Consider the following 144,179-nt stretch of genomic DNA (forward strand, 5'->3'; position numbering starts at 1 on the left):
ATACTTAAAGGTTTTGAAGGAAATAATTCACTTTCCTCGATTCCTTGTTCCTTTGCCAACTTCTTGAATCTTAGGAAACTGTTACGATATTTGTGTATAGTTGAATCCGCTCGTGACGCTTGAATAATCCCAGGAAGTGCATACACTTTTTCATGCAACTTTAAAGACAACTGAATCAAATCTTTTTCAAATACCGGAAAAATTATCTACCGCATATGTATAAAAATACATATATTTATATCTACATATCAGCTTAATTCAGATATTCAACACATTTTTTTCAGAAATGAAAAAAAATCAAACTTGCCAAATGACAATACCACAAACGTGATGAAAGAAACTTCAGTAAAACGATTTATCTTTATTACACTACCAGATTAGAACTTGGTTTAACTTTCATATCCCTTCTATTCGACATAAGACAATTTTCAGAAACTTATATGTTTGTTTTTTTTGCTTTCCTCAGAAATTAAAATCATGCTATCCCATGTTTGAGCAGACACAATGTCAATACTAAGACATTTAATTATTAACTGAGCTACACTTCCGATAACAACAGACATAGATATAATTTGTACAACTAACGTTGCTAGTCGTCTTACCTTTATTCTGCAATTCTGGTTTATATAATGCTCAATTTTGAAAAATTGTTTTTTGAATCTTAAATACACGCTTTTCAGGAATGTAAATTTTTCCCATGTTACAATCCAAAACAACACCAAGATACTCGATAACTTGACAAGGGATCAAACATGGACTTTTCCACTTCCAGCACAAACCCTGAACAAATTAAACTAAATCATACTGTACCTCTTTGGATATTTTGCATGCTTCGTCATATTTACTATGACAGCTAAACCCGGCCCAACATCTAAATACATAAATACAGTTTTACCTTCGCTACGCCATTTCTTAACTAAGGGTCGAGTGAGTTTAGTAAAGATGTATGGCGCAGATGTGAGACAGAAAAATCGATCTAATCGATCACCAAATTTCCATGAAAATCCTAAATATTTTCTATGGTCAGTAAAAAATATCTATATGGTGATATGCACTTGTGATGTCAAATTTAAAACACCAACTATTTTTATTTGTATACCAAGTAGCGGTTCTTATGTCGTCATATTTCACAGACTGTTCCATACATGCCTATTAACTTCCCCTAAATCTAATAAAAGCCTTCTTTTCCAACTGGAGTTCACTGAAACAGAGAGAGGATTAGTAACCACAAAGTCTGTATTTTGTTCGGATATCAAACCATTTTCTAATAGCTTCTTTATTGCTCCTTGCACGAAAACATCTTCCTGTAATGCAGATTTATTATGAAGCGAAAAGTTCTGCTGTGGTAAAGAATAAAAAGGTATTTTATAACCATCCTAAATAGTATCTATGATATAATGACAAGCATCAATGCATTTCCAAAATTCAATATTTGATTTTAATCGCCCTCTAACAAAGACTTTGCCACCTTCTTTATACTCATAGCATTCGTTAAACTCATCAATACAACTTTTTCCATCATAATACTTATCATTTATCAAAGATGATTTTTTTTAGACTGTTTAGCCTCTCTATTTAGCGGACTTAAGCTCTGGGCATTCTTTTCTTTGGTGATTGGGTTTTCAGCAGTGGAAACAGCCAATGGGGAATCTGGATGCAGCTGGCATGATGGGGAAGCCAAAGGGCGTTGGGCCACGAAAAGGCTGTCTAGCTGGAAAAGGAAAATAAGGAGCATTGCTCCTACCATTAGAATAGCTACTCTTAGATTTCAGTTTTTCTTTTTGCTTCTCCCTTTCTTTCTCTTCTTTCATGGCTTTATTTTCCGCTTTAAACATTCGTTTTTTGTCATCCGAATCATCAGCCAATGGATGGTTATATAATCATAAATGTTCACTGTACTCCACCCACAAGGTGATGCATCAGCCATTTTGATAAGTTTGTTATGCTTATTACAATTAAAGTTCAACTGAATCATGAATAAGTTCCTTGCAGTAATCATATTTATTGTTATTCAAGGCCAATGAAGCCTGCGTCAACGTATCAATATTCTTCTCGTTATGTTCATATGTCTAATTCGTCCTTCAAACGAAGGAAATCATATTTCTTTCATTTGGCCGGCCAAAATTAATTCACTTCAGAATTTAAAACCTACGAGTGAGGGCGACAATTTTTCTCTAAAAAAAAAGACCAACCGAACAAACAAAAAAATTCAAGCAAAACGATTTTTATCCATTTACATGTTCATTTAAACAAATGCAGTGAGTATTCGAACGTCTTAAACATATATGTTATATCTTAAATAGTGATCTTCCCTGATAACCCCATTAGGTATCTGATATTATATACATGTATATAGTCCATAATGGGCTCTAAACATTTCCGAGTTTCTACATATTGCAGTATTTTAGTATCAAACTTAAAAAGATCAAAATAAAATGATTTTTTATGGTTTTTCTTTTTTAAACCCCAAAATCTCTTAAATCTACGCGAGCTGGTTACGTTAAACGTAGAATTAACTTTGGACAGCCTAATGTAGCCTAATGTAACTTGTTTGCTCCATGGAAAACATGGTATCATTGGAGGGAAGTACGAAACAAAATACACTGACGATATCTGCGGGGTTTTAATGAAATTAAACTTAGATTAAACTTAAATTAATAAATCAATGAAGAAAAATGTATATTTGCCTCAATTTAAAAATTAAAAAGATCAATAAAATACGAAATATTTGCAAATCAGCGGAAATACGAAAATTCACAGGCACCTGGCAACATATATTTTCTCTCAATATATATAAACAATATACGTGTACCTCTACCTAATAATACGCGTATCACTGTATTATTAAGAGAGTGTTATATTTTATTATTATGAGAAAAAATATACATGCATATATAACGTCGGGTATACGTGCTAGAATTGTTTATCAGTGCATGAACTCATTAATTTAGTATATCTAAAATACATTCTACATTTCTGAACATTCACGTAGATGCACTGAAACTCTGGTTATAATTTTCTAAAAATGTAAATAAATCATTGTATTATAGCAACAGTCGGAAAACACGGTTTTCCCAAATGTTCCACGCTTCATTTAACACCGTGCAAAAACTGGAATCACCAGAGCGGATCGATCGTTGAGAAAGCTGTATTTTTAAATCAATGATGGCAGAAATCAATAGGTCTACAGACGATCAAAAGACAAGCCCAGGGTCGGGTTTTTCCCGTGGCCTTTTAATGGCTGGATACGGAGTCTTTATTTTAGAAACACCCGGTGTAATTAAAGAATGATGCTACTAAACGCATTTGTCAGCGTATTTTTTCATGCTTGTGAAATAGATGAGATTAATATTTGTATTTTATGCTGAGTTTTTGGATTTACTTGATCGAGACATTTTAAAACGATATTGCCTCGTCGACGAGTTTTATTCCCTAATTTGTGTGCAGGCAAGTATAATGTGGTATGGTACATTTAAATGAATGAAAGTTGGTGTGGGAATTATGTAATGCTGGGTAATTTGTAAATAAGCTTTAAAATTTAAACATCGTAAATTTTTCCTGTCGATAGATAGTCGTTAGTTTTCTGATTTTTAATTCATCAGATATGTATGTTAAAAGCAGGTTAAAGTTGAATGACCGAAATATGGGTATAGGTTCACAAAATGGCCAACGAAATATCAAATATTTTTAAAAGTGTCCTTTTTAAAATAACATGTATGACTGAATAAAGATAGGGATAAAGATATATATACAATATATAAAGAATTTTTCAATCATAAGAATGTATATATAGTACTTGTAACTAATAATGTACACGGTTCTCATATGGTTATAGGTTCGATGTTCAAACAATACCAACTGTTCTTAATTTACATGATTAAATTATTCCGTCACACTTAATTACTAGCGCTTAGACCCTGATATACATGTAACATGTGTGCGCCATTTCATTTACGGCACTGTGAAGTGTGTGTGTGTGTGGGGGGGGGGGGGGGGGGGTGCTAAGTTAATAGTTTTGTGTTATTTCAAGTAAGCCTAAAGGAAATCACCGCACTATAATTTAGATAGAAAAAAGTTCCGGATAATTTTACATTTTAGGGATAATATTTCTGAATTTTACGGTTATGGTATATATGAATTAAGTCAAAGGAGTTAAACTATCAAGATTGAAATAATCTTACTGGCCAAAACTCAACACTTGCTACATATGTACCTGTATATATAGGCCTATATATATGTATGTAATCTGCTGAGTCATTCGCATTTCTTTAAATGACCATCGATCTATTCTACGTACATATGAACTATGGCAGTTCAATCGCCACAAATACCGGTGTACATTTAAATGATTCAATTACTAAGTGATTAGCTTACGGGCCGTTAGTAAAGAAAGGTCATCGTAGTTAACGCGCCCGCAATGTTTAATACATTATAGTGTGGTGTTTACGTGAATTGACTCTGGATTAATCAATAAAGTTTGAGCATCGATGCATTACTGGGTACTCCTCATACTATAGCTGTCACTCCCGGATACCTCCATCAAACACGTGATCAAAGAACTGTACACAGGTAGACAGGTAAGTCGATACACCTGAATTTTTGACAGCTAGTTAATTTTGTCGTCTGCTTGAAAACAACACGTGCATCAGGTATAAATATTTAATACGCCGGGTAGAATATTTATGGCGACCCGCAGGCATGGTTTTTATTTTTGTTTACTGTATGATGCTAAGTGAAATGAAAGTGAAAGTATAGCGGGAACTTGTTTTGGTGTGAGGGAACCTTGGGTATATTTTCTTCACCTGTTGTTTACAGTTGTAGTTTGGCGTTATAAATAACTTCTATATAGAATATGGGAGCATCTTAGTGTGGCCAATACATTGATCATTATTTCACAAATGCATAAATTGCAAGTGAAATGAAGTGATACATTTCGTTTTAACTTTAGGTTTCATCTTGATCAGTAACCTACGATGAACTCTCAGTAACCATGGCGACCCTGACATTTGACAAAGAGGAGTCGTTTTTAAGAGGACACATTCCTCTTCAGAAGTTCAAGGTAAACGATTAACAGACCAGTCTCAACATCAGCCTATTTGGGATATAATACCTCAAGTGGGATATGAAGAATTTATAGTGCAAAAATGGGAATTATTTAAGGAATAAGGAATCATTCTTTGAGTATAATGAGAAGATAATTTTGGTCGGGGCATGGTCAAATTGAAGAAAGCCCAAAGGGCTTTATGATATAGTTTTGACCACGCACCGACCGAAATTATCACCTCATAATATTCAAACTTTACGAATAAACGATTCATTAATTATTACTCATATTTATATTATTTCCAATTTGTACACTCTAAAACAACATTCTTTTCAAACCACTATTTCTTTTTATGTAGTAAATGCTATGTATTGCTATGCTGCACAGCCATGAATACCGTTTTTTGGTTATGCTTAAGTCACGCCCATTTTGTGTCCCTCATGTTTTATGAAGTTATTGGATTTTAGGGTTCAAAATTGATTCGTAATGTTATCACAGACAAAGACTCACAGTTGAAAATGTAAATATTTAAAGTACTGGTGTAGTTTTAATAGGATATTATATCCTAAATAGGCCCAACCTAATTGATGTATATTTTTAAGTGTTTTTGGGAATTCTTCATTTGGCAAAAGTGTCAGCTGTTTTCTTATTTGTTAGAATTAGACTATAGCTAATTATGCACAACAAACTAGCTTGTTATAATGTAGATAGAATGTTCTATCTTAAAAATGACAGATGTCCTACAGACCCGGGTTAACCTGAGCGTAGCCGGGTCACGGTAAGATTATTCTTTCTAGTAATAATGGAGCTTGACTGTATTCTTTGTCAATTTATTGAAGATGTGTGGTATCTTTTGTAAATTTTCTCATACTGCACACTGCATCAATCTTACAGCATAACCCACTTGTCAACTATTTCAAGAAATTTACACAAAAATACATCTAATTTAAAAAAACCTGTGGAAATAAATGAGATGCATGCTCTCTATATTTGACCATATAGAAGCAGATAGAGCTGCTGAAATGGGAGAGTGTGGAGGGGATAGACTTTGCTGGCAATGGATACTGTACAGACCAGGTCATCTACACAATACGGGCAGCCAAGAAGGTGAGTGTGTAACATCTACACAATACTTGCTGCCGAGAAGGTGAGTGTATTATCAACACTTATGAATATAAATACAGGCTGCCAAAAATTTAGGTAAAACATCTATATCATCCAAAACATCCAAAAAGATATGTAAAAACATATAGATCATTTGATTAGTCAAAACTTATGTACTAGCTAGGTAAAAGTCATCTACAAAATCCCAACATCAGAAGATGCCAGGCCATCAATATGTAATCTGTAGGCAGTCTGAAAGATTCTGTCATGATATATATAGCAGCTATATAGAGCAGCTGATCAGCTGATACCTATGTATAGCATCCAATCTTCATTCAGTTCTAAAAGGTTATAGCTGGAATATCTATACAGTCCCTGAAACATTCTACTTTCCCTCTTGAACGGTGAGTGAAAGGTGAGCGCACCCTGAACAAATGTTGAGTGCACTGTGAGCAAACGGTGAATGCAGGCTGAATGGAATTTGGTGAGCACTTATGAACGATGAGCGAACGCAGAACACAATTGGAAGCGCAAAGTGAACTGTGAACGCACAGAGAATACTATGTGAACACAAGATGAACGATTCATTCGGAGTGCCTATTGAGTTATCCCTGCATTGTGTTTCATTGGTAATCAAGAAAAAATAACAAATGAACTACGTGTAATTATATTGTTATCAGCCTATTAAATATAAAATTATCTGACTGAACGATAAGTGAAAGCTGAACGAACGGTGACAATTTGTGAACGCACGGTGATCGTTTTGTAAATGAGTGCAAGTTAACGTGCTGTGAGCGCACGGTGAACGCACAAAAAAAATGGGAAAGTAGATCGTTTCAGGGACTGTAGCAGCTCAGCAACTATTATCATCAAAACTGCTGGTAAGCTGAGTCAATTATGTAAATTATACAGTATCAGAAGCCACAAAGATAAATAAATAGGGGGATATGTAAATTACCTAGTATACTAAAAAGATACATTTAAATAATTAAGTTATCTGATCAGATAGTCCAAAAGATAGATCCAAAACCCATGAGGTAAATCGGAAACCAATAGAAAAAAATAAATTTTCAATCAAACAGGTAGATAGGTTAATCACTAGACAGTATTATCCCAACAAATTGGTTAGTATTATTTATTTTGGGAAGCAAGCAAAAGATGTTTGTACAAATGATCATCCTCCAAATAGCCAAAAGGAATTTGACATTGTTCAGCAAAAAAATGTGGATCCATTGATTACTTCATCTACAGTACTGTAATTGTGACAGCTCATTGACTAAGAATCTTTTATACAATTGCATAAGCCAGCTAGGACATTGAACCTTTTTTATTTTAAAATATACAATGATTTTTTTTCAGTTAATGAACATTAAAATATTATTTTTTTGGTGAACTAAATGAATTTTACGCCGTATGTCATCATTTAAATTATCAATAATTATTATTTTTTGGAACCATTCTTTTTTCAAGGCTGCAAGAGAACTTACTTGTGTTGGTCGGTTAAAATGTTTTATGTCATCAAATTATCAATATTTGTAAATTTTTTACACCCATTCTTTTTCCAGGGAGCCTTTTCGTCGCTGAAGAGAATCAACCTCCGAGGATGTCAGCTGTTGAGTGACGTCGGACTTAACTGGCTGTCTGACATCATAGCCGGGGCCAGCAAACTAGTCAATGTTAGTACTTGTACTAATTATCACTAAAGTAACCATATAAAGTGTTTATAGCTTGGCCCAGCAAACTAGTCAATGTTAGTACTAATTATCACTACATTAACTAAAAATAGTGTAACTGTATGAGATAATCACCTTTAATTTCACAATGTCATATAAGTTTGACTATCATCTCCCAATCAGAAGTAAAACCATAAGAGGTCAGCAAAAAACCTTGACACTAATAATACACAGGCCAAGCTCAATATATTCATGTGAATTGTATATATCAAGTAAATTTAAGTTTGAAAATGGTAACAAGGCATGAAATAGCCCACTTATTTTCTCCCATTGTTTCCACCTGTCAGGTGAATCTGGATGGATGTTGCCTGGTGTCAGATGTCGGATTGGCCCAGCTTCTGTCCGTCTTACCGGCGGATTGTCATCTCTCTGTGATAGGGACCGCCGTGTGTCGTCTGTCAGCCGCGCGGGACAAAAAAGTTCGGACAGGGGCAGGGTCCGTGTTCCCATTGGATGAAGGTTATTATTATGTTGAAAACTTGACTGTTTGTATTGGTAGAAGGTTGTTAGAAACAAAAAACAGTGAGAAGTGATGTGAAATGCTTTACCCCTTTGGCTTCTCCCCCATCCAATCTGAGAATTATGAATATCTACAGGCCCATCAGACTTCTTAATTTTCAAATTTTACTGACCCAACCCAAAAATTCACTGGCCAAATCTTCGGACCGCTGAGTTTTTATGAGGACTTTTTTCTCCAGAAACTACTTATTAATTTAAAGCAACATTTAGTGATTGTTTAATACTTAACATAGGAATCACTGATTTACATGTGTATTGTTTAATTCAGGAATCGGTGATTTCAAACAAGGCGGAGTATTGGTGGTTCCCCACTCAAGTGTCAAGTCCAGCGTGGCTCATGCCCTGGGGGGTAAGGCCGGGGTGTCACTGACCAGTCTACATCACATGACCCTGGGACTCAAAGACGGATGGACCATCAACCTGAACGAAGCAGACATTAACAATGTAAGATACTGTAATTGTAATTAATTTTACTCTGTATTCTATTTAACTTTTTGATGGAAAGCAGTTTCCACTTAATCAAGAACATCGACAATTGACAAATTGCTATGCATTTATATCATGTTTTAAATAATTATATCAATTCAGAAATACACTACATCAAATCTATGCTTACTCATTGGAAATCCAAATTCCACCAAATATCATACATGGTGAATATGATACTGTAGATTCCTAATTACTGTGGTTTCATCAATATTTGTTGAATACCAATTTTCATTGATTTCATTGTTAAGTTTATCCTGAAATTAAATATTAAATGAACTGCAATTTCTACTAGTATTTTGTATACATAGGGTCATAGGCCAAAATTTATGTAATACTATCCTTGAAACTGTGATTTTCACTTTATCCACGAAAATTGATACCCTTGAATATTAATGAAACCACAGTAAATGCGAGAAATTAATATCCGCGAAAAATCTCGCCATTATTTTCTGAGAGTTGAAAACTATAAGAAATAAGGAGAAAAGTTCCATGTTTGCGATTTTATATTCTCTTGATTTGATTCAAACCAGCGGGATCGCAGAATTAAGTACTCGCGTAATATAAGGAATTTACAGTACCTAGGATCTGAATAACAATGAACTTGAAGTCATGATCTATGTAAATTTAGTTGATTTCCTGTAATTTTCCTTGCTAGAAAATTATCATTAACCAATTTAAACACAGAATCAAGTATCTGCATTGATTTTATAAAATATATTTATGGGAAAAACAGTAAGTTTTTTTTAAACAAAAGCTGTCGGCTAAAGTTGGAGTATGTGAAAGATAGACATCTTGCCTTATAATAGATATATGACAAATACTCAAATCAACAAATTAACATGCAGACACAGTTATACAGCTCTATTTATGACTTTTTCGTCTAATTTATTTTGACACGATACTTCTGTGATTTCAGCCCCTGTTGGACATCCTCGTTGGCAGTAAGCCAGTCCAAGTCCTCATACCGTTTGACGGCTCAGCAGATATCACTGATGTTTCCAAGCATGTCACTGAAGTGGTCTCCAGGGTGATACTGAAGGCAAGAAATTGTTAATTCCTCAATGTTATGTGATTATGCCAAAAGTTTCAACCTATTTTTGCAATTTTTGTAGAAAAAAGTTTGACAAAAAAATTACAGGTGGCCATGATGACATTGGCATATTCATCCTTTGACATTATTTCCTTTCATGGTAATAGCAGTTAGTTTATTCATTATATCTACTACCTGTCATTGTACATCAAGTTTCTGACCAGAAAAATGTGATCATGAATTTCTTATTTAAAAACCCTTCTGACCAGGAATATATTCAAAAGGCATTGTTTGTCATCATGTGCTATATTTTGAGTAAATAATTTGCATTGAGTGTTCAATATTCCACTCCTATTTTTGAAGGAACCAGATTACCCATATATGGAGATAGGACAGCACATTGATCTGTTCTCCCAGAAAGTGAAGACAGAGGACCAGTTTATAGAGGTCAAGTCCGTGACCGGACATAAGTTGGACCGGGAAAACTCCGTTCTGGAGTAAGTGGGTTATGTATTTGAAGGAAATTGATGCAGGCCGGGTCTATTCAATTTCATTAAAGATTTGTCAGTATATTTCTAATATTGGGGGCATGTATTAGCTATTCACTTAGATAAGTTTCTGATTTCTGTTGTGACAAATTTGTTGTTTATAACTTCACTACAGCTCATCATTTTGTTTATTACAAACAAGACGGTCTTCTAGTTGATTGACTACAGCTGTTATTGATTTGATTTGTCTGTGACTGTAGCCCTTTTATTGTCATCTTTCAGGAACTGGGCGGTGACGGAGACAGAACGTACAGTGAAGGGCTGCTTCCTGTCCAGGACCCCTCTAACTAGGTCACATCCCTACTTCCTGATCGAATTCATCAAGAAAGGTCAGTCTAGTTAATTTTTTTTTTTTGGGGGGGGGGGGGAAGGGTTTGCATGTTTTTTTAATGCATAAAGAGGAGAACGCATACATAAGGTGTAACTTTATTATCATGAACTGTGAGTAGAAGAGCTTGTTTTCTGTGTATGCAGACAATTTTGAGTTATGCTCTATTCAGGTAAAAGAGCGTGGACATGTCTTAAGGGACATGTCTTTTTAACCTCCTAAAGTAGGAGAGCTCTCTATAAAGATATAGAAAACAGCCAAATTTTACAGCTTAAATATTTGGAACTTTTCTTTACTAATTGATACTTGTATGACCAAGGATATCATATCTAAAATTTTAAGAAAGATCTGGTTGATAACTGGGTGACCCCACAGCCTCCTTATAACAGGAATTTTTCATGTGAAATGCACCTCATAAAACTTTCATTTGAAATTTGCTTCATGAATGTAGCATGCACATGTAACTTTGGGCAAGTTGATCTACTTAATGTGTAAAAGTTTTATAATAATTGATGTTTGAAAGGATAATAATAAATAAGAGAGAGATTTCATGTACATATTTAGACGTAAAGAGAATCAGTCTGGGTATTTCCGGTATTTTACAGAGGAGTCACTTCCGAGTGATACTGAGGCTGCGGATATCCAGGACGAGCTTCTGATTGGAGCTGTACGTGACGTCATGATTCCAAAGTTGTCACCCGACCCCAATAACAACAGGAGTATGATATCTATGACAGACCCCAAAAACTTCGTTATACACAGGTATGTAAGGATTTCAACAGAAGGATATATGTATGAACAACCCCAAAAACTTTGTAATACACAGGTTTATAGCATATCTGTCCATCCATCCATCCATCCACACATCCCCCTCCCTCCCTCCCTCCCTCCATCCACACATCCCCCCTCCATCCATCTATCCATCCATCCATCCATCCATCCCTCCCTCCCTCCCTCCCTCCCTATATACAATCATTAATTTTATCTAATATATATCAATTTTGTTATCTTTCTGATCCAACCATCCTAAATGATTATACTATTAGAACACTTGTACATATATCACTTCATCATCATGATTAAAGTTGTTGGAAAAAAAATGACACCTCTCAACTGATCTGTAACCATTTGGAATTTCTAGTTTTCAGTTATCCAATGTGAAGAAAGGTGACGTGTTTGGGTTCGGTATCCGTGGCGACTGGGACTCGGAGTACAATGCTGGCCCACACTGTCGGTTGTACTTCACTCACAACGGTACAGAGGTATGGCTAAATACCCAATCTAACTATCTACATGGCTAGACATGGCTTTTTTGTAAGCCTATGCATTTATAGGCCAATCAGATGCAAATATAAAGCACTGAATTAAGATGATGCTATTTTAATTAGAGTTTTTAATTTACAGTGGACCAAAAGTTGTCCAATCATTATACATATGCATACAGTTTGACTTTTCATCAATAGAATTTACAGCTTATCAGCATTTGCTTTCACTAACTGATTTTAACTGTCACTATTACTATTTTGATATGTATGTGTGCATACAGTTCAAATTTGTAGAATATAGAGTTTTTCTGCATCAGCTGTCATTTTTTAACCCTGATTGTCACTCAAGCGTGATTGTTTTGACTGTGATTGTCACTCAAGCATGACTGATTTTGACTGTGATTGACAGGTGAAGTACGAGGGTGGCCACGAGTCACAGGACGGCGCCTTTAGTCGCTACTACCACCCCGTGGTCGCTATAAATAGCCACTACACCTGTCAGTTCAAGCTCCCCCACCTGCTGACCCCGCCTAAGGTCTGTACAGCTATGCTCTTAATATTTTGTTGTAAAATGACTTATCGTGGAGAGTTTTTGTTAATTGATTGCATTGATCTAGTTATCATTTGTCCTCTTCTGCTCTCATTTTTTTATCTGAAAAAAAATTATACTTTGGACATCAAATAATTCCATTTCTCTAGTTCTTTTTATCTCCAAAAATTATTATGTTTTGGGAGTTATAATACTATGATGTTCACTATTTCTTTCAACTCTTTGTTTTACTGCATCATTGCTCCATCTATCGATATTTTTACTGTCCCTTATATTTTGAAGACTTTCTCTGGTTTTGCTTATCCCGTTCTCTGTCTGTCTGTCGGTCTCTCTCTCTCTCTCTCTCTCTCTGTCTGTCTCTCTCTCTCTCTCTCTCTCTCTGTCTGTCTCTCTCTCTTTCTGTCTGTCTCTCTCTCTCTGTCTGTCTGTCTCTCTCTCTCTCTCTGTCTGTCTGTCTGTCTCTCTCTCTCTGTCTGTCTGTCTCTCTCTCTTGCTCTCCAATTTTAATTGTATGTAATGTAAAGAAGTACTGTTAGTAACTATTCTTTCAGTTGCAGGTACTAGAGATACTGTCTTATGCTTAAGTCAAAGTAGACATGTTTCATTAATTTAAAACTTTGTTCAGGAACTGTTGAGTGTCTACAAGAAGGAGAAGAAATGGATTCACCACGGTTACAACCAGTACTGTGTTGTTAACAAATCTGGAGTTATCAGGTATGATACACAGTTATTTGGATTATAGATATATATATTATTCTAATCCCCTTTTGACAGAATTCCTTTTGTTGTTTGGTTGGTTTTTCTGATTTTACAAATTCATCAAGTTGTCTTCATGCAGTCAGATCAGGTGTTGGTAACAGTAATCTCCCCTGATATCTGTGTCTCCATTTCTCAGGCCAACTGCAATATTCCATGTTTATTTGCTTCGGTAATGTTCCATGGTTCTCTGTTGGACATTAATGTTTCTGATTTTTTTAATTCATCCCATTTTATTTCCTCGCAGTCAGAACAAGTACGACGGCCGGACGTCAGACGTGTACTTCCTGTCGGAGCCGTCAATCGGGACCAAGGACACACCCTACACCTCGTTCTCCGTCAAAATTCTCACCGAGATGGACGACTTCAAGATCGGGATCATTGTCAATGGTCGCACTATTTCCACCAACCATAGTGACAGTATCCGCTACCTGTTGGTGTATGCCACTGGACAGTGAGTATTACTGACATTGTACTAGAGTACTACTGCTGTGTGAGTATTACTGACATTGTACTAGAGTACCACTGCTGTGTGAGTATTACTGACATTGTACTAGAGTACTACTGCTGTGTGAGTATTACTGACATTGTACTAGAGTACTACTGCTGTGTGAGTATTACTGACATTGTACTAGAGTACTACTGCTGTGTGAATCTATGAGTCTGCGGCCATTCTTGGATGTTTTAAAAGTCGATGTTTTAAAAGCAAATATGTGTTTCCCTTATATGAATGTAGAGCAGAGCAATTTTGCTCCTATTTTTAAAACTTTATGATAGGTTATACATTATAACATACCGGTAGATATTCTTATATGTGACGGAATATTTTTGGGGAATAAAATAATGTCTTTCAAATGGAAAGGGCATGGTCATAATCTGAGTTGAAAATTTAAATTTTTTTTTAGAAAATTGTTAAATATTATCATAGAGTTCTTTTCCATGGTATGAATTCCTAAATTGATTGTCAAGCCACAAGCAAGATACTTACAGCTCGATCTTTAAGGTTTTACCATTTTCGATGTTTTTTTTTTTTAGTGTCAAGGAGAAAAACGACAAAGAGATACTACAGCTGGTGAACGGTCCGACCAAATTCACGGCGGGGGAGGAGGTGACGATTGAGTGGGAGGTGGAGCGACAGCCAATCACATTCAAGGGAACAAAGCAGTATCCAATCAGAGTGAAGCGAAATGGGAAACTCGTAAGTGATTGCAGCAAGTGAAACACATTTATTTACCGTCTCCTAAATATGGGACCGTGTATAAGGTTTTGCTGCTATATAAGATACTGTTAAACGGAGCCAATTTGACAATGTTGATTTGACTTCCATATTGAAAAGACAAAAAGCTAAATAATTCTAAGCTGATAAATTGAGTTATTCTTCTTGATATGTTTTGGATTGATGTTACATGTAGCTTTGCATTTTGACATTGAAATGATGTGGCTAATTAGATTTAGTTATGAGAGAGCAGTTAAGATATCGTTTGTTATGGCTTACCTTCTTTCCATTCAAGTAAAAGATTAGCTGCATATTTTAACCATTCTTTGCTTTGAACTGATAATTTTCTACATTACGTAAAATTGACCTTGCTAATGTCTTTGTTCTCCAGTTGTGTGAGAGCTCGTATAATTTCAACTTTTGTGGAGGCAAGCCTGAGGAGCAAGTTCTGGTCTACATTCCTAGTCACAACACACAAGAGAGGAGACTACAGCTGATGAACTACCAGCCCCCTTACAGGGCCCAAGTAAGTACCCTATAATTAAGGAGGTTATATCCCTAATCATAGCACACAAGAGAGGAGACTACAGCTGATGAACTACCAGCCCCCTTACAGGGCCCCAGTAAGTACCCTATAGCTAAGGAGGTTATATCCCTAATCATAGCACACAAGAGAGGAGACTACAGCTGATGAACTACCAGCCCCCTTACAGGGCCCCAGTAAGTACCCGATAATTAAGGATGTTATATCCTTAGGAGACTACAGCTGATAACTGCCAGGTTCTCTCTTAAGGGTTTCAGTAAATACTATGTAGTTAAGGAGGTAATACTGTGGAATCATTAAAATTCGTAGGGGCCAATTTTCGTGGATTGCTTAAATTGTACAGGTTCGTGGGGACGTGATTACGTGTATTTTCGTATACATGCAAGAGGAATATGACTTTATAGCCCTAATTTATTAATTCGTTGGGGATGTTAATTCGTGGATGAGAGGTACCCACGAATTCCACGAAAAATTGAGCCACCACGAAATCTAAGATTAGATTAGTCTAAGATAGTATCCCAAGTCATAGCACACAGAGATCCGGAGAATTACCAGCCCCCTATAGGGCCCCAGTAAGTACTCTGTGATTAAAGAGGTTATATCCCAAGTCATTACATGCAGAACACTGCAATATTAAGGAGGCTCAACACATAAGTCAATTTTTACCTCGAATATTAAAGATTTTTTTTTTCACATTCATTGTTAGGAAATATGTAAAATATATCTAATTAATATATTTATATACAAATCATTTAATAATAACTGTAATAAAAAACTGCTCTTTAGGTTGGCAAAATAAAAAATAGTGTTACTTTGTAAATAATTCAATGAAGTAAATTTAACAATATCTGATGTGTCAGAAAATTCACCAAACTATTTCAATTTCCCTTGCAAAAGCTTAGAACTGCAGATCAATAAGGGAGTTATATTGGTTTTAAAGAATTTTATTTAATTCTAACTGTTGTAAAGAAATGAACTTATTGTGGATTTTCGAATGTTTTGGGTATATTTTTTTAAAGATTGCAGAGTCTGACAAGATAACTGTGGGTGTCCAGAGGTCCATGCAGATCTTCGATGATGGCTCTGTTATGGCAAGGTACGTAGAATTAAAGTATCAATCCATTCTGAATTATTTAAGGACTGAATTTAATTTCTAGTACCTTTGTTATACGATATATCATAACTTGGGGAAGTTTGACCGTTTACAAACCACAAAGCAGTTTAGAAGTTATCTCATACTCGTATAACGTAGTAGTAAACACGTAGAGATTAATTGAATTCATTAGGGCCCCGCAAGGATTTGCGGGTGCCCCATAGTAATCACTCTGTCTGTCCTTTTGTCTGTCCGTCTGTCATTCTTCTGTCCACAAATTTTCTGTTTTTTTCTAATAACTTTTTTTATGGTTGCCCAATCAAGTTCAAATTTGGTATGGTAGTTCAGTAGGCAGAAATACATATTTTGATGCTAAGTTTGGTTCTCTATGTCTTCTGGTATGGAGCTGGGGTGGTGGGGTAGATTCCTTAACTATGCATATTAAGAATAAATGGGCAAAGAGAGATAACTGCTGAGAATGTTACCATTGTATTCTTGAAAAGCTGTGCAATATTTGTCCTTTGGGATTAATTAACCTTCCACAGGAAGAAAATCCTAAGTTTTATCTATATCTGTCACATTGAGATTAATTACTGCATTGCCTGTATCTGCAAATGAACTTTGTTTTGAAGTTAAGGTCAATTTTGAATGATGTGTAGTATTGTGTACATTCTTTGAAATATGGATTTAGAATATAATATTCATACTTTATTTTGGTTAAAAAACCGTACACAATGATTTATGATAATTTTATTGAATTCTAAAATCAAGATATATATTAAGATATCCTTTTTTACTATTTTATTTTTTAATTATTTATTTTATTTTTTTCTGCCTTAATGCTGTTAATTTTAACAGGTAATCAGATAATAACCCCATTCTGTCATTTCCGAAAAAAAAATCTTATTGTAAATTTAGAAGAAAAGGATGAGAGAGCAGAACAATTAATCCCCTGGGATTAAATATCTTGCCTGCTTCAGAAAATTTAGAATTCAAAGTTTTTTTCACTTCTCTATATTCATTGTCATAGCGGGGCCCTTCCTGACTGGTCAGTTTTCTAGTTCCGTGTTATTTACAGTTCAGACATGAAACACTCCTACGCCTTCCTGATGTCACGGACCCCCATCAATGCCCAGATGACCTACTTTGAGATGGAGGTTTCTGTTTACGGGGTGGACAACCCTGACATGGGGATCGGACTCACCCACGGATTTGCGGATTCTTCCGATTACATCGGATGCTCTCGATATGAAGTCTTCTATTGCAGCAAAAACAGTTCAAGGGTTGGGGCGTACGTCTAAAACTTTTTGTATTGTATTGATCATTCTGCTATTTCTATTTAATTCTAATGTTCATCTTTACAGAAAACTCTTTAAAAAGAGGAGGCTCTAGAATACCTATATCATATATATGTGTCACCGAGGGGAAAGGGCACTATAGAATAAGGGGAATTAACTCGTATAGGCCCAACCCAAGAGACAGGGGGTCAGCCTAGTCAATAGGCTTAAATTGACCTCTAAGTCGAATATGCATAGATCTATAACTCGAAGGCAGGTTTCACAATTTATTTATTAAGTGATTTTAATTAACTTATAAAATATCAACAATAATCAAATAGAATAAAGTCAAAAAGTACAGGATAAAAATAATTATTTCTTAAAAAGCCAAATGAGTCAGAATGAATTTAACTCAATGTTGCTTAGTCTACTGACGGACTGGTGGACAGTCAACTAGATAGTCAGTGTGAAGACATAAGCAACCTGAGATAGTGGCCGAAAGAGTCTGACTGAATTGAATAAATTTCTAACTGTATTTATATTCTAAAAGATAATTAATAAAAGTGTGGTACATTACTAATGATAATTACTCAAAAAGCTTAAGAACAACTCAGAACAATTATATATAGACTACCGGTAATTGGGGATAATTAGCAGAGCAGACTGACTCTAGCTAATTACTTGTCATTTGGCATGAGTAAACTCTTAAACATATTTACACATATTACACAAAATAACACACCATGACATATGTTTAAAAATTTGTTGCACATTTTTTTTGTTTTTTTGGTTTGTTTTGCCACTTGTCTTCTATTTGATTTCATTTTGACTGTATGCCAACATGGTGATGTCAATAAACTGAATTGAATTGAAATATTCTCAAAATTTGATATAAAGCGTAAGAGTTGTGGAACTAAGGGCTGGCATGAAGTAAGGAACCTACAGTAAGGCTTTCACATCCTGTGGCAGTGTGTCACAGTCACTGATCATATACAGCAAAACTCGGTTATAACGAAGTCACTGGGACCTAAGAAATAACTTCGTTATATCCGTAATTCGTTATAACCGTATAAGAAATTCATTAAATTTACAAAGCTGGGGATCCAAGATGACTTCGCTATATCAGTGAATTCGCAATATCCGTGTTCGTACTAAACAAGTTTTACTGTACATGCTTTGTGATCATGTGTCTGTTAATTTTGATGGTTGTAATCATTTAAATTAGTGTGTGTATTATGTAATGATTTATTGATGGTATGCAGTCATATCAGTTCTATATATTTTGACAGTGTGTGCAGCCAAGAGAGGTTGATCACCAGTGAGGACCTGACATTCGTTGAGGGGGATGTCCTGGGGTGTGGGGTGAAGGGGAAGTTCCGGGACGACGGGGAGCTGATTGAGGAAAGTGAAGTCGAAGTGTACTTCACCAGGAACGGAGAAGAGGTACGATGAAGGGAGATACAGTCAAACTTGTATTAAGCAGTCACCTGCAGGAGGCACCCAAAGTGACCTCTTAACAGAGGTGACCTTTGAATAGAGACTTATGAATTTGCCAACATCAAATATCTTATTAATTAAAAATAATTATCACAATAAAACAATGATGTATCAAAATGATAGATAAAGTTAATGATTAGATGTGTTTTATAGTATCTATTATTATAATATTTAAAATAAGGACAAATATATAACAATGCATTGTGAATGCAATTTTTATATTTTTTAAAATTATTGAAAAAAGTCATGATGTAGTAAAACCTTGTCGCTGATATTTTCACAATTATAACTCTAACTATTTTCATGATTACGGTATACATAGTAAACAAACACTTTTAATACAAATCAGCAATGAAGTTTTTAACCGACCGTATCTGAACTAAAAATTATATTATTAAATCAAGCAATTTTCTCTTGCTTCACAGCGGGTCACATTTTTTACACCTTTTTTCATTCATGTTTATAAAACAAACATTGTTAATAGATGTTTAAACAATTCACTTGATTCCCAGTCATATCTGATCTGCCAATTATGTATTATAAATACATCGATTAATTTGGTTTCTCTCGCCTCAAGCGTATAATTATTGTTTACATTACCCGATATTCTGAAGCCATGTTTAAAATCCTCGGGTGTAAATCATGTGACAGCCCAAAATGGCTGCCTAATGCATGTTGACTGTACAGTTTTGGATCAAAATATGATGACCGCTGACCGCGTTAGACAGGTGACCGCTCTTTAGAGGGCAATTATATAGGAATTTTCATCAGGAGGAAATAAAGTGACCGCATACAAAAGGTGACTGCTTAATAGGGGTGGCAACTTCAGCAGTTTTGACTGTATTATAATATAATGTACCTGTAATGTAACATGTTGTTTATTGTAATACATGTAAATAATGTTATGTAATGTAATTAAGTACAAGATGATCAGCCAGCCTAGTGGAGGTTAACTTAATCAGGAACAAAGAAAAAGTACCATATAGGGAGAAAATGTAATATAATGTAATATATTGTGTAATGTAATATAGAATGTAATGCAATACAAAATCATAAGGCAAGAGGAGTTGTAATCTTCTGTAGTTTGCAATGTAATGCATGATAAACAAGGACGAGGTTTTTTACTTAACAAGGAACAAAGAAGAAGTAGCATAAAAGAGGATATTTTATACTATTATAATTATTTAAAATAATTGATCAGCTATTGGAGTATGGAGCTGTTTTTACCTGGAATAAAGAAGTTCCATAGGGGTAATGTAACAGGAGTTTTGTAAACGTAATGTAATGCTATTTAAGACAACAATTGCCTGCATGATTATCTTGTTCTGTAGGTCTACAGACATAAGATGAAACATTACGCGGATGGCCTGTTCCCATTTGTGGCACACTCTTCTCATCTCTCTGTCATCCAAATCCGCGGATTCAGTTCCGGGTCAGACTGGAACAAGGCAAAGTTTTCATCCAAAGGACAGGTAAAACTCTAATGTAATACAGATGTAACAATATGTAACTATATTTCATTCAAAAATAACAATATGTCAAATAGATGTAACCATACTTGATACATAAATAATATATTTCATACAAATGTAACCATATGTAATACAAATGTAAAAACATTATTTGTAACAGATTGCAAAATGTAACAGGTAACAAAATAAAAAATATTAAAATATTTTATAGAAGATAATAAACATGATAAAAAGGCTTTAAAACTTTAAGCAAATTACAAATATATTGTGCTAGCTGAAGAATAAATAAGGCCTGTACATGACATGATAATAAGACCCATTTCCCCTAAAAAAAAAATAAATGAACAACTGAGTAGTTTCTCAGGAAGTCTTCACTGTGTCACTTGCTTTGTATATGTAAATGGTTCCTTTCTTTGACAATGTCTAGTTGTGCCATATAAATTAAGAAAAGTCTTAGAAAATACCTGCTTGCAGCAATATGGTTAATAAAAATATTTTTGTTTGACAGAAGAGTTCTGGGGCAAGTGGTTCCCCGTTTCCGGGGTGTGGATTCACGGTCCTGGATGTGACAGGCAGTGCTAACATGGCGGCTCTCAAGGGCAAAGTGACCTTGGATAAGCTGCCATGTGTCCAAAAAATCAGGGACCACATCCGGACTCTGGAGGGGTCAGTCTGTGCTAGCATCGAAATAGAATTATTTCTCAAGGCTCAATCAACGTTCATTAGTTTATTCAATACTTGCAAACTTTATATCTTTTTTATGTTACTGTATGACTTGCAGCTAATAGCTTCATGTAATTAAAAGATACTGGTTATGATTGCATAAGCATCAACTTAAAAAGACAATGTCAATTCTATTCATGATAACTGATAAGAATCAGACTTTGATATTTTTTTCCTTAAAACATCTATGAATATTAAATTTATTCTGGATACCTGGGCTGCATTTTACAAAAGAACTTACGACAAATTCGTGAATATTTACAGTCTCGTAAAATGATCTTTAGAGAACAAAATTGACATTTAACCATTTGTTTACAAATATTTCAATTCCCATAGTTATATTTTCCAGCCATAAAAATAAATCATTGATTAGTTGGTGATTAATAAGCATTCATTATTTTGGTTGTAAGTTCTTTTTAAAACGCAGCCTTGTAATTCTATGATATCGTCTGTCCTCCTAGCCTTTTCTGTCGCTGATGACGTCACTTCCTGATGTTTCAGTCTTTATTATGATTGAACTCACTAGTTTTGTTGGTCTGATGATGTCACTTCCTATTTTGTTGGTCAGTGAGTCTGACAGTCTGGGCCTGGATCAGCAGCAGAGATTGAGTGAACTCGTCCGAGCCTCGGAGAACCTGGAGAGACTCGCCAAGTCCCCGGACAGACTGACATATCTGTCCGCCAAACTGTCCTCCAGTGAGGTAGTACTTACATAGTTATATATATATAGTACTGTATATAGTACTCTTCCTGGTATGTATTGTTCCTTTTGTGAACTTTAAACTGAGATCCAATTTTAAAGTAAGTTTTGATGGGCTTTTATCATAGGGCTGAATTAGATATACTCAGAGCCATGACACTTAAGAAATATTTCTTTTATAAAAGTGAGACAGATCAAAAGTTTGCCTCTGTATATCCTTGGGGTGTGGACCACAGGGTTTCATTATAGATATACCCCAATACTTCGTGTGAATGGATAGGGTTATTGAAATAGGTAAATCTACCAATATTTCAGATTAATAATTGAAGTATCAGTTAGTAGTTATCAAGAGACATTCTCAGTTGACAAAATGCATTCAGGGAAAATGATTAAATTAGAATACACTTAGAGAGAGAGAGAGAGAGAGAGAGAGAGAGAGAGAGAGAGAGAGAGAGAGAGAGAGGAGTCTCAGAGTAGTAATGAAAAAATATGCAGTAATTACTTTTTGATGGTGAAAATTGTTATCATGATGGTAACCACTAGATTTTACTTTTGGTATTTGTTTCAATTGTCACAGGGAATAGACACGGTAAAGACAGCCATCTTAAACCACTTCCTGTCCCACAGAGACCAGCAGATGGCGCTGTACAGTCTGCCATCCTCACTGCTGAAGGTCCTAGATCTGATCAGACAGGAAGTCCGCGCCCACGGAATCTGTCCAGTGGTGGAGTCACGGTCACAGGACATAGCCTGCCCAAGCCTGTTTGAGAACATTAAGAGCGTGTCGCCCAAATTCCTTACAGGGGAGATGTTTCTAAGGCTGGTGGAGGCCATGTATCACAAGGTGAGTGGGGGTCTATTGTAGGGTATACTGTGGAATCATTAGTGTAACAGGTTTATCCGTTGATGTAAAGAAGAAATCAACACTCCTGTTAGGGTTCGAATAACGGGCTTTTATTATCATCACCAGTTATATAAATAGATTGATTTGACCCTGTAAAAACAATATAACAAGTGTGAATATACGGCATAAAACACATGAACTTCAAGTAATTACGTATTGATGTACAATCAATGTATTGAAGTAATTTAACTTTATAAAGGGAGATAACTTATATAAGTAAACTACAATTTACATAGTATCTCCTTTATATCAATTTACATGCATTTACATTTCAGTTATAAAACCATTGCTATAATTATGTAATGCATATAATACATTAATCGGATATTCTAAGCATATGAACATACACATACCATTCTATGGGAATAGGCCCCATGTACTAGTTGAACCAAGTTCAATATGACTCAATGCGTACAACTCTATCCGGTGTTTCACCTTATCTGTTGTTCCTATGTCAGTCGAACTTGTAGAAAATATATCAGAATATTCTGATATCTTGTCTTTACATTGATGCTCTTCCACCTCTGTCACATCTGGAGAAATCTTGATCTTGTCATAGATGTTTTCCAAATCGGAAGTAATTGTGGAATCCACAGGCATCATGGTATTTAAAATCTGAACAGGCTGGAGTTCACACAATACTGCTCGTGGTGGCACTGCAACTGTCCTGGTGGTGACATTGCATATAAACATTTCGTTGTGGCTCAATTTTCGTGGAATTCGTGGGTACCTCTTATCCACGAATTAACATCCTCCAAGAATAAATAAATTAAGGCAATAAAGTCATATTTCCTTTTGTAGGTATACAAGAATACACGAAATTACGTCCCCACAAACCTGTAAAATTTAAGCAATCCATGAAAATTGATCCCCACAAATTTTAATGATTCCACAGTATAGAGACATCATCATCTGTATTGTAGGGTATATACAGACAGTCATCATCTGTACTGTAGATGCCTTATTTTAGAACTTTAAAGGCAGTTAATCAAACTCATGATTTGATGTGCCTTTTTAATGGTCAAACACTATGTGTTGGTATAAAAAGCGGGGATGTGTGATTTAGCATACTAGTTAGTTTTGAACTGTTTACCATCCACTCAGGTGTATTTTACGTGGTTTATAACTAACCATATAACTAGAGTAAATTTCCCCATACTTAAATAACCACTTTTATAGTGCTTAAATATGCTATTCTGCCATTTTGTTACAAATTGCAAATCAGATTATAGAATTGCCTTCATCAAATTTTCGTATGGTTTCATATAGTTCATGATTGACAGGATAAAATAATAAGATTTTAAAAATCTTGAGGAATACCTAACTGATATTACTGTGTAATAGACTCATTGTCCTCCTAAGTTTACAGCACTGTAAATGCCATGATTTATTTTTTTTCTATGTAGGGGGAGCTGTTGTGTTTACAGTCAGACTGTGGCTTGCTAGCCGTAGATTTTGACTTTGCGGGAAAGCCTGCCGAGTCTCTGATCAATTTTACAAAACTGGAATCTTCTCCTGCAGGCATTACTGCTGTTGGGAAGTCCTCTACTGTATGGAAAGCAGTACTTAAGGTAGAATCTCAATGGAGGATTTCAAATATCAAAGATTGCACTTTTTTAAACAACAGAATTTTTTAAAACAAATGCATGTATAATACATATACATTTATAAAATAAAATACTTACATCCTGCTTGATAAAAAAATTTTGACAGGACACGGACAAGGACCAAATGACCTTGACCTTCCTACAGAATTACCTTGGCCTGATGAAGATCCCGGTGACCTGGAGGACTAATGTCAAGGACGAGTTGTTTGTGTATGCACTGACCCAGAATCTGAGTCCTCCCGCACAGAACTTTGTAAGTCTGATAGCAGAAACATACTTAATGTGAGACTATATTATACGAACAACCATACTCATATACTGTGAGATGTTTGTTTATTCACTGACCAATAACTTGTGTCCTCCTTCAGAAAGATTCACAGAAAAAAAACATTTATTTAAATGAGATTCTGTGTATAGGACAACTGTTGGTATAGTATGAGTTATTTTACAAGAAAAAAATGCCAATTAAAATTGCAAATTCTCTCCCTGCCCCAATCCCCCTTTCCCCCCCCCCCCCCCCCCCCCACCACCACCACCACTGAAAAAATATAATTGTTGCAGAAAGGTTGATCATCCAAATTGTAATACAATATTTTCTGCACAAAGAAAAAAGTGATTATAACAAAGAGCTGAATATTTATATTGAGCCACTGATTAACATTCATTGTGAATTTGGTGAGCATTAAGACGATATAAAACAACCTGATTTTTATTTATCTGTTAAAGCAATATTGCTTGCTAGCCTTGCTTCCAGCATGTCAATTTAACACCAAAATGACTCATAAAACCTTTGATTTATTTACAGAGGGAGTTTGTGAGCAGAGAGCGGGCGGTCAAGGATTGCGTTTTGTTACGAAGATCTTACAGCTTCCCTGCTATGTTCCCGCCACAGTTACTTCCCCTTATTCTCTCCGCCATTGTTGGATACAGCCGGCCAATCATCCTGTCCCAGGAAGGGACAGTAACTCTGTCTGGTGTTGTTCAGACCATTGTCAAAGAGGGGGCAGTCAATGGTATGACTCTTTTATTTAAAAAATTGGCCAATGTAAAGACTTTTATTTAAAAAATTGGCCAATGCTAGAACTGTTTAAATAAAAGAATTGACCAATGGTAGGACTTTTATTTAAAAATTGTTATTATATCAGGCAGTGTGGGGTACATGTGTTCTTGCTCAGTTATTTTCTTGTTTCCATGTTTTAGGAGCACGTACCCTGGAGGTTGAGTGTCGTTGTTACCTCCCCCAGAAGAACGGCGCGTCAGTGAATGATGACACAGAGAGAAGTGTTAGGGAGTACACACGTCACGTCTTCTGTCTCGTCACGGACCTGGTGGACCGCGTTATCAAGAGGCGCGGCGTCCTAGCAGTCGTATCACAGAACTCGCCACTCAATGCAGGTCTGTGTTAAAATCAAAACCTCAGTCCAATTATATAAGTTACCGTAATAAAAATCTGACATATTGAAAATTTTGATATAATATACACAGGATTGACATCCATTCTTCTCTGAATGTAGAGGACATTACAATAAAAGATCTGTGTCTATTGTCCTGGACATGAAAAGATATATCTAGTACTAGTTAATCCATCTTGTATTATAATAGATGGGATGAATATCACCTCTTTTCAAAGTCTTCTAAAAGTGGATGACTTAATATCAATATGAGAAAGAAGTAATCCCTGTTTAACATTCTTGAAACGATGAGCATGCAGGTAAAAGTCCAGTTCATCCTCCTTTTGCTGTCATTGACAGTGAACTCGACAGTGAGCTGCCATCACAACTGGTCCCCACTCCCCGACACGGACAGTGGACAGTCAGTATGTACCGTGTGTAACCTGTGCTGTGACAAGGGAGAGAACTGTGTCTACAACAGGTTGATGGGGACGGACCTCCGACAGTGTGGGTGTCGGACCGCGACCCCAGGGTGTGTGGACTGTGGGATCTGTGTCACCTGTGCTAAGAACCTTTGGGTCAGTTCACCTAATTAACTGTGACCTATTTTTTTTCGTTTTGAAATTAAATGAATTTTGCATAGATAAACAGTTCCTAACATTTCATAGTTCATTTTAGGTCTAAAACTGAAATTTTTACTCCAACGTTTAAAATGTAAACAAACACTTTGTTTACATATCGAGGAATTTTAAGCTCTTTAACTCGCTTATAACTCAACAAATGACACTCATATTTTGGTTGCCTATTTAAAATACATTTCTGAAGCATTGTCAATATTAAAATCGGAAAAATAATTTTTGACCAAAATTGTGACCATGCCCCTTTAAAACCAACAAAATTTCAACAAATTGAATATACCGATATGAGCTTCTACAGTATGTAAAACAGTGTCATTTCTAAATGATTTTCAGAATCTGAGAACAGAACTGAGACCTATGGCAATGTCCTTGACCTCGGCCTCAGAGATCCATCAAGTGACCTTGAGCCCTGTGACCTTCAATGAGGTGGAGGTTGATGTGACGCAGGGAATGTGTCCACCGATATGTCTAAGGTATAAATATAATTTTGGTTGTAACATGCTTTCTGATTGGCTGAAAAATTCAATTTATATTGTGTAAAGAATGATGCCTTTGCCACAATAAGTCTTGATAGGTCAAGTGACTGTTTTCTTTGCGGTGTATGTAGCATTAACTGTTCATGCCTAGTTTGTATGAGTATAGATTGGGTAGCAGTTGAATTCATCCTTAAATAAATACACTGTTCTTGTGTTCCCAAGAAATAATAAAGTCTGGTTGTTGGCCTGTTGTTGACCCAAACCAAACCTATTTTTAAAGTCAAGATCTAATTAATGACTTCAGAGTATCGTTATGGTTCTAAATCCATTATAACATCATAATTGATTTGATGATATTTTTCCGCACTTTACAGCTTTAAAAGAATTTCTTAACATTCTATGTTGAATTATGGGAAAAGTGATCCCGATACCATCATTGAATTTGACATCATTTTTGTCCCCCGCCGCAACGCGGTGCGGGGACATAGAAATGCCGGGCGTCCGTCCGTGCGTCCGTGTGTCCGTGCGTCCGTGCGTCCGTGTGTCCGTCCGTCACACTTTTTTGTAAGCGCTCTCATGCCTACAAATTTTGACGGATTTTCATTAAATTTATACCAAATGTATATACCACTATTACCTTGGTCAAGTTCGAAAATCAGCATTGGTCGATACTTTTTGTTGGAGTTATGAGACTTTGACCGCAATAATGACTCTGTTTTATCCAAAAATTGACCTTGTAAGCGCTCTCATGCCTACAAATTTTGATGGATTTTCATTAGATTTATACCAAATGTATATACCACTATTACCTTGGTCAAGTTCGAAAATCAGCATTGGTCGATACTTTTTGTTGGAGTTATGAGACTTTGACCGCAATAATGACTCTGTTTTATCCAAAAATTGACCTTGTAAGCGCTCTCATGCCTACAAATTTTGATGGATTTTCATTAGATTTATACCAAATGTTTATACCTCTATTACCTTGGTCAAGTTCGAAAATCAGCATTGGTCGATACTTTTTGTTGGAGTTATGAGACTTTGACCGCAATAATGACTCTGTTTTATCCAAAAATTGACCTTGTAAGCGCTCTCATGCCTACAAATTTTGATGGATTTTCATTAGATTTATACCAAATGTTTATACCTCTATTACCTTGGTCAAGTTCGAAAATCAGCATTGGTCGATACTTTTTGTTGGAGTTATGAGACTTTGACCGCAATAATGACTCTGTTTTATCCAAAAATTGACCTTGTAAGCGCTCTCATGCCTACAAATTTTGACGGATTTTCATTAAATTTATACCAAATGTATATACCACTATTACCTTGGTCAAGTTCGAAAATCAGCATTGGTCGATACTTTTTGTTGGAGTTATGAGACTTTGACCGCAATAATGACTCTGTTTTATCCAAAAATTGACCTTGTAAGCGCTCTCATGCCTACAAATTTTGACGGATTTTCATTAGATTTATACCAAATGTATATACTACTATTACCTTGGTCAAGTTCGAAAATCAGCATTGGTCGATACTTTTTGTTGGAGTTATGAGACTTTGACCGCAATAATGACTCTGTTTTATCCAAAAATTGACCTTGTAAGCGCTCTCATGCCTACAAATTTTGACGGATTTTCATTAGATTTATACCAAATGTTTATACCACTATTACCTTGGTCAAGTTCGAAAATCAGCATTGGTCGATACTTTTTGTTGGAGTTATGGGACTTTGACCGCAATAATGACTCCGTTTTATCCAAAAATTGACCTTGTAAGCGCTCTCATGCCTACAAATTTTGACGGATTTTCATTAAATTTATACTAAATGTTTATACCACTAATACCTTGGTCAAGTTCCAAAATCAGCCTTGGTCAATGGACTCGATACTAGACAGCTTGACCGGCAGGGGACCCAGGAATTCTATTCTTGTAAAGAAGAGGTCAATGGCTTGTTTAATGCCATTTTTGGATAGGCATTTTAGATATATCTCAATACTCAAAAATGGACAAAACTCATTGATTTCTTACTTATTACCTACAAATTACATAGAAAGTCAGTCTGAAACATGATTTTTTATTGTGTTTACTAAAAAGTTAAGCATTGGTACACCCTATCAAACAAAGCTGTTGGTATGAAGCACCATTTATAGCATTTGTATCTTGAATTTCATAAACCTGTAGGCACTTTTCATTTACTAGATCTTGATCTTAATGTAATCTTTATAGCGAAAAATATGAATATGATATATAGATGAAAACAAACCCTACACTGGGATCAATCTGATTAAATCAGATCCTCGATTTGCTCAATAAATTTCTTTTCAGAGTCTACCTTGTGTTGTTATACATGTATAACAGTGTAATTCTGTAAATACGTGATTTTGTTTGTCACAGCTCAGTAAACGATGGAAAGTGTATCTTGACGGCCCCTGGTATGGCTCGGACTTATAATAAAGACATCAGCCTGTCTGACCTGACGTATGCACAGAACAACAACAAAGGTAAATCTCAAACAAACAGTGTTATTGGACAGGCTTTACAGTGTTATTGGACAGGCTTTACAGTGTTATTGGACAGACTTTACAGTGTTATTGGACAGGCTTTACAGTGTTATTGGACAGGCTTTACAGTGTTATTGGACAGGCTTTACAGTGTTATTGGACAGGCTTTACAATGTTATTGAACCGGCTTTACTGTGTTATTGGACCGGCTTTACAGTGTTATTGGACAGGCTTTACAGTGTTATTGGACAGGCTTTACAGTGTTATTGGACAGACAACACAGTGTTATTAGACAGACAGCACAGTGTTATTGGACAGACAACACAGTGTTATTGGACAGACAACATAGTGTTATTGGACAGACAACATAGTGTTATTGGACAGACAACATAGTGTTATTGAACAGACAACATAGTGTTATTGAACAGACAACATAGTGTTATTGAACAAACTGTATAATGTTACTGAAGAGACTATCCAGTGTGTTTAAACACACATATAATTTAAGCGACCATCCATGTACATAAAACTGTATTACTATTCCCATACTTTGTTTTTATTGGGTAAATGAATGCTATACTTTAACAATGTTTTTGTTTTATAAGAACCATTTGTTCTCTATATCTACAGATTTGAGGCTCTATGTAAAACAAGGGGACAGAGTCAAGATCAGACTGTTTGCTCCAAAGGTGTGTATTTTTGTCTGGCCAAAGGTTTGACATATAGACTTATAGGTGATTATGATAACATTATATCTCTATTGTCTAGCTATGGTGCTTTTAATCCATCAGGAAACCTAACTTGGACAAGATGACCTGGGTTAACATTATCACAGTTCATGAGTTATCTAACCTAGCTGATGGATGGATATCCTTAATTTCTATAATTGTATGTGATTGGTTTACTGTGTTTCTGTAGGGAGCTGTTAGCAGCAGTGCAGAGAGAGGGGATTCAAAGCCTGTGGTTCCGACATTTATTCAGTACTGTACAGACGTAAACAGAGAGGTGTTGGCACTCCAGGAGGCTGGCATTGTGTGGTGAGTGAAATCAAAGTACTGATAGTACTGAGAGACAAAATCAAATAGAATCAGAGTACTGATAGTACTGAGAGACAGAGCGGAATGAATTCAGAGCATTGATCAAAGAAAAATACCAGGCTCCAGGATCATGAAGCAATCTTAGACTTACAAAAATTGTACACTGACCTAATGTATCTTGATTTAAAATACTGACAAAATTGAAATGCTGTTAAAAGCGTCTTGAAATAATTGTTAATTACAGTCATTATCGCATATTATAATAAACAATCATTTTATAGCTGACTGAAACTTTGAATTAAGTCTGAAATCCTGATCCTGAGGCCGGGGTACTGAAAGACAAAATGTAATCAAATCAAAGTTAGACTAGAATAAGAGAGAGATGTTAAAAGTTATGGAGAGAGAGAGAGAGAGGGAGGGAGAGAGAGAGATTAAATAAGCATAATGCAAGTGCTTTAATGCAGTGCTGTGAAAGAATTAAGCTTTAAAGGAAGTAATATACCCTTTGTTTGGTTTTACACAGAAGCAGCTCAAGTTATCTGATAGTAAGGTACTGAGGTGCTATTTGAAATTATATCTATATAGTTAATATGAAGTATTTAATAAATACATATTGTTTACTTTTATCAATGCCATACTTTATAAAAGAGAATTGAAAAGTAAAAGACATCAAAGTGAGTCAATGGGCGAACACTCAGGTCATTGTTAATTCATTGCTTTTGCCAAACATTTCTGATGTTGAGTTCATGTTTATTATACAGCTATGCCAAGGGATCCAAAGCTGTTGGTCAGTTTGTTGGACCGAAGCCTTTTTCAGAATCTCTAAGGAAGTTCTCAATAAGTAAGGAATGACAGTAAATAAATGATAATAACTTATGATTCAGAATAAAATGAAAAAGAAATTCAAATGAAATCAAATCTGAAAATAATCAACTATATGTTCCTTATCAGGTTCACAAGATCCCATAAATTCAGAGCTGAAGTTTTATTTGATAAAAGGGAAAAAAACGTTTCAATGGGGCAAACATGCTTTCAAATGTAGAGTAAATGTTTTCCATATTTCTGGGTTTTTTCCATCTTCACTAGCCAATTTATATTTAATAGCATCGTTAATTATGTTCCGATATTTGGTAGTCAACATGTTTTCAAGTTGTATTAATGCTGTAGTGTGTATGTAACCCGTTGTTAAATCGATTAAAATGTAAATATGCAAGGGGTGCAACCCAAGTTGCTCGCTAGATAGCGCCACCACATAACCGAGTTTTTGTAATGAAAGGGTTTATGGGGAGCAAAGTGAACGGAAAACCCTTGGCTAGTAAAGATGGGTTTTTTCCTGTAGAAATTTTATGCAGGGGCTATAAATTTTTTCCATATTTTGGGATTTTTTCGTGTAGAGATTTTATGCCGGGGCTCAAAGTGCTCCGTTGGAGTCGGTATCTGTCCCAAACTCTATCCCAGTAACAACATGCCCGGCTGGAAGACGAACTCTTATGGTTACCACGCCGATGACGGAAGGTCAGTGTTACCAGCAATGCATGATGGGAAAGCGGACAACTGTGGTTTCATCAATATTTGTAGAATACTAAATTTCGTAGATCTTGTTGTTAAGTTGATCCACAAAATTTAATGTTCATTGAAGTGTTTTTTCTACTAACATTTTGTATTGAAGGGATCATTGACAACGAATTTATGTATCCCTAAAACTGTAATTTTCATTGAAAAATTGATACCCACAAATATTAATGTGACCACAGTACCTTATTTATTTATTTAATCCTCTTCCTGCATTTCATAAGATCATTGTATGACTTACAATTCTGTTCATGTCATATCTTGTTTTAAGTTTCCAGGAAGTCCATTTCAAAGATCTTTTAGCAATGCATGTTCTTTATATCTTGCCGAAGCACGTCCCAAATATCTAAGAGTCTCTTCTTCATTTTAACATGAAATATGCAAAATTTTGCTATTCTCTGTTCTTTCGCCACTTCCTGCTTATCCGATCTTGCCTATGTTTGCCTTAAGCATCTGCCTTCAAACCTAGGAAGATTGCTTTTTGTCTCCTTGATATGACTACCAGTACCAACAGACATGTTGACCTCAGCTGTGTTTTCATTGTTTAGTTTATCTATTAATTAGATATTTGGAGAGGGTCTACATAGGCTTAGCCTGTTGCCCAATCCTTTTGAATTATCAATAAAATACGTTTGAATTATTAATTAGATGTTCATCAGAGTCAGAAAATGTATATTTTACAACTGTTACTGTTTTACAAATATTACTGATCAGCAAGATTTCCATCAGTTAGTTTGGTCTCTTTCAATTAAGAAATAAACGTCATTGTAAAATGTTATCTAGGATATAAACTTTGTTGGTCACATAATTAAATCCTCAGGGACCCAAAGATTTGATCATGTAGCAACCAAGTTGATTTCCCAATGAACTTTTATTTAATAATTTTAACATTGCTGTTTATTACAAAATATATTTATGCCTGAGAAAGGCAAATCATTCAGAACTATTATTAACTTAACATAACTTTGTTTTTTATGTTGAAACTTTACATTCATATATAATGCAAAGTTTATGATAAGCATGAGCAGCAATCATTGTGAAATCATTAAAAAGTTCACACAAAAATTAATGTTTTTGCTATTATTCTATAGGTTCATAAATGGAAACATATACATATATAAGCAAATGTCTATATTGATTGTTAGCATGTTATTTCCTCACATGATTTGCACCAGTCACATGCACTCGCTTGTTATCATGACAGGGTGTACAAACAAAATGGCAGCTCCAAGGAGGAGTTTGAGCAGTGCACCATTGGGGATGTGATGGCGGTGGAGTATGATGTCACAACCCATGAACTGAAATTCCTGAAGAACGAGAAAGAGGTAACTTGAGCCCTGAAAGGTATTGAACAATGTCAAGTATGGCAGTCTTATATAGTTGGAATTATAATTCATGTTTCACCCATGAACTATAATTCCTGAAGAACGATCGAGAAAGAGGTAATTTAAGCTCTGAACGGTACTGTTAACAATGAACGTAGTTTATTTTCCATGTATGATATTTGGCTGAAATTAGTTTTTGAACAAACTGGCATGGATTTGAATTAACTTACTTCTAAATATGACTATTCTTATACATATATACGGGGCATTTACCGATGTACTTGATAGTGGAAAACACACCCTGCCAAAACGTTTAATGAATACACAGCCAAATGTGGTACATTTACAGTATTGAACAATGTTAAGGGCTGCAGTCTTATATAGTTGGTATTCTAATTTATGTTTCACCTATGAGCTAAAACTCCTGAAGATTGTGAAAGAGATCTAAATAAATTTAACCTTAGAGTATTGAACAGTGCAATACTGCTATCCATAGATAGCTGGGGTTTTTTTTTACCGCACAGTGAAATTCTTAATGGAAAGAGAAAGCAAAGGTTTGAAATGGCTAGAAACTAGTAATTGCTAAATACTGAATACAGTTCGCATTGATACAGAATTTACATAAAAATTAAAGTAAATTTTGGTGGGATTTCTGATTTCTGCATACTTAAATTGCATTCTCAGTACCTTCAATTCTTTGTTTTATAATATTAAACATTATTTTGGCTATTTACTGTAAATGAATGCTCAGTACTTGGATAAATTATAGACACCACAACATGTTCCTGAGTTGGCTTGATTTATCGTTTTAAGGTTCACAAGATGACGATCCCAGACAACGGGAAGAAGCTGCCGGACTTCTACCCAATGATTGGACTCCACTCGGGGCACGAGGTCGTCAGGTTGATGGAGGTCGAACCATGGACTCCATTAGACCCAAACGCGGTACGAATAAACCTGTCTTATGCTGAAATCATAGAAAGTGACCAACCTTTGTGTTTTGATTGGTTATAATGTGTCTCAGTGAAATGTAGAGTTGTTTGGGGTCTGACACGTACAAAATATCAGCTCACACAGCCAATTGTACAAATGATATCAGACATATGAACTAATTTAAAAGAAAAATCAAGTTGGGAGGATCTTTCTTAACTCTGGTTTTGTCATGATTCCAGATGAATATTCTGTAATTGTCAATACATTGTCAATATCTGTATTATAAATGATGTCGAGTATAATTTTACTATAATGTGTGAATTTGTTTTGTCTTGCAGAAGAAGCTGGCACCAAATAGTGTGGAGTTCATCTGTAAAGAGGGATTAATTATAAGGTGGGTGTGGTCCATCAATATACTGTCATCGATATATCACTGTCCTCATGGCTTTACTGATCTTTAGTTTCTTGTACTAAATTTAAAGTTTATTAGACCGTTATAATTACAGTATACAGGGAAATATTCGCCCCCTGTTTTATTTTCGCCCCTTTTGCCCTCCTTGTCAGTGGACAAATTAAAGACTGGGAGAATTTTTATGTCTTAAACTATCTTTCTTTATTCACAACTTTGTCTCGGAGAATTCAAGACAGGGTAAAACCGTTTGCAAATGAAAAAGGACGAAAATAACACGGGGTGAAAATAGCACGGGGCGAAATAACACAGGGCGAGAATAACCATGTATACAGTATGACATTATTTATTTAACTTTATTATGATATATTTATGATATCTACCTGTACTAAACTTCATTGAAATAATGATGAATATATTAATATTTATCAGCTTTTGGACTGTTTATTAATCATGTTTCTAGTATAATTCAGGGTTGTCTCTAAAAATTGAAGTAGAAGGTCTAGCTTATAGCTAGATTATGTTTGAAATGCAATAATAGCCGGGTAATTACGAAACTTTAGGCGGGGAAATTCCCCGCCTCCCAGGTCTTGGAGACAACTCTGCTGAGTATAACTTTTACATTCATTGATGTGAGAACTAACAAGTGGGAAAATAACAGAAATAATTGTAACTATATACATGTAGGTGTTTGGTCAATTCCAAATTCATTTTTCCATAAATAAAAGTTCCAAGAAAAATAATTAATCAAAAATCTTCATCAGGAAGATTGATTGATTGCTGTATTAGGGTTATGTTTGAGAAGATTTCTTCTACTATGTAATTGACAGTTCCAGAGTGCATTCTAGAACTTTAAGGACTATCAGGACTTTGATTTTTGATTTGTTGTCGTTCATTTCATCAGCCCACCCAAGGTACTGAACATGATGAAGATTTACTCTGGACAGTGTACAGGACAGATCATCCTACACAATGCCACAAAGACAGCCATGGGATACAAGGTGTGTAGATATCAGTAGATATTACAAGGTGTGTAGTGTAGATATAAGTATATGTTATATGGTGTGTAGTGTAGATATCAGTAGATATCTCAAGTTGTGTTGTGTAGATATCAGTTGATATTTCAAAGTTTGCAGTGTAGATATCAGCAGATAGCTCAAGGTTTGTTTGTAGATATCAATAGATATTACATGGTGTGACATGTAGATATCAGCAAATATCTCAAAGTGTGTAGTGTAGATATCAGTTAATACTTCAAAGATTGTAGTGTAGATATCAGCAAATATCTCAAGGTGTGTTGTGTAAATATTTCAAAGGTTTTAGTGTAGACATCAGTTTATAAAACAAGGTTATAAGTTTTGATATCAGTAGATATTATAAGGGCTACAAGCTGTGTATTGTAGACATCAGTTGATATTACAATATTTACGTGGAGTGTAGTGTAGATATCAGTAGATATTTTAAGGATTATATGATATGTTTATTAAGATATCAGTAGATATCATTGGAGCCACAAGGTGTGTAGTGTATATACAGCTTACTCCACTTATATTGAAATCGCTTATTTTGAAATTCTGCTTATTTTGAAATAGAAATAAATCCCCAGTTTTTGCCCTTCAATTTCTATGCATTGATTTAACGGATATAATGAAATCGGCTATTTTGAAATATCGCTTATATTGAAGCCACTGATCGGTCCCCAAAGGTGATAATTAGTTTTTTTATAATGGTTATATTGAAGTACTCCCTGGCGGCTGTCGTCACGGTTGGTGACAGTAATTATGCCAGACTGACCGGTTGATATGCAAAGGTGTGAATTGATAAGTTGTCATCATGTGTGTTTTTATACTTCTTTTAAAGAGTAAAATTTATTCACTGTTGATTTTTTTTTTTTTTACGGAGGCTAGACATAATATGGAAACCCAACGGAAAAGAAACCAAAACTTATCTTCGGGCACTAAATACAAAGTAGTTATGGCTATTGATAAAAGAACAAAGCCTAAATTGGAAATAGCTTAGGATTTTATATTATCGCGAGTACACCTTCTGATATACAAGCAGCGTTCAGTAGTATTTGAAGCGTTTGAGTCAGGTGATTTTTCTCTAAAACGTAAAAGAATGTGACTGGAGATTATGATGAGGTTTAAGATAGTAACAAAATGAAACTTACGGATATAATTTTAATCAAACTTTCAAGGACTAATAATTCATGTAATCTGTTCACTGTAATAAATAAATGATGACCAAATAATTTCTTTGGGTTTGGTTTACTATGCTCACATCGGGATTGGACTTTCAAAAATGGCGGCTTCACATCGGTCAATTTCGCTTATATTGAAATACGGATATATTGAAATAATTTGCATGGTCCCCTGAATTTCAATATATCCGGAAAAGGGTGTATATCAGAAGATATTTTAAGAACTACAAGGTTAGTAGTGTACATGCCAGTAGATATCATAAAGGCTACAAGGTCTGTATGTAGATATCATTAGAAATTACAAGGACTTCCTGGTGTCTGGTGTAGATATCTGTAAATATTACAACTTAATATTTAATTACGTGGATATCAATCAGAAGAGCTACAATGTATGTACAATGTATGTAAAAAGACTACAAAAACTAAGCCTCAATTTTTATGAAAATGAGATTTTGTAAAAAAAAAAAATTCTTGCGTAATGCATGCAAAAGTTGGTTTTCTTCCTGATTGAGAAGTTTCAGTTACTATAGTACCTAAGCTTGATTTGATTGGTTAAATGGATGTGTTTAGAACTTCTAAAGTTCAAGAAATCTTTGTTGCAGCTGGAACCCCACACTATATTTGTTGCCAGGGAAGCAGATGGTGGGGCAAATCACAGTACAGGGATCTTAGAACCTAATGAGGTCAAGGTCATCATGTGTCACGCAGGTGGGTCATACTTAATGTGGGAAACCTTGACATATATTCCTAAAGTAACTTTTATTAGCTTACAATTTATAGAATGACTCGATATCCTGATCTGTTGGTGCAAAACAATTCAATCCAAGCAAGATGCAAAATGAAAGTGAAAAAAAAACCAGTTCGTTACATATAACATTCATATGTTATACATATAACATTCATATGTTATACATATAACATTTATATGTTATAAACTTAATTCTTCCTTTTTTTAAATGTAATATTACTGAAACGTTTCAAGTCAAATGACTATGTTTACTCACATTGCATTTTCACAAAAAAAAGTAAATTTTTAATGATCTGTTAATGTTCTGTGGACTGTTGTAGCGGAGCAAGCCTCTAAACTGTCAGATATCACCATTCAGTGGAAGGAGCTCCAGAAAGACAGGAAGTACTCCGACACAGAGCTACAGAAAGCCCTCGGTGGAAAATGTCATAGCTACAGGTAAATAGACAGAGCTACAGGTAAATAGACAGAGCTACAGGTAAATAGACAGAGCTACAGGTAAATAGACAGAGCTACAGGTAAATAGACAGAGCTGCAGGTAAATAGACAGAGCTACAGGTGAATAGACAGAGCTACAGAAAGCCCTCAGTGGAAAATATCATAGCTACAGGTAAATAGACAGAGAGCTACAGAAAGCCTTGGAAAATGTCACAGCTACAGGTTGATAGACAGAGAGCTACAGGTAAATAGACAGAGCTGCAGGTAAATAGACAGAGCTACAGGTAAATAGATAGAGAGCTACATGTAAATAGACAGAGCTACTGGTAAATAGACAGAGCTACAGGTAAATAGACAGAAAGCTACTGGTAAATAGACAGAGCTACAGGTAAATAGACAGAGCTACTGGTAAATAGACAGAGCTACAGGTAAATAGACAGAGCTACAGGTAAATAGACAGAGAGCTACATGTAAATAGACAGAGCTACTGGTAAATAGACAGAGCTACAGGAAAATAGACTGAGAGCTACAGGTAAATAGACAGAGAGCTACAGGTAAATAGACAGAGCTACAGGTAAATAGACAGAGCTACAGGTAAATAGACAGAGCTACAGAAAGCCCTCACTTTTTTACGATTCCTTGATTTTATCATTATTTCATTACAGACTGAAAGCAGTGATGCTGCATGCTGACTACCATAGGGGGTTGAATCGTGTGAAGAAGGGAGATAATAGAACGGTACTTATAGATACAACAAAACTCAAATTATATATTATTATATTACAAAAACACATATGATGAATTTACAGCTTAAACATTATAATGTTATTTTGAGACACCAGCTGGCTAAGACAGCTTAAACATTATAATATAATTTTGAGACCCTCGCTGGCAAAATTTTAGTAATTTATTATTTTTCCATTGCAAATTTAATTGAAGATGCATGTAGTTTTAATTTCAAATATTATACATTATGTTATTTATCTGTTAACTATTATGTTTTAAATGCTATAGTCCCCAGGACTATATTCGGTGTGTCTGTTCTTGACTAGGACTATATCCTGGAAGTGTTCAAGAACTCGGAGCTGATGGAGCAGTATTGGCTGGGCAAAGATACGTACAGACTGAACATGCCATTCAACTGTTCCCAGTTCATCCTCAGATATCCCAAGTGTCCAGTAAGTATATCTATACATTATAGACTGAGCATGCCATTCAATTGTATCCTGTTCATTGTCAGATATCCCAAGTGTTCGTTAAAGATATCCACTATCAATGTACAGTGTATCTTAAATTGTGCATTGACGTCAATCTAAGTATATCATTTAACTGCTTCCAGTTCTTCTTCAGATACCCCAAGTGCTGTAAAGATATCAGCTAATACATGTATCTTTGTGTAAAAATTAAACAAGTTTATAGTTAAGGAGGCTGGATGGTCAACAGTTTAACCATCAGGTCTGTCTAAAATTTTGAAATATGATTTATCTATACACTATTATTTTGTAAAGAATTCTTTTGCATTTTTTTTCAGAGCTTCAATTTTCCATCGAAGTTAGAAAAAGGGATGAAAGTTTACATCAGTCTACCAAACAAGTAAGTTGACATAAACGACTGTTTGATATCAACAGTCAGTACTAATGTAGATGCTTTTATAACATCTGTTTATTTCCAATTTTATAGGCTAATTGAATAATTTTAATCTTAATTATAATTTATAGTATTTCCTCTTATAAAGTAAGTGCTCTGAATGTCATTTCTCTGATTTCTTTGAAATCTTCCAGGGATGTGGTGGAAGCTTTGATCAGTGGAGTGGAGAATTCTGGGAAATATCTGCTAGAGTATTCCCCCGAGGGCGGTGGAGACAACAAGGCTATCTCGGGGGATCTGTCTTCTATGGAGGTCGTGGGGTACAAAGAGGGGGACCCAGTGTTGAAGTTCAGGGCTGATGGTGAGTGTCCACAGAGTTTGGGGGTTAGGGGGGGGGGGGGGGAAGGGTGGGGTAATTATGATCAAAGAAATGTAAGGTACATGACTTAATTTTATATATATACTGTAGAAGCATATATTTTCGTTGGGTCAAAATTTCGTTGTTTTTAAACCAAATAAGATTTCTTTGGCATTTAATTTTGTCATATCGTAATCTCTTTGTATTCATTATACCCCCCGCAAACAAAGTTTGGGGGGGGTATATAGGAATCACCTTGTCCATCTGTCTGTCCGTCTGTCTGTGCAATCGTGTCCGGTCCATATCTTTCTTATGGAGAAACATTGGAAGTTCTTACTTCACACAAAGATTGCTTATGACCTAAGGGTGTGTCATGACCTTGAACCAATGTCATTCGGGCAAGGTCAAGGTCACTGGCAGAAAAAGTGCAAAATTTGTGTCCGGTCCATATCTTTCTTATGGAGAAACATTGGAAGTTCTTACTTCACACAAAGATTGCTTATGACCTAAGGGTGTGTCATGACCTTGACCCAAAGTCATTTGGGCAAGGTCAAGGTCACTGGCAGAAAAATTGCAAAATTCATGTCCAGTCCATATCTTTCTTATGGGGAAATTCTTTATTGGAAGTTCTTAATTCACACAAAGATTGCTTATGATTAAAGGGTGTGTCATGACCTTGACCCAAGGTCAATTGAGAAAGTTCAAGGTCATTTTTTCAAAAAAGCTAAATCCTGTCTGTGTCATGTCTTGTATTAATGGAAATATTAGAAGCTAAAAATTAACAGCTTTCAAAAATAAAGCAGTTGTTATTTATAGAAAATGGACAGTGAAATAGATTCATCCAATATTTTCTATAATAGCAAAAATACACGCGTTATGATTTTTTTCTTAGCGGGGGGTATCAATTGTGAGCTTGCTCACAGTACCTCTAGTTAATACTAGCCAATGGGTTAAAAATTCAACATAGATTTAATTTCGTTGACTTATATTGCCAACGAAAATAATGAAATTAAATCTTCAACGAATATTTCTGCTTCTACAGTATTAAAGTATAAAAAATGACTAACCATTGGTACCAGCAAAATTTGACCAGTATTAATGTGAAAAGATTGATCAAAAGAAATTATTAAACTGGTGATCTAATTAAACAGTTTGATTATTGTTTAACTTTCTTTTTAGGGTCTCAGAAGTTTCTCTTGAGAACGTATATTAATGCTCCCCCATATCTGATCTCAAAGGTAATGAGAGAGAGAGAGAGAGAGAGAGAGAGAGAGAGAGTGAAAAAGAAAGAGAGAAGAGAAGATGGAGAGAGGGAGATGGTATTGAAAGAAGTAATGGAGGAAAGGAGAGCTAGAGAAATGAACTAATTGTCTTGTATAACTTTGGTGACCATTGAGTTTTGGCTGTACTGTAGTGTGTATGTCTCTCTACACAGGGCAGTGCCAGGGTGCTGAGGACCAAGCCACACTGGTTGTCCTCTCTGCTGGTCCGGTCAGGCAGGTGTAACTCTGACATCCACAGACCCACAGGTGAGTACTACTGTGGAGTCATCACCGTTTGTTGGGGACCAATGTTTGTGGGGGACCAATGTTTGTGGGGGACCAATGTTTGTGGGGGACCAATGTTTGTGGGGGACCAATGTTTGTGGGGGACCAATGTTCGTGGGGGACCAATGTTTGTGGGGGACCAATGTTTGTGGGGGACCAATGTTTGTGGGGGACCAATGTTTGTGGCTTTCGTAGGTAACTATTACCCATGAATATACACAATCATTTGTTTAATATTTATCAAAATTATCATAATTACACTATAAATGAAATAACGTTCCAACATACTCAGAAAATTTTGGCTACCAATGAACATTGATCCCCTGTGTGTGTTTGCTTGCAGTTCTGCGTGATTTCAAATCATTTTAATTTGCTTTCATTCACACTGTAAAAGTGGGTACATGTATTTACATTGGTGGTTAAATACCGGATAGTGCTCCACATATTCTATGATCAAACAATATCTGTGGGTATTAAATATGTATTAAATGTACAATTCACCACTCAAAAGTTTGAGTTTTTTACCATACATGAAGGGGTATTTTACACAGTTTTAAGTTTAGCGGGTAACCAGTGTAAATTTCCCCCACACGTGAATAACCACTTTTAGAGTATTCAGATAATTGATGTGTTATTTCCATATTCCTCATTTTACTTTTAGCTGTATTCCCTATATTTATCCTTCAGTTCAGGAGCAGCTCGTGGTCCGACACAGCCGTAATCTGATTGGCTGGCTGGATGGATATGGTCCCCGGGGTGGGGTAGAGGACACCTTTACCTTCCTCCCTGCCCGCCTGACCCCCGGAGAGTTACTGTACCCCTCCACAGGGATGTACAGGGACCTCAGTGTTCACAGACTCTGCTTTTATGCTGGTGAGCTGATATACTTTAATGTGGTTTTCACAGCATCTGAATGATATGAATATAAGAAAATGGCATGTTCCCTCTATACATGTAAATTTTGCAGAAAAAAAATCTGCATATTATATTTGAAATGTGACTCTATATGAATGTTTGATGTTCTGTAGGCAAGATTTCACTACAAGTCTGACTAGACTTTTTTTGATAAACTTGAAAAAAAGGAATATTCTTAGTTATTTGAAGTAGCTCTCAAAATGCCTGATGTTCTTTCAGACCAGATGGTCCACTTCCAGTCCCAGAGGGACCTACAGCTCAGGAACCCGGTCCACCTGATGGACATGCCTGCCCTCACCCCCAAAACCCCACCCTCCACCGACCTCACCCTCACCAGCAAGTTCCAGGGCTGGGTATACATCGCCCTCATTGCCAAGAAGGTGAGATATCTATTATTTAACGCTGACTTTGTTTAGTTCTATTTTATGACAAAAAGGTGATCTATTACTTCATGAGTGGGTCTATAATAAGCCAAATGTAATCTAATATTTTTCATTAAATGTTGATTTTATATAATATTGAAGGCTTTCTAAATACGAGTGAAGGCAAGATTAATCCAAATAAAACACTAAATAATAGTGATGCAAATGCAGTGATTTTTGTCCAGAGTCATTGGGCAATACACATTTTTATCCCCACACAATGAGCTGCCTTCTGATAATTGAATAGGTGGATTTTAGGAACAGATGATTGCAGTCCTTATATTGAGTGTGTTCTGTTTTTTCACATTTCAGCTGCTTTTGGCCTCTCATAAATTGATTTTACCTGAAAAAGACATGGAATCTTTCTCTAGACCAGAGGTAGGAGTTAACTGTTGTACATGTACATATAAATAGGCAAGAATTGGCTTAATCACAAACACCGAGAAATTCTCTGTGTTTTATTACTGAATGATTGCTAAACTCACAGACAGTTCTTGATGACAGGTTTTAGGGCTGTAAAACATACGTTTTGATTGCATTGCAATTCAAACAACTTCAACTAATCTAAGTTGTATTGCCCCAGAGCCAGATTTTTTTAAATATTAAAATATTATTATACAGTAAGATGAGAAAGTCTACAAGTATCATTCTTTGTTTTGGCCTTCTCCCTTGAATAACTCCCTTTACAGTAGTTTTTTCCCCTAGATCGAGCATTTCCTGTTTGCCACATTAAGCAGCCTATTGAATAACTCCCTATACAGTAGTTTTCTTTCCCCCTAGATCGAGCATTTCCTGTTTGCCACGGTCCAACAGTTTGCCACGTTAAGCAGCCTATTGGCCGCTCAGTATGGAGGTCTCCCCAACCAGAGCAACCCAACAGACGGAACAAAGTCTGTCCTTCAGCTGATCAAAGGTCAAGATCAATCGCCCATCAGGTACGAAGGAGTCCCAGTCACTGACCCACATAATCTGATCCAGCACGGGTCACTGTGTATATGTAAGGCCCACAAACTTGCCATGGCAACCACCGACAGCGACCTTCAGTCTGACCTTGAGCTCACAGATGACCTTTTTGCACCGTACAACGAGAATGTGAATAGTGTACATTTAAACATAAACCAAGAAGTGGACTTTCCGATGACTTTTTTCCGTACGATGCCAAATCTGGAGAACTTCTCTCTGAATGGGTTATCCTTCAAAGGAAAGTCTGGGCTGTCAAGTGAGATCGCCAACCTGGAGGAGTTAAGGTACATTGATATCCGTTACATCAAGGTCACTGCCCTGCCTAACTCAATCCTTCATGGAATTAGCCTGAAGCGAGTCCACTTCCAGGGAATGCCCCTGGGTAAGGTGTCCAGTATAATGCAGAGATTCAATAAGACATACAGGATCACAGAGCTGACACTAAAGGACCTCAACCTGGCCGATTTACCTGGAGAAATCAAGTACCTGTCTCAGGTGAAGGCGCTCAACCTGGACCACAACCCACTCAAGAGGCTCCCCTCGGGGCTATCAGAGCTGAAACAGCTACAGAAACTGTCCATACAAGGTAAATATGTGGGACTTCCCGCGGGGCTATCGGAGCTGAAACAGCTACAGAATCTGTCAATACAAGGTAAATATATGGGACTTCCCGCGGGGCTATCGGAGCTGAAACAGCTACAGAATCTGTCAATACAAGGTAAATATATGTGAATACTTGTATATGAGGCTCCCCACGTAGCTGGAACAGCTACAGAAACTTTGTACACAAGGTAAATATAGCAAGCTCCTTGTGGCTACATGAGCTGAAGCATTTATAGAAACTGTCTATATATTGTCAAGGTAAATTAACATGTAACAGGAAACAAGAGTTGACACAATTACAGGGTAGGTATATATGAAGCTTTCTTTGGGGTCAAGGAGCGTCAATGTAGGTATGATATACGAATGTATGTACAAGTTAAATAGCCTAACCTTTTATCAAAGTTTTCTATCCCTTGTCAAAATGCTGCTTAAGACAGTAATCAATGTTCATGTGTCTATACACTCAATTCCTTATTATAGGTTATCCCCTGATGAACTTTGATGGAGATGTACAGAGTCTGAACAGACAACAGTACAGGGCCTGGCATAAAGACAACCCAGCCATCACTAACTACCTGAAAGCAGAGGTATGAGACTAACCTTCCGATAATCACTCCCCGTATGATCTCCATCCCTCTTGTTTGACCTTAGCCCTGCCCTGTTTGATTTTGAGGTGTAACAAAACGTCATACAGATTTCATGTCATTTTCATTGCAAAAAATTTTTTAATATGAAATCTAGCTGTATGTATACTTTATTTAAATAAAGTTAAAATATAAAGTTAATGTGAATTTTTTTCAAACACAATTGATTGTATACCAGTTCTTTTTGTGCTTTGGAATAGTTACTTTAAAATGAATGTCTTTAATTATGATTTCTTTGAATTCAACTTATTTTCGACCAGTTTTGGAGTTCTTGCATTGTATATGACTGTCTTTAAATATAGAGAATAACAATATTCCCCTATTTATTTTGGACAGGAGGTTGAGTCGCTGTTTGATGAAGTGGACAAGAATAAGAAGGGAGTGCTGGGAATCTCCGAGATATCTCAGCTCAATCTCAAGCTCTTCTTCCTGCTGCCGAGATTTGGGACAGATGGTACGTGTGAAGTCTGACTCGGTGTATGTTAAGGCGAGATAAGAGCTGTGGAAATGGTGTTTCTATTGGCTTGTTCAGTTGTGGCAATTTCAGATTTTTCAAAATATGACTGAGTGTATAATATGTGGTTGAGCCTAATTTTGACAACTTGAATTTATTTTAAAGATTTTAGTATTTGAGCTTTAGAATTAACTGTAAAAAAAGTGGCATTGATAGAGTAAATGCAATTATTAAGAATGTTGAACAGTTTAACTTGTCAATGATATTATGACTATTTTGGACACAATTGATATCAATGGCATTGATAGAGTAAATGCAATTATTAAGAATGTAGAATGTTACAGTTTAATTTGATATTTTCCCTATTTAGGACACAATGAGAAGTACGGAGGCTGGCCCGAGATCCTGTTCAAGATGAGTTGGCTGAGGGAACTCAACTTTGGGTACCAGGGTATTACTCTGGTCCCCACCGAGCTCAAGTCAATGGCCAAGCTCGAGCACGTGGACCTACAGTACTGCCCCCTACTGGAAACACTGTCCTCTAAACTCGGACTGATGAACAACCTTAACGGTCAGTAAGGCCACTGTCAGCAGTAAATGTAAATTATTGTAAACCAACTTTTATTTGCGTGCGAGAAATTTTAATGAGATTCGCGTGAGCCTCATCATTGCAAACATATTTCTCTCTGTGGACGTGATCGGGTCCTTAAAACTTCTAGTTTTTTACATTTTTTTTTGTACATTAGTAGCTGCAAAACCAGTTTGTCTCAAGTTAATTAGGAAATAAAGTTGTTGTGAATAAAAGTTCATCAACAGTATATAACAGTATATAACAGATTCAGGAGTTACGAAGTCTGCCTTACTTACTCAAAATAAGGCTATTATTATGAATAATTCAAATGGATGTGGGAACCATTGTCTGAATTAGTATTACCAAATTTTTTGGTAGAGAGAAAAATGTAAAAATCCCAATCTCAAGTTTTTTCTATAGAAACTGGTTATGATATAAGCTAATCTTGAAGTGCTTTATCTGACTTGATTTGCAAATGTAGAATTGTGAAGTAATTTACAATTAGGAACATGTGACTCAAATTACAGGTGATTTTCAAACTTGTTATTTACCTGAAGTGATTTACTGTAACAGGTTTAGATATTTGATTACCCTAAGATGATTTATAAAAGGTAATACACCTGTGACTTGATTACAGCTGTAGTTTTGTGACTTATTAACAGGTGCAGACTATCATTAGTGACTCAATTACAGCTCCTGGTACATATATACAGTTGTAGTTTGATTTCAAGATATAAACTTGTATACTGGATTACAGGTATGGACCTCCGTCACAGCCCCTCACTGAGGACCCCGCCCCATGAGGTGGTGGGTAGGGGGTTCCCTTCGGTCAAGGCATACCTGAAGAGACTGGACGGAGGCTACACCACCTGTAGGCGTACCAAGCTCATGTTTGTAGGGCTGGGGGAGGCAGGTAAAACCAGGTAAGTCATACACCATGTCAACAACAACCCAGGTAAAACCAGGTAAGTCATACACCATGTCAACATCAACCCAGGTAAACCCAGGTAAGTCATGCAGCATGTCAACAACAATAACTCAGGTAAAACCAGGTAAAACAAATACTGTGTCAACAACAAGCCAGGTAAAAGCAGGTAAGTCATACTCCATGTCAACAACAACAAAACATGTAAATCAAGTAAAACAAATACTGTGTCAAGAAAAGCCAGGTAAAACCAGGTAAATCAAATACTGAACCATGTCATCCACAACATAACGAGATGAAATACAAAGTGAACTGTTTGAGAGAATTAATTGTTTGTCTCTCATCTAATGATCATGGTCTATATTGTCATCATCACCCTTTGTTTGTAGTTTACTGAAGGCTTTAACAAGCAACAGTAAGAAAACGACTGGTACCCAGAATGCCAAGCTGACCGACGGCATTGACATCAAGTCGTGGAAAGTGAAGGCACCAGACGGAGGGGAGATAACCTACTCGGCCTGGGACTTTGCCGGACAGACAGTCTACTACAATACTCATCAGGTAGCAAGGGTTTACTGAGCTAAACTCAGGAAATATTGTAAACAGCTGGGTGTGCAAGCTATAGCAGGTGCCTTATTGGTCGACAGATACTATGTAATGTGTATATTTAAGTCGATGCTCTAAAGGTCAAAGTATAGCTCTTGCTACAGAAGCGAATATATCAAAAGGTAGACTGTGCAAGCTTAAAAAAGACTGTTGCTATAGAAGTCAAGGCATACTGTGCACTGTGTCAGTTATATCAAATATTAAGGAAGTCAGAAGATGCTGTACATTATGACAAGTGTCAAGTTTCATATTGTAGTTGTTTCTGTGATTATGCTTAATTGCATGCATATAGAGGTATAGTGCCATGTGTTACCCTGACCTTGTTTTCTCAATTTCTGTAGGTTTTTTCTGGTGTCTGTCATCTAAAGTAGACTGGATGTTGATGTGTGTACTATATAATGTACCAGTAAGAGTTATAACCCTTTAATACTTGGTGTTATTTTCACTAGTTTTTCCTGACCTCACGTGCCGTCTATCTGTTACTGTGGAATATGAGGATGGGCTTTGAACACGCCGGCCTGGACTTCTGGCTCTCCTCCATCGCCTGTCACGCCCCCGACGCCCCCGTACTGATTGTAGGCACCCAGCTAGACCAGGTAAGATATAACTTAAAGGTAAAACCCAATCAAAGCTATAGAGGTGAAGATCAGGTTTAATTTCACTGAAGGTTTATATGCAATGATGTAGCAGATATGTAACTGGAACAAGTTATATAACACCACAGGTTAATATCTAATCATGCTAAGGAAAAAAAGTAATAGGTAAAAGAATCGGTAGATTTAGAGCCCCATCACAATTATTGAGTGTTTCCCTTTACTCTGTAGATTGAGAAGCCGGACTTTGAGGAGAAGATAATCCGGAACATGTATCCACAAATCCAGGGATTCCACTACGTCAGCTCCATAGATGGCAGGGTGAGCAATCCAGAGTGTTCTGTACTTTGATTCTTAAAAACTAATTTACAACTCACAAAGAGTTGTCTCTACAATATTAAACCTCTTTATATTCAGTTTTTCTCTCAGTCTGCGGTATAGCTTGTTAAATAAAAAGATTTCTCGTGAAAAAAGAAAAAATATTCAAATATCTTCTTATTTTTCTCATTTTTCTTTCTCAAATTAATTCATTAAAAGAAATCTTCAGTTTCCTCCTCTTCAAATCTTCACCTAGTAGTGACCACCCAACAGTGATCAAATTTCGATTTAGATAGCAAAAATTATAAGACAGTATTTAATCTGCCATCCTGTTGATCTGTGATACCTTTCCATTGCTGTGAATTCAGGGAATCAAGGAGTTGGAGGCTCACCTGTTGGAGGTCACTGTACAGCAGTCCTACCTGGAGGAGAAAATCCCTCAGGTGTGGCTCAACCTGGAGGACAAGATGATTAAGTAGGTCACAGAGAGAGAGAGAGAGAAAGAGAGAGAGAGAGAGAGAGAGAGAGAAGGAGGCAGGTGACTTTATACCTTGTACAATAATAACACAGTTTACAATATCTTTTATATTTTTTATAAAAGAATGCGAAAAGAAAATGCCATCCTTGACTGGGGAGAAGTAGAGAAAATAGCAAGAGAAGAGGGAATTTATCATGAACAGGATGTAAGTTATACATTTAACTAAACAAGATGAAGACTGAACAAACAATACGTACATGTACTTAACATTGTATGTCTGATAAATGCATAGTTTAAACATTATGACCTTAGGCATTAACCTTGTCTCTTTGTCTGAATCAATTTGGGTCTAAAACAGAAAACTATACTCTTTTTATTAATACTTTATGAGTAAAAGCTTCATCATTTTCTGTTTGGCCAATATAGCCTGGTAGTCTCTGTCTGTTAATTTGTCCGACCTCGAGTACTCTCAGTACTTTGATATTCTCTGTATTTACAAAGCTTTAGGAGACTGTATCTTTCCTTGACAACCTACACATTTTGACAATACTCTCAGTACTTTGATTTTCTCTGTCTCCAAACAGCTTAAAGAGAACATGTCCTTCCTGGACAACCTGGGCACAGTCCAGTACAATGATTTTTTTCTTCTTTTTTTTACAAATTTTCACAATACTTTCAATACTTTGATTTTCTCTGTCCCTTCACAGCTTAAGGAGGCAGTGTCCTTCCTAGACAACCTTGGCACCGTGCAGTACTTTGATACAGACTTCCTGAGGGACAAGGTGGTGGTGGATCCCCAGTGGATCGTCAACGTGATGGCCTGTGTGGTGTCTGTCAGGGCCTCTGTAATACAGGTATGTACATAATTATGTATATGATCATATATGTACTGTATACAGGTTAATGTTCACCTTGTGTATTTGTGTGCTTCTACACTAGTCTTGAACACAATTCTGACCTTTCTTGAATTTGCCCAAACAAAGTTGTGTTTAATTAGAGATAAGCTTAGACATTGGAATTCACCCAGACTTAAATTTGTTCACTGACAAAGGGGTGAAAAGAAAACAAGGGCAAATGTTTTTCTGTATAAAGTATCTTATTGAAGAAGTCTTAACACTTCATACAGAGTACCTTGTCATTACCTGTCTTTTTGTAGAGGAATGACGGTCGGTTCGAGCACAGTCAGCTGGACACAGTTTGGGAGAAGTTTGCCCCTGACCTTCGACCTTGGCTTCTGAGTCTGACCGAGGAGTTTGACCTCACTTACCCCCTCCCCGGCCAACAGCTCAACATAGTGCCCTGTCTGCTTCCCCTGGAACCACCGGAAGAGGTATAGCGTTTTCCTAATGATAATACATACATGTACATGTCTTAGTAATTGGGGTAGTAAAGTGCTTTTGCTGATTTCAGGTTAATTGTGCTCTTTTTAGTATAAATAACCTGACCTAGATCATTAGAACTGAATATCCCACAACATATTGGACAGATGATGATTTTGTTGATTGATTTGATTGGTCTGTTTCCTTACTAGTTCCAGTGGCCTGAGCTGGACCGTTTGGATGACTCGGTCCATGAGAACAAGATTGTCTACAGGTTTGTCTACCTGCCTGGGGGACTCTTCAACAGGCTACAGGTAAGAACGCCCACATGAGTTCAGGTAAGAACTCACCTTACAGAGTAAATCTTCATGGATAAAACCTCAGACTACTGATCCCTTCAACACAATTTTGGCAAGGACTTTTGTTTAATATATGTTATTTGTGCTCTTGTTGTATTTGAGTTTTCAAAATTGATAAGAATTCAATTAAATCAGAGGTTGACCTTTGCCCGAAATAGTGAAACAAAGGTCAAGGTCAAATATTAACATTGTAATTAAAATGCAAATACAGTCAAACCTCGTTATCTCAAACTAGATGGGACTGGTTGAAAACTTTGAGGTATTCGAGATATCGAGGGTAAAATAGGGTAAAAGTTTAAGTGTTTTGGACTAAAAAAATCACTTTGACATATCCATTGTATTTGAGATATCAGTGTTTGAGATTTCAGTGTTCGAGATACCGACTAGTCAATATCATATAATTTCAAAAGCTAGGAATCTGTTCTGTGCTGATGTTGATATTTCTGTATGTAAGGTGAGGCTGTTTAACTTCTCTGACGGGAAGATGATCTGGAAGAAGGGCTCCTTCCTACAGAAGAACCAGCACCTGGCTCTCATACAGCAGGACAGGTACTGACATGCAATAAAAGCATATTGAGGGTGTTGTAATGAATATGATATAATAGCTTGTGATTGTTGTGTTGGTTTATATCAGAATGATGTGCTGTACATTTCCTGTTTAGTTACACCTTCTACTTTTCCTCTGCAGTGACAGTCAGCTGACGGTGACCGTTCAGGGTCCGCGGCCAGAGAACATTCTTTTTCTGATCCACGAGACGCTGGAGAGTCTGATCACCGAGTCTTATCATGGCGTCAGCTACGACTTCTATATTCCGTGTCCTGATTGTCTCGTCAAACAGGTAAAAATAGTTATACCTGCAAAGAGGTATATATAGTACTACCGCAAAGAGGTACATATAGTACTACTGCAAACAGGTATATATAGTGTTACCACAGAGTCAGCTAAAACTTTTTTATATAACCAGCACTGGCCCAAGTGTCTGTTGAAATGCTAATCTTTGCTATAATTTGGCAAGATAAAATTAAAGTGACGATGCCTAATTTTGATCCCAGTGTCAAACAATAAGCATTAAGCCCTGCTGTAATTTTACTCATGGAAACAAAATGGACCAGATCTTCCTGTAAACCATGTTCATTAAAGTTCATGTTTCCCTCCAAAAAGATAGAAAACTTAATAACTGTTTAAGATTTCTGTGTAAAACATGCTAACAATGAAGTCCCAGGAACAGGCATATTTACTTCATTATAAACTGTATCTGTCAAGTTTACAACATGTAATAAAGTCACAGGGTGAAATCACTGCTGTAAGCATCAATTCATTATAAGTGTGTTCATTATAACCGTGTTTTACGGTACAACGCTTAAACCCTGCTGGTTTTGTTGTAGTCTGACAGCTTCATGGACCCCCATCTGTTCAAGGCGTCAGTCATTAGGAAAGCCAAGAGTATGAACGCTCCCTTCCTGCAGTGTACCGAGAACTTCCACACTGTGGCCATGACACAGCTACTGGGTATGTAATGGGAAAATAGCAAAGAGAGAAAGAGAGAGAGAGAGAGACAGACAGACAGACAGACAGAGAAAATATGATAGTCCAAATCTGTGGAAAAGAAATCAAAATTCATGAAATATCTCCAGATTTGCATGGAAAAATTGATCTTTGCTTTCTGATTGTTTTAAGTATGTTGAGAATGTCATGTGACCTTTGTCTGTTTCATTTATTTCAACTTGGCAATACATCATGCCAGACGACTGAGAGAGAGAGAGAGAGAGTTTGACAGTCCAAATCTGTGGAAGAGAAATCAAAAGTCATGAAATATCTCAAGATATAGATGGAAAGTTTGATCTTTTCTGTCTGTTTGTTTGTTGAGACTTGCATATGACTTTTATCTATAAGTTTCAATTGTTTCAACTTGCATCATGACAGACCACGAAAACTTTGACATCCACCTCCAGTCAGTACGTACTGTGTGCACTGTTTTTGACGTTCATTTGTAATGTGGTTTATTCTGTTTCTGCAGCCATCATGCCAGATGACAGGAACTCCGAGTTTGACATCCACCTCCAGTCCAGTATCAGCGCCCTGCAGTCCATTAATGACGACATCGAGTTTGACGTCGCTGTACTCTACTGTCAGGCTGATGTCCCGCCCAAAAACAAGAGCGACGTTATAAACCCCCGCGACATCAAGAAAGATCTGGTGGCCTGGAAGTACAATGTGTGAGTAGTGTTGTATACACCGTCCATAGTGTTGTATACACCGTCCATAGCGTTGTATACACCGTCCATAGCGTTGTATACACCGTCCATAGTGTTGTATACACCGTCCATAGTGTTGTATACACCGTCCATAGTGTTGTATACACCGTCCATACCGTTGTATACACCGTCCATAGCGTTGTATACACCGTCCATAGCGTTGTATACACCGTCCATACCGTTGTATACACCGTCCATAGTGTTGTATACACCGTCCATAGTGTTGTATACACCGTCCATAGCGTTGTATACACCGTCCATAGCGTTGTATACACCGTCCATAGCGTTGTATACACCGTCCATAGATGTTCTCAAGTTACGATTTGCTCATTATGTTAAATAAATATACAACTGTTGCATGATGGTGAGGGAAATATGAAGATTTACCTAACCTCAATATGATTATTCTGTTTAACGCTTCCTTTGATTCATCTTTTGATGAAAGAGAAATATGGCTGCCAGTGCCTGTTTATGAGTGGTGTTGAGCTTTAACAGAGACTCAGAGAGACTCAGTATGACGGGTTTGTGTGTTGTAGGTGGATGACAGACACTGTATGACAGGTTTCAATGTTTGTGTGTTGTAGGTGGATGCCGGACAGAGTGAGTCCAGACACGGCCAGTGAGATGACGCTACAGTTCAAGAACGCCAAGGTACCACTGCAATAACACAATACAATGCTGTACAGTATACAGATTGTGGTGTGCTGTACATGTTTCTCATTATATCTATACAGAATGTGCATGGTTTGCTCTATATCGTTATATATATATATAGATCATGGCATACAGTAGCTTGTTATATCTGTTCAGAATGTGATGAGCTGTAACTCGTTATTAATACATGTATTTATACAGATCGTGATGAGCTGTAACTCGTTATATCTATACAGATCGTGATGAGCTGTAACTCGTTATATCTATACAGATCGTGATGAGTTGTAACTCGTTATACATGTATTTACACAGATGGTAGTGTGTGTAACTCCTTATATCTATACAGATTGTGCTGTTCTGTATCTCGTTCTATCTATACAAATAGTGGTCTGCTGTATCTCTTTAATATACCTATACATAGTGTGCTGTATCTCTTTAATATACCTATACGTAGTGTGCTGTATCTCTTTAATATACCTATACGTAGTGTGCTGTATCTCTTTAATATACCTATACGTAGTGTGCTGTATCTCTTTAATATACCTATACGTAGTGTGCTGTATCTCTTTAATATACCTATACGTAGTGTGTTGTATCTCTTTAATATACCTATACGTAGTGTGCTGTATCTCTTTAATATACCTATACGTAGTGTGCTGTATCTTTTTAATATACCTATACGTAGTGTGCTGTATCTTGACATCTTTTTACAGATTGTGGTGTGCTGTATCTCGGACCAGTTTGAGAAGGATGAGACGTGTCACGACATGTTCCTGTACGTGGCCAATCAGCTCCGTAAGAAGGTCCTGGTGGTGGTGGTACGACCAAGCTTGGCCTGGCAGCAGACCGACCTCGGCATGAAGATCGCAGACGCCGTAAGTCTACACAATTACTGAATATACAACATGCCTGTAAGTCTGCACAATCACTCATACAATATGTCTGTCTTCATCAAGTCCCCCTCAATACACTATATCACAGTAGGCTCCACTCTGTGACAATCAATATATTTAGCAACAGACCGACCTTGGCATAAAGATCATAGACACTGTAAGTGTACAGTGACAGTCAGAATCACTCAATTCCACTCACTAAACACAGTTAATGTTGGTAACATTCTGTGACAAGCGATGTAAGCGATATAAGCAGCAAGCAAGCCTCAGCATGAAGATTGCAGACACTTTAAGAGTCTTCACTCAAAACATGAACCCCTCACTAAATCACAGTAGGTATCAAACTGTGTATGGGCTTTTCAAGATAGGGCAAAATTGTTTGCAAGTGTAAAAGGGCAAAAAAATACACAGGCGAGAATAACCCTCACTGTGTACAGTATGCAGAAGACAAACATCATCTTGAAAATTGCTGATGCATTTCATCTAAACATTAATTGCTAAAACATCACATCTGTAAGCGTACATTAAGTCCCAATCACTTGTCTCTGCTTTATCCCCTGTGTTCCACCATTATACCGATGTTTACTGTCTTACAGTTGTTGTGTATGATCAGAACTCCAGACAGGTACAAGACCAAAATAGCCGACCTCCAGGGTATGATAGAGAAGGACCTGATGGAAATGGAACAGGTACTTGTTTCTCTTTCACAGTGGAACAAGAGCTTGTTAAATTGATACAGAACAAGTGCTTGTTGAACTCTGCAATATGGAGAGGCTTAATTTTTATCTGTAAAGCAAAAGTGCTTCATCATTAGAATTTAAAATAGTTTTGAGCATTTCAGTGAGAAAAAAAAAATCATGTTAAATTGATCATAAATATCTGATATATACAATTTTTGGTATGATATGTGACTTATGATTTTAATTTATCAGAACAAACGGAAACCTCCAGAGGTCTTCATCAGCTATTGTTGGCAGAACTCCAAGCAGGCAGAGGCCAAAAACACGGTTATAAAAAACAGGAAGTCACTGGGAGCCGTAGATCCTCGGGATATCAAGGACTTCCTGACGGAGAAGAAACTGTCCTGTTGGCTGGATATAGAGAGGATTGGCACTGTGAGTATCCTAGATGATAGTAGGATATATAGAGAGGATAGGCACTGTGAGTATCCTTATCATCATAAATGTAGGATATACAAAGACGATAGACAGTCTGGTTATTCTTATCATCATAAAGGTTGGATATATAGATAGCTTAGGCACTGTGAGTATCCTTATTATCATAAAGTTGGAATATAGAGAGGATATGCACCATGAGTATCCTAAATAAAATAATGATAGGATATAAAGAAAGGATAGGCACTGTAAGTATCCTAATTGTTAAAATATTGGAAGGATATAGAGAGGATAGGCACCATAAGTATCCTAAATGATAAAATAATGATAGGATATAAAGAAAGGATAGGCACTGTAAGTATCCTAAGTGTTAAAATATTGGAAGGATATAGAGAGGATAGGCACCATAAGTATCCTTAAGTTAGTGTTAAAATATTGGTAGGATATAGAGAGGATAAAATAATAGTAGTAGTATATATAGAGAGATATGAGGAGTGTTCAGCTTTAATTATGCCTTTATAGTGAGATCTGTACATGTGTTTTGGCAGTACGACTTCATAGAACTTTGTATGCATTGTTCTGTATTATATATACAACCTGAGCAAGCTGTGTTTCTTCCTTTACAGTATGGGCTGTACCTGGACATTGCCTTAGGATTACAGAGGAGTAAAATGGTTGTCTGCTGTGTGTCCGATGAGGTAAGTAAGATGTAGTCGCTTGGTTGATTAGAAAGCTGCAAGAGTAATCCTAATTTGCTGGTTTGCAGTATGGAGATCTCTGGTAGATCTACATTGGCTACTTTCCAAATAGCAAAATAGAAGATGGAGAAATCCTGGACAGTTGTGGAGATAGCTAACGAATACACCCTATTGTTTTGTGTGTTACAGTACGCTGACTCAGAGAACTGTATGATGGAGCTGAAGTACGCGGTCAGTCTCAAGATGCCTGTAGTAGTGGTTCCTGTAGGGAGTGGGAATCGCTGGGATACAAAGGTAACACACCTCATACAGGTAACACACCTCGTAATGGTAACACACCTCGTAATGGTAACACACCTCATATACATGTAGGTAAGACACCTCGTACAGGTAACTCATCTCATACAGGTAACACACCTCATACAGGTAACACACCTCGTAATGGTAACTCACCTCATGCAGGTAACTCACCTCATACTGGTAACACACCTCGTACAGGTAACTCACCTCATGCAGATAACACACTTTACACAGGTAACGCACCTCATATAGGTAACACATGTCATACAAGTAACTCACCTCATACAGGTAACACACCTCATACAGATAACGCACTTCAGTCAGGTAACACAACTTATACAGGTAACACATACAGAAATCTGTGTACTTAATGTACCACTGCATCACAGATTGACTCATTGTCATGCCCAGGCATACAATGTGTAAAATATTGAAGTTTTGATAGTAAAATATATGATCTCAATCATTCTTTAATTTGAATTATGTTATATTATTATGCAAGCAATTAATAATCCATAAAATTTGCTTGCTGGTGTTTCAAGGTGTAGTGAATTCATTTAGGTCTTCATCAAATTTTAAGGGCCCCCCTACCCTTTGCTTTGGATTTGTGCTAAATATTGTTAAAATTTGTTTCATGGCTACAAGGATTGATTTAACTTGTTAGGTCAAGATCTTCCTGATGAAGTTGGATGGAGACCCGATAATCTTGCCGATGCAGGACAAAGATCGACGACCAGAGCTACTAGAGAAGGTTAAGGAGGTCCTCGCATCAACCAATCAGAAGAAAGACGAGACCGCAGAGAAAAAGAGGCTGGAGGCGGAGGCCAAGAGAAACCAAGAAAAGAAAGCCCAGGACCTCAAGTTCTCTTACCAGGTAGAGAATGAGAATGAGAGAGAGAGAGAGAGAGAGAGAGAGAGAGAGAGAGAGAGAGAGAGAGAGAGAGAGAGAGAGAGAGAGAGAGAGAGAGAGGGTGGACAGTGAAATAGAGAGAGAGGGAGGAGGAAAGATGGAGACAGAAGAGAGTGAGACAAAGAGATTTAGGTCAGAGAGAGAGAGAGAGACAGTGGATAGAGAGAGAAGCTTAAGACAACTTTTCAGTTCTTACAGAGTACAGATTGAAGATCAGACCCACACATTTTCAGATCAGTAAGAAAGCAGACAGACAGACAAAAAGAAAAAAAAAACAGAGTGAAAGATAATGAGAAAGGAGAAAAAGGGAATTATTGAATAATGAACAGAATGTGAGATACAGATTAAAATAAGCATACTAACATATTTTGAAAATAAAATAAAATTTGATGCCATCTGGACTACTCTTTCATTGACTTTTGATGACATTGTAGGAAGAGTTTGAACTCCTCCAGAGGAAGTTCCTGCGACACATCACCATGATCTCCACCAAACTGAACTTTGAGATCTTCCCCAGTCTCCTCGTGTTTGATTTTGCCAAAGCTGGTGAGTCAGGTCTTCGATAAAAATTCATGTCTTCATTGAAATTAGAATAACTGTATAGATGGGACTATTTAGAACCATTTTTACAAGAGCTTGTACTTTGGGTAGTTGTGTTAAACAGGAATGTGACGTAGGCCTGTCAATTTCATTGTCAGCCACTCAGCCATAGCTCTCTGAAATCAAAAGGATTTGTCTGGCTTTTGAGCTAAGACTACGCAATTGGTGCATATTTCGCTTGAAGTTATGTCTTTTTTTAACTTGTTTTGACGCAGGTAATAGATAGTTATGTCCTACCGAAAGTCCAAGGTCTTGTTAAAATGGTTCTAAAAACTTTTAAAAATTTGAGTATTTGAGATATTGGGGATAAAATTCTTTAAAAATAATTGATTATGACTTAAAAATCACTTTGACATATCAATTGTATTCCTGATATCAGTATTCAATATATCAAAGTTCAACTGTATACATTTACAACTACCGGTAATTAGTTATTTATTTCATGCAGTTCTTGTACAATGTCTGCTGATCTCAGCAATTCTTTAGTTTATACTTAGATTTAACATTTAATCACACATTTCTAGCATCAATGGGGACAACATCAGACTTGAGTAAACCTCAACGGCCCAGGACAGCCCGGGAACGGAAGAAGGTCAGGATAATCAATTATATAACTAACTCATTGATTAATTGATTAGATCAAGCGGTGTTAATTAAATGTTTGGAAACCTTTTTAGGTTCAAGGAAAGTTTTATATTTTTAGAGGGGCATTGAAGTTGTAAATACTGTGGAATCATTAGATTTCGTGGTAGCTCAATTTTCGTGGAATTCGTGGGTACCTCTCTTCCACGAAATAACATCCTCCATAAATTGATAAATTATAGATAAAGTAATATTTCCCTTTGTAGATAATTATATAAGAATACACGAAATTACGTCCCCACGAACCTGTAAAATATAAGCCATCCCCGAAAATTGGCCCCCATAAAATTTAATGATTCCACAGTAATTCATTAATTTGCATACTTAAAAAAAAGTATTTGTCTATGAATGCTTGATAAATGAGAGTGTCTGATTTTTTAATCATCTTAAGTAAATTACTTGTAGCATGTTTAAACATGATAACTTTGTGTTGAAGGAGGATGAGGAGGACTGGCAGGGAGAGGAGTTCTGTGTCAAGGTCCTGTGTGAGCATGAGGAGGTAATTATACATTTGTCATGTAACGTCAGGATGTAAATATGGGAGACAATCGAGAAATGTTGTGATACATGTATATATGTAATGCCAGGATGTGGGAGACAAGCAAGGAATCACATAGAGATATATAATTATGTACATTGTGTGAAAAAGCTGCAGCATTGAAATGAAATTTTCTTTTCATTATAACCTTCAACTAATACAGATTCATGTGCAAAATTTGACCTTCAGTTTGTAACAGTATATTTTAAAAGCAAGAGGACACCTCCACCTATTATCACTGTACTGTATTGATTTTCAGGGCTGGCATGTATCGGAGCGGTCCCTGAGTCTGAGCGCCCGGTCCCCGGAGGAAGTGGTCAAGGTGATCCGTGAGGCGGCGCCCTATCTGTCCCGCCTCTACTCTGTCCTCAAACAGAGCGCTGTCAAACTGAACTGTCTGAGGGGGAAGGTGGGGGACTCCTACTGCAGCTATATAGACAAGGTCAGTGGGTCAGTAGGTCAGTCAGCTACAAAGACAAGGTCATTGGGTCAATAGGTCAGTCAGCTTCAAAGGCAAGTTTAGTGGGTCAACAACCTACATAGACAATGTGAGTCAGTCAATGACCTATATAGACCAGGTTAGTGGGGCAGACAGCTATATATAGACATTAAGGTCAGTAGGTCAGTCAACTGTCTTAATGAAAGAATGAGAGTGGGTCAGGTACATGTATTATTTTATTTGGTATTAACCACCTAAATTAACATCCATCCAAATTTTTTTAAAATCATTTTAAAACATTTCTTTTCCATTCAGATACTGATTTTTGTCTGTTATTGGTACAACTTGAGCATTAATAAAATGTTAAATGATCAGTGCTGATTACATGTTGATGTATCACCTACAGACAGGGTTTGTGGAGACTGACTTTGGGAAGGCGTACGAAGTGATCCACCATTTTGTGACAGACCACGCCAGTAAACGGGACCTGCTACAGAGTCTCCACAGGTAAACTAACAAAACAATGACTGAAACCTAGTACCCCGGTATTTGTGTGTTAATTCTATTCAGTTGCATGTGTTAACGGAGTTATTGGCTACTACAGGCATTGAATACTGCACATTGATTGACCTTTATAAGGGAATATTTGCATTGGTAATGGACATTTATCATGGCTACTAGAATATATACTGAAATAATTTGCAAATGAATCTAATAAACATAAATGTTGCTTCCACAGGTGTCATCTACCGAGTGGTAAGCTCATCTGGCTCTGTGACAACCACTCCCAGGGGAACCGCATCACCAAGCTGTCCCTAGGGGGCACCACCTCCCGCGGGGCTGGGCTAGTGACCTTGAACCGCGAGGACGAATTCCTGAAGGAGCACATGAGGAGACATCCTATGGTCCTTAAGCTGCTGAAACGACCTGAGCCTGAGGAGCTAGAGGAGGAGGAAGAAGAGGCAAAGGATGAGGAGGAGGCTGAGGACAATGAGGAAGAAAGGAATATGGATGAGGACCAACAAGAAGATAGCCCAGGGAAAGGTAGTCCTACAGAGCAGGAAACAAGTGTAGGCATTGTTGTAGAAAACAGGAAAGAGAAGGAAGCTGTTAGAAGCACAGCAGACGTAAAGCACACAGCAGAAGTAAAGAGCAGCAAGGAGGCTGTATCTGTGGAGAGTAAGAAAGATAACGTTGGAACCAGGTTAGGAGGACCAGTCAACAGAGTCGGAAGTCCTGCTCCTACCAGAGGGGGCGTGGAACAGAGGCCGGGCGGGAAGATGGCGGGGAAAGACCCGGTCAAAGGCGGTGTACAGGGTGGGCCAAAAGTCGTATCAGATCAGAAGTCGCCCAGTACAAGTGGAGGTCAGCAAAATGGAGACCAGGCGACGAACAGAGGTATGATGGGTAATATAGATCATTTTGTGATCATTTCATGTAGATTTCATATTGTACGTTAGTACCTGAGTCTGCAAGTCCACTGTTTTGTATCAGAAAATCTTATTTAATAGATTTTAAAGTATTCAACTGTAAAAAAAGAAAAAAAAATAGCAATCTTTAGTAATCAAAGAGGGGTCCCTCTTGCAATTTTATGTATATATTAATTCCTTGCATTTATAGTTACAGTGTAATATCAAATTAATGATAACATACCTAAAGTTTAGCTTTCTTTTATCTTAATTATACAAGTGTCATATATTGATAACAAAGTTAATATTAAACACTGAATATCTTAATTTAGTTCATAAGTGTAGAGAAAACATGTTACAGTACTACATAACCATTATATTGTTCCAATAACATTTAACGAATGAAAACGTTTGTTTGTATTCTCAGGTGGCCAAGTGAAGAGGCCTGCAGGATCACCGAGAAATCCCCAGAAAAAAGACGCCAACAGTTCAGTGTGTGTACTGTCTTGATGTCACTATACACATAGATGAACCAAGGTGTACAAATATACACGCGTATGCATTTAGAATTCATATCACTGAATGTTTTATATTGATGTTTATATTATCTGTACTTACCAATATTGGGTACATTCTATTTGCTCAACATCAAATTTTTGATGGACTTTTTTTTTTGTTCTTTTCTGCGAAATATTTTTTTTTATATACAAATTTGTATTTATATTTGTTGAAGCATAATTTATTTTGATATTTTACTTAGTTTTACATATTATTATGATATTCCAATATTTTTTCGATGTCACAAGGTCTTTCTAATTGGGTTTATACTTTATAAATACTTTATACTTTGTATTTACTTGTTACATTATTTACACCAGTGATGCTGTATTAGGATTTATGTATTGTTAACTGTCCAACGTTGTTATCTGTGTTACGCCAATGATTCTTAGTGTAATGGGGTGAACAAATTATCATTTTTGAACAAAATGTCATTTGTGAACAAATTGTAACATGTGAACAAATTGTAACATGTGAACAATTATCATTTTTGAACAAAATGTCATTTGAGAACAAATTGTAACATGTGAACAAATTGTAACATGTGAACAAAATGTCATTTGTGAACAAATTGTAACATGTGAACAAAATGTAACATGTGAACAAATTGTCATTTGTTCACATCAAGTGAACTGACATTACTGTAACAGCTGTGTTTACCGATAAGACTGAGTCCTGTAATGTGATATCGTATTGTTTATATCGTTGTATCGTTTCTTTGTTTTGGACTGTATCTGCATCCGTCCGTTCTATGCTTAATACTCTTAAATATACACTCAATTGTTGTTCAGATCTTGAAACTATATTTGATTTTTTACAGACTTTTATTTTGCACTTTGCCATTTGTTGTATTTATTTTGCGAGATGATGTGACTTGTTGTATTTATTCTATATACATTTACTGCATCACCTCTTTACAATGTTAGTGATGGTACATGTACAGCTGTTCTTCTCTATTGATATACATTAGGCCATTCTTTAAAAATTGTTTGTTTGGAATTGCCTTGAGGTTTATAGACCCAGAAGGGAGGGAGGGAATTTTTATCACAATCTTGAAGCTTAACTAATTAAAAATTGTTAAAAAAAAAAAAATATCTGTGTATAAAAAAAAACTTTATTTTTTTGCTCATGAAAATTTATTGAAGGGGGACGGGGGTGTATTTTAATGAAGCGGGAGGTAATTCTAAAGAAACGATAATTTTATTTTGGCCTTATTTATTTTTTGAACAAGCAATCTCTTGGTAAAATTTAATAGTACAGCTGTACTTAGTTTTATTGATTAGAAGTATGACTTAGGATTGTTGAATTGTTTTGGCCTTCTATTGAGATTAATGATTTTGATGCATTTTATTACTTATTTGAAAAAAATATTTGATATAAATCACTCTGATTAAAACTTTCAATTTGGTGTTTGTTATTTTTTTTTAGGCGTAATAGTTTTAAATTCTGTGTTTTTATGAAAAAGAGATGATTTGAAACACTGGAATTGCTCAGTCTTATATTCGCTGACAACGAGGGCGAAAGGGGTGAAAATGAAACAGGGGCGAATATTTCCATGACAGAACTATATCTGTACATGTTGGAATCCTTGTATTGCATGTCTGTGAAGACTGGGGCCCTTCTCTTTTTAAGGAATCAGGAAATATTCTTTGAGTTTTATGAGGTGATCAAATACGGTCAGGTGATCAAATCCAATAAAACCCATGCACGGATCCAGAAATTTCCCCCGGGGGGGGGGGGGGGGGGGTGGGGGTCAGACGGTTATATTTGAGTTTGCCAGCGGAGGGTCCGAGGTATATTTTTGATAATTTTATAATGTAATTTAAAGAAATTTGAATTCTGGACCCCTGATTTCCGTCTAGATCCGCACAGGAAGCCCGAATGGTTTAATGATAGAACTGATCTAGTCCGACTGTGTTTGACCACCCCATAAGTATTCGAAAAATGATTCCTTATTACTTTTATTCATATAACTTTCAACAATTGAAAGATTAGGCCTAAATATTAAAATAGCCATCGATGACATTATTACAAAATCGATTCGCTGTGTTTTCGCAGACAACGACAATGGAAAATGAAAATATTGTTCTACATGTTGGTAAATTTTTACAAAAGGCATTGCCTTAATTTGTATTTCCTATTCAAATATTGGTTTTTTATTTTTCAATCATATGATAAACTATTTCAAATTTGTATGTGCATTTGTATCTTGACATATTTATGTGTGGTGTTTAACATAAATATATAGAAGACACTACAATAATTATACATATATATATACATATATACTATTTAATTGTTCATGTCTGTCATAGTTCTTTAAATCATCCAGCTCTTTCCCTCTTGTATATGTTTATTGAATGTTTTATGTTCATTGGATGTTGTATGTCAACAGTCTTCATGTTGCCCCTTGAGGGCCCTTAATTGGTTAATAAAGAAATTGAAATTGAAATTGTGCACAGAGACTGTTCCGACGTAGGAATAACTGGGACTAACTAAATGGATCAGATCATTTTATTGTGTAAAACTTGTAACATTTAAATCAACTAAAGAAAACAAAAAAGATGTATGAAACAAAATGGCGGCGATGGCACGAGATCGATGACGAGATCTAGATGATGCATCCCTCTGCAAAATAAAACAGAAAAACGTCAATTTGAAACGAGATTGACTATTCTTAAAACATTAGTTACTACTTACAGGTAACCTTTACATCTCAATTCAATTCAATTCTTTATTCACTCAAGACCAGTTCACTGGTATTTGAGGTTCAAAATCAGTGTATATACAAATGTACACAAACATCTCGAATCTTCTTCGAACACCCCCGAGTTTTATTTAGATTTCATCGAGTTGAAGCGATAAACTTGAAAATAAGGTTTTGTCGCATGTGTTTGATCTAAAAATGACAGAAGTTAAGGGGAAAGCCAAATTTTACAATTTTAACAAAAAATTGCAAAATAGAAGTGCCTGCAGTATTCGAGCTCAGGACCTCAGGAATTTTGGCGATATAAACTGTTTCATACTGGGTTAAAATCGCCATGTTGTGACATAAAAATAGAGGTCACGGGGGTCGAGGACCATAGTATACATGTATAATAGTATATGTCATTTATACTGGGTCCGCTCGTGATTTCAAGCACCCCTACTGGACAGCAATTCAAATAAATAACGAACACTTTAAAAAATTGTCAAGATTTATTAAGAAAATTTTCTAAAGTCCAAAATAAACTTAAACAACTTACTGTATTGTAAACGCAACATTAAACAACTTACTGTATTGTAAACGCAACATTAAACAACTTACTGTATTGTAAACGCAATATTTTCTCTTTATTACATGTACTTCTAATTACTTCCATTGTACGTGTGATCCGTGACTGTTTTTTGTGTACATTTGTATATACAGTGCTTATTTTGAACCTCAAAAACCAGTGAACAAGCTGGTCTTGAGTGAATAAAGAAAAATACACACTGCTTCGTCCTCAACTTAAAGATATTAATTAAAACACCAATTAACCCCGGGACAACAATGCTATCGTAATGTTTCATTGAATTATTTAAATTATTAAATTAAACTTGATCCGCCCCTAACATTAAGGTAGAACACCCACCTCCGGTGCAGCACTTGACGTAACAACAGATACAGATCCCTGTACAGCACAGAATCAACCCGAGGCCGCACATCACCGCGGTCACGATGATGGCTGTGATCTCATTGCTAAAAATAGACACAAAGATTGGCTATAGAAACGGAAAAAATATATGGTCTAGCTGACATCACTTAAATAATTGATAATTTTTATTGATAATTTATTTTTTTAACCGCTCAAAATGGTACACTGGCTAATGATATAGAACTTCGAGAATTTCACTAAGTATAAAAATTTTACACAACCGTAGCAACATGCTTATTTTGGGGATACCGTCAGTCCTTTGATACAGCAGGCTGTACAGACAAATTGAATACTGCGCATTAGCACTCTTTAACAAGAGCACTATAAATGACATGCTTTATGGATGTCCCATCTATTATACATTTCCACGACAAAGAACGTATATGAATATGTATAATGACATTAAAGCGACCAAGAAGTCCACTTGTCGGAAAGGCCCGAGGAGTTACGATGACATCACATGCAGGTGCTTGAGGACAGTACACACCCTCACCCCCACTCCAATTCCTAATAAGTATAGATCCTAGGATATTTACTCATTTTCGTTGAATTATCGTCTTATGACATATTTCTAGATTAATTTATTCCTTCATTCCGAAAAATAACCTATAACGAGCATTTTGAGAAAAAATTTATACACATCGATAGATATAATACATATAGAGCGGAGATGGTGGGGGTGTCCTGTCCTCAAGCACCTGAGGATGACGAAATAGTGTCATACCTGTGCTGCGCCTGGCTAGATGATGACCCATCATTGACCTGCGTCTGTCCGTCTGTAGGAATATATTTACTCGTTTATATTCTGAAGTTTCTTCAATCGACATTTTATAAGACAGTATCAATTGAACAGAAATCTCACTCGGAAAATTCTTATCAATTTAAATCTCCATTATTAAGTTTAACAACAGAAAGGTAGTTTTAATTACTTGCTATAGTTTTGAACAATAATTGTGTATTAAAAGGCCTATAGTACTCTATGCATGAATTACAGAAAATATAAAGTGATCAATGATAAATCGATATCCTAAGTTGATTTAGAGTTATATCTCTTGTCCAGTGGACATGGTTCCTTAAATTTAAAAACCATTAATTTTACATGTATCACTGATCAATCAGTCAATTAACCAGTCGATAATTTTTCTTGGTTACATACTTACACACGTTTTCTTGGTTACATACTTACACACGTTTTCTTGGTTACATACTTACACACGTTTTCGATGACCAGAGAAAGAATAAAAGACACAAGTAGAGTGTGGCCCAATTTCATGGCATATTATGACGTCATTATCCTGAAAGAAGGAAATTATAAAAATTCATATATATATTACACAAAACTTTGGTTTGGAATCGACGTATTAATAAGTACATGAAATCAAGTACGTATGTATATGCATTTTATATGAATGTATGTGTACATCAGAGAGAGAGAGAGAGAGAGAGAGAGAGAGAGAGAGAGAGAGGCGTCATATGATTCATGTGAACAACGTTTTTAAAATATTATTTACAAGTGATCCAGAATTCATTCCTTTATTTCTCCAAATTAATTGTCATATCTGCCATAACATTTTAAATATGGTGTTTTGGACAATAAACTATAACTTGGTGAAAAAAAAAGTAACAATATTTAATCTTTTTTAGCCATGAAAGTTAAACATTATTCTATATATCTATACAGAGTTCTTTATATAACGGAGGTAAATATAGCCTTTAAATGGCCAGTCCTCTTAATAACTCACTATAAAATAGACGGAAATTGTTTGTAAACAATAAAATCTTGACCTGAAAGAGCATACTCTAATTTTATTGCACAGTTATCTCCCTGGGAGGAATTTGAGTTTGGCCTGTTTGAAAGACAGCTTTAAAATGATTGGAAGTCGTTTAATGGAGATGTACATCTGTTTTAGAATATTTCAAATAAAGACAAGAAATAGTAATAGAACATTGTGGATTATATGTGTAAGTAATTGAATTTATATATTAAAAAACCAACGTGCTCATGGTCCCCCCCCCCTCTACGAATCTCCACCCCCACCCCATTCCACCACCCCCCCCCCCAAAAAAAAAACAAAAAAAAAACCCCACACAAACCCATCCATTCGAATCTTTAAACAAAACAGATTGACAGATCTGATGATACAAAGTACTGTAAAAATAGCACCCCTCCCCAAGCACATTTTTTATTGTGTTTGTGATTTTATATTAAATTATAATATGCATTTCAATTATTAGCAATTTCATTGTCAAAATCAACTAAAGAATAAGATGACGAACAATTAAAGTGTCTGTCCTATACAAAGATCGGGACAAATAGAATACTGGATCCTCTTGAAATTTCATACGTTCTACCTTAAGTTGATTAACGGGCACACTTATATAGGTTTTTGCTTCCTGGTTTGAATGTAAACGTTTTGTTCATAATCGATTCTACATATGGGAAGGAGGGTTGTGCGGGTCTGCCCCCACACATATTCTCTCTCTCTCTCTCTTTCTCTCTCTCTCTCTCTCTCTCTCTCTCTCTCTCTCTCTCTCTCTCTCTCTCTCTCTCTCTCTCTCTCTCTCTCTCTCTCTCTCTCTCTCTCTCTCAGTAACTACTCGGTTAGCCATTTCCTTTCAATTCGTTTAGAATTTGTTTAGCTCAGTGTGTCCCTTGGTTCTGTAAACGATAAAATCTTGACCTGAAAGAGCATACTCTAATTTTATTGCACAGTTATCTCCCTGGGAGGAATTTGAGTTTGGCCTGTTTGAAAGACAGCTTTAAAATGATTGGAAGTCGTTTAATGGAGATGTACATCTGTTTTAGAATATTTCAAATAAAGACAAGAAATAGTAATAGAACATTGTGGATTATATGTGTAAGTAATTGAATTTATATATTAAAAAACCAACGTGCTCATGGTCCCCCCCCCCCCCTCTACGAATCTCCACCCCCACCCCATTCCACCACCCCCCCCCCCCCAAAAAAAAACAAAAAAAAAACCCCACACAAACCCATCCATTCGAATCTTTAAACAAAACAGATTGACAGATCTGATGATACAAAGTACTGTAAAAATAGCACCCCTCCCCAAGCACATTTTTTATTGTGTTTGTGATTTTATATTAAATTATAATATGCATTTCAATTATTAGCAATTTCATTGTCAAAATCAACTAAAGAATAAGATGACGAACAATTAAAGTGTCTGTCCTATACAAAGATCGGGACAAATAGAATACTGGATCCTCTTGAAATTTCATACGTTCTACCTTAAGTTGATTAACGGGCACACTTATATAGGTTTTTGCTTCCTGGTTTGAATGTAAACGTTTTGTTCATAATCGATTCTACATATGGGAAGGAGGGTTGTGCGGGTCTGCCCCCACACATATTCTCTCTCTCTCTCTCTCTCTCTCTCTCTCTCTCTCTCTCTCTCTCTCTCTCTCTCTCTCAGTAACTACTCGGTTAGCCATTTCCTTTCAATTCGTTTAGAATTTGTTTAGCTCAGTGTGTCCCTTGGTTCTGTAAACAAAAATCAATTTATATTTAAAAGGGACTCGATCTCCTCGATCTCCTCGATCTCAAATGTTGTCCCCCTAACTAATGTATGTAGGCTATATTTCTCGGAGTTACTTGAGACATTTTCTGTACAAATATTATATTGATTAATGAAACATTTCTGTATATTATTCCGTCGAAATGTGGTAAGCAGTCACACTTTAAGAATTACATATGTATGTTTAAAATTGTTTTGTTTTTCAGATACCTTATAATTATCTATTTTCAAGACGAATATATATATACTAGTTCAGGCACGTAGCATCGGGGGGGGGGGGGGGCAGGGGGGCCTGCTTCCCCCCCCCCCCCCCCCCACTTTTTCTCGCAGCAACAAAAATCATTGAGTTGCCCCCCCCCCCCCCACTTTTTTGGGAGTATGTAAAAAATTAATATGAAAATAAGGGAATGAAGAGTGAAATTGAAGTTATATTCTACGCCAGTCCCCCCCCTCCCCCCCCCCCCCCCCCCCCCGGATTAGGATTTTGAAGATTTTAGAAAAGTTTAAATTTCCTTCTTTTTTTTTTTCTTTTTTTTTTTGGCTTGTTAAGATTTTTTGGATGAGCCTGCCCCCCCCCCCCCCACTTTCAAAAACGATGCTACGTGCCTGTAGTTTTTCCTCCAGAATTAACGTTTTTGTTTAATTAAGGAGGCTGCATGGGTCGTCTACAGCATTTCACCTTATCTAATACCCCCCCCCCCCACACCACCTAAACTCAAGAGCCTAGTATAGGGACACACCCATTGACGAATGATGTATTGGAAATTTAATTTGGGTTGTAATATTCTCCAATCTTTGAATCACAGTTTCATCATCATAGTTTAATGCTTAATAACTGTGATGAAACTTCTTTCGAGCAGTCAGCATTTATAAGCATTTCTGCTCGCCTCTTGTAAGGGTAAATGTCTTCTTTAAAAGTTATTCCCAAAATTTCCCGATATACGATATGCTTGATTATATATAAAAAATATCATTTCGTAAAGAAAAATTCAAATATTTTATGGGGAAAGAATGAATATATTACCATATCTTTATTCAGAGCTCTTGTATTTGGGAAATTCATATATACATGTATAAATTCTAAACATTGCCATGACCAAATCCGCTCCTACCAAACCAGGAAGGTAACTATATTACACGTCACTACACGTCCATGTAATTAAACTGGGTCAGTTTTCTTTTAAGAAATACAAAATAACTTGCTATTTAAACTTCGTTCTTAATTCTTTTTGACAAATACTTGTTAGTAGAGTTATACACATGTACTTAGTGTAAAATTTTCTGGTATATAAATATAAAAGATTTACCCTTTTTTCGGAAGATTTCCAGCAAGATTTATAACCTGTGTCACTTCAAGCCCGAGTTTCGAGAATTCACGTTTCTGGTATACATAGGTGTGGGTAAGTACAGGTATTCGTGGAACCAAGAAATGGTGTATCGATCTATTGATTTAAATACCAAAGCATATTGACACTGGGAGGAAGACCCCGCGAGACTCCAGTATGGGACCAGATTTAAATGACTTCTAGATCCCTGTTTGTTTAAGACATTTAACCAGGTAATCGTGCATTTTTGGTAACGGAATTTATTAACATCAAACGGATTTATGCATTTATGCACATGTGTATTCTACGTCATAATTCTTGTATGATCTTTAAATGTCTTTCAGTTGGTGTGTATGCACTGAGTGTCTCTTGAAATTAAAGTATGAAAGTTCTGGCAGGCTACCCCCCCCCCCCCCTCCTCCAAGCACACACACTTTGTCGAAGAAAGAAAAATTGCCACCTAGATATACATTTTAGATTTAACTTTTTCAGGTGATGAAATGCTTTACTTTACAGAAAATATGCGTTACTTAAGATAAAACACAGTATGGTATACCCAGGCCTGTGATCATAGGCGTGAGGCCCAAAGGTTGCTGGTTTGTGCCCCGCTGCGGTCACTTGACACGGAACGCCTTTTTAACTCAGCCATGGAACTTTGGTGCAACCTTATCAAGAAGTATGGAATCATTATTTGATTATCATGTATGAGATGGATAAATAGAGTCCAGGGTGATTAAACCCAATAAAGACTTAATGTTAGATACATGTAAGTTGATCATTCCTGACCGTAGTGATCATCTCATAATACTCCAAGAATGATATATTCCTTATTACTTATATCATCACATGTTTATCTCAATGTGCGGTGGATATTAAATGAGAGTCAACATCTTCCTAGGTTTATATCTTTAATAATAAGGATGACTGATACCTGAAATATATATATACACAGTACATTAGTAAATGATTAGTTATCTCCTCCTCCGGGGACAAGTTTTTTTGTATACGAAAAAAAAACTTAAACAAATAAAGTAAAGTCTATTAGAAAATAAATCTTCAGGAATGTTCTGTTAAAGTCTTCCGGACGCGAACAAGATTAAACGTATGATGTCCTTTCACAATTTTAAACGCAAAGTCTCTAGATTCACTTATCAATGTCTATGCATAATTCATTAATCAGTTCCTGATTCATCAATGTTATGTTCTGTTGTGTTGCGGCGCGGCGGTCTTCGTGGTGTCAATAGTTCCTTTTCTCCAGCTTTATTGTGTGGCTGAAGACGGGATAGAGCACGTGGTATCCTAGACTTAGAAGGTACATCTGGTTCAGGGGTGTGGTGGAATGACTGGTCCAAATCTATTTGTGTAGGCTGTTGAATTGTCTGAGTCTGAGTCGCCTTTTTTTGGTTTGGGACTATAATAGGTGTCTCATTCAATGCAGCTGGTTGACTTAAGATTCTTGTTGGTGATAAAGACACTGGAATCTTGGGCACTTGTGGCTGTGTCGTCTTGGATGTAGTCGGAGAGCTCAAGATCACTTCTTGATGTTGAACTGCAGTTGGTGCCATCAAAGTACCTTGTGTTTGGTTGGTTTGAAAAGGAGTGAACTTTCGTAAGTGTTGGCGGTTGCGGATAGTTACTCGGCCTGTGCCATCTACACGTATAACATACTGGTGGTATTGGCGTACTTCAACAACTGTTCCTGTACGTTCCCATCTCCTGGGATGGTTGCCTACCAAGTTTTGAATGTATACATGATCTCCAACCTGTAGTGTTGGCAGGTGATGAGTGTGTTCATTCCACCGTTCATGTTCCCTTGAATGACGTTTGGCAAGAGCCATCTCTCGATGAGACATTAACTCAGTCCATGTTTCATGTGGAGAATATCTACCCATCAGTATGGGAATGGCATCACGAATGGGTCGTCCAAACAGAATCAATGCTGGTGATGCTTTTGTCTCTGGGTCAATCGAATTTCTGTACATCAGTAAAGCTCTCTGGAATTTGTCAACATCCAGAGATCCAACAGCAGAAATGTTGTCCACCAGCATGCGTTTTACTGTCTTTACCGCAATCTCAGCCCTGCAGTTAGCGTGTGGGTTTGCAACTGATGAAAGTCTATGACGAACTCCCCAGGCTTTTAAAAACTCTTGAGTCTTCCCTGCTGTGAACTGTGGACCTCCATCAGACGTCAACTCCTCTGGGATGCCAAATGTCACGAAAGTCTCACGAAGTCTCTTGACAAGTCCTTCTGCACCTGATTCAGACTTGTATACCATTGGCCAGTTTGAATACCTGTCAACAATAACTACATAGTCATTACTGTTATATGTGAAGTAGTCACTGCAAATCATCTGGAATGGATAATCTGGAGGTGTTATGTCAGATGGTGGCTGCATAGGGTTTGACTTGGCCATCTGATGGCAGTGAACACACTGGTCTCTCACCCTGGCAATATCTACTGTGATCTCAGGCCAATATACAGAGTCCATAGCCCTTGCACGCATAGCGCTGACTCCTTGGTGGGCTGCGTGTAAAGCATCAAGTACTGGTTTGCGAAGAGCTGGAGGTATAACAATTCGTTGGCCCATAAGAACTACACCATCAACGGTGCATAAACTGGATGCAAAGCGGTGGTAAGGACGCAAGTCTGTTGGTAGCTCCTTGTAGTCTTCTGGGAACCCTGCTTCCATCTGCCTGATGAGGTTTACAACCCAGATAGCATGACTACGTTGGGCCAACGTTGGCCCTTAGTTGTTCATTACGTTGTACCAACGTTGGCAGACTACGTTGGGCCAACGTAATTTTGCTCATCGGCCCTACGTTGGTCCAACATGTTGGGCCTACGTTGGTCCAACATGTTGGGCCTACGTTGGTCCAACATGTTGGACCAACGTAGGGCCGATGAGCAAAATTACATTGGCCCAACGTAGCCTGCCAACATTGGTCCAACTTAATGAACAACTGAGGGTCAACGTTGGCCCAACGTAAAGATTACGAGGAAAATTACATCGGCCCAACGTCCTCTGTCATCGTTGGTCCATCCTAGTAAACAGGTGAGGGCTAACGTAGTGACAACGATCAAACTTTCAATGGCTAAACGTAGCATGTCGGCACTTATTCAATGTAATCCCAATTTAGATTCAACACTCTTGTTCAATTAATTCCTGTTTGCTGTTTGGCTATTAAGATGCAGGAGTTCAAATATTCTATGCAACGAAAACATAGTATACAGATTTTATTTTTTCTTAGTAAAAATTTACAATACATTTAAACACTTTTTAGAATTAAAAAGAATCGCTAGCATATTTCTTTGTCTATGTAAATTCCTTAGTAACAATCAAACTGTAGGGTCTGATCACTGTCCGGGTCACTGGCTTCAGCATGTTCAGTGGCTTGGGTTACCTCCTTGCTTTTTTTCTTTCTTCCTTTTTTTCCCTTCACCTTCACGGTCTTTGAAAAACGGAACCCGTCCTTCCCTATATTTACATTTGTTGCAGAGGCACACAGTCTGTTTTTTTCTTACTGCGGCTGAAAATGTAAATTTTAGTTGTTATTTTTATTGTGCAATATGAATTAACGTTATCTGTTATACTGTAAAGGAATGTATAATATGATTATGAATGCTTCTTTATTTTTTTAATTTAACTCATTGACAATTCAAACATGATATAATATAAAGAAACATTGCACAAGCATTCGATTTCTTGAAAGAAAACTATTACTTACATAAGTTAATATAATAAATTATCATGTACTTACTTTTTGTAGCATATATATCCCCAATCTTCTAATGTATAATTCGTAGAGTAGAAAAAACACTATTTACTATAGGTGTACACGCACAATGGTTGCAATATATTCGAAATAAAACGTGGCAGTTTTGACCATCCTGGTTATATATCAGATGACCGATCTCCAAGGAAACTGGCCAATCCCATGCTGTGAGTAGCACTGACCTAGATACTTGGGCAGTAAAGGAGCTCCGTCTGCCTCCTAATTTCGACACTTTAAGATTCGTTATGCAATAGGCGCTCCAGCTACACATGTACATACAGCTCATCAGATTTATATAAACAATAAACATCCCTCAACAGAGCAACAATGGCCAACATCTATGACCCAACAGTTTTAAATAAATAAGCCCATTACAATTTACAATGCTCCACTAAATTTCTCAAAAAAAAAAAAAATTCATTGTCGGGTTTAAAATCTAACAACGAACCAACGTTGGGCCAACGTTTGACAGTTTAAAACTTTTTATATTAATAACATATATTAACTATTTTTCAACCCAAATTCCTGAGATCTATATGCATACAATGTATCATGATGATGTTATGTATTCCAAAGTAAGAGAAATAGATTAAACTCAACTAATTATACATACAAACTTTTTAATTAACATTTTCATGTGTTAAAACATAATTAAGACACTATAAATTCCTTATAATTGCAATCAAAATTAACAGATCAAATCACATTATTTACTCACCTATACCTTAAATTTTTGTGGTTGTGTCAAGTTATGTTATCTGTTTGTTTGTTTTAACTCTGTCATAATTCGTAGCATGTAAAAATAATGACCCAAAGTTGGCCCAACTGCGCATTACCAACAATTAATGAGATCACATGTTTTACCTTCGTTGGCCCACCCATGGCCCAACAATGTTACGCCAACAAACAAGTTAGAATTCATGGCATGTTAAGATCTTGGCCCAACGTCGGGCCAACTGCGCATTACCAACAAATAGAGATCACATGTTTTACTTATGTTGGCCCAACGTTGGCTCAACATTGTTACACCAACAAACACTTAGTCGAAAGTCATGACATGGTAAGATGTTGGCCCAACGTTGGGCCAACTGTGCATTACCAACAAATAGAGATCACATGTTTTACTTATGTTGGCCCAACGTTGGCCCGACGTTGTCATGCCAACAAAGCAATCAATGTGCTATGAAAGATGTGTTATAATGTTGGCCCAACGTTGGGCCAACATTGTGTGCCCAACGCCAACCATCGACCAACGGTACAACCAATTACCAACGTTGGCCCAACGTAGTCATGCTATCTGGGAAATGTAGGGTCTGATGCAGTGGCCTCACGAACCATGCTCCAAGTAACAACTGTGATAACAACATTCAAGGCACAAGTGGCAGCAGCAACTATGGAGGTGTCATTAGCTGTATCATTATCCTCTGTATGTAGACATAGACTGGTAAGTGTATCATGATAATGAGCAGTCATGTTAACTAGGGAATCAAGTTCAGGTGCTTCACCAGGTAAGTTCAGACGATCTGGTGGTCCAACAGGATACCGTGACGCTGCATCTGGCCCAAGGTTCTTTCTGCCTGGTACATGAAGAATCGTGAACCTGTACCCTAAAGTTTTCTCTTTGAGGTTGAGGAGTCGTCTGTTGTCGATGTCCGTGAGCGATCGATCGTTCAGAATCTGGAGTAGTGGCTTGTGGTCAGTTGCAACAAGAAGGTCTTTGCAACCAAGAACATAGTAGCGTGTTTGGTGAAGTGCATACACAACAGCCAAGGCCTCACCTTCAATAGGAGCATATCTGCTTTCTGCTGGATGTGTGAATCTGCTGCCAACTAGACATAGTTTCCAACCGTCATTACAGCAGGTAGGGGTTTTACTTGAGCACTGACAGTACTTCTGCATCAAAAAGAATCCAATTCCGTCAACAGACCAGTCGGTAGCTAGGCATGTCATACGAGCAGGGTCAAAAAGACGAACACCGTCCTTCATCTCCTGAATAATGATCTCTTTAGATTTGTGAAATACTTCATCTAATTCATTTGTCCAGCAGAATGTTGTGGATGGTTTCAAAAGAGCACGAAAAGGTTTCATTTGTCTTGCCATGGCAAATGCATATGCTCCTTGGTTTATAAGCCCAAACCAAGCTCTTGCACCAGTAATGTCAGTTGGTGTTGGGAAGTTGCTAATTGCATCTAGGAACTTAGTACTTGGTCGTATGTTTGTTAGAGTGATTGTAAGTCCTGCAAAATTGACAGTGTCTTGAGCAAATTGAAACTTCTTTGGGTTTAATGTAATGCCATTACGAGCACACAGGTCGAGCCATTCACATGCCTGAAAAAATGCTGCTTCAATGGAGTTCGCCCACATACATGTGTCATCCACACATTTAACCTTGTCGTTGAAATTTGATATAATAGCATCAAATCGTTGATTGTAAGCGTCACCGCTGGCCATGAATCCCTGTGGAGCAACTTTGTACCTGTAGCGCCCCCATGGTGTGATGAATGTTGTAAAGTGGCGATCTTCTTCACGAATAGGCACTGAGTGGTACCCATTCCAAGCGTCTGTCACTGTTTTTTTTCATACCTTGAGGGACACGGTCAGCCAGATGAAAAGGACTTGGGACATGATGTGTTTGCCGAATAGAATGTCGATTTTGTGGTTGTAGGTCTACTGTCCGCCTTGGAGTGCCATCAGCCTTGCTGGTTACCACCATTCTTGAGCACCAAGTTGTAGGTGTGTTTTGACTTACTTGTTCCAGTACACCAATGCGAACATCCCTCTCAAGATCAGCATAAACTTTATCCTGCCAATGGATAGGAACAAGTGCTGGTTTGTGGACGGCTACCGGTGTGGCATTAGGATCAACATGGAGTTGGAGAGGCTCACAATTCATAAGTGGTAGAGGTTGATGTTCACATACATTAAATGTTGTAGCACCATAGTAATCAAGAAGCCACTCTTTTAGTGACTCTACATGTTCCTCTGTGGCCTTCAGACCGGGTGGTAAAGATGTGGGAACAGGTGGTGGTGAAGGTCGACGTCTAGGACAAGAGCAGGTTACATCTTCAGAGTTTTCCATAGATGCAGCAATGTTTGGAGATGTGACTGTTGATACATTAGGAAAGTTAGTGTGAATAATTCCCAGAGATATGAGTGCTTCTCTGCAAATGAAAGCTTTTTCCATGGTATCAGAGACTATTAGGCCTACTCGATGATTAGGGAAGGAATATTCGATATACCATTATGATGAGAAGTGGTTTGTCAAATTAGGTCATAATGAAAGATTCATATAGTACATCATGGTATCAGTCATAAATGAGAGTCAACATCTTCCTAGGTTTATATCTTTAATAATAAGGATGACTGATACCTGAATTATATATACACAGTACATTAGTAAATGATTAGTTAGATATCACTTATATCATGTATTTTTTCTTAACTATATATCACTAATTGATATATTGAACTTCGATGTCAGAATGGATTTTTACGAATGATATGTTGTAGGCGTTTTGTGTTAACAAAAAAAATATGAAATAGGGATTTACACAACATGATCAAAACGTGTGTATGATAACAAGAAATCTCTAATGGTTTTGTGATGGTGTACCTGTGTATGAATTTTTCCGACTCGTTGAGTGCATGATGAGTTCTATCCCCTCGCGGAACACACAACTCAGTGGATATGTATAGCAGACGTTGATGCTCTCTATGACTAACTCACTTGGGAGACGTATACAACATAAAAAAAAATGCATGTTGCAAGAATCTGATTTACAGAGTATTTCCATGTATATAGTCGTGCACTTAATTTAATTCGATTAAATCAAATTTCAGCAAGAGAGATATTTAAGTTCGATATATCATATTAATTAGGATCTAATTAATTTCATTTAATTTGTAACAAATATAAGCGGTTGAATTATTAATAGCGGAATATGGATCATTTGTAGAGGTGGAAAAGCGAGTGATCAGAACGAAGCACATGTCTGATTCATCTGTTCATGTACTAAAAACTTGTACATTAATGTACACATGGGTTACTTTTTAAAAGAAAATTGTACAGCAGGACATAAAATTGAAATAAAATTAGATCCATTAAACAGAATTAAACATCAATTTCACTCTTCATTTTCTTATTTTCATATCATATTTTTACATACTCCCAAAAAAGTGGGGGGGGGGGGGGGGCAACTCGATGATAATTCAATTTTTTTACGTAAATTTTGAAATTTATTGCTGCGAGAAAAAGTGCCCCCCCCCCCCCCCCCCCGATGCTACGTGCCTGATACAAGAGCTAGAAATATATATTAAATATATAAATTATAAATTATATCGGGCTCGATATACAAAACCTGAAAATGAAAGTGGAAAGCATGCGTGAAGCGGGATTTAAAAATCTTCAATCGTACAGCGACAAATCTCTGGTAAAATTTGTTTTGAATGAAAATAAATTGTTTTGTTTGTCCTCTACTAAATTGGTCTTTGATTTTTTTTGTTCATAGGATGGGTTGGTAAGTAAGAATATGTTTGTTCCAAAGTGTGCAAAAAAAAAAAGTAGGAGGGTAAATTGCTAGCCTAAAATTAACAAATACGTATTTATTAATGAGGTATTTTTTATCAGTCGTTCAGGAAAAGGTTAAAAAAAAATTTTTTTTAAGGTGCAGTGATGATGATATAAGACTAAAATTTATATTTGTTGCTATGTATAGGAGATGACCCATAAGTTGCTGTCATGAAGAACCTGACACGAGTTTTGCTGGTGGCGGGGGCCCTGGGACTGACCAGTACTGTGTTCGTGTTGTACAGGCTACTGACAAGTTCTGAGGGTAGGTTGACTTACTGTCACGGTTTACATTTAATTTTATTATACTGAAATCTAATTGGTTATTAAAGATGCTGTTTATAATCTGCTTTATTACCCTCAGCATTAGCAGCACACTTGGCAACGGGTAACACAACAAATACTTACCTGCGCGTAAATTATGCCCTTATGATTCACTTTAAAATTTATGTCAGCAGTAAATTTTTTTTTTTAAATTAAGACATTCAGTAAAAGAAAATAAATAGTACCTCTTTAGGAGGGTAACAGTTGAAATTGACACCCCCAAGAAAACCATTGTCAACAGATGGTCAGCTAGGCTTGGCTGCGTCTCATGAAATAGTAGCTGTCTCATGAAACAATAAACTTGCTATTGTCCCCACAGCCAGTAAATGGGTATATAATACTTCTGTATTTTATTTAGATGACGATGATGAGGATGAGGACAAGAGACAGAGTGCCACGTCTAAACAGACCGTGATAGAACTGGATGTACCGCCGAAAGCCGTGGGGAGTATCATAGGGCGACAGGGGGCCAACATAAAGGAGGTCAGTAGGTCAGGGGTCAACATCAAAAGGGTCAGTATGACAACATCAAAAGGGTCAAAAGGTCATTAGACCAAGAGCAGAGAAGTAAGGAAATGTAATGATATAACTACTTAGTTTCAACTATCACTCTGATTCAGTGCAGTGAACCTGCCTGTAACAGTGCTTTCAAGCATTCTAGTGAGAGAGTAAATTTATCTATTTGAACAGAATGTTTTGAAATAGAAATATTTTCAGTTATTTCATGTTTGGCAATCATGAATTTTGAAGCATTAAATTCTGATCGTCGAAACAAAGTTAGGTAGTGTCCTTTCGAACCTTTTAAAAGTCCAGTAGTATTGTGTAGTTATATTCTAACATTCAATGATCCCACTGATTCCATGTACTAGTAAGATGTTCAGTAAATACAGTTGTTTAACTTCTTACACTATATTCAATTACTTTGAATATATGTAAATAATTTACTTTCATGCCTATGCATGTGTGTGTACAAAGTATAGTTACCAATACCGAATGATTTGGTTGGTTCCCTGTAGTCAGCCTGTCTGAAGTATACACTCGGTATTATTCCTAAAAGTCAACGATTTGATTGATTCCCTGTAGATACAGAAGACGACAGGAACACGCATTAACTTCAAGGACGACAACAAGTCGGACAAGGACGGCCAGCGGACCATTATCATTAGAGGCTCGGCCGAGTCCGCTCAGCGGGCCGAGCTCATCATCCGCGAGTTGGTGGCCAACATGCCCGTGGTTCTCACCGAGGTGATGTTTGTCCCGTCGAGTGCGCTCGGTAGAATAATTGGTACGTGTGTTCATTTTGGGGCATTTACTTCATAATATGTTGTAAGAAACTGTAAATTTCTTATTTTATGCAAGTACTTTAATCCCCAATACCATCTTTTTATATAAAATTGTGAGGATATTAAATTTTGAATGGTAAAATTTTTATCCAAAATTTAAACAAATTTTTAGTTTTCAACTCTCAGAAAGTAATCGCGAGATTTCATAATTTGCAAGATGTGCATCTCGTGATTTTACGCTGATATTAATTCCTTGCATGTAATTAGGAATCTACAGTTTAGTACTTGTTTTAAGTAAGTAAGCTTTGGATGTTTATACTTGGGAGTGCACTCAGCAGAATGAAGAGAATCATTGGTGTAAGGGTTGTGAGGCATTTATGGCATTTGCTTTTGTGTTAACAGGAAGAAATGGAGACACAATAAGGGGCATTTCAAGGTCATCTAACGCCAGGGTCTTCATCGACCGGACGAAAGACGAATACCGGGACATCGACAGAGAGATCCAGATAACAGGGACTAGAGAACAGATAGACCTAGCCAAGGTAATTACCAGGACCTAAATGATCAATGTATTGGATTGATATGTTGTTTGATTTATTATACCCCCGCAAACGAAGTTTAGGGGGGTATATTGGTTTCACCCTGTCCGTCTGTCTGTCCGTCCGTCTGTCCGTCTGTCCGTCTGTCTGTAGACGAAACTTTGTCCCCCCTATAGAATTTTTTATTACTGCATGGAACAGTTTGAAAATTTGTACATATGTTGAACACCATCTGAAGATGTGCACCTGCAATTTTTTTTAAGATCAGACAAGATTTAATGATTTTATGACAGTTTTCATTTTCCTTATTCTATATATTGTACACTAATGTTGAAAAGTAAGGGAGGTAATCCTTATAGATTTTATTAATTAATTAATAGAAAACACTCTAAAATATATTTATATAAATACATCCAGATGAAGTTTTTTGTCTTTATGTCTTAATTAATAAAATTTTTTTTATTTTTTATAAGTATTCTATCAACTGACAATGCAAAGTTTTTGTTTGTCAATGATAAATTCTTAGGAGCTAATAAGAACATCAAAGACAAGTGTGGCTGAATTCATTTGTCCCAAGGGAGCCATTATCTGAGCCATGGTTCAGATGGAGCATGTGTTTAGGGGAAATTGATAATCTGTAAAGTGGGTGATGGTTTTGGGGCTATTTTAAAACTGTTTCATGTAAACCAAAAGGTCTATCATTATAAGGAAATAAATAATATAATGATTAATTTAAGAAGTTAAACTATTTTTAGAGGTTGTTTAAATTTATTTGTCAAGTAAATTGATGAAGTGACCCTATTGGGCATTAATTTAAATGAAATTCAAAATTACTGATATGATTGTAGTGTTTTGGCAATTTTAAAATTGTTTGTAATATTAAATTTTCTTTTTTTTTTTTACATATTTTTACATAGTATGGTAATTATGGTAATGTTTTGGGAGTTTATTGAATTTAACAAGTTCATCAAAGAAAATCATAGTCCTATGGGATCAATTTTCTGATATGGAGTTCCACTGTGCCATAGGAGAAAGTGAGGAAAATTTGAAACAACTAATTACATCTGTCAAGACTCTTATTAGAAAAATATTGAAAGTTTTATCAACAGAAGAGCATTGCTTGGCTACTGGTAATTATATTCACTGCAAAGGGAGGGGTTATTGTCATTTTGTTGGTTTTTCTTTAAATCAATTAAATTAAAAAAATATATCATCAAATACATACATTTGTAAATGTATGACTGTTATAGATATGTATTTACAGTGAAATTCTGACAATTTTGATTTTAATTTTTCTTTGTTATTATAACTAATTTTTTTTTTTTTTACAATTCTAGAAATTTTTTTGGTATGTGTTCCAAACCTTTATTATTCAATTCAATTATTTGTCCCATTTGAAATTAGCCTAGCGGGGGTATTAGTCCCATTAGGACAGTTCTAGTTGAATTTTAGATTTTTTAACTAATGAGTACCATGTTTGACATATGAGCTTAGGCTTATTTTTAGATTAATTCGAACCCAGGGAGACGATCAAATTAACTGTATTGTTTCTTAGGCACAACATCATATTAGTTCTAATTTAACGAAGCAGAAAGGTAGTATTAGTTATGTTTACACCCCTTTTAAATATTGCAATAAAATTGATTAGTGAGTAGGCATTTCACCTAATGCTGCAGTCCCTACAATGTTGCAGTCCCTGCAATGCTGCAGTACCTGTAATGCTGCAGTACCTGCATCATCGGAAACCCATGGCCAGTCTCGCATACTGTGGAATCATTTAAATTCGTGGGGGCCAATTTTCGTGGATTATGACTTTTTTTCTCATTTGTGGGGATGTAATTTCGTGGATGCATAGTCTACTTTCAGTAACAAAGATAACTCTTTATAAAATTGTTATCGTTGAGGATTTAAATTCGTGGGAGAGGGCTACCCACGAATTCCACAAAAATTGAGCCACCACGAATTTTAATGATTCCACAGTACGCTTACTGAGCATATGCAAGACTGGCTGTGGGTTTCCGACGATGCAGTACCTGTAATGCTGCAGTACCTGTAATGCTGCAGCACATGTAATGTTGTAGTCACTGCAATGCTGCAGTCCCTGTAATTCTGCAGTACCTGTAATGATGCAGTATCTGTAATGATGCAGTACCTGTAATGTTGTAGTCCCTGCAATGCTGCAGTACCTGTAATGATGCAATATCTTTAATGCTGCAATCCCTGTAATGTTGTAGTCCCTGTAATGCTACATTCTTCATAATGCTACAGTCCCTGTAATGCTACAGTCTCCATAATGCTGCAGTCCCTGTAATGCTACAGTACCTGTAATGCTACAGTCCATGTAATGCTTCTGTCCCTATAATGCTACAGTACCTGTAATGCTTCTGTCCCTGTAATGCTACAGTCCATGTAATGCTTCTGTCCCTGTAATGCTACAATACCTGTAATGCTTCTGTCCCTGTAATGCTACAGACTATGTAATGCTACAGTACCTGTAATGCTGCAGTACCTGAATCAAATTGGATATTTTTTTGGCTTTACATATTAATTAATCTACCAGTGTACTGTTTTTTCTGCTGTTAAAATACATGAGGCCTAAAAAAAAAATAGGTTTGTTTCCGCTTTCCCGACCGACCCTAACTTAAACCCGCTGACCCAAAAATTTTTTTCGAGTTTTTTCGTAAATTTCCGTTTTTATCCGTTTTTTGTTAAAATTTTGTTTTTATCCGATTTAAAAATTTATTGTGTCCTCCAAATTTAAGTCGTAAAAACGCTTATAGAACTTATTGAGATGTCATCAGTGTTGTGTAGATGTTTGTTATTTACAAATGGCAGCACATGTTGTGCCAGTTGAGCTCGAGAAATGTTCCCACCAGCCGGGGAAAAAGTTCATCACATCATTTAAATAATGACAACAAATACTTGTTTTTTTTATCTTACCCAGTTTAATAGATAAATGGTTTAATATGCACAATTGAACAGATGGAGAGGGAAAAAAAAAGATTAAAAAAAAAAAAAAAAGCCGACCGACCGACCCTAATTTTTTTCAGCCTGAAAGCGGAAACAAACCTATTTTTTTTTTAGGCCTGATTGTGAATTGTCTTTGTCAGAGAAAAATTTGAAGAAAATCACTTGCTAAAAATTTTTTAATTAAATTGAAGGTTTTGGTTGGTCATCTGTCACCGAGGGGGAAGGGCACCATAGGATAAGGGGAACTTACTTGTATAGGCCCAACCCAAGAGACAGGGGGTCAGCCTATAGTTATTAGGCTTAAATTGACCTCTAAGTCGAATATGCATAGAGCTATAACTCGAAGGCAGGTTTTACAATTTATTAAGTGATTGAATTAACTATAAAATATCAACAATAATCAAATAGAACAAAGTCAAATAGAACAGGATAAGAAAATAATTATTTCTTGAAATGCCAAATGAGTCAGAATGAAATTTAGCTCGATATTGCTTAGTCTACTGACAGACTGGTGGACAGTCAACTAGATAGTCAGTATGAAGACATAAGCAACATGAGGTCGCGGCCAAAGGTGTCTGACTGCCTTGAATAAATTTCTAAATGTATAAATTTATAATCTAATAGATAATTAATAAAAACTCTAAAACATATGTTACACAAAATGACACCATGACAGATGCTAGATAAACAGTCAAAAACTATTGATATATTATTTATTTTGACACACCATGACAGATGCTAGATAAACAGTCAAAAACCATTGATATATTATTTATTTTGACACACCATGACAGATGCTAGATAAACAGTCAAAAACCATTGATATATTATTTATTTTGCCAGACTTTGATTGAGGAAAAGCTGCAGGAAGAGAAAGTATTCAGAGCCAAGAAATCAGTGATGGAGGCCAATCGTGACAAGCGTACCAAGCCTTCGGGAGATAACAAAAACTTCAAGAGAGAAGAGACACCATTGGAGAAAACAGAGCCAGGTGATTGATTTAATGAATTATCATATTAGTTGATATTTGATAATAATAAAGTATTACATATGATTATGTTTTTGTATGTGTTATCTTGTTTAAAAGATTTGTAAGGAGATTTTCAATGATTTTTGTTTTCAGACTACTTAAGGAATGGATTTATTTTTTATTAGATAACCACAGAATTAAGCAGTTTTTGCTTTATTATCCAAAAATCATTTCTTATTATTTGATATTTTTACAACCATATAAAATATTAAAACCATCATAAAATAGATGCATTATTGTAAAATTTTATTTAAAAAAAAGATGTTAATTGGAATGAAATTTTAAAGGAACATCAAGTGGATTAAATACGTCTTGCAATTTAAACAATGTATTGTCACATTGGCAAGTTTTTTAACTCATATTAATAGAAGAGTGTGTTTAGCCAATAAAAATACATGAACATTTAAATAACAACCATAAAAATTAAATTATTTTGAAACATAATAGCATATTTTTAACATTTTGGATAAAGCACAGTTATGGTAAAACTCTGTTATACAACCTAAAACTCAGACGGATGTTTTGTTATAGGGCCTTCACTACACACAGACAGGGTGTGTTCCTGGCCCTCAGGGCGGGAGTTTGTGGAGGTGTACGTCTCCTCGGTGGCTAACCCCCACACCTTCTTTGTCCAGATACTGACCTCCATGTCACTCAGACTGGACGAGGTCGTCAAAAGTATGTCACAGTACTACGCCACAGAAAGACAGGTGAGAAAACATATAACAGTACTACGACAAAAATTGGTGAATATGTTACAAGGCTATGCCACAATGAAATAGGTGAGTGTATCGCAGTACCATGCTACAGAAATACAGGTGAGAGAACACTTAAAATATTATGTCACAGTACTACGCCAGGGGAAGACAGGGAAAACTTGTAACAATTCTATGCTACAGTACAACAGGTTAGCGAATATGAAACAATACCTGTACTATGCCATTGAAAGTAGTCAGAGTACTATGCCATGGAACTGTCTCCATACTATGCATGTAAGAGATAGGTTAAAGAACATGGAACAGGGCTATGCCACATTATGATGGGCGAGAAAATACAGTATTACAGGTGATAAAACATGTAGAATAATATGTCAAAGTGCTATTTCACTGAAAACACTTCACAGTATTACAGATTATAAAACATATAAAATAATATGTCAAAGTACTATTTCACATAAAGACAGATTGGCTAATTTCAGTGCAATGACGTAAATCGGCAGGTGAGAAAGTTTCAGTACTACGCCACAGAACAACAGGTGACAAAATGTATGACAATACTGGTACCAAATCTTGTTCTAAACCCTGAATCTGGTCCTTTAGTAGGAACTTAGTACAGAGGATTCTGCTTAGACTGATAGTCAATTTTCCAGAGAAAAGTTAATTTTTCAGAGAAAAATTATCGGATTAACTGATTATTAAATTAACTGTTTTAGCATTTATGTGGTCTTTGGTTTTGGTATGGAATTAAATATATCTCAATAATGGAACAAGACAACAGTACATACTTATTGGTCAATCCTTAGCATATCACTGTAATATGTTAACTTACCTATCTTTCTGTAGGGTAATACCTTCATAGTTTTTTTGTCCATCATTATTTGTTCACCTGTAGTTCCATGGTACAGTCCCTGAAACGTTCATGGTATAATATTGGGATGTATTTTCTCATCTGTCATTCTGTTTCACATCTTTGCTAGCCAATAATGTATACATGTCATGATACCTGTTTTCATTCACTTTTTAGCTCACCTGAACCGAAGGTTCAAGTGAGCTTTTCTGATCACCCGTTGTCCGTCGTCCGTCCGTCCGTCTGTCTGTCTGTCCGTCCGTCTGTAAACTTTTCACATTTTCAACTTCTTCTCAAAAACCACTAGGCCAAATTTAACCAAATTTGGTACAAAGCATCCTTATGAAAAGGGGATTATAAATTGTTAAAATGAAGGGCACAGCCCTTTTCAAAAGGGAGATAATTGCGAAACAGTAAGTATAGGGTGCATGTCTTTAAAAACCAGAAATGCCAATATTTACACAAAAGCTTGTATATATAGTGAAGATTCTAAATTATAAAAATCGTGACCCTCGGACCAAAACTGGGGCCCCAGGCGGGGTTCAAATTTTAACATAGAAATACATAGGAAAATGTTTAAAAAATCTTCTTCTCAAGAACCACTGCACCAGAAATGCCAATATTTACACAAAAGCTTGTATATATAGTGAAGATTCTAAATTCTAAAAATCGTGACCCTCGGACCAAAACTGGGGCCCCAGGCGGGGTTCAAAGTTTAACATAGAAATACATAGGAAAATGTTTAAAAAATCTTCTTCTCAAGAACCACTGCACCAGAAATGCCAATATTTACACAAAAGCTTGTATATATAGTGAAGATTCTAAATTGTAAAAATCGTGACCCTCGGACCAAAACTGGGGCCCCAGGCGGGGTTCAAAGTTTAACATAGAAATAATAGGAAAATGTTTAAAAAATCTTCTTCTCAAGAACCACTGCACCAGAAATGCCAATACATACACAAAAGCTTGTATGTATAATGAAGATTCTAAATTGTAGAAATCGTGACCCTCAGACGAAAACTACAGCCCCAGGCGTGGTTCAAAGTTTAACATATAACTACATATGAAAAATGTTTAAAAATTTTCTTCTCAAGAACCACTTCACCAAAAATGCCAATACATACACAAAAGGTTGTATATATAGTGAAGATTGTAAAAATTGTGACCCCCGAACAAAAAGTGGGGCCCCAGTAGGGGTTTAGATTTTAACATATATAGGAAAATGTTTTAAAATCTTCTTCTCAAGAACTATAGTGCAACTGTTTGGGATATTACTATGCATACATGTACATCCTTAAATAATGTAGATTCAAAAAATTGTAACTCCTGGACAATTGATGGGCACCAAGAGGGGTTCAAAATTTAAACATTTTAAAAAACATAAAGGAAAAGTTTAAAAAATTTTCTTCTCAAGAACTACAATGTTTTAGTTTGTGGAATTTCTATGCATGCATCCTTCGCTTATGTAGATTCCTAATTGGTAAAATCGTGACCCCGGACCAATACTGGGGCCCCAAGATGGGGTCAAAGTTTATTATAGAAATATAAAGGTAACATGTTAAAAAATCTTCTTCTCGAAAACTACAATGCTTCAATTTGTGAGATTACTATCATGCATACAACCTTGGATAATGAAGGTTCGACAGTTTTAAAATAGTGACCCCTTGACTAATACTAGGGACCCAAGATGGGTTTAAAGTTAAATGTAGAAGTACCGGTATATATGGAAAATGTTTAAAAATCTTCTTTTCGAGAACTACAATGCATCAATTTGTCAGATAACTACGTAAGCACCCTCAAAAAGTGTAGATTCAAAATTATAAAAGCCGTGACCTCAATCTAATACTGGGGCCCCAAGAGGTGTTCAAAGTTTAGCATAGAAATAAAGAGGGAAAATGTTGAAAAATCTTTTTCTTGGGAACTATAATGCTTCAGCTTGTGAGATAACTATGCAAGCATCCTTAAATAATGTAGATTCCAAATAATAAAAACTTTAGCACTGGACTAATACTGTGGCCCCAAGAGGGGTTCAAAGTTTAACATAGAAAGATATATTGAAAATGTTTTTAAAAAGTTTTTCTCGAGAACTATAATGCTACAGTTTGTGAGATTACTATGCAAGGATCCTCAAATTGTGTAAACTCTAATGTAGTGGAACCAAGAGTTATCTTTCTTGATGTTCTGTACAGTCTGAGAGTTATTCCTCTTGAAGTGGAACTCTTCTACGTTCAGTTTTTCAGGTTGTGTACGTGCGGTCCCACCGCAGTGCTACATATTTTCATTCCTATGTTACTATTTATGTTGTTCAAGCCAACCATAAACCTCGGACCATAACTGGGTCCCCAGAAAGGGGTTCAATGTTTAAAATAGAAAAAGCATATGCTACGAAATGTAATGTTACAAGGAACTGCTGTTCAGGTGAGCGATGTGGCCCATGGGCCTCTTGTTTGATGTACTTTTTCCTCTGACTATTTGTTATGTTGTATGATATGTTCTGAACCTCTTATACCATCTTTAGTAAATAGACTGAAATTTAACTTGAATTTATTTCAATACTGACGAATCATAAAATTTGTGGTGGCTCAATTATGGTATTCAAAGGTAGCCTTATCCCATGAATTCACATACTCCACAAAAACAAATTTTGAAAGCTGAAACTAAAATTCAAAGCATTTACCAAATAACGTCCCAATGAATAAGCAAAAAAACCCACAATCCACGAAAATTGGTTCCTACGAATTTGAAGAATTCCACCGTGACAGTATTTAATACTTTTTCTATCTCTGTAGGAAGACATGGTAGATATAGTCAACTTTGGAGACTTGGTGGCCGCTCCGTTTGATCAGGACGCATCCTGGTACAGGGCCCGTGTGTGTGGTTTCCTAGGAGACGACCCTGGCCAGCTCGACCTGTTTTACCTTGACTACGGAGACAGCTGTTACCTGGAAAAGGCCAAAGTCCGAGTACTACAGTAAGTTTATTTGGGGAGTTTTATATTAGTTGTAGGGTCCTAACATGTTTGCTTTAATAGATTTGAAGTAAATTTAACTAAGGTACATATTAAAAACATTTTCAGAAATAAATTACAATTATCAATTTTATCAAAAAAAGAAGAAAGAGTAGTAATCTTGTTGTTCATGGGACAATAAGCAGCCTTTTCACATGATTTCTTAAATGGTTATAAAAAATTCCCCAGCGAGTATAATTGTTATTTTACAGCTTTTAATCTAGGCCAATATGATATCTGCATTTTTTTCCAGATCCCAATTTTTAAGCCTCCCTTTTCAAGCAGTAGAGTGTGAATTAGCCAATATTTCTCCAAAAGGTAAACAAGACATGTGAGCAGGGTTGTCTCTTAGACCCGGGAGGCGGGGAATTCCCCCGCCTATGATGCCTTAATTACCTTGCTATATTTGCATTTTAAACATAATGTAGCAATAAGCAAGATCCCCCTTCTACTTTTTCATTTCCTCCTTCTACTTCAATTTTTAGAGACACCCCTGCATGTGAGCAACTGTTAAAGTGTTAGAACTATTGATAAAAATGTATTTATGGCATATGTTAAAAGTGCTCTGATGTAATATACCATGTATGAAATTGAACAATTGAACTGACAACAATTCTCAAGTTCAACCACATTCACCTTCAATTGTCTCTTCAAAGAATGTATTTACAATGGTATTCGATATCTGTATTCTATGTACATAATTTGATAAATTCTACATGTTGTAGACTAGTTTCATTGATGTAGAAGAGTTAATACAAGATAAAAGCTTTTTTGCAGAGTGAAATAAATCTGATTTGAATTCAGAGATATTGTTTGGATTTGAAGTTTTAGCAAAATCAATAACCACTCATTCTGTCAATGACCACAGCTCTTTATCCTTAGACTGTAACTTATACCATGGAAGGAGTCATTGAACTTCCAGTTCCCCTCAAGCAAACCTATCATCACAACTTTTCTTTTTCCACAGATGGAGATTCCTGGGAGGAGTCGGTGGTGGACCGATTTGAACAGATGACCTACTCTGCCATGTGGAAAGTCCTGATGGCCAAACTCGTGGAGACAAAGACGCTATCCACGGGGGAGAAGATCCACCTAGTGGAGCTGGTGGATACAAATGGAGAGAAGGTAGCCTGTTTATATTGTCTATAAAGAGAAGGTAGCCTGTTTATATTGTCTATTAAGAGAAGGTAGTCTGTTTATATTGTCTATTAAGAGAAGGTAGCCTGTTTATATTGTCTATTAAGAGAAGGTAGCCTGTTTATACCTGTTTATATTGTCTATTAAGAGAAGGTAGCCTGTTTATATTGTCTATAAAGAGAAGGTAGCCTGTTTATATTGTCTATTAAGAGAAGGTAGCCTGTTTATATTGTCTATTAAGAGAAGGTAGCCTGTTTGTATTGTCTATAAAGAGAAGGTAGCCTGTTTATATTGTCTATAAAGAGAAGGTAGCCTGTTTATAATTTTTTCTGTGTATGTCACACAATTCTGTGCGGGGTCCGAAGTACTGTGGAATCATTTAGATTTGTGGGGTTCAATTTTCGTGGATTGTGGATTTTTTGCTTATTCGTGGGGAAATAATTTATAATATAAATTAAATTATAATTCATAATATAATCAAAGACTGAAGGTACTGAAAAGCGCTAGGCTAGCTTGGTTCTAAAGGACATTTACTTTGTGCAAGCTTAGTTAGAAAGGAGACTTATTGACTGATGTTAATTAATATTAATTGAAAGGTCAAAATGGCGTTGAAGTCGTACTCATTCAAAATTTATCCTTATTCAATTTAATTTTGATTAAGAAAATTTGGTCGAAATTACGTTTCTTTAAAATAAACATGTATATTATAATTTATCATATACACTTAAGTTAATTTAAATCAAAGCTGAACACGAATTGTAAATGGACACTTGCCGGAATCATGATATATAAAAGCCTTTGATTTTGTTACACTTTATATTTCACATCTGGACCTTGTGTGCGACATGTTAAATACGTTTGATTGTCTAATGTTTGCATTTTTGTATTGTTAAACGTGTGCATTTTCTTTAATTATAAATATATTGCATTGACCATTATAATTGATGTTCCGAATCTTCTTCTGCATATGTACTGCATTTAGCTGGTAAGTTGTTGCGTCTGAGTAACAAATGTAAGCGAGGTAAAATATACGTCCACACAGATGAGATCTACTATGCAAACTTAAAGTGTTTAGTCAGTTCTTTATATATGTGCTGTGAGGAAAGCGGTGAACACCAAGAACTACATGTGGCTATTTACAAGTCGTTTTGATTTTTCTACATTTCAGCTTCTGTTTATGCACTATATTTCCTCATAAGGTTAGCCTTTTTAAAAGCTAAGAAACTCAGCCATTGGAATATAAATTTTAGGTGACAAGAGGCCACACAATCTATAAAAATACAAGATATAAATATTTTGAATAATGATATGCGGATGTACATATATTTTTTAACTGTATGTGAGGAGACAAGTGTGTAGCTGTGTATACGTATACAATGCAACGATGCACAGTGTGACCAGTTTTATACTTTCTTCGATATTCTCTAACACGGACTATCCAGTAATTCCTTCCCGGAATTCTTACGCAATTAAAGCGCATTTGAAGTTTCATCACAACTTAATTATTGTGCGTAAACCCCTGAAACTGGTTCCCCAATTAGTTCAGTAAATGATGTATATTTCTGCTCATAGGGGGCAGTTATTCGATGCACCTGAAGTAGAAGTCTAACGACAATAAAGTGCTGAGCTATGCTTAGCGCTTTAAAAATATTATTATATAATTTATATAATCCTGTTTTTGTGGAGGATGTTAATTCATGGGAGAGGGCTACCCATGAATACCACGAAAATTGAGCCACAACGAATTCTAATGATTCCACAGTATTGACTTTTGACTGGGTGTCAACGAATTATCTATTAATAATACCTCCTTAATATTCAAAGATGATTTTTTTCTGCAGCTATAAATCATTATTTCGTGAAAAAGAAACACAACATGTAATCTAAAACTGGCCTAAACTTAACGCAAAAAAAGATTACTAATGACTTTAGTAATACACATTTATTAAATGAATAATGATATGAAATCTGCATTAAACCTAACATTTAATTTTAAAGCTAACATACACTAAAGTACCAAGTGTAACTTGTATATCTGTTTTTTTTCCCTATATATTACATTGAAAACAAGACTTATTTTAAATAAGTTGTCTGGCATTAATTTTGTCAGATTTAAAAAAGATTGATATTGAATTAAGCATTTGCACTTTTTGACATACATTAATTGAATTAGTTTTTTGACTATTTGTAAAATTGAACATTTAAAGCAAAACACAAAGATAGTTTTTATTAATAAGAGCCTCAATATATATCCTGTGCCAAAAATAAGCCCAAAAAATCTTTCTTTAGATCGTTAATATCAAATCGCAGGAACAGAAGTTTGAAAAATATTTAAATATTATGCTGAAAATTCTAGAGAAATTTTAAATTTAGCAATCTTTTCTAACCAGATATTTTCAAAACTGACAAAGGGGTTTCTTTATAACCATTTTTTAAAAGCAGTTGGTCTTTAATGAAATGTATACTAAAAAAAATAATTGACATACCTTTGACACATAAGTGTATTTGAAATGATTCCTAACTTAATTACAGGTTATGGCCAAAAATATGATATTTGAAATTTTAGGCATGCATATTTCATTAAAAATTGTTGACTATTAAGCCTCCTTAAATACAGTCAAACTTGTATTAAGCAGTCACCTGCGGGAGGCACCCAAAGTGACCTCTTAACAGAGGTGACCTTTGAATAGAGACGTGAATTTGCCAACATCAAATCCATTTTTAGAACAATTATTCAGTTTTATTTCAATTATATACTTGATATTTAGCATAATGTATCAAAATGATAGATAAAGTAATTGATTTGATGATTTTATAGTATCTATTATATTTACAAAGTAGTAGAAATACATTACAATGCATTGTGCATGCAATTTTTATATTTCTTTAAATTATTCAAAAAAGTCATATGATTACGTGGTAAAACCTTGTCGCCGAGATTTTCACAATTATAACACAAACACTATTTTCATGAGTACCGTAATTATAGAAATCAAACACTTTTAATACAAATCAACAATTGCGTTTTTAACCGACCTTATCTGAACTCAAAATCATATTATTAAATCAAGCAATTTGCTCTTGCCTCGCCGCGGATATTTTTGACACCTGTATATCATTCATGTTTATAAAGCAAACATATTGTTAATACTTGTTTAAACAATTCACTTGATTCCCATTCGTATCTGATCTGCCAATTATGTATTATAAATACATCGATTAATTTGGTTTCTCTCGCATCAAGCGTATAATTATTGTTAACATTTATACCCGACATTCGGAAGTCATGTTTAAAACCCCCGGATGTAAATCATGTGACCGGCCAAGATGGCCGCCTAATGCATGTAGACTGTACAGTTACGGATCAAAATACGATGACCGCTGACCGCGTTAGACAGGTGACCGCTCTTTAGAGGGCAATTATATAGGATTTTTCATCGGGAGGAAATAAAATGACCGCATTTGAAAGGTGACTGCTTAATAGGGGTGACCGCTATGGCAGTTTTGACTGTATTATTCTTTAATGTTATATAAAGTTTATGATAAAAGAGGGAAGATCTGATGCTATGATTAATTTACACATTTATTTAGGATGTGAATATTGCCAAACAACTCTGTGAAGAGGACCTTGCCAGATGGTGCTGAGAGAGAGAGAGAGAGAGAGAGAGAGAGAGAGAGAGAGAGAGAGAGAGAGTGTGTAGGAGATAAATGTGTTGGACAAAGATTGTGGTAAATTTTACTAGTGATACTGTTGTAAATAATAAGTAGTTCATTTTTTGTATTAAAGAATCTTACTACATTTTTGATTTCTTGTTACAGTTTTCTCATTCATCTGATGGATGTGAATATGAGTGTTGATTAGCTTTTCCAGCCGATCCTATTACCAAACACCTTTTCATATGTTCTAATAAATGAGTTTTAGAATTGAGCTAATTCTAGTTTACGATGAGATTTGTTGAAGAGTCAATTTTAATTATATTACACGCTTCATATGATTTAATAGAATTTTTTTATCATCATGATGGTATCATATCTAAATTGTAAGAGATGAGACATGCATTAACCTTTTCTCCTAATGGTACTCTCTGTGTACTTGTATCTTATTTGGAGAATCAAACATGAGTCATTAGGAACACTGAAGAGTTAGGTTGGTTTTTTATTAAAATTTGATTTTTTTTTTCAGAAGAAAAAAATTTAGAAGTTGTATACACATGTATTATTGTATTAATATGTATATATTATTCATATTGTCAAGCTAGTAAGGAGGCTGGATGATCAACAAACAAACCATCAGACCTACCTAACATTTTAAGATATTGTTTCTTTAGCAATAAACTAGTATTAACTAAAGAAACACAGGCATGGAGCATCAGGGGGGCCTGCCCCCCCCCCCCCCACTCACTTTTTTGCGCAGCAAATATTTTTCTTAAATTTACACACACAAAATTGAATTAACATGGAGTTGCCCCCCCCCTCCCCATTTTTATAAGACCATGTGAATAATGAAAAAAGCAGTGAAATTCTAGTTAAAAGTTTAAAGTATAGTTGTCCCCCCCCCCCACCCCAAATCTTTTTTTGGTTGTCAAGATTGTTGAATGAGGGTGCCCCCCCCCCCCCCCCACTTTCAAAAACAATACTGAAACACTCCATATATTTTATTTTTTAAATTTCCTCTACTTTTATATGGAGCTCCTCTTCTTAAGGAGTCTAAAAAAATGGCTACCTTCGAGTCCTCTTGGTAAATTATAGTTAAAAATGTTGTCCACGTGTCTGAACCTCTGGTTTTTTAGCAATTACTGTTAATGTTTATTTTGTACAATTCAGGGAGTTGTGTCTTTATTTACATGTATCGTACATTAAAGAAAATGTTGTTTTGCTTCCATCGTTTTGTTTATTTTTACATTTTTTAAAACAAAAACAAAAAAAGTTACTGGCAGAAGTGGATATATTTAGATGTCAAATTTCTATTTAAATCTTATGTTTTTTGTTAGTTTTTGTTTCATGTGGCACAAATTGCATTAAAACATTATGCTTGTGAGGTTAAGACTAAGATAAAAGGGATTATCTTAATTACAAAATGAATCTAGAAAACTTTTAAAAAATACATTAAGATTCGATTCCTTGCAAATCAGAGAAAGTGTTTTATTTCTAAACTGTATATTGTGGAAAAATCAAATGAAGTGGGAAATAGTTTTGTTATTTGAAGACTATAAAAATCTGATATTATACATGTATAAAGTGCATGTACATGTATAGTTTAGCTATAGTATAGATGTAGAGAAAATTAATGAACGAGTTTTATAGTTACAAATAAAAATCTGACATATGAAATTTAAACCTAATAAAGAAAAGAATGAAAATATACTCTAAATAATTCCGGTAAGCAACTACATGTCCTTAAATTGTAAATGTTGCTGTGTTGTTATAAGTTTTTTTTTCAAAGTACAGAGCTTTACTAGGTACAAATTATTAAATTTGAATTTTGTTCACTGAAATGTTAAACTTTTATGATTAACAAAGATTAATCAGTTCATGCCTTACAACCTCCACTCCTTTCCGAATCTGAAATACGGATGTTACTTATCTGCGCCATATAATTTAATTAAAAAACTGTCATGGCTTCAACGCGTGACTGCTTTTAAGGAAGATAGTAGTATTGTATGAAACTCAAGTAGACACGATTTTCAATACGTAACACGATTTAGAGCAGTTATTTCATTATAAAAAGACTGAGACTATTCACTTGTCCTCAAAAAGTGTTAAATACCGTTATGATGGCGCTCACTCTCAAACTGATTGTTGTCTTGGGCACTTTGTTGGTGAACTTGACACCTGCGCAGGGTAAGATGTTTTATGATTGTGTTGGGTTTGCAATTCATTTTTCATGCCAGTTTTATATACTTGCTAGAAACCAGTTAACCGAATCATAACGTTTGAAAATTTGGGTTTTTTCCTTGTTTATTTGCTATTGACCTAACCTATAAATCTTCTTATATAAGAAGGCATGTCACCCAACACATGCAGTCTGTAAAACCAACTTCTCTGTGCATGGTAGAATTCTTCGCAAGGTTCTGTAGGGCCTCTTTGTCTCTACTATTTCTCGCCGTGGATACCAATATTTGCCATGTCTGAAAAAGACATGATCGCAAAATATTAGTCCCCGGGAACCAGTTTATCTTTAAAAAATCCCGAAATAAAGTTGTCGCGAATAATAGTTTGTCTACAGTATTTTCACCTGCATTACCACCAAATTACTTAGAGTTGTTTACCTCATCCTACAGTTTACTTATCAAGTTCCTGTATTGTTGATTAATAACTAGATGAAACACATTTTAGGTGTAAGATACTTCGACAGACCTTCTGTATTGGAAAGCAACCAACTAAATGAGGTAAGAAAATCACAAATTGTAACCCACACCCACCACCTCTCACAAAAAAATATATGAACGAAGAAACCTTTAATTTTTCAACGAAAATGTTTCTTTTAGGATCAGTCTATATGTTTCGTTTTGTTGATTTTCCTATATGTTTTTCTCCTGCAAGTATTACCTTTTTATGAATTTCAAATGATAAACATTTTGTAAATCAGGGAAAAGAAGGAGTAATTGGAAATACACCATTCCTTAACGAAAGAAACTTGAATGGATTGAACGAGGTAACATATACTGCTTGATTCTTGATTGCATGGTATATTGTTTTCTTTCAGTCTACAATTAAATTCATGCATTTTCATGGTGAACAATTAAGTATGATTTAATAAGGTTTTTCTTTTTTGATTTAATAAGGTTTTTCTTTTTTGATTTTTATGTTTGTGTATTTTGGCCCATTTATGCACACACGAGACGTTCCTCAATGTTATATAATTGTCCTTGTTATTTTATTCCTTATTTATTAACGTTTAAACATGCATGTTTATTCCCAAAATATTCTGGGTACATTACCAAGCTCTTTTCGGAGCTAGAATATTTTTCTTAAAATAGCATGCAAAATGCAATTGAATGCTTATAAATAAAGCCACACTATAAATTTTCAATTGAACACTTTTTATCTAAATAAAAAAAGAATCATATAACATAAAAATATAATTATAATATTACTAAGTGGAAATCTTCACATTGTGGAGATAAAAATTTTTAGAAAAAATGGAAGATAGTTCTCGTCTGACCTTAAATAAGAAAGACGGCCATGCATGGTAAACGAGCCATGTCTTAACATTGATGACCCTCATTTCTTTTCTTTTTTCAAGTGAAAACACACATTTTAAGATTATATCGTTTTTAGCTACCATGACAAGTTGTATTTTAACATAAATTGTAAATAATAGTACATGTATATAATTAAAACGTCTATAACTATTTATAATGTTTGTATTGAATTGTTAATAGAAGTTTATAACAAGTTTGATATATGGGCTTCATTGCTCGAATGAACGGCTTATGAACCTTTTAATTTTCTTACCTTTAAGATATAAATTATAAATTTATATACCCAAATAGTTATTGGTTGTTTGAAAAAAGAGCATTTTCCATGGGTAATATTAAGAAAATGTTAATGTTATAAAATGCAATAAATGAGTAAATATTGTTAGCAGGGAAAGAGGGAGGCCACCGGAAGTCATCCCACTTTAGTGAGAAGAGACCACAATGAGACCGGCGGCTGGCATTGGTTTCCCTGGATCTAATCTACAACAAAAACAACTGTAAAAAAGCAACATAGAATACTCGATGTCAAATAAACCACACAAACGAATTCAAGTGTTGTTTTTTTTTCTTTTTTTATTTTGTAGAAGTATAGCTTCAAATATGACATATTTGTACTAGAGACATGACTACATGTAATGTACTCAACTTTTGAAATCGTTTAACCTATGACTGAGCAACCCTTGTGTCTTGTAATAGGTGTAACCGTAAGAGCATGCTAAGTCAAATAAGATACATCCAATCTTGCCATTATATAGACAAAGAAATAAAATTCAACAACTTATACAAGTATATAACCCATTAGAAATCGATTTTTACTGATCCCATGCGACCTCTGGTTCATCTCAAGAACATGTTACCTGATGTGTACAAAGATGCCTTATCAAAATATGTTTTTTTATTTAAAAGCAATGAAAAGCTAAAATGACAACAAACAAGGTATGATAGGTTTCATGCATTTATGCAATTACCGGTTAATAAGAATTGACTGCCCCAAATTATATTGTACTCAATAATCATAGCTAGGCATAAATTAAATTCAATCAAAACAGTTTAATGTTGTCACTACAATGAACAGAAACAAGATGCGTATTTTGAAAGTGACGTTAATTTGTGCAAAATATAAATGTATCGTCAAGCAAAATAATTTGTTCTGTACGAGCGTTGTATTGTGACGTAACGATTTGTTCAAATAAAATATGGACACGATGGGTTGTTTGATGTTTGTTTTTCGTTGTTTTATTTTAGCATGTCGTGAACAAGTAGGTCAGATAAACGACAACTGTAAAAAAAAATTAAACATGATTAATTCTTGGACGTTTAAAATAAACATAAAGCACTGTTTAAGTCCATCTGAGCTACAGAAACTGGTTCCCTAACAGTTTAATGATTGTATACTTCTTCTCATAGGGGGCGGTTATTCGATGCACCAGAAGTAGAAGTCTAAATACAATTAATTGGAATTACCATTTTTTGACAAAATGACTCGAAAGAAACAAGGCAAACCTGTTCAATGTGTTTATAAAATATATTCTCAATAGCAGAAAGCAACTTTTGATATAAACTTGTACCAACTAACCACATATGTAAACAATAACAAGGCTCGAGCTTTGTTAACAAAACAAAGAATTCCAAACTGTCTTGCTTATAACTCAATATCCTACTTTCAAGTTTTGATTAAGCATATAAATACTTATATGAACAATTTTAAACATTAAAAATGGAAAAATAAGATTTAAAATTTTGAGCTCAAATCGTGTCTCTGTATCTTTAACTTAAGATACGGATTATAAATTTAAAACACACAACAGTGTGCCGGATAATTATGCCAGTGTCAAGGTGGCATTTTTGCACCCGCTTAAGCTGCATATATCGAAAATTCAAATATGCCCTATGATAGACCATTGCTTAAAGAGTTAAAGGGGAAGGAAAGTCAAAAACATTATTTATTTTAATAAAGTGGTGTAAATTATCACAAGTGGTCATGCTGTTTTGAAAAAAAATTAGGTAATTAAGCTTTAATGAACGTTTGAAGTTGGAGAAATCGTATGTACTGGAGGCTGACATGATGTAGAACTCTTTTGTATTAAAAACCAAAAAAATTAATTATTTTGACGTCACACCATCTGTTCCGGTTTGGTTTACATATACAAATGAAAGTACACAGTGCTCTGAATATAGATAACGCTGGTTAATGCCTTTCTGTTACTCAATCGACTAAACAACATTGATAATGTTTGAGTTTACACGTCAATCTAAAGAATAAATACATGTATCATTGTATGCATAAATATATGCATTTTCATAAGTAAATGACAGCTGCTATCATTCAAAGTTGAAAACGACCTCGATTAAATTTTTTATTCCAAGTCAAGTTCTTCGCAAACTGAATAAATGTTATAATTGTAATCGGGATGTTTAAAATTCATTCTTTAAAGTCGGAATTACCATGTCGAAATAACGACGGCAGACATTTTCTATGATACTTGGCATCTGTTGACAATTTCCACATTTAAGCGGAGATTTCTCCGACACTATCCTCCGCTTTTAGATTTCAACAAACATGCTCCATTTGACGTTAGTTTGTAGTTTGCAAAGGTAAAAGAACGGTCTCAAATCAATACCGTTTCAAATTTTCCAGAACTTGTCATTTAGAGCGAAAATATTGATGTTATGTTGATAAGACAAACCGGAATAGATGGTGTGACGTCATAGATTAAAGTTCAATGGCAGCCCCTATGGCGGCGGGAAATTTAAATGAAGCGATCGATTTTCTTGATCTATTCATTGTTCCGGGGTTTTTAATGAAAATAAATACGATTTAAAATTAAAGTAGATGACAATTAATTGACTTATTGTACAATATATTTTTAGTTTCCTTCCCCTTTAACAGCCACCTATAGGACTTCTTAAAAATCCTATAGGATTGTCAATATTTCCTGTAGGAGATTCAGTTCTCCTATGGGAATTATCATTTTCCTATGGGATATTTATTTTTAAAGGTAAATATCTCACCTGTCAGGTGAAACACACTAAAAACAAAAGTGATTATATACTCTCTAGACAATGGTCTATCATTTGGTATACATGGATTTTTCTGAAACTCCATCTTAAGCGGGTGCAAAAATGACACCTTGGCACTGGCATAATTATCCGGCACAGTGTTACACTTTGGAAATATATTTCTTTTGGCAGATTTTCAAAAAGACGTCAAATATATTTTTATAGCAAAGAAACACATAAACACAGGGACATCATATTTTGTTACATTTGCTTGAACATACAAGACCTTTGTACCATTTCCAGAGACAACGCGCATCAAAAATACAAAACAAGGTAAACATATCATCTGTTTTTGGATTTAAAACAGCCTCTAGAATTGCCTTGGAATGCATCTGAATGAATCTAAAATACGGATGTTACTTATCTGCGCCATATAATTTAATTTAAAAAACTGTCATGGTTTCAACGCATGACTGCTTTTAAGGATGATAGTTATATTGTATAAAACTTAAGTAGACACGAATATCAATATGTAACACGATTTAGAGCAGTTATTTCATTATAAAAGACTGAGACTATTCACTTGTCCTCAGTTAAAACCGTTAAAATGGCGCTCACTCTCAAACTGGCTGTTGTCTTGGGCACTTTGTTGGTGAACTTGATACCTGCTCAGGGTAAGATGTTTATGTTCGAGTTGGGTTTTCATTTTATTTTACACGCCAGGTTTATAGACTAACTGGAAACAAGTTAACTGGATCATTAGTTTTGAGAATTGTTTTTCTTGTCTATTTGCTATTAATCTAACGTATAAATTTTCTTATGTAAGAAGGCTTATCGCCTAACACATGCATACTGTAAAACCAACTTCTCTGTGCGTGCTAGAATTCTTCGCAGGGTATTCTAGATCCTCTTGTCTCTCACATTTCTCGCTGTGGACCAATATTTGCCATGTCTGAATAAGGCATGATCGCAAAAATTAGTCGCCGCGAACCAGTTTATCTAAAAAAAATCGCGAATAATAGTTTGTCTACAGTATTTTCATTTCTGTATCTTAAGTTACCTATTTCCATTTCACAATTACTTGGAGTTGTTAACCTCCTCTAACAGTTTACTTATCAAGTTCCTGAATTATTGATCAATAACTAGATACAACACATTTTAGGTGTAACGTACCTCGACAGACCTTCTGTAATGGAAAGCAACAAACTAAATGCGGTAAGAAAATCACAAATTTGACTCGAATGTAACCCACAACCGCCACCTCTGACAAAAAAATATATGAACAAAGAAACCTTTAATTTTTCAACAAAAATGTTACTTTTAGGATCAGTCTATATGTTTCGTTTTGTTGATTTTCCGATATGTTTTTCTCCTGCAAGTATTGCCTTTTTATGAATTTCAAATGATAAACATTTTGTAAATCAGGGAAAAGAAGGAGTAATTGGAAATACACCATTTCTTAACGAAAGAAACTTGAATGGATTGAACGAGGTAACATATACTGCTTGATTCTTGATTGCATTGTATATTGTTTTGCTTCTTTCATTCTACAAATCCTTGCATTTTCATGGTAAACAAATAAAGGGATTTAGACACGATTTGATTTAAAATTTCCAAAATTTATTTTTGCATTTTCAATTTTTTTGATTATAAATATAGAAGTTTATAATGCTCTATCAAAATTTGGAAGTCAGATATCAAGTTATGACCAAGATACAGAGCTTATAATTCTTTGTAAACAAAGCTCGAATATTTTCATTTTTGCATATGTATAGTATTGGTGTAATTTTCAATCAAATGTATCTTTCTGTTGTTGATAGTAGTATTTAAGAAGATACTGAGTTAGTTTAAATTGTTTTTCACGTGTCATTTTTTCTTAAAAATGGTAATTCTCTGCAATACAATTTTGTAAACAACTATAAGACTCGAGCTTTGTTTACATAACAACCAATTCTTACCTCTGTATATCGCTTGTAACTTGACTTAAACATTCAATATTCTGGTCAATCATTTAAAATGCACCAGTAAACCATATTATACATAATAAATAAAAAAAAAATATATATATATTTTATCTCAAATCGTTTCAAAGTCCCTTCAAGTCATTTGATAAGGTTTTTCTTTTACAAGCGGGTGCAAACGGGTGTTATTTTATTTTAAGTGTGTATATCTTGGCCCATTTAAATCAGAAATTTTTTCTTTTCTTTTTTTAACAGAAAACACACATTGTAAGATTTATATCGTATTTAGCTACCGCGACAAGTTGAGTTTTAATATAAATTGTTAATAATAGTACATGTTTATAATTAAAACGTCTTTAACTATATAATGTTTGTATTAAATTGAAAATAAAAGTATATAACAAGTTTGGTATATGGCATTCCTTGTTCGAATGAACGGCTTATAAACCTTTTAATTTTCCTACCTTTAAGATATAAGTTATAAATTTATATACCCAAATAGTTTTTTTGAAAAAAGAGCATTTTGCATGGGTAATAATAAGGAACTGTAAATGCTATAAGATGCAATAAATGAGCTAAAATTGATAGCAAGGAAAGAGAAAAGTCGCCGGAAGTCATCCCACTTTAGTGAGAAGAGACCACAATGAGACCGGCGGCTGGCATTGGTTTCCCTGGATCTAAACCAACATAGAATACTCGATGTCAAATAAACTACACAAACGAATTGAAGTTGTTTTTTTTAGTATTTTGTACAGGTAGCTTCAATTATAACATATTTGTACTAGGGACGTGACTAAATTCAATGTACTCAACTGTTGAAATCGTTTAACCTATGATTGAGCAAATCTTGTGTATTGTATAATCGCTGTAACCATAAGAGCATGCTAACTCAATTAAAAGGTACACCTAATCTTTCCGTTATATAGACATAGAAATAGAGTTCAACAACTTATATAAGTATAATTACCCATAAGAGATCGATGTCAAACAAACTACACAAACGGATTCAAGTTGTTGTTTTTCTTTTTTAATATTTTGTACAAGTAGCTTGAATATAACTACCCATTAAAATTTTTACTGATCGCATGCGACCTCTAGTTCATCTCAAGAAAATGTTACCTGATGTGTACAAAGATGCTTTATAAAAAAATAAAATAAGTGTTTTATTCAAAAGGAACAAAAAGCTCAAATGACTACAAACAAGGTAGCATTTATGCATTTAGCGGTTAATAAAGAATTAACTGCCCCAAATTATATTATAATCATCAATCATAGCTAGGCATAAATTAAGTTCAATCCAGACAATTTAATGTTGTCACTATAATGAACAGAAAGAAGATGCGTATTTTGAAAGTGACGTTAATTTGTGCAAAATATAAATGTATCGTCAAGGAAAATAATTTGTTCTGTACGAGCGTTGTATTGTGACGTAACGATTTGTTCAAATAAAATATGGACTTGAGCGGGTGTCCGTTTATTTTAGCATGTCGTGGACAATTAGGTCAGATCAACGACAACTGTTAAAAAAAGAAAAGAGAAAAAAAATTAAAAAAACCAAAATATGTAGTTGCATTGATAAGCTCCATATACGAACACAATAAGTTTTTATGATTAAACATAATTAATTCTTCAACGTTTAAAATAAACACAAAGCATTGTTTAAGTCTATTTGAGCTACAATTTCATGTATGACAATTTCAAGTATACTTTTCGAAAGATAATTAAAAATATTTTCCTTTAAAATCAGTTCATCACATTTACATTTTAGTATTTTAATACTCGCCTTTCTCGGACTTGTCTTGAGCTGGACCAGGAAAAACCATTTACACTGTCTGTATGTTCATCTACAAAATTAATTAGTGAAATTTGAATGGAAGAAAAGTTTGTCTTTTGCAGTATTTTTTGTTATTTGTTGTTTTAAATAATGATGGTCATAAATCAGTAAATTCTTCTGTGACTCTCCCGTGAGTTCAGAATTAACTATTATTGTTCTCCGGTTTGATCCCTTTAAATTTGTCACTACAATATTAAATTCCGCTCTATATTTTTTATAAAAGGTAACTTAAAGGGAATTGGACACGATTTAAGATCAACATTTTATGTCTTATTTTTTAGATATCAAATTGCGCATTTTGAATGAATGACCAACATTTTAATGTTATAATCTTCTTTATTTACCTTTCTCTTGTTGCTATGTCACGGTGCCTGGTCGTTTCGACCTCACACACTATCGGTTCAAAGTATTTTGGCCCAAAGTTTACAAGGTAAAATTTAATTCCTGTTTTGGGGATTTACGAAATCCTCTAGAATTGCCTTGGAATGCATGTTATATTAAATATGTTTTTTTTTTATCATGAAAAAGGAACAAGTATGTCAGTTTTTACTCCACAATTAGAGATTTTATGAGGGCATATTTGCCCGAAATAAAATATAGATTATATAAAGAAAACTCATAAGATATAGCATTGCAAATGCCCTTCTAATTTTAGCTCAAAATCAGCTGTTTAAAGTGGACACCCCTATAAAATAATTTAGACTCGTCCATACAGGTGAATAACACACCTGAGTGACCACCCATCAATGCTTTCAATTTTTGCCCTTATTTAAGAGGAGAACACTTATACACAAAATTCACTTTGAGAGACATTCTTGAATCAGGATAATATACATGTACAAAAAACAGGATCCCGCAGAGATCAACCGGCATCATCCGTCAGATTCTTCTACAACAAAAAGAATATGCATCAAGTATATGATTTGTATTTAAAAATCAAATTTTAAATAACATCCCATAAAACTCCATTATATGGGAGGGATGTGGTGGGATTGCAATGTTATATTTTATGAGTTTTCTTTATATAATCTATATTTCATTTCGGGCAAATATGCCCTCATAAAATCTCTAATTATATTTCAGAAAACATCATAAGATATAACATTGCAGGTTCAAAGCTACAAAATTATTATATGTATACTGACTTAATTCCAACACTGCTCTAGAAAACTTATTTGTTCCATCTTTTAACCTGCAATAAAATTTGAAAAATGTTCCAGCATTAGTCCAATCTGCCATTTTAATAACATCATCAACAGAAACACCACTTCTAAAGGCTTTACTTGTACTGGCCCCTCTTGCTGAATGCGCTTTAAATTTAGTGGTATCTATACCAGAGAGGGTCATCATATCTTTAACCCAATTTGAGACTGTATTACTGGTTAAACCTTTGTGAGGTCTAATAATTGTTCTCAATAATGGATCATTTGAATGATCAGGATTTCTGAAAGCTTTAGTTCTCTCAAAATATTCCGTCAAACAATCAATAACACACAATTTTTGATTTTCTTCTTGCTTTGCATAAAAAACTTCACGAGACTTGCAGTCTTTTTGTGTTTTTGAAAGACCAGGTAAGTAGAATGTTATACCTTGTTGGGTCACCCTCATAAATTTCTTATCTAACCTAGCTATTTCTGAAACTCTTTTAGGAGCTGTAATGGCTAAAAGTGTAGCTAGCTTTTTAGAGAGTAGCTTTAGTGAAAGGTCTTTGTTATCTGGAAGAGAGATCAAGAACCTCAAAGGAATATCTATGTCCCATGTGTCTTTGTATCTTGGTAAAGGGGGGTTCCCTCTAAGAATCCCTTTCATTAGCATCTTAACTAAATGGTGCTTACCTATAGGTTGATTATTGACGTAGGGAAGAACAGAAGAGATAGCCGATATATGTACATTAATTGTTATATACTGGAAGCCCTCATAGAACAAGTAAGTCAAAAATATTAACACCTGAGCTACAGGTGCTGAAAATGGATCAATTTCCCTTCTATCACACCAGCTACCCCACTTTTTCCAGGCTGAATACACCGATCCATTTTATTTGTGGGTGTGTCGGGTTTGACCAATCAGATCACGTCATCTGATGCGGCGTATAAGGTCGGACATTGGTCGGACATCGCTACATGAAAACGGCGATTGTTTACGCATTGAAACTGTAAATCTGGGTGTTATTTTTCGATTGAGTTCAATATAATGGTGAAGCACTGTTCTTATGGGACATGTAAATCGGATAGCAGGTATCCAGAGAAACTTATGGGAGCAAAATTCATCCCATTTCCGAAGCCAAAGTCTGATTTGGAGAAATGTTTTCGATGGATATCATGCTGTCGAAGACCACATGCCCAGCTTAACGTTGACAAAATTACGAAGCATACATATGTGTGTTCTAAGGTAAGTACACGTTCATTTTATTTTCAGATTATAGAATAACCTCCCATCCAGTAATTCGATATCCTTTGAACATGTTGAACACTGACGTAACGTTACGTAACGTTACATCACGTATGTACAACTTGAAAATGGCGTCGTTTTTGTTCCGACTTCTAAAATACCAAAATGCCCATACTGGCATAAACAAATTAGATTTTAACACTTGTTTATATGTCGGAATGCTTGTAAAAAAATGCAGTAAAATTTTAAAGCTTTCAAGATGTACCTGTAGCTTTGTGCTGTGACAGAGAGTCAGACAGAGCGCATTACATATGATTCATATCATAGAATATACTGATTGTATTACTATTTTTTTTTACACTGTTTCAGCATTTCATTTCATTGGATGGCCCTTCAGATGAATACCCAGATCCTTGTGATGCCCAGACTGGTGAACTGCACAGAGCAAGGCGAAAGATCATATACTTGTCTCAACAGTCAAAATCAGATGATTTAAACAGCAAGACCAGGTTTGCATCAAATAAAACATTTCAATAATCAGCTGATAAGTGTTGGGTTAAAGATGAACATAGTTGTCTCTGGTCAGATAATATATTGCATAACTTTCTCTACATCTGTATTCTGTATTCTACATGTTCTATACCGGTCTTATAATGAAGGTTTTTATCAAATATTTTTTTTTCAGTAGTACCAGTACTGATGATTCACCATATTCTCAAGCAATGGAATGCTGTTTAACAACACAGACAACTTCAAATCCTGTCATAGATTCCTCATGCCAAACAGAAGAAGAATGTATGTATATTTGTCAAAACCAGATTCTGCTTCTGTGATTTAGCTGGTTCCTTTTTATTAATTGAACACAGTAACACACTTTCATTTGTGAAATAATTCATTTCATAGCTGTAAAGTAACATTTGATGACTTAAACTATGCAGCAGGAATATTGTTCAATATTCTTGGTCTGTATTGAAGGTAAAAATTAGCAAGCTTATCAAACATTTCTGTAATGAAGTCAACATTTTTGGTTATTTTTTCCACAAATAAATCTTTTCTTGTGTACACAACAAATATGCAGAAAGAAACACCTGTCACCATTAATTGTCCCTGAATTTGGAAATAATAATCATGATTCTTTTTCAATGTATATGAGTCTCCTAATATCTCAAGACAAAACTTTGGTAAGTTCACTGCCTCTGCGATGAGTAAATCTCTAGCTGAAAAGGGACATTTTATTTCCAATACCCCAGTCTGTCCTTCTATACAAACTTTACCATCAGGCGAGGCAGCAAGAAATGAAAATCTTGGATTTACTACTAATCCACAGTCATGAATATGTACATTGTGGAATTTTTCCATATATTTCTGTTTAGCTATGTTTTCGTTACATTTTCCGTAGGAAGTTGCTTCAGTAGTAAAATTTTTACTTTCAAATATGCTAGAAACAAAAGTGTCAGTTATATCTTTTTTCCTTTTACATATTCTTGCAAACTGGGAAGCAGTCACACGTTTCTTCCTCTCCTCATACCACAAAGCATTTCCAGATTGATCCACGGTTAATCTTTCTAACTTCTCGGCGTCATCTTGTGTCATGTTAAAAGCTTCATTGAGTTGTTGAAATTTAGAATTGATTAATGGCACATCAGTGTCTAGAGGAAATGTAGTATTTCCACAAGCCCCATGTACAATGGTCGGAAAAGATTTGTAGTTTTTCAACTGAAAATTTACAGATAATATAAGTATAATTAACATCTTTAATATGTACATAGGCTAATACATGGTACATGTAACTACAAAAATTATTGATAACAGCATACTGTGAGAATAAAGTTACATGTAACTACATATTTATATATACCTGTATACTTAACGGTATGCAAACTCTTGTAAGTAAGTAATGTAATTATGTATGCATGTAATTTTCTCGGCATTGTTTCTGATCATATGATTTTATTTATTTTGATGTTAATTACAGTACACTTATTAATGAACTATTTTATTTACTATTTCAGTATTTTCATCTATGGATGTGCTTTCATGGGTTGCACAAGTTAGAAAACTGGAGGAAGAAAATGACAGGTTGCGACAGGAAATCAGACAGAGAGGGAAAGTTTCTGATGCTGCTTGCCAGACAGAGAGAGATACAATTTTCACTGCTGAAGAAGTTTCAAAGTCAAAGATCAAAAACTTGTTTGAATTTTACACTGGATTAAGTTATAGTAGATTTCTTATGCTTCTTGTGTTTCTCTTTCCAAGTTGTGAAAATCCAATCATTTATGAAGACAAAAGAAAAGAAACACATATTGACAAGTTTCCTTTGTCACAGCAGTTGTTTATGTACCTGTGCAGACTAAGAAATGCTTTAAATGTGAAAGATTTAGCATTCAGATTCAATATTAAGGTTCAAACTGTGTCAACAGTAATTAATGGGGTAGCGAAGTACATGTATTTGAGATTAGGTTCCTTAAGTTATTGGCCCCATCGAAATACAATCATAGGAATCATGCCAGAATCTTACAAACATGATTTTCCAAACTGTTTAGCTATTCTTGACTGTACCGAGCTAAAAACTGAAAAACCTTCATCATTGAAACAGCAAAGTCAGTGCTATTCAGACTACAAATCATCCAATACATTAAAAGCTCTTGTTGTTTGTGACCCAAGAGGGTCAATTTTATTTGTTTCAGATTTATTTTCTGGAAGTATTTCTGACAATGATATCATTGAACAATGTGGTTTTTATGATTATTTAAAACATTTGAAAGAAATGGAGTTTATTGCTAATAATGATGCCTTAATGGCTGACAAAGGGTTTCTAATTGAAAAAGAGTTGGCACTTTTAGATTTGCAGTTGAATATTCCACCCCTTGCATCTAGTGCTAGGCCATTTAGTGAAAGCGATGTAAACCTTACCAGAAAAATAGCTACTCATAGAATACACATTGAACGTGCCATCAATCAAATAAAGTGTTTTAAATTATTGAAAAGAAAAATTCCTGTGAGCATGTTTAATTGTATTAATGCACATTGGTTTGTAGCTGCGATGTTGACAAATTTCCAAGATACTTTAGTAAAGTTTTGAAAATGAATGTTCTTGTTTTTATTTAATATAGTACATGCATGCAAACATTTCTGTGTGTTATACCTGATATGGAAGCATTGACCCCATCTGTACACCACCTAGTGTTGTCTCAATCAGCTGAACCTCCTCCTGAAGGAGGTAGGATAGTGGTGTTCCCACAGCTGCGGAATTTGTCTTTAGCTTTTTCACCTCCATAGCACCACTATCTGGTATTCTTAATTAATTTATATGCGGTGAGTTCATATATTCTAGTTTAGATTTATATTATTCAAACGTATAATGTCTCATGAAGACTTTATTATAAAAACCTTACAATAATTTGTCGGTACCTCATCTTTGGCATAATGCTATGGATAGGCCTCTTTTTTCTTGGGGTCTGTTTAGGTTTAGAAAACACCATTGCAGAAAGTGGTTCTGGGCTGATTTTGGACCCCCGCGGTTTATGCCACTGCTGTGGCATACTAGTGCAGGCAAGTGCTGAAGGAACTTCAGTCATGCCAAGATTTTTGTAGTGAATTAAAGTGTATAGCATACCAATTGAATGGGAACAAGTACCGCTTACTCTGAAAAGAATATTTTTAAACACGTATGCTGAAAATGTTACGATGGTTTTTTTAAAAAATAAACATCATAATCTTTCGATATAAGTACATACCCAGCTTTGCATGAGCAATGACTCTCGCTGATACTTGAAGTTGTGATCGTAATTGACATGTTTATTTTGTGGGGAGCTTCACTTTTACGCATAGATCGAAAACATTTGGCGGCGATATCTATTGATTCATCACTGGACTTGTACAATTTTAATGCATGTACATAACTATTCATGAAATAATTATAACCTCTTTCTTTCGCTCTCTTGGAAATTGATGTATTCTTGAAATAATCGAGAGAAATGTCTGAAGGGATTGATGTTAAGTTTATTTCGCCCGCCATGTTTACTTTAGAATGTCCGACCCGGAAGCGTCGCTATGACGTAACTAAGGGGGGCGGAGCTTATCGATGCAAAATGGATCGGTGTATTGTAAGAAGCTTTTGTGCCCTTCCCCCATGAGTTATAGATAAGGTCTTCAGCTTCTTCTGATAATTGCATTGTTTGTATGGATCTCCTGAGACAACCCAACCTACTGGTTGGAGAGACTTGTTCATTACTAGAGGGTGGGGATCCCCCTTGTCCGATAACAGAAGATGAGGAAATGTTGGGAGGAGAATTGGATTCTGAATGCAGAGTTTCAGTATTGTTTCATACCAAGGCTGGGCTGGCCATGCTGGCGTTACTAGAAGGATAGTTGATTTCTCTTTCTGTACTTTTGCTAGACACTGGGATATAAAGCAAAATGGGGGAAATGCATAACCCTTTATTCCCTTCCATGGATGTAACAGGGCATTGTGAGCTATTGCTTCTGGGTCTGGGAGCCAACTGATGAATTGCTCCAGTTTTGTGTTTAACCTGTTTGCAAAACGATCGACATTGCAATCTATTGTTTTGTTCATTAAAATCTGAAATATGTAAGGATCTAACCCCCAACTGCTTGAGTCCTTGTGATGTCTGGACTCCCAATCTGCCATAACATTTTCCCTTCCTGGAATAAATTCCGCCTTCACTAAAATCTCCCTTTTTATGCACCATTTCCATAGGTCTAACGCTAATTGATTGCAAAGACTGCACACTGTGCCCCCCATTTTGTTCACATATGTCATTGCTGTTTTGTTGTATGTTTGAATTAGCACAACTTGATTTAATTTTTGTTTTAAAAATGATTTCACTGCATGTGTTATTGCAAGGAGTTCTAGAATATTTATATGATACTGACTCTCGTTCTCTGACCAAGTTCCTCCTATTCTTAGATCTTGACAAACTGCCCCCCCCCCACCCTAATTTGCTGGCATCGGTTTGAATGATTATTGACTTCTGATCTATTAACTGAACTTTATTCTTGCCATTGGACTCTTTCAGGTGGTTGGTCCACCAGTTAAATCTTCTTTCATTGCCCGAGATAGAAAAACTAGTGCATCGTAATTCTGACCTTTTTTCAACACTTGATTTTTGGCCGTTTGTAAATGGCGATAATGTAATGGGGCTTGGTGAACAGCTTGCAAACTTGCTGTTAGGTTCCCTATGACCTCTGACTGCTTTCTTACAGATACTCTGTCTGTCTTTAAGACCTCTTGACATATTTTTATGATCTTTTTTATCTTTTCCTGTGGTAGATAGATTTTCATTGTCATAGAATCTATTTTGAATCCTAGAAATTCTATTACTTGAATAGGTGTGAATATTGATTTCTTGAAATTTATCATGAACCCCAAACTTTCCAGAATCTCTCTCACTGTTATGCCATCTAACACTGCATCTTCCCTTTTCTTGTTCAATACTAGTATGTCGTCCAAGTAAATCACCATTCTTAACCCTAATCGGCGAAGATAGCTTATTGGGACCTTCATCAATTTTGTGAAAACCCAGGGAGCTACAGTTATTCCAAAGGGCAGACAGGGGAATTGGTAAATCTTTCCCTCCCAGGGAAATCTCAGGTATTTTTGATCTGCTTTGTAAATTGGAATCGTAAAATAAGCATCTTTCAGATCTATTTTTATTAACCAGTCCCCCTGTTGGATTATGTCTTTTACCTGATTGATGCCCTCCATCTTGAAATGTCTGTAAACCATGAAACCGTTTAGATCCCTGAGATTTATGATAGGTCTGTGCCCCCCTCCCTTTTTCTCTACCAAAAAAATGGGGCTTATGAAGCCGATTTCCGAATTTAGTTGGTTTACTTCGCAAATGGCTTTTTTCTCTAACATAGATTCTATCTCTTCTCTCACTATTTGGGATTTCTCTTTCGAAGTTATATGGCAATTTGATAATTTTGTTTGGACTGGGGGAATCTGGATGAATTCTAATTTGAGACCTTTTACTGTTTCTAATACCCACTGATCCTTTGATAATTTTTCCCAATTGTAAAGGAAATGTTTCATTCCCCACTCTGAGAGCTCAAATTGAAAAGCATTGATGGGTGGTCACTCAGGTGTGTTATTCACCTGTATGGACGAGTCTAAATTATTTCATAGGGGTTTCCACTTTAAACAGCTGATTTTGAGCTAAAATTAGAAGGGCATTTGCAATGTTATATCTTATGATGTTTTCTGAAATATATTAAAAATAGTCTATACCTCTAGCTTTCTCAAATATATATTCCAATATAAATGTATAAAACGCTGATTCAAACAATTGTTTGAAAAAGCATTTTAAAAATTTACGATTCCATGCTTAATGGACAAACTCTTGGAACTGTTTATTTATGTTCATAACAAATTTGCAGATAAAAAAAATCAGCTTGAAGAAGAGATTTTACCAGTATTGAACCAATGTTTTACTAAATAAAAACATGGCAGGAGCCGTGCTCATAGCAAAGAATTATGGGCTCTGTGTCATGCTATATCTTTACGATTGACACTTTAATTTTGATAGATCATTTTCTAATCAAGAAGGAAAAAACATAAAATTTGACCATAAGTGTGTCAATGAACCTTTAATGATTAACAAAACTCTTGTGTTTTTTTTTGTGTGATTGAAAAAAAAATATGACCAACTGTCTAATCCATACAGTTGATACTTTTTTTCCTATGCTAGGCCATGGGTCTGTCGATAAGCAACGCATTTTCATAACTAAGCTTGATGATGGGTGTTGAAACGTCTTTACATGCCTATACACCCCTGTCAATGCTGTTTTGAAGAAAATGCTCTACATGTATCTCTAGATTTTCATAAGCATTAAATTCTTTCCATGCATTGACAGGGTGTGCCAAATCTACTATATTTCTACGACATATCAAGTAAATCGACTGAGAAAGTGTACAGTACAACTATAAGGGACAAAGGGGAAAAACATTAGACTAAAACAAAGAACTACACAGTATACATATGAACAAATAACAGTCTGTCAGTATAAGATACATCTCCATTATCAGGTTTGTCGTGAGTGGGACAAGCTTTCTTCCTCATTTGGGCTGCTCGATTTACCATCTACGAAAAAGATGAAAAGAAAAAGATAATTGAAAGATTTTATTAACTAAGTAAACATCTTTATTCAATCCAATAAAATATCCAAGGAAACCTTTAAATTAATTAAATAACCATCTACAAAAAGAGCAATTAATGTATTTTTTATTAACATTCATACATCAGGTGTTACCTGAAACATTTCATTAACTTAGGAAACATATACAACAGTAAATTCAATAAAAAAACAAATGCAAGACAATTGTATTTTCGACATTCTTGTAAAGGTGCACCCCTCCCCCAACAGTCGGTATAATTACTTTGTGATTGCTTTTGTTAAAAAACGCGTGTCCATGAAAGAAAACGACTAATTGTAACTGATTGCTTTTAACGTAATTCGATAAGTATACTGCCTTAACAGTTGTTTTATAATCAGACACAAATTCGACTTTAAGCTATATGATGGCTTGAATTTACTGGCTACTCTCGGTAACACACTGATATTTATCTAAAGCTAAAGCTAAAGTTAACTGGTCACTTGTTAAAATGTTCACAGTGTCTGTTGATTTGACAACTTGAAGTTAGTACAGTGTACTCATATATACGTGAAAGTCTTTACTTTGTTACTCGTAAATACTCGTAAACGACTTTACACATGTACACGTAAAGACGTCAGAGCCTGGACTGTGGTAATATTATTAGGTGAAATCTTTTATTCTGGTTCACGTCAATTCGTGAAAGTATTCATTCGGGTACAGGTGATGAGTGAAAGCCTTCATTTTGGTACAGATAAATACGTGAAAGTACATGTATTTACTTTGGTACACATATGTTCGTGAAAGGTATTACTCCGGTACATGTCAATACGTGATATTATTTACTCTGGTACACATATATGTTCATGTGCGTGAAAGTCTATACTCTGGTACATGTAAATATGTGAAAGCTTTTCCTCTGGTACACATAATGTATTGTCATAAAGAAAGGAATACCTGTAAGCGTACAATTGCAATAAACACATCCCACGCGGGTTAAAATATCGCTTTTATTTTTTTCGGAAAGGTGGAAATTAAATGAGACTATGGTATAAATTTGGCTTTCGCGATTTTGCATTCTAGCAATTTGATTCAAAGCGTTGAATCGTAGAATTAAGTACTCGTGCAAAATTAGTAATATGGAGTAGGTGAAAGATATAATTTACTTTAATATGTGAACGTTTTTTTTATTGTCCATGTAAAAACGTGAGAGCCTTACTCCTGTTGTATGGGTCAATAACTATTTCTTTTAAATTTTTCGCATTTCGTTTAGTCTACGTACGTTCAATTTTTCATTTTTGTTTGTGATTTAAAAAAATTGTAACCAGTGTTTTTTAATGAATTTTTCACGTACGTCTTTTTTATCCATGCATAGAAAGAACCCATTTAAAATGAGCAAATTAATATCAGCATATGTATTAAAATAGGTTTTCATTAAAGCTTGACATAGTCTTAAGATGGATCCAGTCAAATCTAACACCCCACAATCGAATTACTCACATTAACCTGAACAAGAGGCCTGTTGTTAAACAAGGTGAAACGTATGCAATCATGATACCAGTTCACAACTAAACATACGGTACATGTTAACACGTCTAACAGTTTGTTTTATGAACAAGTATTAAACAAATATACAGCTATTTAAAACGACAATCTTAAATACCTACCTTTTATAGCCTCTTGTCGTTCATAATGGCTGCAAACTAACAATTGTTTGGAAAAAATTGATCCGATCCAAAGACGGCGAGAGTTGACATCATAACACAGACTGAACGGAAATAAATACTCTTTAAGTTCTAGATGTGACAGAAACTGGCCTGAACTGTCTAATATGTGTATATTTCCCCGATTACAAACTAGAATGTTGGATAGGTCGTCAGTGCAGATCCCATGAGGCCATAGTCCTGATCCTGGTGGATGTCCTGTGTAAGAGAAACGATGTCTTCCTTCGCAATCTGTCACCACTACAGACCCTGAAGCATTGAACATGCTGATGCTGCAGTCAGATACAATGATGTCCCCATTGTTGTTTTCTGTTATAAAGTGAGGCTCCAAAAACATGTCAAGTCCTGTGTTGTCGTGTTGTATTGTCTGTATCAGTTTCCCTTTCTGGTTGTACCGGGATACTTTGGAATACATTCCAACCAATAGATCCCCAGTAGAAACAGAAGACCAGACGCAGTATGGGTCCCATGTACTTTCTGTTTCCTGTATGAATGTTGTAGTTGTTTTCATATCCTTGGACAGCTTTTTGATATTATAATCCTTACTAATATAAATCAGTTCACCTTTACTATTTACAGTGTGTACACCAGCATGAAAAAAATCAAGATATAAATCATGAAAATCCGAGGGACAGCAAAGGTCTTGCACATGATGTAATGTGACACCTGTTGTGTTTGTCAAGATGAGATTGTGGTTATAACTGCTTACCCAGGCCCTACCTGATGTAACACAGGAAATGTGGACACAATTCTGGAGACCCGTCACCGTGAAAGAATGAAGCTCTTTAGAATAAGAAGACAGTTTCAGCTGACACCCCTCCACTTCTTGTCTCTCTTTTTTAGTGGGTTGAATGTCACTTTGCAAGTCTTTCGCATTATTAATCTGTGGATGATCTATAAAATTAATAATTCAAGTTATTTCTACCAAACAAAGGAAATATCCAATCTTTTTTCGCTCTCTTTTATGAATACAAGTGTCATATTAAAGAAACATGAACATCATATTTTTAAAACAATATATTCCTTCAAAAATAATTTCCTAAGTTTGTAAATAAAGTATTATCATTATTACATCTAAATCTTATTCGCTTATTTTAAAATATTATATTGTAAACAAATATTATATTTTATTTTAGTTTTTGTATAAGGTTTCTTTCTGACATAATTTCATTATCAAATCTATAAATCGTTTTGTATTTGTAAATTGTAAAACATACACATACTATCAGATTGTTCAACATAACTGTATGAATATTATTATCATTTTAAAAACCTGAGACTATATTTTTTGGTGTTATTGTGAGATGCAACAAAAAAATTCCTACTCGTTTTCATAATCTCATTTTCATTTCACAACTAAATAACAAATGTGGTGCACTGGTACAACGCACTTTGATTTTTTTTTTCAGAATGCGTTAATTTTGGGACAAAGTCAACGAAATAATTTATGATTTCATATATAATAAATTATCGTTTTAACATTGTTTAGCCTAATGGGATATATGTTGAAAAATAACACATTGCATTTTCAGCTAACTTGATAAACAGTTTCTCGATTAGAATTTCTATCCTTTACTAATTAGCCTTTGTACATGTATTTACATAAAGAACAACTCGGGAGATCTAAAGTATCAAAATATGACATAAACTGCATCGCTTAGCAACTGCATTTTCTTGTTTTGTGTATGCAGTAATGCTTATTTTTAAAAATTATAATAATTTAATGTTTGTCAATATACATTTTTTTATGATGAATTGATTTATTTGATTAGAATCTCAATATGTTTTCAAGTCGCTTACAAGTGGTAGTGTTACTTTTATTTCTTTGTAACAATTCAGTAATTGAATAAAAAATTTAATTTTAGAAACACAAAATGGCAAGCGATAAAGGCAATGCAAAATTATGATTCAGATTATCATTTTTATAAATTAATTAATTATACATATTGGATTTAGCATAATTTGGACCAATTAATAACATATCTTGAATGCTTAAATCGTCATTAAGCAGGTAAGGTTTCGAGCTCTACTTTTAAATAATGTAAGCTTTAATAAAGGTATTATAAAATATCCAATAAATTGTTTTCACAGCGCACCTCTTTTGCAGTTGAGGCAAAATGTACATATTTTGCATATTTTTGTATATTTTACATAAAAGACTATAACTATCGTTTCGATCAAGAAACTATAGCTAGGGAGAGTTGTTCTAAAGCAAAGCAATGGGAATATTATTAAGTGATACTCATATTCCACCTTATATTTTTATTTCGTGGGCTCCCGTAAGAAAATGTTCAAAATTGAAAAGCAAATGCAGAATGCGCAGTTCTTTTCAACATTTCACCAACTACTCACGTTTAACGACTATAAATATCAATCGCTTTACATAATGTGCTATGTACAATTGATTAAAAAAGTCAACTTACCGGTCAGCAAGGTCTGGCGTGTTATAAACCTGTAGACACACACCGTGTTGTTGTTCTCTGATCCGACCCAGAGACGATGGGTTTTGACATCATAACTCAGACTTAGTGGTGAGAATATTCCCGAGGGTCTTATAAATAGGTAAGACAGGAATTGACCGTCCTTATCTAAAATGTGTACTGTTAATTCTAATCTATCACACACTAGGATGTGTGACAACGCGTCAGTACAGATTCCTCGTGGAAAGATTCCATATCCATTCCCTTGGTATGTAAAACGATGATCCCCTTCATTATCTGTCACCACTACAATACCATCCCAAGTCCAATTATAACCACAGTCACACAGAGAAACGATAACATCTCCGTTGTTGTTTTCTGTTACAGAGTGTGGCTTTAAATATGTGTCGTTTTGTATTATTTGTTTAAGTTGTCCGGCGTGGTTATAACGAATTACAAGGCCTGTTCTACTTTCAGAGTAATAGACTCCAACCAGTAGGTCCCCAGTGATCAAGGAACAATACACACATCGCGAATTCAAGTTTGAATTAATAAGTGTTGTTGTTGTTTTTAGATCATTTGACAGTTTTTTAAGGGTACCATCTTTATCTATGTAAATTAATTCACCGTCTTTGCTTACCGTGTGTACTTTATTACCAAAAAAATAACCGTCAAACACATCATCAATGTGATGAAGATTTTCACCGTCTGTGTTTGTCAGTATAAGATTGGTTCCTTCATCACTGACCCATATTCGGTCTGATGTCACTCGGGAGATATGATAACAACTATCTACACCTGGCAGTGTGAGAAATTGATGGAGTTCAGGGCCAGGCATCAGTTTCAGCAAACTCTCAGTTTTTACTTCTCGCACTCTTCTTTCTGTGATTTTGATTTCATTCAGTAGTTTCGTTACGTCCTTCTTGTTGATTGACTCAATCATCGATAGCTGATTAATGTGTTGTTTAAGATAACGAATTTTTGGGAGGCGGGATTTTTTTGTTAGGAACTTTACCGGATTAATTGCTGACCTCTCATGTCTATGTTCAAATTTCTGTATGCCTTTTATATGTTTATTTATGTTTATCAACTGTTTTAAACAACGGTGTTTGAAATCAAAGTAACAAAACACATTATTCATTAACTCGTTCTGCACATAGTCAATAAAATTTGTCAGTCTCTGGGTCTTAGCTATTATTTTTGATTGGAAGCGGGAAATTTGTATTTGGCATTTTTCGATATCAGCTTTGATTCCTGTCAGGAGAACAGATCTGTTAAAGAGGACCTCACTTCTGATGACGTCGATGATTCCTTTGTGTAGTTGTCGTTTTGTGTCAGATACTGTTTCATCATATATCTGTCTGTGTGTTCTCTTTTCATTGCAACTGGAACAGTCAGGAAAGTGACAAAATTCCAAATTCTCTCCACAGACCTTATCAGTATGGGGTTTAGCAATCATTTGAATTGGGACACAGTCAAATTTCTTACGGTATATAACAACATTATGGTCTATTGTTTTGAGATTGTTTATATGGTTTTCTTTACACTGGAGACACAGTTCACATTGACATGATGTGCAGATGAAATGTGTGTCCCCAAAACACATGGAGCATTGATGTACTCTAAAGCAAATGTGTTCCATCTCAAATAAATCATGAAATTAGGACTCTGGTATCCATACACTACAATCTGTTAAACGAAAGCGGAACAAGATATACAATGCATAACAATCCTTTTTTTTTTTTTTTTTTTTTTTTTTTTTTTTTTTTGGAAAAAATATAAGTACTATTAATAGAAGGAGAGACAGAAACAAAAAAAATCACACCAGGTTCTACTGAATAACAGACTAAATAACTTCATGTAGTTTCTTTGACCTAATGAATAAGAAAGAATGCTTCGATTGACTTTAAAGAGATATGTGATATATGCTTTCCTGGCTAGCTTTTGTATAGCAATATTTTGCATCTTTTAAATCGCATGACTTAAATTATTAATTCATAAAATAGTTTACTTACTGTTAAAAAAATGTCATAGGAATTAGTCTTAGTTCCTCAAGCACAATGCAGTTGTTGTATAATTGTCTGTTGAGCTGTCTGTTGAGTTGACGTGATACTAGTAATGGTGAACAAACAAGGATTTTCAGATTTAATCACTGTATTTAGCTTTTATACGTTACATAGATAATACAGTATAAAGGTAAGGGAAATATTATCGTTGTACGATCGTGTCATCTGATCAATGGACTATGCAACCATATATCTACACTTGTGAGAGATATATAAAGTACCCTGATACAGGTCAGCTAATGTATTGCATGGTGAGACTTGATCAATTCGTTGTTAGGTTGACCCTAATTTATGACACGTCTATGATATAGTGTTTAAAAGGTGATGCTAGTATATGAGAGCATTCAATGAGTACAGTTAGTGGATAGATATAATCGGGCTTAGTTGTATCAATATTACAAGATCGGCTCCGGTCCTCATTTTGTAATCAGGGTAAACTTGAAAACACCGAACCCAATGTGAATAATATGACATTCGTTTATCACTACAATATGTTTGCCCCAATATAACATTGTATAATGAAACATCGTTATGTCGCCATCAGAATGCAATGTTTATTCGGAAATAAATCAGATAATCAGATGAATGGCCGCGAACTCTTAGTGTTGTTGAAATGAGAGGCTTTTTAACACTATACTCCCTTCTTTTTTCTCCAAACAGACATGAGAAGCACGTGGTCATCATCACAGCACATAGCAATGTTTGTAACGCGAGCTTTGAGTACTACCCCCTCTTGGCATGCTCCATAACTAATCCTTTGATTAAGAAGACATCGACACATAGTTACTATTACACTGCAAGGTTTATATTACATAACTTGGAACCAATCACTTAAGGGGATGTGCGGCCATATTTACTTTTACCTTTCTAACAGGCACTAATTATTTTATTATACTGAATGTCTTAATTTTAGAGAAAATCTGACTGCTTTTATATAAAAATGACATGAATACTACGGCGAACCGTACGCGCATAATTTACGCGCATGTAACAATTCCGTGTTACCCGTTGCCAAGTGCGTTGCTAACGCAGAGGGTGATAGAACGGATTATCAACTGCGTCTAAGCCAATCAGATTTCAGTATTTAACATGAAAAAATAATAATGAAAATTGTTGACTGTTAAGCCTCCATAAAAATTATTCTTTAATGTTTTATTAAGTCTACGATAAAAGAGGAAAGATCTGATGAAATGATTCATTTACACATTTATTTAGGATGTGAATATTGCCAAACAACTCTGTGAAGAGGACATTGCCAGATGGTGCTGAGAGAGAGAGAGAGAGAGAGAGAGAGAGAGAGAGAGAGAGAGAGAGAGAGAGAGAGAGAGAGAGGGGGGGAGAGAAAGAGGGGGAGGGAGAGAGAGAGGGGAGGGAGAGAGAGAGAGGAGAGAGAATGTAGGGGATAAATGTTGGACACAGATTGTGGTAAATTTTACTAGAGATACTTTACTACATTTTTGATTTCTTGTTACAGTTGGATTTTCTCATTCATCTGATGGATGTGAATATGAGTGTTGATTAGCTTTTTCAGCCCATCCTATTACCAAACACCATTTCATATGTTCTAATGAGTTTTAGAATTGAGCTAATTCTAGTTTACAATGGGATTTCTCGAAAAGTCAATTTTAACTATATTACACGCTTCATAATTTAATAGAGTTTTTTTATCATCATGATGGTATCATATATAAATTGTAAGAAATGAGACATGCATTCTCCTATTGAACTCTTTGTGTGCTTGTATCTTATTTGGAGAATCAAACATGAGTCATTAGGAACATTTAAGAGTTAGATTGGTTTTTTTTATTGAAATTTGATTTATTATTTTTTTTCAGAAGAAAAAAAAATAGAAGTTTGAAGTTGTACACACATGTATTTTTCAATTTGTATTAATATGTATATATTATTCATATTGTCAAGCTAGTAAGGAGGCTAAATGCTCTACAAACAAACCATCAGATCTATTATTCTCTAATCTAAAAACATTTTAAGATATGGTTCCTTTAGCTATAAACTAGTATTCTCTAAAGAAATACAGGCAAGTAGCATCAGGGGGGCTTGCCCCCCCCCCCACTTTTTTGCGCAGAAAAGATTTTTTCTTAATTGAAGTTAAAAGTACAAATGCCCCCCCCCCCCCCTCCACACACACCTCAACTCTTTTTATGCTTGTCAAGTTTTTTGGATGAGTGTGCCCCCCCCCACTCTCTCAAAAACGATGCTACGTACCTAAAACACTCCATATATTTTATTTTTTAAATTTCCTCTACTTTTATATGGAGCTCTTCTTCTTAAGGAGTCTAAAAAATGGCTACCTTCGAGTCCTCTTAGTAAATTATACAATGTAGTTATGAATGTTGCCCACGTGTCTGAATCTTTGGTATTTTTAGCAATTATTGATAATGTTCATCTTGTACAATTCAGGGAGTTGTGTCATTATTTATCGTACATTAAAGAAAATGTTGTTTTGCTTCCATCGTTTTGTTTAATTTTACATTTTTTAAAACAGCAACGAAAAAGCTACTGACAGAGGTGGATATATTTAGATGTCACATTTCTATTTATTATAAATCTTATGTTTTTTGTTAGTTTTTGTTTCATGTGGCACAAATTGCATGAAAAAATTATGCTTGTGAGGTTAAGACTAAGATAAAAGGGATTATCTTAATTAGAAAGTAAATCTTAAAAACTTATTTAAAAAAATACATTAAGACTTGATTCCTTGCAAATCAGAGAACGTGTTTTATTTCAAAACTGTATATTATGGACAAATCAAATGAAGTGGGAAAGAATTTTGTTATTTGAAGACTATAAAAATCTGATAATTATAAATGTATGAAGTGCATGTACATGTATAGTTTAGGTATATTTTAGAAGTAGAGAAAATTAATGAACGAGTTTTATAATTACAAGTAAAAACCTTACATATGGAATATAAACCTTATGTAGTAAAGAATGAAAATATACTCTAAAAAGGTCCGGTGAGCAACTACATGTACTTGTAAATGTTGTTATACTTTCATGTTAAATACTGAAATCTGATTGGTTAAGACGCAGTTAATAATATTTTCTATTACCCTCAGCGTTAGCAACGCACTTAGCAACGGGTAACATTAAAAAATGTTACATGCGCGAAAATTATGCGCGTACGGTTCGCTGTAGAATTCACGTATTTCCTATATAAAAGCTGTAAAATTTTCTTAAAAATTAAGACATTCAGTATAACAAAATAAATAGTGCCTGTTTGGGAGGATAACAGTTGAAATTGACACCCCTCGAAAACCATTGTCAACCTCCGCTTCGCGTCGGTTGACAATGGTTTTCTCGGGGTGTCAATTTCAACTGTTACCCTCCCAAACAGGCACTATTTATATATTGTTGTTTTCTTATAAGTTTTTTCCCCAAAGTACAGAGCTCTACATGTAATGTCAATACATGTGAACAAAATATGACTCAAACCTAGGCGAACTGGGAGCTCTGTATCTTGCTTATAATTGTACGATTAAAGCTGAAATTTTGGTTGAACATTAGAAATTCAATATGAATTAAAGTATGTTAAATACTTGTACAAACAAAATAAAAGAATGATATTCTGTATATACATACTCTCTGGGGCCCCCTCTTTATACAATTAATAATGTGAAATCTACATCAATTTTGATAGTTTTTCAGACACGAGTAAATAAAAACGACATCTTTAAAACAGTTTCCATGGTTCTGACACATTTCTGTTGCGGGGAAAAAGTAATTATCGCTATTCCTAAGAAAATATCACAGCGGAAAATTATCCTTGTTTGTAGTAAATAACAGTCATTTAATTATAATGGAGAAGACAAAAATTTTTTTTGAATGTTTTTAATTTGAGGAATTGAGCCCATTGAGGTACAATTTCCTTCATCACATCTATACATGTAGGATTTTTTGAATAAAAAACAATAACTATTATATCTTTTTTTTAAAAATACAATAACTAGTAAGTAGTTGATGAAAAAAATGTACCTATATGCTCTCATATATTTTGATCACTTTACAAAGTGGGGGGGGGGGGGCAGAACGAAAATATAGAGAATTGGAAGTTAACAACTTAACAGTGTACCCCTACCAAATGTTAAGTTTTATATCTCGCGAAGGATTTTCTTACTCTAGTAAAAATAGTATTTCATGAAGGTTCAATGTCAAAGATTACGTGTATGCAAATAAAAGTGTAAAATTCGAATACTTTACAATATTTTATTTTTTGTTATTCTACCGATGGACCATATGGCACAATATCTTTTGAACGCCTATTGTTGCTCAGGTGAGCAATGTGGCCCCATGGGCCTCTTGTTTTTTTTTAATCCTTTGATTCTCGGATTATATTTTGTGACCATAACTAGTTTATATTAGAGTTTCGATTTGCTGTTGTTTTTATGTAGGATCTCATTTCTCTCTTCTTGTAAAGATATGGTCTATATATATATATATATATATATATATATATATATATATATATATATATATATATATATATATATATATATATATATATATATATATATATATATATATATACACAACAGTTTGTCAAGATGCGTGAATCAATAAACGATAGGATGGGGGCTAATTATAATGTTCACATTGTTAATTTTGTAAAAAAAAATTATTCAGGTTTCGACGAAAACCTAAACAGTCATCAAAAAACTATCCTAACACACCTGACAATTAAAAGATTAGGTTACGAAACAATTTAAATTTAAACCCCCGACCTTTATAATTCATTGTTATTTGATATATGAGGGGGGCTCAGGAAAAACCTAATAAAAATATTTAAAGTTTTTATATCAGTCTTGATAAAATGTGTCTTGCAACCTAAAGGCATTTCTTATATTAATTGAATGTTAATGTAAAGAGTGTTCAACGTCTGCCCAGTTTCAAAAAGAGAACTAGTTTTTTTCTGAATGATGTAAGTACATATGCTATACTGTAATATACTCTAAACAGTTTGTTTGCTATTCCTTTTAATGATGTATTTAGTCAAGTCTTAATTAGGGTATGTGTATTCGAGTGGATAATTCTATTATCTTAAATTAAGTTTAAGAGGAAAATATCTTTATAACTAGAGATGAAGAAAGGAATACTTGGTTGATATTATGTCATAAAAATGTTTCATGAAATCTAAAATCGTTTTCAACACATGGTTTACACTTCTGAGCAAGCTGAATAAATATTCAGACCAGCGAAATGTCATTTTAGTAATGTTGTGTTTGGAAATCTTATTATGACGAAAATGAACGCACAACTGACCAAACAAAAATCCGTATATAAGGTATTGTGCGAGGGGCAAAAAAAATCCGAAGACTTTTGATATTATTATTTACTTAACGTTATGTTATAACTAATTCTGATAGACATAATTAAGCAATAGTTTCAAATAAATAAAATGAATATTACTTTATTTATGTCTTCCGTTCCGAACGGAAGACCTTCCTATTACTCTAAAAAATTATTCCTCTTTTAGTACAAATTTAATACCCATTTTGTTCGATGGGTTCAGCTTTAAAGATGACTGACAGAGTCTCCAACTTTGGCTGCTTTGGAAAAAGATTCATTAAATAGGTGCACGATATAATCTTTTTGTTATTTAAATGATGCAAATAAAGGGAGTGGTATAGGTGTGGAAAAATTGCGAAAATTCACGAATTTTCCTTTTAGTTTTCTATCTTTTAATAATTTGCTTTAAGGTGTAAAGTGTATCTCAAAAGTTTTTGATATTAAATGTACCGAGACCTTGCATTTGGTATGCCAAAAAAAGTTCTTGCTTCAATCATTATAGACAATTTTTTGGGTCAAAACTTGTAAAGAAAGAAACATTTCTGATGCATAATTAAAGCTGAATTGTAAGTAAGATTTCATCCGATTTGATATGTTTTTTATAATATAAAGTCAGTTTTGCAGAAACAATTTTAGCGGGATCAACACCCTTCCATGGGGTTTGCACATTTAAGCAGTTATATAAATGGTTATTTTTATGCACTGACTGATACATTAAAGATCATTCAAAATATGAAACTCAAATGTTTTAATGAATATGTACATTTTCATTACATAAACATGAATCTCCTCGATTTGATTTCAGTTGTTTGTTTGAAAGTTGTGCCCCTTTTTATATTTAGATGCATTCCAAGAATCATGTAATCGATTGATAGCAGAGTCGGTTGCTGTATATAGGCTGTCGCCCAGACATTAGTGCACGTGCTTGTAGAGCTCAAAGTACACACGTTTAAATCCCAACTTCTTTATGGTGACTTGGATTTCTTAAATTGTTTCATAACTGAAAGATGTGTTGATAAAAGGGTTCTACATTGTTTCACAATACACGATCGTCCCAGAAACCATTCTGTGTATTTCTGACATACAAATATACACTGACAATTTGAATGAACATAGGATTGATTTCAATAAAACGTTCTCTTTCAAAGCATTACAAAATTCGCATTCCGGTTGAAAATAATATTGTTATTGAGTAGATGATTTCCAAGAAGTGAAATTAATATTCGTCAATATAACTATTTGATTCAAATGCATTTTAATTTTTATTATTATGGACTAGATGACACCCCGCGCAAGCCAAGGGCATTTACACTTTACGTATCATGTAATCACCGATGGTTAACTTGCCTACACGTCCCGCCATGATGTCAGGTAGTACACCCGTTTCAGAGCACCCCGTTCTGGAATTTTTCTTTGAAAAATGGCATGAATTGTTCCATTTTAGTTATTAATAGAAGCCGGATTCAAGGTATCTGCCCCCGATGCGATGCATGATTAACCCGTCCTTTACTTTTCGTTTATTGCTTAATCCGCGTTCTTGGTTACCACGTTCTCGAAAGTTCTCAAGCGAATGTGTATCAAAACTAAAATCGCCCACTATTCTCTAAATAGACTCGCAGTAAATGTATTCACTTTTTACGTAGTCATTCAATATTATTTCATTGCAAGTATATGTTTTGATGCTAACTGTCCTTGACATGGATCCGCAAAAGCGTGCCCACCAACCTTCCTCTCATATCTGCTATTTCGGGCTTCTTTATTGAAAATGAAAGTGGGTTTTTGATTAATTTCACAATAATAACTTATAAGTTAAAATTCAATTATACCTTATGGTCATCATCACGCGTTGATTGTCATTGTGTTGATATACCAAAGGTGTAAGCAAGTACTCTGGTGCAGGCATTTTTGTAAAGTTTATTTGCAAAACGCCTGAATTTATAAGTATTCATATAAATAATGACTTGCCCCGCGTTTTGCGTATTTTTAACTATTTGCAAAACATCAACGAATGAAAATACTAAACAGCCTTCATCAGCAATTTATAAATGATGTACATACAATAGTATAAAGTAGAAGTAATTTAATAACTTGTGTCTTATAAATGTACCTGCACTCCTCCTTGGAGACAATTTGCATGATAAAAACGTTGTTCAATGTTTATCAATTACGCTGTAGTCTTAGTAATCGATGTACATTAAAAAACTGTATACTGATAGAATGACAAATAAATACTTTCAGACCTGCAATGTTGACCTTAACAGTAAATGCAAAATTCTTCAAACATGCCCTACATCGTACTATAAATCATGTTTATATAAGTCATAGTATAAATCATTAGTATATGTCAACAGTTCCACTCCGTAATTAGATGCTTTTTTGTAAATTCTATAAAATGTTTACTCTACTAAAGACAGGCTCGTTGCAAGCAACGACTAAGTCTTCCGTCGCAGCTGTGTGATACTTGTGACATGATATAGAAAATTGATTCCTGACCATGATACAATATTAGATGTAAAAACACAGAATAAAAGAGACATATGCTTTCGAGATACAGAAGATTTTTTTCTTGATGATTTCTTTGTAAAATACAATTACATTCAAGCCAAATAAATGCAACTTAATAGATACATTTACTATCGTTATATGTTTTGTTATTATAGTCCTAATAATGTATAAAGCCTTATAAGGCTAATACATGTAATTAAATCTTAGATTGGATAAAAATATCTTGGTCATTGATTTTTTGCTTATAGGACTTGGACTTGATTGGGTCTAGAGTTAATATATATAATTGGTATAGATCGTTTTTGATCGCGCGACTCTTTTGTAAACTCTTTAATAGTGCATGCTGACAAATGGAATTCAAGGTGTCCATCGTATTAAATTTGTAAACATATCGGTACCATTTCAATTATTTTGAAAGCAGCATCACTTGATTAGGTCTAAATCATAATTGTTGTTATGTCTTTTTCATAAAATAATAATATAGTATAGACATCTGTTTTCTTACTTCTGGCCCTTTCCCTCTCAGTCTTCTTCGAACAACATTGTACTGACTTTTGCGCATCATTGCCAAGGCAATTTATGAAAAGAACATGTCCACTAATTGTGCTATACTATATAAGCAGATATGGATCTTAAATATATATAAATGCTGTCTATAGTTTGATTCGCCGCATGTGTATTATTATTGATAAACAGCATCATTAATGAAGTTTGACATGCAGTTTGGAAAGCTAACAGGAAGAACTAAAATGCCATTGAGTTTGGTTTTCTCTATCTGCTAACGGACTTCATTCGTCTTTAATTAATAGGGTGTAGGGATGCCCGCCTTACTAAATTACTAAATATACATGCTCACACGTCAACCGATTAAAAAAAAAAGATTTTATTTTGGATTTATAAATCGTTTTTTAAACATTCGATGTGATATATCGTTGTTTACAAATTCAAAACTTTGAACAATAATTTTTTTTGTCACCTGAGTACACTTGCTATCTGTTGTGCGTCGTCCGTTAACAAGTTTACATTTTTAACTTCTTAAAAACTACAAGACTTATTGTTACCTTTTGGTGTGAGGTATCTCTATGGTAAGAAGAATCTAAATTGTGAAATTCATTGCTCTACCACCCCGGGGTGCCACAAGTGGTGCCAAATTTTCAAAAATCTTCTTCTCTACTCCCACACCTTTGAGGAAAAAACTGGTTGCATGATTATGATGTTCATGAAGCCCTTTACTAAACTTGTGAAATTCATGGCCCCTGGGTCAAGGGTTAAGGCTCTTGGGTGGGGCCAATATGGCCACATAATAAAAATGTACTAATCTAAAAAAATCTTCTTCTTACTTCCCATATATATTTGTTATAAACTTAATGCATGATTATAATGTCTATGAAGCCTTCTACCAAAATTGTGAAATTCATGACCCCTGTGTCAGGGGTTCTGGCTCAAGGATGGGGCCAATATGGCCATATAGTTAAAATGTATTTAATCTTAGAAAATCTTCTTCTCTACTCCCATATATATATATTTGTTAAAAACTACATGCCTGGTTATTATGTCTATGAAGTTCTCTACTACAATTGTGAAATCCATGACCCCTGTCTCAGGGATTCAGGCTCTAGGGTGGGACCAATATGGTCATATTGTACGCAAATCTTAAAAAATCTTCTTCTTTACTCCCATACATGTAGGCAAAAAACTGAATACATGGTTTGATGTCCACAAACCTTTCTACCTAAATTGTGAAATACATGGCCCCAGGGTCAGGGGTTTAGGACATAGTCTTAATCCATATAATGTTTAAAATATTCTTCTCTCACACGTCTGTATGAAAAACTGACTTCATAATTATGTTTACCAGAAAGTCGTCTACTAAAATTTATAATATCATGTCCCCTGGAGTATGGGTTTCGACTGAATTTTTGATTTTGTTGACCAGATCTTTAAGTTTTTTACCAAAGTAATTGGTTTCATAGTTCTTTTTGAAAGATTTCAGACAGGGATGTGGTCGTCATTACAAATTTATAATAGCCATTCTCAGCTAACTTGATTACACAGTTTCTCAATTAGAATTTCTGTCCTTTACTCATAAGCCTTCGTAGTTTGACAATTTACATAGAGAACAACTCGGGAGATCTAAATTATCAGAATATTAGATAAATTGCATCGCTTAGCAACTGCGTTTTCCTGTTTTGTGTATGTGGAAAAAAATTGCCACCCGGCACCACGTGTGCCGACGGATGAGGACCTGACACCTGAATCGGTGTTTTGGGCCCATTTGAACATATTCCCTCATCCGTGGTCCAACCCGGGTGATTATAATAAAATGAACTTCAATCCAAACCGATCGATATACGAACTTAGTATAATGTTTTATGTATTATCAGGTAATACAAGATGTTCATAAAAGGTTTTGTGAGTCAAAAGCTGTAATTGAGCTTTTTACGAATTCAAGACAATGAGTAAGACAATATATTTTGTATAAGAGAAAAAATATATTCCCTAATGTGCGAGCTAGTAGAGTAATAGTTCGTCGTGGTTTGTATCACGACTTTTATGAGTTAAAAGCTGTATGCATTTAATGAATTCAAGACAATGAATAAGACAATATATTTTGTCTTAGAGGAATAATATTCTCTAATGTGCGAGCTAATAGAGAACTTGCTCGTCTTGGTTTGTATCACGAGTTGACATAAACACCATTTTTATAGATCTGCCATGAGCAGGCGAGGCAAAACGTCACATCAACGAGCTCGAGGAAGAGTTAACGCTCTTGGTGTAGGAAAATAAAATTATGGTGTATCATATATGGCTCCCTCATTTTAAATGTCTAGCGTGCTAATTGATTTGATTCTTAGATGAGTTTGAGCTCGTTTAGAATTCTGTGTTGCTTATGTTCAATGATAGGAGGTGTCAGGAATATTAAGGAGCAATGGTTATCTTTTTTTAACAGATTGTGTCTGTTGATTGATTCTGTCAATGCTGTCAATATCCCTCTGAGTAGATTTTTTTAAAAAATGTAATATAAATTGTTTTGCTTTTTGTGAATCAGAGGTGTTTCTCCTGAGAGATATCACCCTTAATAATTCATTTGAATGTAGCATTCGGGTGCGCACTGCTGCGATGAAGGTACATAAAAGTATCGGTGGGTTTCCTGTCTGTTGAAATCTTTAGCATTTGAGTCAAAGGGTAATGAATGAAGCTCTGTTCTTGGACACAAAAGTAATCAAAGGCCAGAGATTAAACCAGATAGGAATCTAAGACTTCGAAACCTTTATAAACCCAAAGGAATTTTTATGTACCTTATCGCAGTAGTGCACACCCGAATGCTTCATTAAAAGGATTTATCACGGGTTATATCATCCGGCACAAGAAAAACACCTCTGATCTAAAGAAAGCATAACAATTAATCTTACAGTTTAAGACTCATATCAAGGGGATACTCGGAGTCGGAAATTGACTACATTGTGTTAGAGACAAAATCAATTAACAGACATGATCTGTTAGTAAATAGCACCAAATCAAAAAGACCCCCTTTAGTGTTTGTTACCAAATACAACACAGCTGTCAAATGACTTTGAAGAATACTGCGCAAACATTGGTATATTATTAAAAAAAATAAACAATGATCATTAATATTCCCGACACCTCCTATCATTGGATATAAGCGACACAGAAATCTAAACAAGCTCTTAAACTCATCTTAGAGTTAAATCAATCAAGGCGTTAGGCATTTAAGTTAGAGAGCGTCATACCGAGCAAATAATCAAAAAGCGCTTACTCCCTCGCGCTGATGTGACGTATCGCCCCGCCTCTTCTGGCAGTTATTTAAAAAGGCTGCTCAGGTCAACTCGTGATACAAAACAAGACGATCACATACTCTACTAGCTCGCACTTTTGAGAATAGTATGTCTCTTTTGTAAAACATTGTCTTGAACTAGTTAAAAGCATACAGCTTTTGACTTACATAACCTTTTATGAACATGTATTACTTGATAATACATTAAGCATTATCCTCAGTTCTGATACCGATCGGTATGTAAAATTAAAAACAAAAACCTGGGTTGGACCACTGATGAGGGGCAGACCCTGGGATATCTCCTTAATGTACCCGAAACACCGATTCAGGTGTCAGGTCCTCATCCATCGGCACACGTCGTGCCGGGTGGCAGTAGATAGATAGATAGATAGATAGATAGATAGATAGATAGATAGATAGATACTTGTATATATATATATAAGTGTTGAATAATTGAAAGTGTAATTTTTTTTCTGCAATGATCGCTACCTTCATAATCCGCATGAATCTTAAAAAAAGCAATTTATTGTTTATATAAACATATCTCTTTTAATTAATCAATAAATTGATTATGAAAAGTAAGTAAAATTCACTTAAATACTGTTAACGTATAAGTATGTTAGCTAAAGGAAACAGCCAAATCGTCTGAGAATTTGGGACTGACATGATCATGACCATGTATACTATATATTCACGATATTTACGAGGGTTGTTCAGAAATTATTGAGATATTTACTATTAGTTCCTTGTGAAAAAAGATAAATCATTGAAATTTTACCAAGAAATAAAGCAGAATGTCTTTTATTAGCGTAAACATTTTGTATTTGATGAAATCATTTGTTCAGTCCTGGTAAACTCACAAACTTGCCTACATCCAATGACCCGGCGCAACCACAAACACATCGTAGTGTCATTTTAACGTGTTCCTTCGTATTATGTTATAAACGCCTTACAAACAAACAGAAATAATGAACAATTCTTCATTTTTCCTCTTTCTTTTTATTTTGAAATGGCAACAGTTACAATTATTTTCCATTCTTTATTTTTGTGCGAACAAAATCAAGTTAGTCAACTGAGGTTCTCTTACATTTATTCTGTATATATCTTAGAACTCTTCAAATCAGTTTGTGTGAAAAATTACTTGTTATTTAGTCCCATTATTTTGATTCTAATTAAATAATTAGAAAAAAAACACCAAATAGCTGAAGATTTTGACTCCTTCCAATCAAATCGTTTTATTAAGCAATTTTTTGGCCAAAAAATGTTTTCTTCCGAGGTTCACACCTATTTTATGTATATTTGTTACGCCGCCTTGACGTCAAAGTTCGATAAACCCTCTTTGTCGCATTTCAATTGCTTGGTAAATATCTAAGTACTCTCTTCGTATTTCAACTCAAACACTAGTAAAACCTACACAACAGTAAGTCGCAATAAATAGCAAAATGAACATACATAATTTGATTTCTTTGATCAAGAATTGTAGGTCTAATATCATTTGAAATGAAGATGTTTAACTTTTTTTTTAACTCCAAGAGTGTGCCTGCGCAGGGTACCCCGACCACAGACTTGTTTATGTACTGTCATAAATAAACTATGAATTAATTTGAAGTACTACTTCGCTCATTTATTTGATTATGTTTCTTCAAAGTTCATGCCAATTATCATTAAAATTCGCCGCTTAAAAACAGAAAGAGAGATATTTGTGTCGTCTCAATAATTTCCGAACAACACAATGGTTTGGCGAAATGCTGGATCCAATGAATCATAGGATGGGGGCTCGAGTAAACTGATAGAAAAAAACCAAACATAGTTTAAATGAGTCACGTTTCAACGAAAATCTGAACAGCAATCCTAACATACCTTAGATTAATAGGTTAGATCACGAGACAATTTAAATTAAACCCCCTCCCCTATCTAATTCATTGAAATGTGACAAAGGTCATAATGGAGTAGGAAATCCCGCAAAAAAACCCCATTTAATTAACGAATGTATTACAGACTTGTACAGACAAATGTTTTTCTCGCAAATAAAAGAATCTCTTTTTGTTTTGATTATACGTTAATGTGACGAGTGTTCAACATTTACGAAGAGAGAGCTCAATTGTTTTCTGAGTTATGTAAGTACATGTAATATACTGTAAACAGATTGTTTGCTAATCATTTGTTTATGTATTTATTCTATTTTGATTTTCTATTAAAGTTAAAATATCTTTAGAACTAGACATAACAAAAGGATACTTAATTGATCTTATATCATAAAAATGTTTCTGGAAATAAAAAAAGCAATTTCATCACATGGTTAAGGATTTCTTTGAGGGACTGGATAAACATTCAGACCCGATATAAGTCATTTGAGAGATACTGTTCCCGAAAAACTTATGTTGAGTAAAATGAACGCAGAATTTAACTAAAACAAAAAAAAAATCGATAAGACGTTCTTGGACCAATCAAAGGCCAATAACAAAAACCCAAAATAAATAATGTTATTTTCGCCCCGACAACAAGGGAAAATGGGATGAAAATGTAACGGAGGCGAACGATTTTCCGCAAACAGTATGATATTATTAGTTTTTTGCTTGTTAGTTAACCGTTTTCTGATATTTTAAGGTCTGATGATATGCCGTGCGATGCAGTCGTAACATGTTCTACTTAATAGAAATTCCTATCCTATTCCTTGAATTATAACCCTTTCAGTAAAATTTAAAGACCCATTTGGTCCGATGGGTTTTTGCGTTTAAGATGATAAGCAGAGTCTCGAAGATTGACTTCTTTGTAAGTATATGTATTTATTAAACATTCAACGTATTATTACACAGTTAATACCTTAAGAAGGTGGAAGATGCTATTTGTTTGTTATTCAAATGGCAATGAAGGATTTGTACAGATGTTTAGGTAAAATAAGATCAAAGAAAAAAAAAAAAAAAAAACAAAAAAAAAAAAAAAAAAAAAAACAAAAACAACAAAAAAAAACCCAAAACGCACGAGTGTTTTGTTTCAGTTTTCAATTTGTAATTTGTTATAAGATGTACAGTGTATTTCAAAAGTTGTGGGTCTTACCGAGACCTTGCACTCGGTATGAAGAAAAAGGGGTTGGCCCCTTCCATTGGGAGTAAAAGGTTTTGTCAATTACTTATAAAAGAAACAACATATCCCATACATTATTGAAGCAAAGTTGTTAAGAAATTAATTCTCATTTCATCCGTAGTATTGAACTTGGTTGATTTTTAAAAAAATATATAATAGTCAGTTTTTGCAGAAACGATGTTACATGTAACCGGTGCGGTCTATTTTCCGTGGGGGCGTACACGTTTAAGACGTTATGATTCTGTTTCATGCGGCGCGTAAGGATGATTAAAAAATTTCCAAATGTTTTCATTGAAATGTATATTTTCATTTTATAAAAACGAACCTCTTTGTCTTTATCTAAATAGTTGTTTGTTTAAAAACTGTGCCCTTTTCTATATTTAGATGCATTTCGAGACTCAGCTAACCGCTATGTGCTTACAGAGCTGCAAGTACACACGTTAAGCGCCCTTCTGTTGTACGGTAACTGGGATATCTTGATTTGTTTTTTACTAGAACGTGTGTAAAAGAAACATGGTCAAGATTTCGGTTAAATTAATTTTACTGATTTTATCATTTACAATGCTTTAGGAATGTATTTCTAATGATCAAGTGAAAGTTGAAAGTTAGTCGTAGAGTTTTAAGTAAGATACATGGCTCGAAATTTTTTGTCATGTTTACGTATGTTCAATATATCCGTGATTTTTTTTTAAGCAGATATGTCTATCTTCCTATATAAGCAAATAAGCTGGAAAAAGATTTTTTACTGGTATATTGAATCTATGTAAACAGAAACAGGGCACGAGTCTTGTTTACATGATAAAGAACTTTGAGCCCTCAATCTTGCCTATAACTCTACGAATGACTCTCAGATTTTATTTCATCATTAGAAATGCATTTCGAAAGCATCGTAAATGATAAAAACAGAAAAATAGAATTTGACCAAAATCGTGACGATGCCCCTTCACACTATTTTGCGTTTCCACATCATGTTCACGAAAAAAAAATTCATGAAATCGCCGTAGGATTGCAAGAAAATTTCAGAAAAAAAGTACAATTTTATTTGAAAATTTTACAAGTGAAAATTTCACTGCGTCCTGACCGCGACTAAGGCGTTATTATGAAGCTCCCACGGCGTGTAACTGCCAACTGTCAACTGCCCCCGCCCCCCCCCCCACCCCGATGCTACGTGCCTGAAAAAATGTTTTGATAAATAAGGTACATTGTAATTGAAACGTGACTACTTCTAAATAATTTGTGAAGAACAAAAATCTCTGAGGCAGGTTTTCCAAAGAGAATTATTATTAGTTGTAAGAAAACATTTAAAAACGTCTGAACAAAATGGCATAAATTCCATCTACGTCCTTGAACATGTCCTGTTATATTCGCAAAAGCTGCTTTTTACATAGTCTTCTTCATCAAGTTTGATAAAACTATATTGCATAGCATTGTACAGCGGCCATTGTTCGAGTTTTCGTGGTCTGACTGAAAACGCACTAGAAACGCCCTGGAAGCGCGGTAGGAACGCTAATAAATGCAGAATAAACGTCAATAGCGCAATGATCACAGCAACAGCTCTTTGGGGTCGCTGTGTGAACACAGCCAAATGAAAAAGAACTCGCTCAAACGCTGTGGATTTGTAGTGAGAGCGCGATAGAGACGCGATGAGCTCCCAAGGGACTCCTTAGGGGTCTCCGTGCAAGCGCAATTGTCTTATTACTGCGTCTACACTGCGATTAGCTGCGTTTCTTGAGCGCGGTAAGGAGCTCTTGTGGCGCTGTTAGAGACCTTACAGGGTCTTACAGGCTTCTACGGCGCAAAGCCCCGGTGCGTACTTTGTGCACGTTCAAAGTGCGCGCCGTCGCATGGCGTTCTTAAATGTTCTAGGCGATCCCACCGCCACAAATGAGGTTGTCGTTTCGTTGTTACGGCGCTGTAGGAGACTCTACTGCGTTTAACTTGGCGTTTTTTTTTATTAAAGGGCGCAGCGGGATCGCCATTAGGACGCAGCGGTGTGAAGGCGTTTTACGTCGACTCGATATATCCCAGTGAACTTTAAATAAAGACACCACAGTGTCCGAGTCATCGGTTTCATATTTAGAAATTTTACTAGAAAAAAGACATTAACGGTAACCTTAACAACAAAACTTTGTGATAAACATGATAATTTCAATTAAACTATTATCACCATGTAAAATGTATATTTTACATGTTACGAACATTTTCTATAATTTAGCTTGTTGGTAAATTAACGTTATTTACTCGTCTTAATTATCGTGAAATTCCTGCTGACTGTGATGTGATAGAATGTAAGTTAATGTTTATTAAACGTCTTAACTGTAACAAAGAAATAGGACATCAAAGTAATCAAGTGTAGCTTTGGGAAAGATACTTATTAGAAAGGCAGGATTAAAGGACAATGGTTTCAGCTAAGAAATGTGTGTAATGCAATTCGAAACTATCACCGTGCAAAATTCACTGTTCAATTATAGCTTTATTTTGGACTTTACTTTTAAAATTCAACATATGTTTTTGATATTTTCTCACAGTCTATTTCTTACAAAGTTACTTGTTTAATTAGTGATTAAACTTTTCGGACTCTATATGTGATTGAAAGAGACAGAGTGTCATGTCTCAAGGACTGTTAATCTCTTAAAACAACATTTGTGCAATCAGTTTTTCCATGTCTTGGACATCAAAGACTCATTGAGTTTATTTAATTATTTTATATCTGTGAACCTTTCACTCAGCTTACTTATTTCATCACCTGTCAATTTATACTCATTGTTTAGATTCTTATAAATAATCATGTACAATTGTCAATCGTCAGTCTGGAATACGGTGGCCAGCCTCGGCCACGTCCGACTCACCCAGAGTTTTGAGTCCGAAGGCCACTACTGGCCATATCCGACTTGTTTGTATTATGTCTGCCTGTTAAATTGTTATAATGTTGCCATCGTTGAGTCTCGACCAATAAAAACGGAATCCTGCATCAATGGCTTGTTTATTTCTCTGGAACTGTATACCGGTGGACCTTCGGGAATACGGGAAACCTACCCTTCGTTTTACCTTACGGCCCACAACGCGCCTACACCTTATACCTAACACCCTTTACACCAACATTCCCTCACCCGGTTCGTACTGCTCACGACCGATGCAGACCCAGAAGAATTCCTTAGCACCGTACAAATCTATGCGGTCACACTATCGTCAACTTTCCTTACTTATGTAGCAATATACCATCATATCCTGAATATGGAGTGTTTGTCTCTCATATGATTCGATGCGGAAGGATATGCTCTACTAAGAACAAATTCTAAAGCGATTCAAGCTTCTGATAAAGACGTTGTAAAAACAAGATTATCAACATTATCAATAGAAATCATCATTTTGCAAGTTCTATTGTCGATACAACGATCTTATAAGCATATACAGTTTTCCGCTAGGTTGAGTGCTTACTAACGTTTTAAATAGGTATTGTTAGGCCATTATTAATCACCGAATTATCCACGGATTTTTCAGTTTTCCTGATTACGGGAAAGGGCACACGGCGGTTGTGACCATCAGCAAAGCAAGCTTACTCCTCCATGGTTCCTTATCGTACCTTTAATTTTTGTAGAGATCTGTGTTTGCTCTGCTCCTGTTTTGTATTTTTTCTTTGGACTGTATCTGTATACCCATACTGCATCGACGTTAGCATTCCTCATATTGTAAACTTTCATTCATTTTTAAACTGTTTTTTTTTGCAAATTATTTGAGCATGTACTTGGTCAAAAAATTATTTTTATATTACTGATATATCAAATTATTTTCCAAAATGGGGGAGATTTGTGAATTTAAATTTACGGTGCTAGAACCCTCTTACTCCTTACTCATACATATAGTTTTCCGCGCCTTAGAGATCCGCGCATGTCACTCAGCTATGTTAAGGTCGTCCATACAGAAATTGCAAACATTTTCACATAAAATGATGCCTTTTGAATAATCTTGATATTTTTTTCCAATAATTTGTTTCACAAATATGACACATTGTTAGTGTATGAATTATTTGATAGTCTTAATGGAATACCCTATGATAATACTCGATACTGCTTAAAATAGATAATCAAGGCTAAATACGAAAAAAACGCACAATGTTTAACATAAACAAGCATAATAATTGCCGTTAATATCTTGTTAAATAAAGTATTTTATTCAACACAAACAGAGAATGAACAGAAATTTGCAGGAGTTTCCATAGTTAATACTTACCTATATCAAATGCTGAGCGATTTCATACAGCTCTAGTACCGATAAGCATTTTTGATATGATGGGGATTTAATAGCATCAAATTTAAAATTCAGTTTAGTTTAGGTAGTGCATGCTTTTGTATTACTGCATTTTTGCCGACCAATTTTAGATTCGGCGTCATTAGCGCGAAATTCAAAAGCATCACTGACTAAAATTACAATTTTAATTTCAATCATGAAATAATTAAAAGCTGTGAATTTTCATTTTAACGATGTTTGGATGTTTTTTTTTTTTGTTAAGACAAGTTTTACCAGACCAGTATTACTATCAAATTATTCAATTTGGTAAAATTAATTCACCCGTTTCCCTAACCCATATCTGTATTGATATGTGTAATGGGGTGGATGGCTAAGTGTTTGAGTGTTTTACTATAAATATTGTTTCAGGATAATTTATGTTGTTTGTTTTTTGGATAGACGACAAAAACTTTAAATATATTGGTCAGTTTGTCTTGTAATTAACACTTTTGTAATAATAAATAAAGGTAGTAAATATTAATATTTATCCAGACTTTATTATGATTACCAATTTAATGAATGCTAGATTTTCTACATCTGCGTCAAACTTGTTCACAAAGACTTGTTTTTTTTTATTTAAAAAACCCCCACGAAATACAGTAATGATCTGGAATTTTTGGAAAATAAACATTTTTTTGCTTTGTTTCTATTCCTTCACACAATAATTAATGATATAATACAAAATCTAGAGAAAGTACAAAAAATATCTAACATGTTCAGTTGTTTTTCCACCAATTCCCGTCCACGGTCGTTGTAAATGAGTTAAAATCGCGGATATAACACTGAAGTTCACATGCTTATTCTGACCCCGGGGCGATAAAACTTAGACGAGCTCACTTTTGATCTCAGTCTCACTTTTCCACTATATATTCCTTTTGTAAGAAAGAGACTTAGATCAAAAGTAAGTTCGTCTAAGATTTATGGCCCCGGGCCCTGATCACCGCTGCAAACGCCAATGTGACGTAATCAACCAGGACACGGTTCGACTGACGACTTATTAAGGTCTTCCGTTTCCAACGGAAGACCTTATAGTGATTGTAATGTTTCTTTTTAAGGTCTTCCGTTTCCAACGGAAGACCTTATAGTGATTGTAATGTTTCTTTTTATTATTATTAAGGTCTTCCGTTTCCAACGGAAGACCTTATAGTGATTGTAATGTTTCTTATTATTATTATTCTTATTTTTTTCCACGCTTTTCTCAGAGATGACTGGATAGATTTTCTTGAAATTTTCAGGAATAATAGGAAATGATAAAGTCTAGGAAGAATTTTTTTATTTTTTCAAAATTCATTTCTGGTCGTCCGTTTCCTGTCCCGCGACGAAAAAGCTTGTCACCTCCAGATCTCAAAAATTGTAAAGACTTGAACAACATAACTTTGTGGGATGATAGACCTGTGTATGTAGATGTGTTTAAACTATTTTGTTTTGTTCGTCGTAACTTCCGGTCGTCACCGGAAGCACTTCAAAAATAGTAATTTTACGCATTTAATTCATTTTTCATAAATTAGATATATAAGTATAAATCTATACATAGGTTATCTATGCGATGTTAAATCAACAAAAAAAAATCTACTTCCGGTGAGATATCTCAATCATCTCAGGTAGCTCTTTTAATACAGATTTTGTACCCGCGAGATCTCAGAAACTATAAGTGATCAAGACACCAAACTTTAACAGATGATAGACATTTGATTGACGATGTGTTTATTTGGTTTCATTTTGCCTTCCGTCACTTCCGGTCCACACCGGAAGAGTTCAAACAAATCGAGCCGTTTATTAGTTTAACTGTTTCCCTTTGGCATTTTTAGTTAGATAAATGAAAAATAATGTACAAAAGGCAAGTATACAAGAAATATTTCATACAATTTACATTGAACACTTCTGCATGTCCGTTTCCTGTCCCGAGACCAAAAACCTTATTTCGACGAGATCTAAAAAATGGTGACGACTTGAACAACCAAACGTTGTGGGATAATAGACCTCCGTTTGAACATGTGTTAACACTATTTTGTTTTGTTCGGCGTAACTTCCGGTCGTCACCGGAAGTACTTCAAAACTTTTGTTTTTTTCATATTTTATTCATTTTACATAAAATGAAAATATCAGTATACAATCTTACATATGTCATCTATATAATGTTAAATTAGCAAATAAATTTTACTTCCGGTGAGATATCTCAAATATCTCTATGTAGCTTTCTTTTTTACAATTTTGATGTCCGCGAGATTTTTGTCATTGTAAGTGATTGAGACACGAATCTTTCATGATTGATCGAAATTTGATTGGGGATGTGTTTAACGGATAAAATTTTGTCAACTGTCACTACCGGTTCTTACTGGAAGGGTCCAGACAAATCCTGTTTTTAACAAGTTTAACTGAGTTTCTTGGGTGTTTCATCTAGCCTGATAAACAGTGATGTTCGTTAAGCAAATGTACGAGAAAAACCATCTTTTGTTTTCATTTATCACTTTCGTTCGTCCGTTTCCGGTCCCGAGACAAAAAATATTGTTTCAAAGAGATTAGGGATGTGAACAACCAAACTTTAAGTAAGATTGACTTATGATTGTACAAATGGTTATCATTTTTGTTTAGCTCGGCGTTACTTCCGGTCGTCACAAAAATTACTTCAAAAATTGATTTTCTTTTTCATTCCATTGTTTTTATTAGAAGTAACGTCTGGATATATCATTAACAATAATTATCATATCCACTTTTTTTCTATATGAGAGAAGCAATGTCTTTCACTTGAATTGATACATGTATATCAAAACGGAAGACCTTTTTGTTGCTTTTGCAACAAGAGTCTAGTTATTATTATTTTTTTCCCCGATTTTCTCAGAGATGACTGGATATTTTTTCTTGAAATTTTCAGGAATGATAGGAAATGATAAAATCTAGGGACGTTTATTTCATATTTTCAAAATTCATATCCGGTCGTCCGTTTCCTGTCCCGCGACGAAAAAGCTTGTCACCTCAAGATCTCAAAAATGGTAAATACTTGAACAACCAATCTTTGTACGATGATAGACCTGTGTATGTAGATGTGTTTAAACACTTTTGTTTTGTTCGTCGTAACTTCCGGTCGTCACCGAAAACACTTTAAAAATAGCTATTTTACGCATTTATTTCATTTTCCATAAATTAGATTTATAAGTATAAATCTATACATAAGTTATATATGCAATGTTTCTTCAACAAAAAAATTATACTTCCGGTGAGATATCTCAATCATCTCAGGTAGCTTTTTTAAAACACATTTTGTACCCGCGAGATCTCAGAAACTATAAGTGATTAAAACACAAATCTTTCGTGGATGATAGACATTTGATTGAAAATGTGTTTAACCGGTTTCAATTTGTCTTCCGTCACTTCCGGTCCACACCGAATGAGTTCAAACAAATCGAGCTGTTTATCAGTTTAACTGTTCTTATTTGATATGTTTAGTAAGATAAATGAAAAATAATGTACAAAAGGCAAGTCTACAAGAAAAGTTAAATACAATTTAGATTGAACACTTCCGTTTGGCCGTTTCCTGTCCCGAGACAAAAAACCTGATTTCGACGAGATCTCAAAAACGGTAACAACTTGAACAATCAAACTTTGTGGGATGATAGACCAATGTATGTACATGTGTTAACACTATTTTGTTTTATCCGGCGTAACTTCTGGTCGTCACAGGAAGTACACCCAATTTTGTTTTTTTTTAAATATTTTGGTGTTTTAGCATTGAAGTAACATTTTAGCTATAGAAATACAAAATGGTCATCGACACATGTAAAATAATAGTTCTACTTCCGATGAGACATCTCAAATATCTCAGGTAGCCTTTTTTTTTTTAAAAAGAAAGTACCCACAAGATCTCAGAAACTGTGTTAGATCAAGACACAAAACTTATATAGATAATGGACATAGATTTAACATGTGTTTTACGGGTTTCATTTGGTCCTACGTCACTTCCGGTTATTACTAGAAACGTTCAAGCAATAAAACTTTTTTTTGATTTTACCTTTTTTTTAAACATTTTACTCAATGTGATGAACGGTAACGTACCGTAGGTAAATGTACAAATATTTATACTTTCCATTTTTTAAATCACTTCCGTTTGTTCGTTTCCGGTACCGAGACAAAAACCTTTTTTCAACGAGATATCATAACAAACAAAAACTTGAACATCCAAACTTTGAGGAAAGACAAAATGTGCATATAATATCCATTTTCATTTAACAAGATAACTGGATTTTTTGTGCAGATTAATTCATGAGGAACGGAAGACCTTTTTGTTGCTATAGCAACAAGAGTCTAGTTATTATTATCATTATTATTATTATTTTTTTCCCCGATTTTCTCAGAGATGACTGGATAGATTTTCTTGAAATTTTCAGGAATAATAGAGAATGATAAAGTGTAGGAATGATTTTTTCATTTTTTAAAAATTCATTTCCGGTCGTCCGTTTCCTGTCCCGCAATGAAAAAGCTTGTCACCTCGAGATCTCAAAGATGGTAAAGACTTGAACAACCAATCTTTGTAGATTGATAGACCTGTGTATGCAAATGTGTTTAAACACTTTTGTTTTGTTCGTCGTTACTTCCGGTCGTCACCGGAAGCACTTCAAAAATAGTTATTTCACGCAAAAAATTCATTTTCCACAAATTAATTATATCAGTATAAATCTACACATAAGTTATCTATGCAATGTTAAATCAACAAAAAAATTCTACATCCGGTGAGAAACTTTCATGGATGATAGACATATGATTGAAGATGTGTTTAACTGGTTTCATTTTGTCTTCCGTCATTTCCGGTCAACACAGGAAGAGTTGAAAAAATCGAGCTGTTTGTCAGTTTATCTGTTTTCCGTTGATAATTTTAGTTAGATAAATGAAAAATAATGTACAAAAGGCAAGTATACAAGACATATTTAATACAATTTACATTGAGCACATCCGTTTGTCCGTTTCCTGTCCCGAAACCAAAAACCTTATTTCGACGAGATCTCAAAAACGGAAACGAC

General features: G+C 35.2%; 5 protein-coding genes and 1 long non-coding RNA gene across 10 annotated transcripts; 3 read left to right on the forward strand and 3 right to left on the reverse strand.

The window, feature by feature from the left end:
• The first annotated feature begins 4,360 nt into the window (after positions 1-4,360).
• Positions 4,361-63,079, forward strand: LOC105342841 (uncharacterized). 2 transcript variants are annotated; one of them, XM_066082075.1, is made up of 80 exons: positions 4,361-4,577; positions 4,949-5,059; positions 6,047-6,151; positions 7,714-7,824; positions 8,169-8,340; positions 8,669-8,844; positions 9,806-9,928; positions 10,283-10,416; positions 10,690-10,796; positions 11,401-11,557; positions 11,937-12,057; positions 12,470-12,595; positions 13,236-13,324; positions 13,614-13,820; positions 14,402-14,564; positions 14,974-15,108; positions 16,146-16,222; positions 17,298-17,510; positions 18,786-18,939; positions 20,325-20,465; positions 20,974-21,131; positions 21,757-21,889; positions 22,466-22,732; positions 24,199-24,363; positions 24,506-24,652; positions 25,205-25,412; positions 25,600-25,794; positions 26,151-26,368; positions 26,762-26,901; positions 29,296-29,402; positions 30,033-30,091; positions 30,321-30,439; positions 31,201-31,280; positions 31,834-31,954; positions 33,216-33,336; positions 34,150-34,281; positions 34,608-34,663; positions 35,583-35,679; positions 37,481-37,586; positions 37,947-38,064; positions 38,730-38,802; positions 39,117-39,242; positions 39,596-39,657; positions 39,846-40,012; positions 41,189-41,247; positions 41,445-41,538; positions 42,244-42,429; positions 42,691-42,851; positions 43,206-43,271; positions 43,674-44,442; positions 44,940-45,046; positions 45,440-45,557; positions 45,928-46,128; positions 46,886-47,051; positions 47,443-47,614; positions 48,109-48,255; positions 48,484-48,573; positions 48,939-49,045; positions 49,172-49,253; positions 49,756-49,902; positions 50,205-50,378; positions 50,580-50,681; positions 51,181-51,275; positions 51,415-51,565; positions 52,113-52,236; positions 52,745-52,943; positions 53,567-53,633; positions 54,350-54,511; positions 55,126-55,218; positions 55,462-55,644; positions 56,271-56,342; positions 56,532-56,636; positions 57,307-57,516; positions 57,987-58,098; positions 58,677-58,744; positions 59,231-59,293; positions 59,592-59,774; positions 60,178-60,278; positions 60,511-61,169; positions 61,608-63,079. In XM_066082075.1, the coding sequence occupies exons 2-80, from the start codon at positions 4,991-4,993 to the stop codon at positions 61,688-61,690; spliced, it is 11,433 nt and encodes a 3,810-aa protein (XP_065938147.1). In that variant the 5' UTR covers positions 4,361-4,577; positions 4,949-4,990; the 3' UTR covers positions 61,691-63,079. The 2 variants fall into 2 exon arrangements, with proteins under 2 accessions (XP_065938147.1, XP_065938151.1); XM_066082079.1 differs by lacking the exon at positions 4,361-4,577 and having other exon boundaries at positions 4,855-5,059; positions 20,977-21,131.
• Positions 63,080-64,234: 1,155 nt separating this feature from the next.
• Positions 64,235-70,509, reverse strand: LOC136274688 (uncharacterized). The gene is made up of 5 exons (XR_010713106.1): positions 70,262-70,509; positions 66,628-66,710; positions 66,140-66,191; positions 65,353-65,459; positions 64,235-64,366 (listed from the first exon to the last, which is right to left on the reverse strand). It is a non-coding gene; the product is annotated as an uncharacterized lncRNA (long non-coding RNA).
• Positions 70,510-78,404: 7,895 nt separating this feature from the next.
• On the forward strand, positions 78,405-95,352 carry LOC105342839 (tudor and KH domain-containing protein). Of its 2 annotated transcripts, none has more exons than XM_034462816.2 (11): positions 78,405-78,483; positions 78,769-78,885; positions 79,303-79,427; positions 80,028-80,229; positions 80,630-80,769; positions 84,580-84,727; positions 85,298-85,476; positions 89,122-89,303; positions 89,593-89,657; positions 90,307-90,464; positions 94,068-95,352. In XM_034462816.2, the coding sequence occupies exons 2-11, from the start codon at positions 78,792-78,794 to the stop codon at positions 94,119-94,121; spliced, it is 1,347 nt and encodes a 448-aa protein (XP_034318707.2). In that variant the 5' UTR covers positions 78,405-78,483; positions 78,769-78,791; the 3' UTR covers positions 94,122-95,352. The 2 variants fall into 2 exon arrangements, with proteins under 2 accessions (XP_034318707.2, XP_034318708.2); XM_034462817.2 differs by lacking the exon at positions 78,405-78,483 and adding an exon at positions 78,549-78,570.
• An 11,141-nt stretch (positions 95,353-106,493) lies between these two features.
• Positions 106,494-109,950, forward strand: LOC105338826 (uncharacterized). 3 transcript variants are annotated; one of them, XM_066082084.1, is made up of 5 exons: positions 106,494-106,861; positions 107,231-107,370; positions 107,547-107,654; positions 108,008-108,042; positions 108,874-109,950. In XM_066082084.1, exons 1-5 carry the CDS (start codon positions 106,664-106,666, stop codon positions 109,941-109,943), a joined length of 1,551 nt encoding a protein of 516 aa, XP_065938156.1. In that variant the 5' UTR covers positions 106,494-106,663; the 3' UTR covers positions 109,944-109,950. The 3 variants fall into 3 exon arrangements, with proteins under 3 accessions (XP_065938156.1, XP_065938161.1, XP_065938167.1); XM_066082089.1 differs by lacking the exon at positions 108,008-108,042 and having other exon boundaries at positions 107,547-107,656; XM_066082095.1 differs by lacking the exon at positions 108,008-108,042 and having other exon boundaries at positions 107,550-107,656.
• Positions 107,739-110,153, reverse strand: LOC117687159 (uncharacterized). Its single transcript, XM_066082103.1, has 2 exons — positions 110,007-110,153; positions 107,739-108,577 (listed from the first exon to the last, which is right to left on the reverse strand). Exons 1-2 carry the CDS (start codon positions 110,136-110,138, stop codon positions 107,792-107,794), a joined length of 918 nt encoding a protein of 305 aa, XP_065938175.1. The 5' UTR covers positions 110,139-110,153; the 3' UTR covers positions 107,739-107,791.
• Positions 110,154-115,559: 5,406 nt separating this feature from the next.
• On the reverse strand, positions 115,560-119,805 carry LOC105342838 (uncharacterized). The gene is made up of 2 exons (XM_034462815.2): positions 118,126-119,805; positions 115,560-116,596 (listed from the first exon to the last, which is right to left on the reverse strand). Exons 1-2 carry the CDS (start codon positions 119,762-119,764, stop codon positions 115,620-115,622), a joined length of 2,616 nt encoding a protein of 871 aa, XP_034318706.2. The 5' UTR covers positions 119,765-119,805; the 3' UTR covers positions 115,560-115,619.
• Positions 119,806-144,179: the final 24,374 nt, after the last annotated feature.

The sequence above is a fragment of the Magallana gigas genome, chromosome 1 (assembly GCF_963853765.1).
Source record: "Magallana gigas chromosome 1, xbMagGiga1.1, whole genome shotgun sequence".
Lineage (NCBI taxonomy): Eukaryota > Metazoa > Mollusca > Bivalvia > Ostreida > Ostreidae > Magallana > Magallana gigas.

Excerpts from the sequence above, each read along its gene's own strand:
- LOC105342841 (XM_066082075.1), top strand. The coding sequence starts at position 4,991 with ATGGCGACCCTGACATTTGACAAAGAGGAGTCGTTTTTAAGAGGACAC. Across the intron at positions 9,929-10,282 it reads TCTCCAGGGTGATACTGAAG|GAACCAGATTACCCATATAT; the intron begins GCAAGAAATTGT and ends CTATTTTTGAAG. Across the intron at positions 24,364-24,505 it reads TATGGAAAGCAGTACTTAAG|GACACGGACAAGGACCAAAT; the intron begins GTAGAATCTCAA and ends AAATTTTGACAG.
- LOC105342839 (XM_034462816.2), top strand. The coding sequence starts at position 78,792 with ATGAAGAACCTGACACGAGTTTTGCTGGTGGCGGGGGCCCTGGGACTG. Across the intron at positions 84,728-85,297 it reads ATTGGAGAAAACAGAGCCAG|GGCCTTCACTACACACAGAC; the intron begins GTGATTGATTTA and ends GTTTTGTTATAG. Across the intron at positions 89,304-89,592 it reads GCCAAAGTCCGAGTACTACA|ATCCCAATTTTTAAGCCTCC; the intron begins GTAAGTTTATTT and ends ATTTTTTTCCAG.
- LOC105338826 (XM_066082084.1), top strand. The coding sequence starts at position 106,664 with ATGGTGAAGCACTGTTCTTATGGGACATGTAAATCGGATAGCAGGTAT. Across the intron at positions 106,862-107,230 it reads ATACATATGTGTGTTCTAAG|CATTTCATTTCATTGGATGG; the intron begins GTAAGTACACGT and ends ACACTGTTTCAG. Across the intron at positions 107,655-108,007 it reads TCATGCCAAACAGAAGAAGA|ATATGAGTCTCCTAATATCT; the intron begins ATGTATGTATAT and ends CTTTTTCAATGT.
- LOC117687159 (XM_066082103.1), bottom strand. The coding sequence starts at position 110,138 with ATGGAGGTGAAAAAGCTAAAGACAAATTCCGCAGCTGTGGGAACACCA. Across the intron at positions 108,578-110,006 it reads GGTCAATGCTTCCATATCAG|TTGAAAAACTACAAATCTTT; the intron begins GTATAACACACA and ends GTAAATTTTCAG.
- LOC105342838 (XM_034462815.2), bottom strand. The coding sequence starts at position 119,764 with ATGGAACACATTTGCTTTAGAGTACATCAATGCTCCATGTGTTTTGGG. Across the intron at positions 116,597-118,125 it reads ACGCCAGACCTTGCTGACCG|ATCATCCACAGATTAATAAT; the intron begins GTAAGTTGACTT and ends TTAATTTTATAG.